This window comes from Staurois parvus, unplaced genomic scaffold (assembly GCF_062004578.1).
Source record: "Staurois parvus isolate SC_StPar_1 unplaced genomic scaffold, SC_StPar_1.0 ptg000056l, whole genome shotgun sequence".
NCBI classification, from domain to species: Eukaryota; Metazoa; Chordata; class Amphibia; order Anura; family Ranidae; genus Staurois; species Staurois parvus.
The window spans coordinates 9,062,670-9,206,848 of NW_028317852.1; positions in this window are offsets into that span (position 1 = coordinate 9,062,670).

The window sequence follows — 144,179 nt, forward strand, 5'->3', positions numbered from 1 at the left end:
CAATAGCAAAATTACGGCCGAACGGGATTTTCGTCAATCCAGGTGGGCGCCATACTGCAGCGAGATCTGTCACTGGCTGTGTCCATCAGATGACTGATCTGTCTACCACCATGTTGGTAGTACCATGTGACCGCTGTGACCAAACACAGCAGGTTACATGACAATTGTAAACAATGGATGGCTTCCTTTCATGCCATCCATTGTATACAATTGTGTTCCTAGATGTGATTGGTCACAGTGATCACTTGGTACAGACTGGGACAAACACAGTCCATCTGTGTCATGTCATTAGCTGTGGCCAATCACAGATAATCATAATAAAAAACACTGAATGAATCGATTTCATTCAGTTAAATGCTTGCCTATAGCAGTTAAATATACTGCTATAAGCAATCATAATATGTAAAAAAAAAAATACTGATCACTTCCCTAAAGTAGTACAATGTTACTATGGTGACATTATATCATTGTATTGCTCTGGTCACAGTGTTTTATAAAAAAAAAAAAGAAACAATGTAATTATATATTTTTTTTTTAATACTGTCACCAGCCAGTGTCCCTGATCACCTCCACACCAGTTATATGAAAATGCTGTACTGCATTGTTGGAAAAAAATGGTGAAAAAATTTTTTTTTCATTTGTTTTCTAAAACATTCTAAAACATTTTGACAAAAAAATACAACTTCAAAAAACTTGCCATCCCTCTTTTTAAATACTATGGTCTGTGGTGTAAAGATTGCAGGGGTAATTTGGAGGATATCTGTACTGTCCTGACATTTTTGGGCCTCAGGAAATGAGATAGGCCATCAGTACAGCAGGATTGATCGATTTTCAGACATATACCATAGTTTATTGACTTTAACTTTCCTGCAGACTAAATAATATACACTAATTTCGATTATTTTCACCAAAGAAACGTAACAGTATACTTTTTGCCAAAATTTATAAAGAACACAGTTTTATAATATAAACGAAGAAAAGCTCTAGTTGTGTGAATATAATGGAAAGAAAGCACAACCTGCACCTTCTCCCACTCTCTCCTCATCGCTACAATAACTTGAGTGCCCAGGGCAGCTGGCCCTCCTTCCCCTGTTTGTCACGGCCCCAGATGCAAAGCATTCTCTGATTAGACAAGGTGGAAATTGTGGCTTCAGTTCCCCTCATTCTTGTCCACTCAAAGAACACCTTGCAGTCATTAAGAAAAATGCAAGCCATTCTGTGAATGACACCTGTACTGAGCAAGAAATCCCTGTGCACGGGACCTGGAAGACAACGGTTATCACTGTAATAGCACTGACTACTACAGTAATTCACTGCTTCCACAGTGGTCCCACCTATATGGTATATGCACAATTGCATTGATCCAGCTTGGACCAGTGCAATAATATCTACACTATGTTATCAAAAGTATTGGGACACCCCTCCAAATCATTGGATTCAGGTGTTCCAATCACCTCCATGGCCACAGGTGTTTGAAATCAAGCACCTAGGCATGTAGACTGCTTCTACAAACATTTGTGAAAGAATGGGTCGATCTCAGGAGCTCAGTGAATTCGAGCGTGGTACCGTGATAGTTTACCACCTGTGTAATAAGTCCATCCGTGAAATTTTCTTGCTACTAAATATTCCACGGTCAACTGTTAGTGGAAGCAACTGGGAAGAACAACAATGACAGACCATGTAAAATGACAGAGTGGGGTCAGTGCATGCTGAAGTGCACAGTGCGCAGAAGTCACCAACTGTCTGTAGAGTCAATAGCTAAAGACCTCCAAACTTCATGTGGCCTTCAGCTTAGACATCAACAGTGCGAAGAGAGCCTCGTGGAATGGGTTTCCATGGCAGAACAGCTGAATCCAAGCCTTACATCACCAAGTGCTATGCAAAGTGTCAGATGCAGTGGTTTAAAGCACGCTGCCACTGGACTCTAAAGCAATGGAGACGTGTTATTTGGAGTTACCAATTACACTTTTCTGTCTGGCAATCTGATGGATGTGTCTGGGTTTGGTGGTTGCCAGGAGAATGGTACTTGCCTGACTACATTTTGCCAAGTGTAACGTTAGGTGGAGTGGGGATTATGGTGTGGGATTGTCCTTCAGGGGTTGGGCTTGGCCCCTTAATTCCAGTGAAGGGAACTCTTAAGGCATCAACATACCAAGACATTTTGGAAAATTTCATGCTCCCAACTTTGTGGGAACAGTTTGGGGATGGCCCCTTGCTGTTCCAACACACCAGTGCACACAGCAAGGTCCATGGAGACATGGATGAGTGAGTTTGGGGTAGAGGAAGTTAACTGGCCTGCACAGAGTCCTGACCTCAACCCCACCTTTGATGAATTAGAGAGGAGACTACAAACCAGGCCTTCTCTTCCGACATCATTGCATAACCTCATAAAAACGCTTCTGGAAGAATGGTCAAACATTCCCATAGACACACTCCTAAACCTTGTGGCCTTCCCAGAAGAGTTGAAGCTGTTATAGCTGCAAAGGGTGGGTCAACTCAATATTGAACACTACAGACAAAGACTAGGATACCATTAAAATTTGTAAAAAGGCAGGCGTCCCAATACTTTTGGAAATATAGTGTATATCTGGAGTTCAGCTTTAACATCAAAATAAAAATTATGTTCTATCAAAGATGAAAGCTAAACATGCAAAAGGGCAAGTTCACAGGCCTTGATCTAGCAATATTGTTTTGTATATTTTGTATTACAAGTTGCAATGAAGCATGACATACAAGACAATATTAGTTGCGCAAATGTGTAAAGCAATTTGTTATGTATAACAAACAACATCTAAATATATAGATTGTTCCCAAACATGTTGTTTAAACCAAAATGTGAAACAGCAATACAGGTGATAGTCTCACAACATTGCAAAGAAGTTTTCTAAGAGCATAATGTAGAACATAAACAACTCAAGTAGGCAGGTGGGGTTAGAAGGGATTGGACTTCCCTCGATAAAGAGAGCTACTCTACTAATAATTTTTAGTGGCCTATATAAGGCTGGTTTGGGATAATTGAGAAGGGGAAGGAGCAGATAGAAAGGCAATGGTGGAAGCATATGATAAAGGTGGTAAGAGGAAAGGAAGTGAGCAATTAAAACGGGGCGATAGCTCCCAGTGATGCCATAGTCTCCAACATTCCAGTCTGAAAGGGTTCTGTGTAAATCCATAGGATTATGGAATTGTAAAGGCTGACATATATTCAGAATAGAAACAGGCATTCTAGTAAAGCCTGTCAAAAAGTGGCATATGCATATACTCCTGCGCTGGACGATAGACTCCACAGAAGCTAGAACCACACATGGGATGCCTAGAAGATGCATGCCTTGCTGCCCTCAATGGACCAGGGGAATCCAAATGAACTTCAGAAATAGAGTGCCCTTCACCCTGTGGACTGCACACGCCGGCGTGCTTGTGTACTAATGTACTTGCCGATCATTAGTACACCATGGTTTTATGGGACTCTCTGTCCATATTATTTACCTTTTTATACAGCTATGGATGAATTGGGTGATTCCTGTCCTTGTGACATCGTTGTGTTTTATATGCAGTATGACACATATTAGACTTTCATTCATATTTACTATGTTTATTACATGTTTTTCACATGTGCATGTATTGTATTGTATCTTATTGATTATTTAACAATTACAGTAATGTGTACTATTGGGTCCTTTAGCTCCACCCTCCAGGGGTTTGTAATACCCTGCCCGTGGGTGGGGCTTTAATCATCCACTCCCAAGAGACCAGTACACTTAAGAGAGGACACAGGCATTGTAGTTATTGGCTCTGAGGAAGAGAAAACATGTCTGCCAGTTGGAGGTCTCAAATCCCATTACAGATATCACCTAGTGTGATTGGACCTTGCTGTACTTCATATGATGTGCCTTTGACATTTTATCCTTTGTGAGTATATTACCACTTTTTATACAATAAATGATTTTTTAAATGGTAATGCACTAGGCCTGTGCGCCCTCTGTTTGTTTCTTTGCATGGTTAGTCAAGCCACTTTCAATTAAATCCCTCCTGCTTGCCCCAAGCCATAGCAGTAAGGTCTTCCATCCATTTAATTTAGTTTATCTGTACAAACCATTGCAACATCCCGTGCCGATGCCACATAGTCAGAATGCAGGCTTTCGCAGTATTCACCAAGTTGCTTAGCGGATCTGGAGATCTGTACTGGGGGAAATGTGACAGATCGCCTGTCACCCGAATTGGGTGATTCCATCAGAGAACCTCTTTGTCGCCATTGGGACACAGGACCAATATATTTTAGCGGGCATTGCACCCAAGACTAGATGAGACTAGCTTAGATGCCAAACTGGAACTCTCTATTAAACAGAAAACACAGGTTTTTATACAATCCAGAAATAGGGACAGTGCCCCCACATGAACAGTAAAACAAATATTACACATTGAGATAAGCATCCCCCACTGATTAGGTAAGATCTTGATCACAACAGTACAACCAACAGCTAACAGTAATCTAAGTAACAGTAAGCTAAACAACAGGCAGGCACCTCGGCAATGCTTTGATTAATCAAGGAGCCCACCAAAGACAGCTCAGCAACAAACCCACCCCTGAATACACAAAGTCCATTACACATGCTGTCTTTCAAGTGTTTGCTTTCACTTGTATATTCTGTCCATCGTAAGAAAAAACTCATACAAGATTCCAACAATCTGAAAAGTGGAATTAGTTTATCTTCATAGATTTTTTGAGGGAGATTGTTGATACATATTTCTGTCCCAAACAGAGGATCTTCTCCAACCCAGTTGGCATAAGGGCCACCATATTTCCTCTGACCATTAACCTGTACAAGATTAATATTACATCTTTCCATCCATTCCAGAAGGGAAGATTTAGTGTCTTAATGCAGAGAATTAATTCAAGCTTCACTCTCAGTGTTCATCCCGTGGTTGTCCATCTTTAGAGAATGATCTGTCTCTCCATGGGCCAGAATAAGTGGGTAGAAGGCTATCCCCCAGTCCCCTCCAAAAGCCCCTGTCCCGGTTGGGTCTGTCACAGGAAGCTGTTCAGCTATGGAGGGAGAAGATCAGTATTGGGAGGAGCTCTACTAGCGTGTGGAGGCTAATTCGTACTGAGAAGGAAGGTACTGGGGGAGCTTTACTGGGGGGATCTGCACTGGGGGGAGAAATGTGGACTAAAGGAAGCTGTACTGATAGGGGATATCTGTACTGGTTGATGTTGTAGTGGTGGAGAGGAAGACATCTGTACTCAGGGGAGCTATAGTGGTGGGGAGGGGGATATGTACTGGAGGAGCTGTACTGGTGTGTGTGTGGGGGTGGGGGGGCTGAACTAGTGTGGGGTGATCTGTATTGTGGGGAACTGTATTGATAGGGGAGATCTGTAATGGGGGGAGCTGCACTGGTAGAGGGGAATCTGTATTGGGGGAGTTGTACTGTTAAGAGTGAGATCTGTATTGCAGGGATGTGTACTAATGGGCGAGAGATCTGTACTGGTAGAGGGAGATCTGTACTGGCAGAGATTTGGCTTGGGAAGCATGTGCTTTATGCATTCCTGCCCCTTGCGCTCTACACATTATACCTGTACACTCTTTACCCATCTTGCTTGTGGCACTGTAAGTTTTTGGGCACAAGGACTGTGCCATGTGTTACAATGTATACAGTGAATAGAACTAAGTTTTAAGCAACTAGCACTGTTATCACAATTTTGCCATAACCACAAATGGCCATTTTTTTTCCATCTAAGTGCCTAAGGCTGAATCGGCTGAAAAAAATTATCTATGGCTAGCTGCCTAAAATTTGTACATCTGTATAGAAAGTTTTCTAATCTAATCTAAACAATCCTGCCAGCCACTATGAAAGATTCTGACCAACTACATTTCCCTAATGTAGCCTAAGCAATATGCAAGTGTTAGTGAAGAAACAGCAGCTCATTGACTGAAATCCTTTCTCTGCTCTTTCCTCCAATCAGCAAGCACGGTGCAATGCATTTACCCTTATTGGCAATATGCAAGTGTTAGTGAAGAAACAGCAGCTCATTGACTGAAATCCTTTCTCTGCTCTTTCCTCCAATCAGCAAGCACGGTGCAATGCATTTACCCTTATTGGCAATATTGCCCTCCTCCCTTCCAGGGAATACAGGAGGTTAGTACACAGACAGGTTGAGGTACTTTTTCAAAAGCTGTTTAAGTATTTTGATAAATATGAAACTGGATTAAATTTGGGTATTTTATGACCAACTATAATAACACATTCAAATTACCAAGGTGACTAATCAGTGAGCTTAGCACTGTTCACGCAAAGTTCAGCAGACAGGCAGTGACAGTTATATAAATCTCTCTATGTCTCACTTTGGTCGCAGTTTGACGAGTTTTTGATAAATAGTCATGGATAGGCTAAATAAAATCAACATATGATAAGCAGTTTATGAATGTTTGACAACCCATATACATATACAGAATGATCAATGTTTTTGACGCATGTGAACATTAAAAAAAAAAGCTATGTTGGTGAGGCTTAAAAGTGATTTATATATGGCTAAACTATATAAGGATCTAAGGATCATACATTTTATCTTCCTTTTTCAGTATGTCCAAATATTTTCTTCACTTTTGCATCAATTGCTTGTCATATTTAGCATTTTAGGAACTCCTGGGATGTTGGAATCTGGTAACGGAAGTGTAGTGGATAAAGCAGAGAGGAAACCTTGGTACCAGAAATAGAAAGACAGCCCATGAACTTGTCTGGAATTCAGGGATCAGTAAAGGAAGGGACAGAGACTGGAGTGCAGGACCAGCATCAATGTTGCCAAACAGAGATACCTTGTATCATCAGAAGATGGCAGAAATCTTTTACCAAGGCACAAGTTCATGTAAAGTCAACAGAGCTTGTGATAGTGATGGATAATACAGTTTGACTACACCTATAAGATGCACCAGTTCTGATTGGGGACACAACCCTAAAAACCAATCTCTTGGCAAATTTTAAATGTATCCATCCCTCTATCTCAACCCATTCTCTATACTGGCAGATAGTAAAAAAAACAAAATGCAACCCCCCCCCCGAAAAAAAAACAGTTATACTCATCTAAGTATTTGGTCATGTGTCCCATGCTGGAGCCTCTTTTGGTAGTGTGGAAGTCTATCTGAACCAAACAATCCCTTTGCCATGCCACCATTGTCCCTTGCAGACATTTAGAGCGTCAGAGTACCTACCACTGGATAGCCAGTAGGAATTTTCCATGTCATCCAGGCAATAATGTGGGCACCCAAGGAAGGATCCTCTCACTATAATCCTATCACTACAATAAGAAAGAGAAAACTTAGGACCCAGATTGCCATGCAGCCACACATGTATGTATTTATTTTTTTGCTTTGTCTGCAGCAATTAGTTAAAGAGGAGTGGGTGCTATTGTTTGGGTGGTGGTGGTGGGGGTGTGTGGTGAAATTGGCTTGAGCAGATCTACAAAGAGCAGATAAAAAATGTATGGAGAGGGTGAATGCACCAGATATATTTAAACAGGTGCTTTGAACAGGGAGAAATACATACTGCCAAAATAATACAGAACATTTTCTCCAGTTTTATTTTCCTTATTTCCCACAAAAGATAGCAATTGCTTGTTTCAATATTTAGGTACACTACTGAAATTTCTCATACTTGTACTTTTCGATGCCACTAGACATCCTCAGTCTGATGACCAGCATCATTTAACCTACTTCTTCTGAGCTCAATTTTTCCAGGACCTGGACAGTGAAAGGAGAAGCAACACATGTATAAGCTCATATTTCTGTCACTCTCCATTCTCTTTTTAACAGTATGCTTCTTGTTAGCAAATTACCTGATTGGCTCTTTGTGCTGCTCCTTCCTCTCACACTTCAGCCCTGCTGCACGGCGATAGCAAAAATATGATACCATGCTTGGAAGTTACACAGCTTGCATTTAAAAGTACATTTAGCAATTATTACAGAGCAATAGGAATGGAGAGATGCGTGTGCCCAGTTTCAAATCGTTTATAGATATTTAAAAACACATAATGCGTTGCTCAGGAGGTGTGAGCACATGCAAACCTTTGCAAAATTTAAAAAGATATTTAGTTTGTATACTGTATATTAAAATGCATGTGCAGTACAACTCAGAATATTTGATTGGTTCACATCCCTGTAGTACCTCAGATGTTTTATATATATATATATATATATATATATATATATATATACAGTGGGGATCGAAAGTTTGGGCACCCCAGCTAAAAATTTGTATTAATGTGCATAAAGAAGCCAAGGAAAGATGGAAAAATCTCCAAAAGGCATCAAATTACAGATTAGACATTCTTATAATATGTCAACAAAAGTTAGATTTTATTTCCATCATTTACACTTTCAAAATAACAGAAAACAAAAAAATGGCGCCTGCAAAAGTTTGGGCACCCTGCAGAATTTATAGCATGCACTGCCCCCTTTGCCAAGCTGAGACCTGCCAGTGTCGTGGATTGTTCTCAATCATCGTCTGGGAAGACCAGGTGATGTCATTCTCAAAGGTTTTAAATGCCCAGACTCATCTGACCTTGCCCCAACAATCAGCACCATGGGTTCTTCTAAGCAGTTGTCTAGAAAACTGAAACTGAAAATAGTTGACGCTCACAAAGCTGGAGGAGGCTATAAGAAGATAACAAAGTGTTTTCAGATGTCAATATCCTCTGTTCGGAATGTAATTAAGAAATGGCAGTCATCAGGAACAGTGGAAGTTAAAGCAAGATCTGGAAGACCAAGAAAAATATCAGACAGAACAGCTCGCAGGATTGTGAGAAAAACAATTCAAAACCCATGTTTGACTGCACGATCCCTCCAGAAAGATCTGGCAGACACTGGAGTTGTGGTACACTATTCCACTATAAAGAGATACTTGTACAAATATGGTCTTCATGGAAGAGTCATCAGAAGAAAACCTCTTCTACGTCCTCACCACAAAAATCATCGTTTGAACTTTGCAAATGAACATATAGACAAGCCTGATGCATTTTGGAAACAAGTTCTGTGGACCGATGAGGTTAAAATTGAACTTTTTGGCCGGAATGAGCAAAGGTACGTTTGGAGAAGAAGGGGCACAGAATTTAATGAAAAGAACCTCTGTCCAACTGTTAAGCATGGGGTTGGATCAATCATGCTTTGGGGTTGTGTTGCAGCCAGTGGCACAGGGAACATCTCACGAGTAGAAGGAAAAATGGATTCCATAAAATTTCAGCAAATTTTGGATGGTAACTTGATGCCATCTGTGAAAAAGCTGAAGTTAAAGAGAGGATGGCTTCTACAAATGGATAATGATCCTAAACACACCTCGAAATCCATGGGGGATTACATCTAGAGGCGTAAACTGAAGGTTTTGCCATGGCCTTCACAATCTCCTGACCTCAACATAATTGAAAATCTATGGATAGACCTTAAAAGAGCAGTGCGTGACAGACAGCCCAGAAATCTCAAAGAACTGGAAGACTTTTGTAAGGAAGAATGGGCAAAGATACCTCAAACAAGAATTGAAAGACTCTTGGCTGGCTACAAAAAGCGTTTACAAGCTGTGATACTTGCCAAAGGGGGCAGTACAAGATATTAACTGTGCAGGGTGCCCAAACTTTTGCAGACGCCATTTTTTTGTTTTCTGTTATTTTGAAAGTGTAAATGATGGAAATAAAATCTAACTTTTGTTGACATATTATAAGAATGTCTAATCTGTAATTTGATGCCTTTTGGAGATTTTTCCATCTTTCCTTGGCTTCTTTATGCACATTAATACAAATTTTTAGCTGGGGTGCCCATCTTTTGATCCCCACTGTATATATATATATATATATATATATATGCCATTTGTATTTGAGCACAGTTATCTCCTTGTTTTTAATTCATAGTGCAGATCAGTGACCAGACCTGGGTCTATAGCTTTTCCCCAACTATGTTTGTTTCATATTCGCAGCACTTTATGTTCATTATAGTATTTTTTGAGCAAGAAAGTATTTGGTATTTTGCACAGCAGATTAATAAATGACCACATAGTGGTCACTTGGATGCAGCTGTCCATATTGACCATGTATTATATAAAATATATGGGAACCAAAAATCCCTGTTGTCATGCAAACGTTGCCTAGAAATATGTACAGGTGTATAGCAGTGTGCAGAGAGTTAATTCATACTCTTTAATGACTACAGATACTGTATGCATTAACTTGTGTCTTTTAAACAAAGCTCAGCTTTAACACATACGCTTGAATATAAATAGGTCAGTGTTGTTTCCATTTGCATTGTCTGCAGCAATTATAGAAGGAAGAAAGGGAAGAGGATAGGACACTAGCACTGAGACATTAGAGACTTCATCCATAGCAGCCCAGTAGTAGAGCAGGAACTGTACCAATACCATCGTGTAAACCAAATCATTTTTAACATATTAAAGAGAGCCCTTATGAGGTGGTTTGAAGCTGAAACGCAGGCATATTCAATGTTTAAAACTGGTAAGGTTCTGGGGACCAAAGTGGGGCTTTAACATTCTGCTTACTTGGGAAATTCCAATAAATTATGAAGAATTCTTGCAGCTCGTTGTGACCATATAGAAGTAGGGCACAGCTGAGTATTGTTTGTTTCAGGTGACATTTCTGAGGCTGGACAATTTACATAAAAGAGGGAAAACACAAGAAAACATGTTTTCTTATTTCCAAAATAAAACCTCTATAAAAAAAGTAAATGAACCATATGTAGACAAGCTATTAAAAGCCAAGCTTTGACCATCTATCTCTGCCTACTTAACCCATTCAATGGTTAGTGAGGCTAACAGCCACATAAGGATCAGCAGAAAGGCTTGAGAGGTAGAAGATGATGTAGAAAAGATTGAAAAAATGGTGAGATTTCAATATAGGTGACTATATTTATGGATCACATTACCATTCTTACATGCAGTTTTAACTTCATCATCTGCTCAGTGAATGGCCCAGGCTTTGGACAAGTTTACAAATTTTGCAGATACAGTATATGGCAGCGAAAAGCAGCCTATTTGTAGGTTATTTTATTACGCACAAAGTAATAACATTTCAAAGATCAAGTGCGCTGGTTTGTCTACTCACCAAGTATCTTGTTTAAGCTCAAACCTCAATTTGTTTTCCATTTTGTTTCCTTTGATGATGAAAAAAAGGAAAGACAGAGAACAGAGAAATCTTAAATGTCTACAAATAGCCTGTTGCCTGCCAAAACAATGTTGCCTCTGCAAGTATTTCCTTGAGGGCTTTGCAAGAGGCATCCTCGGGTTTGCTTTGTATTTTTGTGTTTTCTTCTTTTTCTCAAAAACGAAAATGGTAATTATGTATTGCAGACTTCTGGCAGAAGAACAACAGCTTTTAGTTACCAAAATCAGTGTGTTTGAAAAGTATCCAGTCTAAAAGGATTCCCTTTGACTTTTCATCTTACAAGGATACAGCTATAAATGAAAATGACAGGATTCAGGAATGAAGCTGGATTATTCACCATGATTCATTGGAGGTCAGAAGTCCAGATTAGCAAATACTACTGGAAATGCAATAAAAGCCACTTAACTAACCAATTGTTGTAGTACACTGCAGCGTATGAGAAAAGCTTAAAAGTGGTGCACATATGGGGTCTCAGTAAAAGAGCTAACAGTGGTGAAGGAAAAATGCCCTGGCATTGGTGTTAGGAAAAATGCCCCTGCATCAGTGGTGTCACTGGAACAAAAAAAATGCTCTTGCCTCGATGGGGAAAATGGAAGGAAATGGAATGGAAATGGAAGCTGTTTTTGTGGGAAGAAAAAAGGCTGCTGTGTTTGTGTCAGTGGGAGGAAAATATGCTACAACGTTGGTGCCAGTGGGAAGAAAAAAAGACTGCTGTGTGGTGTCAGTGACAGGAAAAAACCTGCTACATCCGTGTCAGTGGGAGGATTGCCTTGGCACCCACATAAGTGGTATGAAGAAATGGATAAGAGCAGTGTTAATTTTGGCATAAAATTTTGATGTAGTTTTAGTCATAGTCTCTTGACTAAAATGCCATTTTAGTTTTAGTCGCATTTTAACCATCTGCAATTGTTTTACTTTTAGTCGTATTTAGTTGACTAAAATGTTCTTCATGTTAGTCGACTAAAATCTCCAGTACATTTAAGCCGACTAAAACCATTTTAGTCGTCTAAAATCTAATGGGTTTAGGTAAATTGTAATGCATTATTCAAGCATTTCGCTAGAATTTTCAAACTCATTATATACTCCTGGAGTAAAGAAAAAAAACTAATTTCATGTTTTTATTTATGGTATTAAGGTTTGAACAAACTACACAAAAACAGATTCAGCCCTTATATAAAGTTTTTACGCTTTATAATTAAAACCAAGTTTCATTACAAGAATATTGCTTTTTTGACAGAAGTGTAATGTTAAAAGAAAAAAAAATGAACTCTTTGCGTGATGCCACCATGTACATTTACATGAATTACTCAAGATGGCAGACAACAGTGTTAGTGCGTGCATGGAACAGCTTTATGTTAATGAAGTTTCTTGTGAATGAAGGTGTAAAGCCCATGGATATCTACAGAGGACTTCAAGCACAGTATGCTGATGAGACTCTCAACAGAACAGTAGGACATTTGAATGGTGTAAATGTTGTAAAGATGGCCGTACGTTCGTCAGTGATGATCCAGGCTGTGGTGGTTTCCAGCCCACAGCAGCCATTCCTGTGAACATTCAATGCCTGGTCTTGGATAATGGACACATAACCTGTCGAGAAATTGCACAAGAGACTAATCTTTCTGTAGGAATGGTGAATACAATGATGACAAAGTAAAGCAGGCTGTTCTCAGATGATTCAGGCATACTGGCAAATCTTTCTATGCTGAAACTTTCCAGGCATTAGTTAAATGCTGGGATAAGTGTATAAATGTAGCAGGGGATTATTTAAAAAAATAAATGCAGTTTCTACTCCTTGAAATTTGCTATTTTATTATATAAACTCAAAATTCCCAGTTTGACTTGAACGGCCCTTGTACTAATGGCATTGTAAAATGCGCATTTTTCCTATGAATTTGATTGACAATTGGAACTGTTCTGTTGTTGAATTATTGAATCTTCCTATTGCAATAGGCACAATCCACAAGTACTGACTTCTTATGTTATAAATATAAATACCTGGAAAATAAAACACTTCTATTTGTTTTGAGTTATTTTAAGCACTTCAGCTCCTAAAGACTTACCCCCCTTCTTGACCAGGTCATTTTTTGCAATACTGCGCTGCGTTACTTTAACTGACAATTGTGCGGTCATGTAAAGCTGTACCAAAATTAAATTTATGTACCCAAATGAAATGAAAAGACAATTTTGAAAAGAAAAAAAAACTATATTTTCAATTTTCTACTATAAAATATATCCAATAAAAAAAAATTCAAAATCAAATGTCTTCATAAATTTAGGCCAAAATGTATTCTGATACATATTTTTGGTGAAAAAAATCCCAATAAGCATATATTGACTGGTTTGTGCAAAAGTTATAGTGTCTGCAAACTATGGGAAATTGAATTTTTTTTTTTTTTTATACTAGTAATGGTGGCGATCAGAGACTTATAGAAGGACTGCAATATTGTGATGGACATTTTTACACTAACTGACACTTTGTGGGAAGTGGTTGAAGAAAGGACTTTGTGCCCACATTACTCTTGCTCTATTCAACTGGCCTATAGAGAGGTCATCTGTGACACTGAATACCCTCTCTGCAAAGGCTTTAAAAGCTGGCATAGCCAACAGGTCTAGTGCAAAAGGTTTTAGCTGGTGATAAAAAGTGTCACTCTTTGACAGTCAAAAATCTCTTCCGGAGTCCTCAGTGATGGTGGTGGCAACTTGGTGCAAAAGTTCTTCCTTATATTTTCTGATCTGCTGCTGATAGCTGTTTGGGGAGATCCTCTGCCTGGGTCTTCTGCAGCATTTAGAAAGAAACCAAAAGGCTGCCTGCTTTGATGTGGATGGTGCTTCTTCCACTTCCTGTGATTTTTCAGTTTTCTCCTCTTCCACATCATCTTCAAACAATTCCTCATCTTGTGCGTGGTTCGGTGTGGATTGTTTCTGCTTCTGCTGTGGTTTGTTTAAATTCTGCCACCATATTACTCCAGTTGTCTGTTATCACTGTAAGGATCTTCCTCTTTGGTATGTCCCACTCTTGCAAGCATTTGTCCACAGATGATTTAATTGAATGTGCAGGTGGGCTACCTGTTCAAGGGCCAACAATATGTGTTTAGGTTTATTTTGTTCAACACAAAAGTAGCATACACTTATAGCAAGGAATGGAGCTGTGAGTCTTTTTTGTCCACAATTAAATGCAAATAGATACAGTACTCTCCAGGCAGCAGCCAGTCTCTTTTTGAATTATTGTTTTTCATCTCCATAATGTTTGACAATCAGATTGCTTATTTTAGTTTTCTTTGGAACAGTCAGTTTGCTATCTATTGTCTCTATCATGCTAACAAAATCTTTATCTTCAATCGTTCTGACTGGTGATCCCATGTATCCAATACATTTTGCTATGGCCTCCACCCTTGCCTGTTATTCTTGAGTCAATTTTTTATTTTGAAGCACTTAAAAGAGCAGTGCAAATAGCTTGCTGTGTTGCACTGGCTTCACTTGGCCCGTCATTGGATGCTTTCTGTATCTCTGGGGTTGAATAAGTGGAAGAAATCAAGTTATTCTGATTTTTCTTTCTCACCCATCCACACAGTCAGCTTCAAGTTTTCTCTCTATAATATACTACATGAATGCCCCTTCCCATGGCATTGACAGTGCCCCTCCCTGACCAAATCCTTCTATATATATTTTGGTGAGATACTTCCTTTATGAGAAAGTACATCTAAAGGGATGCATCATGCAGACCCTGCAATTTTCCTCATTATTTAGAGCCAGACAACCCTGCAGGTGCTGGTGCAGCAGCTGATAGATAATTATGAAATCACCATAAGATTCAGTGACTGCACAGCATGAACACAGACAAACAGCTATTACTTCAGAATAACAATATGAATGAAATCTGACTGCAACAAAGTTTGTTTAAAAAATCCCTGCAATGTACATAGATAAGACTTTTCTCAACAAAAGTGTAGTTAGGTATGTTTACCTTTAATTTCGGGATGACTCGTCCACAAATGATGGTTGTGATGCACAGTGCTCTGAACGGTGGTCTGAGGAGGCCTGAAATGGTGCACAGTGCTCTGGAATGGTGATCTAAGGAGGTGTGTAATGCTGCAGAGTGCTCTGGATGGTGGTCTGAGGAGGCCTGTAATGCTGCAGAGTGCTCTGGATGGTGGTCTGAGGATACCTGTAATGCACGCAATGCTCTGGATGGTGGTCTGAGGAGGCCTGTAATGCTGTGCAATGCTCTGGATGGTGGTCTGAGGAGGCCTGTAATGCTGCACAATGCTCTGGATGGTGGTCTGAGGACGCCTGTAATACTGCACAGTGCTCTGGGATGGTGGTCTGAGAGGTCTGTAATTTGGGCACCAATTCACAAAAAGAACATTGGGAAACTGGAGAAAGCACAGAGAAGGGCAACCAAACTGATAAGAGGCATGGAGGAGCTCAGCTATGAGGAAAGATTAGAGGAACTGAATTTATTCTCTCTTGAGAAGAGGAGATTAAGGGGGGATATGATCAACATGTACAAATACATCAGTGATTCATATAGTGAACTCGGTGTAGAGTTATTCATCCTGAGGTCATCACAGAGGACAAGGGGGCACTCTTTACATCTGGAGGAAAAGAAATGTAATCTCCAAACACGGAAAGGTTTCCTCACAGTAAGAGCTGTGAAAATGCGGAATAGACTCCCTCAAGAGTTGGTTCTGGCCTGCTCAGTAGATTGCTTTAAAAAAGGCCTGGATTCTTTCTTAGATACACAGAATATAACTGGATACTAACATTTATAGGTAAAGTTGATCTAGGGAATATCCAATTGCCTCTCGGGGGATCAGGAAGGATTTTTTTTCCCTGCAGGAGCAAATTGGATCATGTTTTGCTGGGGTTTTTTTTGCATTCCTCTGGATCAACTGTGGGTATAGGATTATAACTTTATTTTTTAATGGTTGAACTGGATGGACTTTTGTCTTTTTTCAGCCAGACTAACTATGTAACTATGTAATGCTGCACAATCCTCTGGATGGTGGTCTGAGGAGGCCTTTAATGCACAGTGCTCTGGATGGTGGTCTGTGAAGGCCTATAATGCTGCACAGTGGTCTGAGGAGGCCTGTAATGCAAAATAAAAGTGAGTGATTCAAAAATGATTACATCTAGGCATTTTAAATTTTCAAATCAGAAGTAAAAAAAAAAAAAAAAAAAAAAAAAATATATATACAGTCATGGCCGAAATTGTTGGCACCCTTGATATTTCTCCAGGAAATCATGTATTTCTCACGAAACGTATTGCATTAACACATGTTTTGCTATACACATGTTTATTCCCTTTGTGTGTATTGGGACAAAACAAAAAAAGGGAGGAAAGAAAGCAAATTCGACATAATGTCACACAAACCTCCAAAAATGGGCTGGACAAAAGTATTGGCACCCTTTCACAACTGCGGATAAATAAGAATGTTACAAGCATGTGATGCTCCTGTAAACTCACCTGGGGCAAGTAACAGGTGTGGGCAATATAGAAATCACACCTGAAAGCAGATAAAAAGGAGAGACGTTCACTTAACCTTTGCATTGTGTGTCTGTCTGTGCCACACTAAGCATGGACAACAGAAAGAGGAGACGAGAACTGTCTGAGGACCTGAGAACCAAAATTGTGGCAAAATATCAACAATCTCAAGGTTACAAGTCCATCTCCAGAGAACTAGATTTGCCTTTGTCCACAGTGCGCAACATTATCAAGAAGTTTGCAACCCATGGCACTGTAGCTAATCTCCCTGGTCGTGGACGGATGAGGAAAATTGATGAAAGATTGCAACGCAGAATAGTCCGGATGGTGGATAAGCAGCCCCAAACATGTTCCAAAGACATTCAAGCTGTCCTGCAGGCTCAGGGAGCATCAGTGTCAGCGCGAACTATCCGTCGACATTTAAATGAAATGAAACGCTATGGCAGGAGACCCAGGAGGACCCCACTGCTGACACAGAGACATAAAAAAGCAAGACTACAGTTTGCCAAAATGTACTTGAGTAAGCCAAAAGCCTTCTGGGAAAACGTCTTGTGGACAGATGAGACCAAGATAGAGCTTTTCGGTAAAGCACATCATTCTACTGTTTACCGAAAACGGAATGAGGCCTACAAAGAACAAAACACAGTACCTACGGTAAAATATGGTGGAGGTTCAATGATGTTTTGGGGTTGTTTTGCTGCCTCTGGCACTGGGTGCCTTGACTGTGTGCAAGGCATCATGAAATCTGAGGATTACCAAAGGATTTTGGGTCGCACTGTAGGGCCCAGTGTCAGAAAGCTGGGTTTGCGTCCAAGATCCTGGGTCTTCCAGCAGGACAATGACCCCAAACATACGTCAAAAAGCACTCAGAAATGGATGGCAAAGAAGCGCTGGAGAGTTCTGAAGTGGCCAGCAATGAGCCCAGATCTAAATCCCATTGAACACCTGTGGAGAGATCTTAAAATTGCTGTTGGGAAAAGGTGTCCTTCCAATAAGAGAGACCTGGAGCTGTTTGCAAAGGAAGAGTGGTCCAAAATTCCGGGTGAGAGGTGTCAGAAGCTTATTGATGGTTATAGGAAGCGACTGATTTCAGTTATGTTTTCCAAAGGGTGTGCAACCAAATATTAAGTTAAGGGTGCCAATACTTTTGTCCAGCCCATTTTTGGGGTTTTGTGTGACATTATGTCATATTTGCTTTTCTGCCTCTGTTTTATATTTGTTCCAATACATACAAAGGGAATAAACATGTGTATAGCAAAACATGTGTTAATGCAATACCTTTTTTGTGTGAAATACTTGATTTTCAGGAAAAATATCAAGGGTGCCAACAATTTCGGCCATGACTGTATATATATATATATATATATATATATATATATATATATACAGTATATATATAGCAACAGTTAATTATAGGTAAGACCATTATCAATGGCTACATAATGTTTTGAAGCACTGCGATGAGCAGGTAAGGAGGGCATCTAACTTATAATGTTCATTATAGATCCTAATCCAGCTCAATTTAAGGTAAAAAAAAAAAAAACTTGACAGAGCTAACTTTTTCCCTTGCCTTCCAAAGCTTACAAAAAGGATTTGCCTAGAGGTACACTTTAGGAAACGTGCCAATTAAACCTTCCATATTTTATTAAAATTTATCAGGACAGACATGGCAATGCCAGATTATTAAAGATAATTATTCAATAAGACCTCTTAGACAATAGACTATACATTTCTCCCAATTTCAGAATGCAAGGGTCTCAAATACCTGAGAAGGATGACACATGCTGGAAAATAATTGCACTTTACTTCTTTAAGAAATTAATATCACTTCTATACTACATATAGTAACACAATATTTATCATCCTGGCATGCTTACCATGTAGCCTACATTCTTTAGAAAATATGCCATCAAATTACTGTACCTCTACCCTTGCCTGCACAAGAGGTATGTTTTGGAGAAAAGCATCCTCCCCCATACTATGCTGTGCTCATCACTTATGGGAGAATTTCTATGGAATGATAACTAGATTTTTAAGTATTTCACAGCAAAGGTCATGCTTAACAAACAAAGAAATGCCTTTCTCCTTTAGATGGTCTTAAAACATATTGTTTTCCACTCAGAGTTATGTTCTTTATCATATTCTAATCGTACTGCTCTCTAAAGTAATTTTAGAAAGACACCTTTAAAAACAGCAGCAGATTTTTTCACTTGTGCAAAACCAAACATGCATGAAAAACTGACATTATTCTGTTTGAATTATTTTGTTGGTTTAGCAGAGTTTTAGATTTATTTAGATATGAGATATATGTATGATCAAGAGAAAATGTCCCCATGGCTGTTTGACTAAATGAATATCAGCCCATGAAGCGATAAAACAATTTACCAAAAGACCTTTAATATTTATTTTGATTAAAAGTGATATAATTTACTCTAATACTTCTATCTCATCACAAAGACAAAATTGGGGTTATTTACTAAACCTGGAGAGTGCAAAATCTGGTGCAGCTCAGCATAGAAACCAATCAGCTTCCAGGTTTTATTGTCAAAGCTTAACTGAACAAGCTGAAGTTAGACGCAGATTGGCTACCATGCACAGCTGCACCAGATTAGGAGTGCACCACTTTTAGAAAATTAGCCCCAATGTGCCCAAATACAGCAGTTTTTTTGGAATGTGCTAGGTGTTGACTACATTTCTTCCATATTTCCTCCTCTGTTTTGCCTGTTTGTTAAGTTTGGAGGACAACTAATGTTAAATATACTAAACTGTGTATCATGTCTTTACATAGTTATTTATTTGTTTTATTTGATTCTTCTCCAGGTTTACATACAGCTTCAGCTGTGCTGCAAAAGTGACAGAGACAAAGATTGTGTAATACCCTGCTACAAGTGTTGATGCAGGATGGGAAAATGAACACAAGATGAGTGTGTACTGCAGAACAATGGCAATCACACTCTGTACAGCGGTCCCATGGACTTTACTAGGGAGCAGTGTAATAAGGAACTACATTTCCAAGAAGAGATGGCGTGTGGGCGGAGGTGAATATATGTGAAAGCCTGGGAGACGAGACAAGTGAGAGGGGAGAGGTCTGGCGAGAGGAGTGTGCTGACTGTGAGAGGACCATACCAGGCCATGGAAGGAGAGAGTGAAGGTAGGCAAAGAGTGTAGCTGGCCAGCTAAGACCAGTCCTAGGTTGCTAATATGGTTCACATATATGTGTATACCAAACCTGCCAATAACCTCAGTACAGTATATATGTGCATATGTTAAAGCCAAAAGCAGAATCATTGCTGTAATTTATGTCTTTGATTGTTATATGACATTTCTATATTCATTGTGTTAGCAGAAGCAGAAAAGGAAAATATGCCTTTAAGAGTTAGTTAAAGATGAGCCAATCACAGACAGCCTCATACTGTACAGAGCCTTAACCAATCCCAGCCAGTTTCACATTTATGCCTGTGTAAAACTCTCTGCTAGGATTTTCTAGAGACACATGCTCACCAGACAGAAGAGGAAACAGACAGTTCCAATCAGAAAAGCTTTATGGAAGCAGAGCAGGCCAAATAGGTATTTAATGCACTTGTGTGTTCCTCTATTTTTGAACAGTGCAGGTAGATATGTGTCTAAAAATGTTTTATGTGTTTACTTTAGTTCCACCGAATTTACGAACTTATCGAATTTACGAACTTATCAAATTTACGAATTATACGAATCAAGTCACTGTAGAGTAATCTATCGAACGAATTTACCGAATCTAATGAATTTATCAAGCTATCGAATCAACCCAATGTAATACGAATTAAACCATTGTAATATTAAAGAAACAAGCCATTGTAAGCAGTGTTATATGAAGAAGATTGAAGTTATTAAAGAAGTTAACTAAAGTATTCGGTGTGCTCTTTAAACCTACTGCATCCATAGAGCGGCATTGGAGGAATTACAGAGTAAAGTCAGTCTAATCAAACAAAGAAACAGCAATTGCATAATTTTTCTAAAGCCACAGCGCACTAGGCACCAAAGGGTGCTGCGCCTGCCACAGTGGAACTATTACCCTCAGAGGTCAAGCAATAGCGCTCCTCAACTTGCACAGTAAAGAGTACACTAGAGAAACAGAGCGCCAGCATATACCGCCACGCGGAGACACCTCAGCGGAACAACAGTACAGGCCATAGCACGTGCGCATTAGTCAGACTGCAGACGACTCTTAAAGTGGTATAACGGCAAAGGCAAGACAGTCAGAGAAAGAGCGCCAAACCTCCTGCACCCCTAGAGAGAGAAAGAGATGCATGGGGGTGGGGCCAGAGTCCAGAGCTAGAGTGCCCGCACCGCTATCCATCAAGAGCCCACGTGTTGTATCCAGAGAGTTCACGCAGAGCATCGCAAAGTCACCGCAGAGCATCGCAAGTCACCGCAGAGCATCGCAAGTCACCGCAGAGCATCGCAAAGTCACCGCAGAGCATCGCAAAGTTACCGCAGAGCATCCCAAAGTCACCGCAGAGCATCGCAAGTCACCGCAGAGCATCGCAAAGTCACCGCAGAGCATCGCAAAGTCACCGCAGAGCATCGCAAGTCACCGCATCAAGAAAAGAAAAGTCTCCTTTAAGACTGACGTTTGTTTCTGCAACCTTCAGATCACAGTATCCTGCTTTTCAATTAAGGTCAGAGCTTTCCTTTATTACTCACTTATGCACAGAGGTTTCTGCAAGAGACATTTTTGTGCTCAAGAGAATGCAGACTTTTAATAAAAGAGAGACAGTTATAGTATATGACTCTGAAGTATTTAAAGTGAAAGTCATTTATTGCCTGCATTTTGGTGCTATTACATGTAAAGTGAAAGTCATTTATTCTTGCATTTGTTAGTATTGCATTTAAAGTGACAGGTCCTTATTTTTCATATTAATTGTTATAGCATTCAGAAATGGCTGAGCCTAGCATTGCCACCCCACTGTTAGCGGATGCAATGATAGATATGGTAGAAGATGAAGAGCAAGAGAACCTGTCTGAATCTGAAAGGTGCAATGTAACGGTAGTCTCGCCCCAAACAAATATAGCTGAAACAGGTGAACTAAGATGTTCATCACGGGACAGAAAACCGACCCAAAAGGTGCTAGAAAATTTGGAGCAAGAGGCAACACTGAGAGAAAAAAAGTTCGCCCGAATGTATGAGGTGGAAAGCATACATCAAAGACATTCGTAGAAAGCTAAAGCAAGAAAGCATAAAGGAGAATTTGAGTGAAATGATAGAGACAGTAGAAGATTCTGAGTCAGAGCTTATGACAGCATATGTCAACTTGCGGTCGTCCTTGACACCCTCCCAGGATATTGTAAGTAACATGGATACATGTACCGCAGTCACTAGGGATTTAGTGAAGCTTATGAGAGAACTATCATCTGCAGCAAATTATAATGAAGTCAAGGCACGAAAGAGAATGAATGAGCTCTTCATGAAAGACTATGCTAGGTCCTCCACTTGAGATTGTGGTTCCTCCAGGAGGAACCACAATCTCAAGTCTGACTTCCATCACTAGCAGAAGCGCCAGCCACATAACAGAGTTCTCAAGTACGTCAGCCAAATGAAAGGAATTAGCTGAACAACTCGCTGCCAAAAGAGCAGAAGTTGAGATGGAATCTGCCATTGAGGTTCAGCGCCAGGAAATGGAAGCTCAGCACCATAAAATGGAGGCCCAGCGCCATAAAATGGAAGCCGAAATGGAAGCTCAGCACCATAAAATGGAGGCTCAGCACCATAAAATGGAAGCCGAAATGAAAAGTCTGGAAAGGCAGAAGGAAGTTAAGATTATAGAAGCCAGACTCAGAGTGCACAAAGAGGATACGAATCAGGGTAGTCATAGATCCAAATCGGTGCTAAATGGAGAAGCTGACTCCTACGTTCTTCCTTACGCCCAGGAAAATGGAAGGAAATCTCCAGCATGTAGTAAAGAAATAAGTCATAGTCCTTCCATCCCTGCTCAGAGAGAAAAGAAGAGTGACTCGCCTGATTCAGAACAAAGTGGAAAAAGAGAACCAGATAATTCAACTCCCATATGTCATGGCAGTGGGCACGAGGATGTTACAACTGTTGACCCGACGAAACCTCAGAGAATATTTCTCACTAGACTTCCTGTTCCGGAACCTACTGTATTCTCCGGAGATGTACTGAAGTTTATAGAGTGGAAGGCAAGTTTTGAAATGATCATTGAACATCATTGCTCCCATCCAGTGGACAAGTTATTCTACCTCCAGCGGTATACTGGCGGAGAAGCAAAAAGGGTTCTTGAAGGCAACTTCTATATGAAAGATGAAGAAGCCTACAAGCAAGCTTGGGAAAAATTAAATGCAAGATATGGTCATCCCTTCTTAGTACAAAGAGCTTTCAGAGAGAAGTTGATAAACTGGCCTAAAATAGGTCCTAAAGAACACTTCAAGCTCCAAGAGTATGGCGACTTCCTGCAAGCATGTAGCAATGCTATCCCACATGTTCAAGGACTAGAAGTATTGAACGACTATCTAGAAAACCACAGGATGCTAGCCAAGCTACCAGAACAAGTGGCTTCTGGATGGAATCGCTATGTGACTGAACAGTTAGATAACGGCAAAAACTTCCCAAGTTTCAAAGAGTTCTCTGAATTTGTCAATAAGGAAGCACGAATAGCGTGTAATCCAGTAACAGCATCTTATGTCTTAAAACCCTTAGAAGAAAGGCCTACAAGAGAGATAAGACACTCAAGAGCAACTAGCTTTGCAACCAACACAGCTACTAAAGGTCCAGATGCCCATGAGAGCAAGTTCAACATCACTACTGGGATCAGTAAAGAGTCAGAACCGACAAGTCTTCAGACTACCTTCAAGTGTATGCTCTGTGAAGAGAATCACTCCATACATAAGTGCCAACGATTGAAGGAAAGGTCTCCAGACGAAAAGAAGAAGTTTGTGTTTGATAATCAGCTGTGTTTTGGATGTTTAAGAAAAGGCCATATTACTAAAGAATGCAAGAAAAGGGCCACTTGCAGCGTTTGTAAATGGAATGTAGAAAACGACAATTTTCGAATCAACCCAATGTAATACGAATTAAACCATTGTAATATTAAAGAAACAAGCCATTGTAAGCAGTGTTATATGAAGAAGATTGAAGTTATTAAAGAAGTTAACTAAAGTATTCGGTGTGCTCTTTAAACCTACTGCATCCATAGAGCGGCATTGGAGGAATTACAGAGTAAAGTCAGTCTAATCAAACAAAGAAACAGCAATTGCATAATTTTTCTAATGCCACAGCGCACTAGGCACCAAAGGGTGCTGCGCCTGCCACAAGGAGAGTCTGCTGATCGCTGACCTTTGCTGGCCGCATTATTGAGAAAGCTAATCTGCCTGCAGGTGACAGGACAGAAAGCTGCAGGTGGGGCAGGAGAGTGTGTGGGGACCTTATTGAATGAGAGAGAGAGAGAGAGAGAGAGAGACCTCAAGAGTTCACCAGATGTTCTACCATGGGTGAGAGAGTCCCAAGCATTACCAAAGGCAGGGAACACTGCAACTTTCTGAGATTTTGCTATTATCCTGCATACAGTCACAGGCATTCCACATAGTTATTAGAAGTTGTGACCTAGTTCCTTCAGCCGCTATCGTTTAAACATACTCAACACAGCCTTATCTTCAAAGCTGATAGAAGGGCAATCAGTCCACAGTCTGAACCACTGCTGCGTCACCACCATCATCAAGTCACTTTATTAAGGAGGCCTTTTCCTTAAGTGCCAATAGTCTTGTAGTCCAGAGAGGAGATGCCCTGTGCTAACAATCACTTTGCCAGCTTGACCACTGGTTGCTTTAACTTTAATAGTGACTAATGTTCCTTAGAGGACCATTATTCACACTTCCTCTAACTGTGCAATAACGGGGCCCCATCACACACGCAGAAGACTCTTCACTGCTTTTAAAGAACATTGGTTGTTTTGGGGTAAAGAACTTTTTCCTTATTTCAGGCTACCTCCTGGCCATCAGGTCCTGAGGACCCAAGGTGAGCTAGTCTACCTGTTCTTGTTGCTCACTGGGAACTGGAAAGCCACCTCAGGTTGAAGGTATTGGGTTAGTTTCTGCTAACAGGCCTGCTAACACTAACTGTGAACACTAACTCTGTGATTAGTGTTGTTTTCTTTCCTTGTTTAAAGTTGACACAAGTAGTAACTGACTCTGCACCTACCAACCCTGTTTATGTTGTGTAATCAAGCTACATTGAAGTTACCATAAACCTCTTCCCATGTTAGCCCCCATGTGTATAACCTTACATATATCAACATTAACCTCATTTGCCACATAGTTGCCCAATGAAACAGTGCATTAATGTCTGTTTGTAAGTTGGGAACATCCTGTAAAGATGTTATTGCACTGTATAGCTCGGTGTCATCTGCAAACACTGAAATGGTACTTTTATTTTTTTGTTTACAAATTTCATAAGTTTAAGCTCCTGTTCACGCCAATGCGATTTGTCACGCGATTTGACAGATCAAAATTGCATGACGATTCACACCCTATTTGTTTCTATGGAACTGTTCAAATCAGTGCAACTCTGACTTGCTTCGATTTTTAAAAAGGCTCCTGCACTATTTTTGGTGATTTCATGTGTGAATTACATTGACATCTGTGCAAGAAGTCGCACAGATGTCAGCAAACTGCACATGCAATCGCACAGAGCAGTGGCTTTGAAATCGTGCTACTTCAGCTGAACCAGGGTGTCACGGATCCCCCACACGCCACGCCCACAGCGACTAGCTGACCGAGGCGCGCACGTGCGGCCGTGACTTGGGGTAAGAGGGGATAAAGGGGACTAACACTTTGAATATATATAAAACTGTATATAAGATCAGCCGTGACACACTTTCACAGCCCGCACTACTTTTGCCCACCACCAGATGGAGACTCCACTCCAATCCAGCTGGTCGATCACACACTGGCAGATACAAATCTTACATACAATCTGGTGCACTTATTAGAGTTGAGGACCAACTTAGTAATTACACACCCTTCTAAGGTCCCTCCAGCTACCTACAGCTTGTACCCCAGTGTTAATCACCCTTCCACTGTCCACACCCCCCCCGCACCAGACACACCACAAAAGGTAGCCTGCCACCACCCAACAGTTTATCCACAGAACGGTCTGCTGGGACACCCCACACACACACAGATCTCTGTCTGGCCGATCTGTTCCCTTTTACAATCTGCACGCAATCTGCCTACACACAGTGCAATTGCATAGAAGTCAAACTGTCTACAGTTAATTAGTAAAGACTTTAGTTCCTTTTAAAATATAGGCACTGCATTTGCCTAACATCAGACCAATGATACTATGCCAGACATTAAAGGAGAAGTATAGCCAAAGCTCTTTTGGCTATACGTCTCATGGGGAAAAAGTCAGCCAAAAGTCGTCTGATGTCACAGAGCCAGTCCGGGCTCAGAAAACATCCTTACCATATGATCGGGATCCACCTGGACTGGCATCTGGCTCAGCCTCTTAGTGATCCGTTGAAAGCCTGAGCCAGTCACTCCCACCCGCTCAATAGCCCACAGTGAGCATTGGAGGGGCAGAGCAGAGAGCCGGTGACTGACAGAACACTGAGAATTGAGCAATCAGTGGTCTTGGATTGCTCAGTTCTCAGTCTTAAAGCGGGGGGGGGGACAGACAGATGCAGCATCGGAACCATGCTGCATCCACGTAGGTGAGTATAATTTTTTTCTTGTTAACTTATAATTTTTTAAATTGTCCCTACAAAAATTAGAAACCATGGTTTTGAATTCACAGAGATTAACTTTTTAAAAGTACGTGGGTATATGACATCTAGTCCAGGTGCTTTATTTACTTTTATTCTGTCTAAATATTTCTGAACCATATCAATTTGAGCCATAGTGGGGTTTTTCTTCTCTAGAACGCAGCCACCAAATTAGTAGAAAAGCCTGTCCCCTGCCAGCATGCTGCAGTGAAGGATCCTTGTGAGAAAACAATGGTTCAACATGCCTCCTGCAGAGTCAGAGCTAAAATGTTTTTTAAACAATGGTACACTGAAATAATGTTTGTGTTAAGTTAATCTCTGTTTCTTGCATCTATTGTATCTAAAAAAATATCGACCAGTAATATTTTTTGTAGGTGCGAACCTTCATAGCCATACCTACCATTCACTCTATTGGTAAGGTCTGAGGATCAGCCAAACAACTTTCAATATTAAAAGATTCATGATCTATACACTCTTATGAGACAATGTCAATCTACCTGAAGAACTTAAAGTCCAAGGCTTCCACAATTGGAATGCAGCTTGTATTTTAACATGTCTCAAATATATAAACAAGGACTGTATTCTTTCCAACAATCACAACCTATTTTCTCTTAACACAAAAAGAACGTTTATAAACACCTTCAACTTTGCCATGCTATGTGAGCTCAGTTGGGTCATACGGGTCAAACCATATCAAATACTCCTAACTACCCCTGTGTTTATTAAGCTGGTAAAAACAACTAGAACAAAAGTAATAATGGCCTACATTTATCCTCAACTTTTTTTTTAAGTTTCTGCTTAGGTTCCCGCTAAAGTGTAAATGGGCATGGGAATCTGGCCCAGGGACAATATAGAATATTATTCTGCAAGAACCATTAAGATATTCCCTCTCTGCCTGTCATAGTCAAACCCAGATACTCATTATGCACAGAACATACTGAACCTCTGATTTTCTCCACAAAATAGGCCTAAGAAAAGACCTCTACTACACTTACTTTGGAGATGTCCAAAACTGGTGTGTTACTGGTAGTGAATTACATCTACTCTGAATTCTGTTTTTGTTTCTACATTGACGTAGTCCGCATACATATATTTTGGGATTTTTTTGATTCCTCCCTACTCTATAGATGAGGATGAATGTCGCTCAAACCGATCCCCAGGAGTCAGAGAGAAACAGGATGTAGTGGGATGGCCAAAGCCGTCACTCTGGCCATGCCCTCTGATGTGTTTCGCTCCGCTCCGACCACAGGGAGCTTGGTCACAGAGGCTTGGTTAAAGAACATCCCAAGGCCTGTACCGTGGAAACAGGTGTATGTGCAGGTGATGTGGGGAAAAGATAATGAGGAGATAGTGAAGAAATTTTGAACAAGTATATGTTTGGCATAAGAAAAAATATGTATTTAATATAAAAAAGAAATGCTGTTCCCATCTTCCTTTCTCTGCCGGCGGGGTGATTTCTGTTTGCAGTCAGCCTCGAGTGGTGCCAGATGCCTACCTACGGTTTTCCCTACTCTATAGTCATTCATTCCTGGCCCTTTTCAAGAGTAGACTTCATAGTATGTAGAATGGTTTTACTTAAATGGGTATTTGATTAGGCTCCACATTTAGAAGCATGAATGCTAGTAATGGATAGAATTATTGCTTTTGAAAAATTACTTATCAGCCCACAATCTGAGTTCAACTCATAAACACTCACTATTATGGTCTCACTGGATAGTCAACCAGTCTTTCTTATAGCTATACTTGCCACCTTGGGCACAGAAGAATTTCTGGGGGAAAACACATATTGACAATGTCTTTGATCTGTGCATTAAGCTTTGTTTCCTCATCACGTGTCCCGCTGGGACCTCTGAGTTTTGATATTGTCTCTCCTATATAATCTTGTTTTTAGTGGGTATTGTCACGATCGCAAGATCGCTGCCACCAACATTCAACAATCCCACGATCGCGATGTCTAATATGTCACGATCGCGGCGTCAGACCCCAGACCTTCTCACCAAACTCGTGACCGAAGGACTAGCCAATCTAAAACCGCAATGTGACGTGCGTAACAATGCCACGCCCAGCTGCACCCTGCACAACGATTTTCCAGCTAACGGACCACAATCGATGTACCGGCAGCCCGGGCGATCGTTACTGGGTCGGGTTAATTATGCAACTAACCCTCCACACTGCCACCACCTGCTTTTTGTACAGAGAAAGAGGAAACTCGCGTTATCAGTTATAACACTATAATGATTGAAATAATCGTCTGTATAAAATGGTCCACAGGCCGGTTATACAGAGGTTTAAACAAACAGTAGCGTCTCTTTAGGAATTTGTGAGTTGCATAACAGAGCTATAGAAACAGTTCAAAGATTTATTACTAAAAGGTCAAACAGGAGCAATAAAAATATTTACAGAACAAAGATGTAACTAAGATAGATAGATATATATATATATATATATATATATATATATATATACAAGGAACCATAGCACAGCAAAGAGGTATAAGAGAGAGGTGAAAGGGTTAAAGTACTTGCCAAAGTCCTGGGGTAGCAGATCCAAGTTTCAGAGCAGAAGGGTACTTTGATCTCCCTATGTTTCAATGGAAAGATGGGAGAATGCTTCAACTCAACTCCTCTTAGGCCTGACAGCCTGTTTTAAAGTCCCCAGCATGGGGTGTTTCTGACGCTAAGGACCAATACCTCGCGTAGACCTGGAGGTCTGGGTGTCGACCTAAACTAGAGCCAAAAGCTTGTGTAGTTCATATTTGGGCTCATAACTTTTCCTATGCACAAGTGACATCCCACCAGCAGGTAGATTATTAAGCAGACAAGTTTGAGGATTGATTAGATATGAATTATGAAAGTGTAGGCTCAAAGGTTCATGAGATCTATTTTTCTGCTTTCCTGTGTATGCGAGACAAGTCGAGTGACCCATCAAACTGTTCGGCTCCTCCTAGCCAATCTGATGGTATGTCTGTTTTTTATGTCAGTCTCTCATATTCCAAGATATGAGACATAGGGGAAAAATGGATTTTGAGGAGTGTCACCTTCTGTCACCTAAGCTGAGCTAGGCTCATTAGGTCAGAATCTCTTTCAACTCCTGAGAGAGCTGGCCTTATCTCTTCCGAGGTGTGAAATGGCACAGGTTCTCCCAGTCAGCCAGGCACCTAGCTCAGAGATGCCTTGGCTTGCCAGTGACCCACAACCAGCACACACACACGCGCTGACCAAATGTCTCCTCTCAGAGAGGGGAGGGGGAGGGAAGAATAAGGGAGACATGGATACTCTTAACAAAATGGAGTCGGCGTCCTTCACTGTGTGTTGTGCACGTTTGCGACAGGTATTGCACACACTTGGAAGACATTATGATTGCTTGTAAACTATTTTACCTTTTCTCTTCTCATACCTAATCTAAATGTGTCTCTTTCTCATATTACTAAATGTGTGTATAAAATAAGTCAGGGAAATAACTCTATTTTCTTGCAGCAATAGTAAGGCTCTTTCTTTTAATTTGTTTGAATTGATTGTATTTCTTTGTCTAAAAATCTTTCTTGTGATGAACACAGTGCCCGACCGCTGCCCTTCACACCAACTCATGAAAATGCCACTCTCAGCTGTACCCTGCACAGAGATTTTCCAGCTTGCGAGACCACAATCTCAGTGCCGCAGCTTGAGAATGATTGTCACAGTTAAATAATTAACTCTTTAAGCTACCAACACCACCTTTTGACTGAGAAGGCGGAAACTCATAATTTTATCAATAACAGCTATTATTTTAGAATACACATCTGCAACACGCACTGTCACTACAGACAGGTATGTTCAGAGATTCAGGGAAGCCTTAGGGAAAGCTTTAACACTTTTCAAATTAGAGTTTAATAATAAAAAGGTCAAATTAGTGCAAAAAAAATATTTAAAGAAAAAAGGTGTTACAAAGAAAAACAGAAACCATAAAGCAACAGAGAATTAAAAGGAAGTTGAAAATGAAGAATACTTGCAAAGTCCATGGTTTTAGTAGAGTCAAATTGTCCAAGCAAAAACATTTCAGTGGCTCTCTCAAGTCTGGTTAGGTGTTCCTTGATTGATTTTAAAACAAGAGTTTTCAGAGGGTCCGGACACTTCCTTTTTCTGTCGTATCAAGGGGGTGTACAGAGAGCATCTGACCAATTACCCGGTTTAAGGGGTGGTGGCTGAGAGGTCACCACGTTTATGACTATTAGGCCCTCCCTTCCACACAGTTTTATACTAATATTAATATCTTCCAGGCTGTATTCTGGAAACTGGTAAATTATTATTCAGCATTGTATTTAGTGTCCAGGGATACCAGACACAGAGTATTTCGGATGGGTCTGTCACCCAGGAGGAAGGAGACTGCTTTCTCCCCTTTTGTATGTGCTAACTTAGTCATGTATGACCTTGATTTGTTAGGTATGATATTCCCCATTCAAATATATACTTAAAATTAATGTGGTCCTGTTGGGTTTTAAAAATTGTGTGTGGATTTTGTTAAGTTGTGAATTGGGGAGATTTCTCAAAAAGTCTCCCACGCCTGGCTGCTTTATGTGTAGACGTTTTATGGCATGCTACTTGTTCTTAGTGTTTTAATTGCCCAACACTTCATGTGTGACAGAACGGACAGATTTTGTCATTGTTTTATGACCGGTCAGAGGGAAGTTTTGATCTGTAGAGTGTTTTATGATCCATTGAAACAGATATCCTGCCAGGTCTCAGTTAGCTGTATACAGCTCTGAAAAAGGCCTGTGTGCAAGTATCTGCTGTCCCTAAGTTGAAATAACAGGCTCTTTTGAAGTGTGTTAAAAGTTAAACCTATGAATTCCCTATTTGCAGGAGGAGGGAGGGTGTAAGATCACTGGGATCATGAAAAACAAAATGGCTGAGACCTTAACAAGATGTCTGTTGCATACTCCACTAGTCTTCACCTGTTAAGAAGAAGGGAAAACCCAATCACCTAGCAGACTGCCCCTTCTGACTTCAGATCCGCCAAGCACGTAATCATGTCACTTCCTGTCCAACAAAAATAGCACCAGCACACGTAACAGTCCAAAGGTTGCTCAGCAACCCACTTCCTCGCTTGTCTTAATGGGGAAGATGGAAAATACACAGCCGTAGATCCCCCATGTGTAAAGGAGATGGACAGTACAATTACAGTACAGTTCGATACAGAAGAAACTGGTCAGCCCTGCTCATGGAGCTTGCAATCTAGACTCTATTTAACTATAATGTTTTTCTATCAGTTTTGTATGAGCTGCCCTGGGTTTTATACCACATTGATAAAGTGTTGTAAATGTTTTTTGTTTTTTTTTGTGTGTCTTCTATCAGAATTAGACGTATTTCTCTCTATTATTCCTCCAAAAAAGATACCTATAGTTCTTCTTCCAACTTATCCTTAAAGTTAGGCAAATTCAATGAGAGCTCATGAATAATCTTTTGACTGTGCAGGCCAGTCAAGTTCCTCCTCCCCAAACTCGTTCATCCATCTCTTTATGGAGTTTGTGCTTTGTTCACTACTGCAGTCATGTTGGAGCAGGAAGGGACCATCCCCAAACTTTTCCCACAAAGTTGGGAGCATGAAATTGTCCAAAATGTCTAGGTATGCTGATGCCTTAAGAATTTCCTTCACTGGAACTAAGGGGCTAAGCCCAACCCCTGAAAAACAACCCCACACCATAATTCCCCCTCCACCAAACTTTACACTTGGCACAATGCAGTCAGGCAAGTACCCTTCTCCTGGCAACCACCAAAACCAGACAGGTCCATCGTATTGCCAGACAGAGAAGTGTGCTTCGTCACTCCAGAGAACACATCTCCACTGCTCTAGAGTCCAGTGGCAGCGTGCTTTACTCCACTGCATCCGGCGCTTTGCATTGCACTTGGTGATGTAAGGCTTGGATGAAGCTGCTCAGCCATAGAAACCCATTCCATGAAGCTCTCTATGCACTGTTGTTGTGCTAATTTGAAGGCCACATGAAGTTTGGAGGTATTTAGCTATTGACTCTGCAGACAGTTGGCAACTTCTGCGCACTGTTGCTGTTGTTCCCAGTTGCTTCCACTTTGGTATAGTACCACTAACAGTTGACTGTGGAATATTTAGTAGCAAGGAAATTTCATGAATGGACTTATTGCACAGGTGGTACCATGCTCAAATTCACTGAGCTCCTGAGAGTGACCCATTCTTTCACAAATGTTTGTAGAAGCAGTCTGCATGCCTAGGTGCTTGATTTTATACACATGTGGCCACGGAGGTGACTAGACCATCTGAATCCAATGATTTGGAAGGGTGTCCCAATACTTTTCCCAATATAGTGTATTACTCCTTACTACCCTTAAGAATGGATCCAATTTAAAGATAATCAGAGATAGAGAACATTCCTACTCGGTGTTATTCGAGATTACAAACCTGATCTGACAGACAGCCATTCACCTCTACTATTGCTGTTGGTGTTGAGTAGATCACCACAATGCCATCTAATATTTTGCCTTTCTAGGAAATGTTATTTACACAATATTACATAGAGTGTTGCCATTGGTAAGCATTTATGGTTATAAAGGAAAAGAAAGGTTTTTCAAGATATTTGGTCTACCTGCCTGCATAAAAGCACTCTTAGGAAGCACAAACAGGGGTTTTGTTGCACACATTTGCAAATACATATGGAAGCCGCATCATACATACGGAAGTAGGCATCAAGGCTCCTCCATATACTGCTGTCTCAATGCTATATTTTTGAGAGTCTTCAAGTTGGAGCATATATAGCAGTGGATTAATTTAGGGCAGCTTTGCCTGGAGGGAGCCCACTCCTTAAAGACACAGAGATACACTGGATGCCCAGCAAGAGCACAGTGACAGCTGGAAGTATCCAATGTGTCTCCACATCAAATCAGCAAACAAGCTATATAAAAGGATGACAACCACCCCAATTTATGTCTAGCAACTGCAGTAAGATGCACATGAAAGGGTAACGCACATTACAAACAAACAAACAAACAAACACAAATTTCCCACCACACTTACCTGCTAGCCTGCAAACAAGTCAAATTAGGACTGCAGTATACAAAGGAGCCTTGACGTAGGCACTGCAGCTTCTACATATAATGTGTGCAGAAAAACCATCTGTTTTAGCATGAATTGTTAGACAGGGTCAATTTGGTTTGTTTTCAGGCTAGCTGGTAAGTGTGCTGCAAAATGTTTGTTTGTTTGTGATGAGCGCTGCCCTTCCATGTGCATCTTGCTGCAAAGGATAGTTATAAATTAGGATGGTTGCCACCTTTTTGTATTGCTTGCACATTCCTGCCCTCTTCAGTGTTCATCACTGCTAACCTCTTATAGCATATACCCACCACTGCTGCTGTCCTATAGTTCATACCAACTAACTTACATTTTTTTAGTATTAAGGCTACTTTTATACTGATCCTGGAAAAACACGCTTTTAACATTTTTTTTTTTTTTTACAGGACATGTGATTACACCACGGGTATGTTTTCAATGCATTTTTTATGCATCTTTTTTTTTGCTGCATATTCCATTTATTTCCGTGGGGAGGAAAATTTTTGGTGTGTTTTTACCACAGTAAACCTGCACCAGAAAGGCAGCAAGCAGGATTTTAAAAAATACACCTGACCCGCAGTGGATCAGTGTGAAGAATTCCATAGGAATAAATAGTCACACATGTTTCTTCTGCTTTTTTTAATGCAAAAGCAAAAGAAATACAGATCAGTGTGAAAGCAACGTAACTTAACTTAACCTGTTCCTGCCCAGCCAATAGCAAAATGACGATCTGGGTAGGCGTCATATGACGTCTTTCCCAGATCGCACCAGATCTGTGTACTGGCCCATTGTCAGTACCATGTGATCTGCTGTGACAAGTCACAGCAGGTCACATGACAATTGTAAACAATGGATGGCTTTCTTTCATGGCATCTATTGTATACAATTGTGTCACTAGCTGTGATTGGTCACAGTGATCACATGTACAGACTTGGCCAATCACAGCCCATCTGTGTCATGTGATTATCTGTGGCCAATCACAGCTAATCACAACAAAAAAACCTAAATGAATCGATGTAATTCAGTTAAATGCTTGCTTATAGCAAAGAAATTCTTTGCTATCATAATGTTAAAAAAAAGTAATGATCACTTCCCCAGAGTAGTAAAATGTTGCTATGGTAACAGTATACTACTCTGGTCACAGTGTTATGAAAAAAAAGTTGTAAACAGAAAAGAAAAAGAAAAGAAAAGAAAAAAGTAATACAAATTAAAAATGTTATTAATAAAAAATGTTTAAATATTCGTACAGTCACCAGTCAGTGTCTCTGATCACCACACCAGATATATGATAATGCTGTACTGCACTGGGGACATTATGTAAAAAAAAAATTGTGAAAAAAAAAGATTAATTTTCCAAAAAATTATGACAAAAACTTACAGCTTCAAAAAACTCGTCATGCCTCCTAAATACCTCAGACTGTCTACTTTGCAAAAATGTTTTTTTTGGGGGGATATCTGTACTGTTCTGACATTTTTGGGCTTTAAGAAATTAGATTGACCGTCAGTACTTCAGGATTGATCGATTTTCAGATATATACCATAGCTGTGGACTCTATAACTTTCCTACAGACTAAATAATAAATACTGCTTTGGGTTATTTTCACCAAATGTAGCAGAACAATTATTTATTTGCAAAATATTTTTTCAGTCTTTTTTCGTTAATTTAGTAAAAAATAAAAAACAGCGGTGATTAAATACCACTAAAAGAAAGCTCTATTTGTGTGAACAAAATGATAAAAACATGGTTTGAGTACAGCGTTGCATAACCGCGCAATTATCATTCAAAGTGTGACAGAGCTGAAAGCTGAAAATGGGCCTGGGCAGGAAGGGGGTAAAAATGTTGATATTGAAGTGGTTAATTACTGTATATCAGTATGATGTCAGCAGGTAATGTGATAGTGGAAAGCAGGCAGACTGCAGCTAACTGTCAGTTTATATAAAAAATAAAAGTTATCTATTTTTTAATGAAATGTTTAAGAAATGCTGCTAAAGGTTTTCTACATATAGTTAGAGTTTGCCTGGTTGTATTTCCCTGTTTATAACTTTTCACGCTTCAAATATTTTACCACCTTTGGCGGCTGAAGTTTTCCCATTTATTTTGTCACATTTTGATATTTGGATAGTCGTTTACCTTTTTTATACTCTCAGCAGTAGACTAAATTAAACTGAATCATATTAATCCTAAACTCAATCTTCTTAAACATTTTTTAGGTCATAAACCTGTCCGTTTGTTATAGCTGAAGATTATGGTGCCATCTTTTATGGTTAGTGCTGTAAGTTATTACACTCTATAGCACAGCAACACCTTCTTCCAAAAAACTTGTAGTTGGCTATCAAATGCGTGACTGAGCATTCTGCAAACCGCATGACACATATTAGTAATGTACAGTAAAGCAGCAAACCACAAATGATATTAAAAATCCCCTCCTGGTGTATCAGTATCACAGAAATAGTGAGACATGGTGTCCGCTGATCTCATTATTGAGCTCATACGGTACTGCAAATTGTAGTGGTCTATAATTTGTTGTGAGCTGCCCTAACCAGATCTCATTAGTGATTGTATGTCATTTTGAAACATCTGGAGTTTGGTTACCCGGTGCTGCTTGCCTAAGCAAAATACAGTAATGTACTTTCACATACTATATTAAAGAAAAAATAAAATAAAACAGACCAGATCTTACAGCCAACTCCTCGTGAAATACAAGACATTAGGTTTCTCCTACGCTTTGGTGGTATGTTAAGGAGAGACAATTACATGAGATTTGTATCCAAACATTAATAGGATATAATTAACGGATGAGAACACATTAAAACAAATGCACTTAGCATACATCACCATGGTTTTATGTAGTAGGATGAAAATACAACAGATGACTAGTGAGTGAGAACATAACATGAAATAAATAATTCACTCTATGAGCACTTAACTTCATTAAGTCTGTGCAGCTGTCTTCCCCTGGTTTGGAAATATGTCAGCAACAATCTTTATACAGAGAATGATGGCACTGATGTAGCGGAGAGGAGTTGTCATAGAATGCTGTAAACTCTGGCACAGAATACCAATGGCAGTTATATGAGCATAGAATAATGTCAGGATACAGTTTTATTTCATTACAATGTTCAGGTATATTTACTTCTTAAGGTGAAATTATGATGAAAACTCAAAAACAGTATATAACATATCAAAAGTCAATAAAAAAATGCACATAATTTTCATGAGAAATACTACCTAATATTAAGGAAAAAAAGACAGTATTTTAACTATATTTCCCCTTCCCTGTGTACTAAATGTATACATCAGATTGCAAGTGTGACTATTAAGCCTACTGTAAGTATGCAATGTTTAATATTAGTGGGAATTTTCCTACAGCACTAAAAATATATAATCTGTACAGTAAATGGGGTTTCTTTCTCTAAAGAATCTTCTTGCACTTTTAACAATACTTTTGAATTTTTATAGCTGTTTGAATTATAGAAATTGCATATGCTTGTGAAAACAACAAAACAATATAAGAAGGGTACCTAGAACAAATAACTTGTGGATTCATACCCTAATATTATTTATTGTAGATTAATATACTGTATATTTAAAGTAAACCTATTTAGGGCAAAGAAAAAGTTGTTTTAACATCTACAACACTATTATCTGATTTCTGTTCTACTGGGAGCCAAAGAAAATAACCAGAACTTTTAAGTAGAGAGGAGTATGTGGCAGTATTGGTCCAAACAGCACTCTCACATGGGAAGTTATTACTGTATATCTGTGTGAGCTCCAACAAACTGCAGCTTTGTGTGGTATGCTAGTGAAAGGAAAGCAATTGTAAACTGCTGGGGAAGTTTGCATTAAAGTGAACCTGTTGCTTTGCTCTGAAGTTATGATGAAATACACTTAATAAAGCATCATTGTTGTAGTTGCACCTGTTCAGTTTAAGTACCCATAATATGTCATTCCTCACATTGATCACATACCTGTTTATTTAGCAAGGCTACCAAGAAATCAATTTTTTGTTATCTCAAATAATTTAGTTGTTGTTAATTGGCTAAGTGAAATAAATGTAAGTTCAGTTTGGAAATAACAGGTTAAAACTACCAATTGTAGCGCTTACCCCCGAAGGAGCCACTGGATGCATCGGGTTCTTTGTTCTTGTGCCATGACTCTGAAAACAGCTTTGTCCCTCCTGACACACTTGGCTTCAAAGCCCATAAATGCACACATAAACATATCCTACACACAACTATGAAAAGGCACCAGGAAATGGACACCAAACTAGTTAACTGAAAGTAAAGTATGTAGCCAGAAATGAAGAGTGAAAAACTATGCAAGAATGAATCAGTCAGTAAAAAAGGCTTATGGTTCTAAACAGAGCAGCAGTTATTAACATTGGGTTATAGTAGCTCACAATTAACCATTATATCCCAAGAGTACATCAAGCAAAGAATCATATCAGCAATAAATGGTATCAAGAATGATAGAAGCAAGATACACTATATTGCCAAAAGTATTGGGATACCCCTCTAAATCAATGGATTCAGGTGTTGCAATCACCTCCATGACCATAGGTGTATAAAATTGAGCACCTAGGCATGAATACTACTTTTACAAACATTTGTGAAAGAATGGGTCGCTCCTCGGACAACTGTTAGTGGTATTATAACAAAGTGGAAGCAACTGGGAACAACAGCAACTCAGCCATGAAGTGGTAGGCCATGTAAAATGACAGAGCGGGGTCAGCACATGCTGAAGAGCACAGTGCTCAGGAGTCGACAACTGTCTGTAGAATCAATAGGTAAAGACCTCCAAACTTCATGTGGCCTTCCGATTAGCACAACAACGGTGCGTAGAGAGCTTCATAGAATGAGTTTCCATGGCCAATCAGCTGCATCCAAGCCTTACATCACCAAGTGCAATGCAAAGCGTTGGATGCAGTGGTGTAAAGCACACCGCCACTATACTCTAGTGCAGTGGAGATGTGTTCTCTGGAGTGACAAGTCAATTTAATGAACAAGTCTGGGTTTGGTGGTTGCCAGGAGAATAGTAGTTACCTGACTGCATTGTGCAAGTGTAAAGCTTGGTGGAGGGGGGGATTATGGTGTGGAGTTGTTTTTCAGGGGTTGGGCTTGGTTCCTTAGTTCCAGTGAAGGGAACTCTTCAGGCGTCAGCATACCAAAACATTTTGGACAATTTCATGCTTCCAACTTTGTGGGAACAGTTTGGGGATGGCCTCTTCCTGTTCCAGTATGACTGCGCACCAGTGAACAAAGCAAGTGTAAAGGAATTCCTATAAGGCAAATGGCACATAGAAATGAGCATGCTCTCATAATCGCTGATAGAAATGTGCATAAGCGCATCACTCATAGAAATAAGCATGCCCACATTCCTGCACACACTTGTGTGCACGCAGGCGGGAGAGTGTCTATGGTTTCTGGCACTAGATGAGCTATTTAAAGGAAGCTCCTGCTCACTATCGGTGCTGACTGGTCTTCTTCTGCCCTGATGTCCTGCCTGACTTCTCAAACCTGCAGCTCTACTGAAAGCTCTGCTATCAACACCTGCCAGCACTCCTAAACCTTGTGGACAGCCTTCCCAGAAGATTTGAAGCTGTTATAGCTACAAAGAGTGAGCTAACTCACTATTGAATCCTACGTACTTAGACTGATATGCCATTAAAGTTCATGTGCATGTAAAGGCAGCCGTCTCAATACTTTTGGCAATATAATGTAGTTTGCCTTCCTGGTAGCAATCAGTAAATGTCAAAGTACACTTTGTATGTAGCCTGCTGAGTATAAAAAAACCTGGTGGGCAATTACTGTGAAAGCTGTCAGTAGTTATTTGGCTTTTTGCTCTCAATCTTCTGTTGTCTATATGGAGGGACCTAGTCTTTATGGTGGTCCACTTTAAGGATTCTGCAAGCAGTGGTTTAGCATTCCTAAGTGAAAGTTCTCCCCAGTAGTGGGAAACCAACAAGCGACCCCTCAGCAGTCCTGTGGATTCGGCAGACTCCAGTCCAGATACTGCGCAACCAGGAGCTTCTCTGGCAGTGCCCTCATTGAGAGTCTTCTCTCTGTGATTCTGGCTCCTAACCATCTTAGTCTCAGTCTCCAGCCCAAGAATGATGCCCTTCTGCTGATTGCACACAACTAAGTGGGGATGTGTACAGCCCTGGTCCCCTTCTTCTCTAAAGGCCTGTCACTGACAGTGAAGACTATCTTGATTACACTCAATACATAATAGGGTTGATTCACTAAAGGAAAAAAGCTTATAAGGAAGCAGCCCTTTGCAAGGGAATTTCTCCCAGAGCCTACAGTATGAGGTAACGTTCTGCTGACTTCATCACCCAATCATGTGCAAGCATGTGCAAGCAAGCATGCAGTTTTTTTTTTATTTTCCTTGCACGTGATAGGGTATTCTTTGCAACGGGAAATTGCACCACATTTGTTATGCTCTGGAGAAAATGTCCTTGCACAATGTAACCTCCCTTGCAAAGTAAACAACATATACGTCTTAAGTAAATCGACCCCAGTGAGTTTTGAGAGTGATGTTGAGCTGGCACAGTTTGAGGCAGTGAACATGTATGTTAATGAAACTGCAGCCTAGCTTAGGAGCTTCAAGAAATGTAGAAATACAGAAGTGATTTATTAACAACCTGATGATGTATAAACAGGAGGTAAAAATAGCTGGACAACCACCCCCAGTCAGATGTAAATGGAGGGCTGTCATCATATCATTATACATTCAAACTCTAACTTGCTAGTAGCATTAAGGATATGTTAGCTTACGTGTTCTAGGAAGACTGCAAGGCTAATGTTATACACATTTTATAGAAAGAGGAATTTACACCTATTCATGAACAGTAAGGGCAACAATAAATATCCCTGGATGCAGAAAAATTACATTTACAGTAATTAAAAAAGTACATATTTACAGTATGACATTTTCTAACCCTGAAATCTAGCTCTGTTGATCTCTAAATTCTTTAAGACTGACTATGTAATCATGGCAGGCTCTTCTGACACCCTAGCATTTTTAATGTCTCCAATATAAGTGAATGTATATATAAATGACTTCCAACCTACAGGTTTGGATGTAGATAAGTTTCATAATCATATTACATTTTGGTAGGTTGTATTCTTTTAAGCACATAAAACAAAAGAAAAAGTGGCAGAGCGTAGCAGTTAGTAAAACAAAAGCACATTACTTCATTACAATAAGCACACTTACATCTAAAATGCACAGAATCCAGCCCAAAGCAGAGAATAGTTGGTACAGCAAATGTCAGAGATTCATGGGCCTTTAAATAGTAAAGCTGGACCCGGCACAATCAATGGAAACCTGATGCGTCTATGACATGCCTCCTGCAGCTCAGTCCGTGTGAGGGAGCAATGTCACAATTGTGGGCGCATGCTTCACTTTTCAGGGGCACCTTCCTTTTGCTAAGCAAACCCGCAATAAATGGAGAAGCCAGATATAAGTGTCAGAACAGGAAGACGGGAGGGGCAAGGGAGGCAATGCTTGGAACAGTGGCAGACTACAAGGGATTTATCTACTAAGGCTGGAGAGTGCAAAATTAGGCTCACTTCTGCATAGAAACCAATCAGTTTCCAGGTTTTATTGCCAAAGCTTAAGTGAACAAGCTGAGGTTAGAAGCTGATTGGTTTCTTTGCAGAAGTGAGACTGATTTTGCACTTTCTAGCTTTAGTAAATAAAGCCTTAGTGTCAGCAGGAAGAAAAACAAAGCAAGAAATAAAGGACTTACTTGGTGCAGCGCCTCCTGCTGACCGACCAAGATTCACTCCTCTCCGGAACAGCCTTTTACATCTGGCAACAGACGTACTATACCACTTTCCTATGAGCCTGTTTTTACTATCCAAGAGTTGTAAAGCTTACCTTCTTATTAAAATTTGTCACACAGTTTACACTTAGAGGCAGTGTTGTATTTAGGTTTTTCGCTGCCCTAGGAAACACAAAAATTGGCACGCCCTCCCCCCTTTCCCGCAGAAAGAGCCTAACATTGACCAAGAACACCCCTTCCTTCCACCCGAGCCTTCCACTACCACTGCCCCCCATACACCAGACACCATCCTCCATGACGAGAGAGAGAAAGACACTCACCTTCACAGCTCCGGACATCCCCAGGAACAAGAATCGGGCTGTGCATACACCGTCATGAAACCCACCGCATCTCTCAGAACCCACCAGGTCCCCATGCCGTGTGAATCCCTTCTTCCGTCCCTTCTTCTAAGGGGCAGTGCTGCCACCCCTGAAACATACTGCCCTAGGCAAATACCTTGTTTGCCTTGTGGTAAATACACCCCTGCTTAGAGGCTCTGTGTCCTTTATTTCTTCTAATGCAGAATTCACTCCATCGCAGCCTGCCCTTTAGTGCATACTGGATTGCCTCTGCACATATTGGAACTTATTCATTTATCAACATATACATGGACTGCTGAATCATGCGCCTGTAATTCTCTTTGTACAGAAAAACAAAGCAAACCCAGAATTAACATGCAACAAATGCAACCATGCTGGTTGATTAATAGCATTTGATGTCATTACTGATAAAATAATATAAACTATGTTGAATTAAAAGAAGATGCAGAGGTTGAAAATGCATTCAAATATGAACCTTGATGATAAATGAACTAATTACGTGGCTGAAAACAACTATGTATATACAGGGCATGGATTCAATTCTTCATAAGCCATAAGATCACAGAAAAATACAAAATACAAAGATATTGTTATTCTTTGCAAATAAATAATTAGAAGCAATATAATGACAAGTAATATATAAAAAATAATTAATTTGAATAATGAGATATAAAAAAATAAATTGATAAAAATGAAGAATTGGGTCAATGAAAATATAAAGTGTAAAAATCAATCTACGTATATACACAGGCATAACCCCCTCAGTTGCAACTAGACTCTGCTCTCCAGGCTGGATTCTGTGCATTGTAGATGTACTGTAAGTATGATTTATTGTAATAAAGTGTTTTGTGATTTTTGTTTAGTAACTCCTGCGCCATGCCATTGTGTTTCTTTTTCATGTGCTTGGAGTGGATCCTCCTCAGATCTAGATTTAAGGAGCTGCAGGATTAATCTTTATTTTCACCATACTTGCATTGGACTTGAAAGACTTTTGCCACTCCATATGTTGGGATCGCTTAGTATCTGAACTACATCTAGTATACATTGTTTGTGCTGATTTTATTTTTTAAAACCTATGTTTACTTACAATATATACAATATAAGCACAAGGATATTACTTACCTTCAGTGTAATGTGTCCCTCGTGCGCCTGTCTTCTAGTTCAGTAGTAATCTTCCTCCTCTGACGCTCCATCACCCTAATGCTGTAATCTTCTAGTGTCAACAGAGGAGCTGTCCCAGACTCTCTTCAAGAGTGCTCAACTAAGCCCACCCCTTCTGCCAGCTCCTCCATTCACAGAAGCTATTACTACAGCTTTGATAAATGAAATGTAATCTATGAACAGAGGGGGTGGACCTTTCAACCATCCACCTGTCCTCCATTCATAGTTCCTATTTCAGTCATAGATTCTGTAGTAATAGCTTCTATGCATGGAGGAGCTGAGCAGGAAAGGCAGGCATAGTCAAACACTCTTGATGAGAGCCTGTGACAGCTTCTCAGTTCTGTTAACCCCCGCCACTCCTGAAGATTACAACAGCAGGGATGGGGCATTGGAGGAGGAAGATTACTACTGAACTAAAAGAAAGAAGCGCCAGGGACACTTCACACTGAAGTTAAATAATCTCTCTTGGTCCCAAAGCCTGGAGGCCTTGTAAGGTTTTGGGTGAGGAAAAGTCTCCACATCTTACCTGGTAGCAAGGCCTTTTTTTTAGTCTCAGCTAACAACATACCTTTATATGATAGCTGACTGATGCTCAGGGCTCTCTCGCTCTATCTGCCATGGGAACCTGCCGTGGGTAACAGAATAATAAAAAGAAAAGTAACACATGCTACCTGTTTATGCTAGGGAACCATAATGGGGCACCCTGTTGGCAAGGAATTGACTTGAGTTTAGTTAGTGGTAGGCATGTGTGATTTGTTTTTTTACTATTCGAAATTTAGACAAAATTTTTGTTATTCTGAGATTTGGATGTATCTCAATCTCTGAATCACAATAATAACATATTTCAATGAATTTGAAATGTTATATTGAAAACAACAAATTAATTTTTATTCATTCGTTTCCTTCATTTGCGACTTCAGAGTGTTTTGTAAGTTCAATAATATTGTCACACTCTGTATTGCTATGATTGGCCAAAGTCAAGCAAAACATCAAATATGAAAACGAATATGATGAATCAAAATGATTTACTTAAGGAATGAATCTAAAACAAGACAAATTTTTTCATCGTGCACATTTCTAGTTAGTGGCTCAAACGAGCAGAAGCGTTGTTTGTTTTATGCTATGAACCTGTTGTACAAAGCCTTCCTGCATTGAAACTGTGTTTGCTGTTTCTCTAAATATGTGCAGGACTAACCTATTTGGCTTGTTCCTAGGTGTCCCAATCTGGTGCATGGTTTACCATAGCCAAAATCTATGGAGCTGCCACACTTACAGCTTGGTCTCAGATGCAGGCAGTGCTTTGAAGAGACAGACACCTAATGCTGAACAAAATAAAGGAGCTTGGGAAAAGATTATCTTGACAAATGCTAACAAGCAAGAGGTGAACCAGTTAATCGGCCAGCATACGCAACAACTAACTGTACCCCAACAGGTCTAGTTAGAGAGACAGAGGTGAATGAACCTGTCTATATAGCAGATACAGGCCCTGTTACAATTATATACTGCTCAAAAAAATTTAATTTTTAATCAGAGTATAGCATCAAGTCAATTAAACTCCTGAGATATTAATCTGGTCAGTTAAGTAGCAGTATTGATATCCAGCATGATATTTTTACAAATTGAGATCTGATGTGTTTTCAAAGTGTTCCTTTAATTTTTTTGAGCAGTGTAGATGGTGGCACAGGAGCTAACTTCTACACCTTGACAGCTGTTGCAGAGTGCTTAATGAAAATTGTCCCTGAAAGATGATGTTAAAGCTTATTGCGCCATCTTTAAGAGTGTGAAAAGCTACTCAAAGAGAAGTGGGCTTATGTGATAGCATCCTTAATAACTGGGAAGCCACAAAGGGCCTACTTTGACTTACAACCCTAGGATGCCAAGAGGTATCCTAAACACAAAGAAGAAATCCTAGCCAGGCTCGAGGTTACCATGCTCACCTGAGCACAGTGTGTGTTCACACGTAAAATGACGCTGGGAATCATGTGATGTCCCTGGTGTATGATTTGTTTTTCCTTACAAATAAGTTTTGCCTGTTAAAGTACAACAGCATATTAGGCATACAGAACCAAAAGGCGTGGATGAACTGGTGTCCCTTGTGGAGACACATACTGCTACGGTGGACTGTCTCTAGGAACTAAAGAGCAGATTGAGCAGCATTTTTTTCTATGACAATATTTAGCAGTTGATAAGTATTGTAAATCTTGCTAAATGAATGCACCCCAACCACAACCACAACCACATTTTCAAAGTGCACTGATATCCTTACCTACAATTGTAGTCTCTTTTGAGAGGGTTGCAATGGTTGGCCACTGCCAAAGTCTACCTGAGGGCACGTGTACATATTGAAAGTTTGACTATGCTACCCATAACCCAGAAGGAATCCTTCTCAGAAACAAGTCCTCTAAGGCAGATAGATGTTTTCAGCAATTAGCTTTATTAACACTTAACTTCCCTTGCAGGCTAAGTACAATTCACAAGAGAAGAAAAGTATGGTTGGTATTGGTTGCTATGGGCATGACCTGCTGCCTTTGTTCACCATTTTATCAAACTGCAAATTACTTTGTTTAGGGTAAATCCTATAGAGGTTGATTTACTAAAACAGGACTGTGCACAATTTGGTGCAGCTCTGCATAGAAATCAACCAGCTTCAAGTTTTATTGTTAAAGTTTAATTGCACAAGCTGAATTTAGAAGATGTTTGGCTACCATGCACAGCTGCATCAGGTTTTGCAGTCTCCAGTTTTAGTAAATCAATCCCATAGTCTTTTCAAACCTGAAGCTCATCTCTACTCATTATTAGTCTCTGCTCTCCATAGCCCTTTTTTATATGCACGCTGACATATGAACCTTCAAGAATGATTTTACAGTTCATATATTAAAGAACTAATTTCCTCCTTTTATTAGCTTCATGAAAAAAACAATATTTTTTACAGTCTGCTATAAAACATATCCAATAAAAAAAATTAAGAAATAAAATGTTTTCATACGTTTTGGCCAGAATCAATATTCTGCTTAATGTCTTTGATAAAAACAAATCCCTATAAGTGTAAATTGATTGGTTTGGGTGAAAGTTATTGCGCCTACAAACCATGGTATATATACTGGAATTTTTTTAATTTATTTTTTATACTACTAATGGAGGTTATCATCGACTTTAAATGGGACTGTGATAGTGTGGCAGGCAATCTGAGATTAACTGATGCTGGGGGGAACTGACTAACTGTCCCTGGTATCACCAGTGACATTATTACAGTGATCAATGACAATATTACACTGGCTGGGAAGAGGTTAACATCTAGGGCAATCAAGGGGTTAAATGTGTGCCTAACTATGTGTAATATGTGTAAATTGTGCTGATTTTACTAATAGATCTCAAGCATGAGAAACAGAGAGATCTATCTCTCTGTACAGAGCTCTGTGTTGATTGTCAACACAGAGTTCTGGGCTGTGATTGTTCACTATCGATCAGCAGGTCCTGGCCATGAATCATTGCTGACAGGCTCCTGCTGTGTACAAACACAGCGGGTGCCAGCCGGAGGGTGCACATTCACGCACCTACAACCTGGAAGTAGGCAGCAACATACAAGTATGTTGCTCTGCCTACAGTGGCCACCTGTCTGCAGTACATTGTTGACGGGCAATCAGGAAGTGGTTAAAGGAATTCCTAGCTTCAAACATAGTATATTAGAATCAATGTACCTATTTTTACCGTTACTAATGAACACCTTTATTTTTGCAGTGATGGGTGCCAGGTGTCTGCCTTTGGAATCTGCAATTTTAGAGCTTAAAGCATAGCTAAACCCAATAATTACAAATCAATAGTATTGCAGCTTACTGGATCTAAGATGTGGTAACTGCATTTGTTTAATTTTTTAATTCTTTTTTTCCTTTATTTTTACCTGGTAATCCTGCCAATAAAGTCCAGCTCTGAGCACAAAAAAAACCTTGTAGTGGGCCCCATTATGCTGCAAGAGTTAAATGCTTCTTCAATGGGTTGCAGAATAGGCTGTATTACTTACCTGACTCCCCACTCCAACAGACTCCAGCACTGTTCTCCAGTCTCTGAAGCTCTGGTCTGCTGGCAGAGCCTCGGCCTCATCACATATACATTGTACAGTGTAGGGCTATTAACCCTGTATTGTATATGGTGGAGGCAAGAGTATGGCAGTTTACAGAGAAGACTGCAGCAGCTTACAGAGGAGGCTGCAGCAGATCAGCCGTATGGGTCGAGGGGTCTGCTGGAGTGAGGGGAAGGTAAGCAGGGCTTAATACACTCAATTGGGTACTCGCTATTAGCTATCGCTAATGCCTACATTTACAGATGGAGCCACTGAAATCATTGTTTACTTGTAGAGTTGACCTTTTCTGTACATTCCTCTTCTTTTTTTCTCGCAGCTCATATTCAGCTGCTCTGTAACTTCTCCCAATGGATGTAGTAATTTCTAGTGGGTACTGTGGAGCCTGTACTGCACTCCACCAGCTCAGCTAGACATGTCACCTCACCCTCTCTGACATTTTGAGACTTCTCCCTACTGTAGCACTAACCCTATAGGAGCTGCTGGATTTATCTAGTTCATCTCAAAACAGTGCAAAGGCCACCATTCACACAGGCAACAGTTCATTCACTCTGGTGCCAGTAAACAGTCTAGGGGATAATTTTTAAGGTTTATTGTATGTAAAACTTACAACAGGAGAGGAGTTGGGGTGGTATCGGATACTCCTAAAATGTTGACTTGTAGCAGGAGGACACTGTTGACTAGGCTAGGCTTCTCTGAACAGTCTTTCTACAAATGGTAAAAGGAATAGCAAGAGCTGTCTGACAAAGAGCTCTTACTGCTGGCACTTATCCTTCAAAATAGCACACAATCGCATGGATCTTGAGCTCAAGTCTATTCTCACAATGTCTCTCCAGGACAGCTGAACTCCCCAGTTTCTTCCAGGACAACTGCTAAGTGCCTAGGTTATACCTGACACTCTTCAGTGAGGGAGGTTAACACTCACAATGTCACAGGACAGCTATACACTTTCCAGCTTCCACCCAGTTCTGTTAAGTGATTCCTCCAGACCAGATCCTTAGGTAAGACTGCTTATTTAGCTCCAAAGAAGATTAGGAATAGGAAACCCCAGCTGTGTCCCAGCTGGGACCTTGATGAACATCTGCAAATTCCAGCAAAAACTGCCCTGAGGTTGTGGAACTTCTCCAGAATCTTCTCTCCAGCCACCTACTAGGCACAGCTCCCCAGGGATTGGCTGAAGCACAGTGAATACTCAAGCTGTCCTCTATGTTATAAAGGCCTCCAGAAAGCAGGGGGGAGTAATCAAACCTGCAGCATGTTAAATCTAGAAGGAGGAGTCCAAAAGAGTTAAAGGTACCTACCATTGTAGCAATTTACCAAGGAGGGTGCTACATTAATTAAAGAAACCATCTCCTCAAATGTTCCTGATCTTCTTCATTCCTGAGACCTTTTACTCTCTTCTTCTCTTCCATGCCTTCTCAGGCTACCTAGGAAACCCTGTTTCATGATGTCAGTCCCTGTATGTGGGGCACTGATCACTAGGGAAGAGACTAAGCTCACAAACTTTCTCACTACTAGGACCTTCCATCACCCATGCCAAGTCACTCACCACTATCTGCTGGCTGGCTGCTTTAGCATCCAACATCACTCCAGTTACCCTTAGCCACAGCAATATAGCCTTTCCTCCTTTTACTGCAGGTTAGATCTTTGTAATGTTTCTTCACAAACTACTCTTCAACTCCATTCTAAGCCTTGTTCTTTGATACACCATGCATGCACCCCTTTTTAAGTAACTTCAATCCAGGCACCTTATTGAAACTCCAGAATGTTTACTTTTACAACTAGAAGTCAGTGTAAAGTCTCATACAGATTTCCTTCATACATGACTCTAGCTCATCCTAACTTCAAGCTGCCCTGGATCATACCTTATAAATAGTGCATAGTCTTTAAAATAAAGTCCATGAATTTGTCTTCAGTACCCCGATTGAGTACCCACCAAAGGGAAGCCCCAAGATTGAGAATAGAGTTACATATAGCAGCAGTCCTCCATACAACTTCCCACCGAGAACCCAGCTAGGTTGCTTCCACTTGTATTTATAGCGTGCCACAAGGTTGCAGAGCCATGAACACCTGGGGGCCAGCATAATAACTCCTGACTGCAGCCTGCAGCACAATACACCATTTACAAATAAAAGGCAGTACAAAAATGAAGTAGAATATGGTCAAGCAACTAACTAATGTAGACACCTGCTTACACGTCTTTTCTGCAACCCCCTCAATTTAATGAACATTTATTCCTTTCAGTGTGAAGTGGTCACCTGCAAAGATACATTTTTTGCTCTGCCTGGAGGTTTAACTCACTTCCTGTCCTAGGGTGACAACTGTACTGTGCAGTGGTGGCAACCACCCTAGGTCAGGGAACATGTTAGGACTACATAACACCTCCTTCTCTTCTCCAAAACAGGGGGAGGTAGTTTGTAGTCCACAGAGATAGCAGGTAACAATGCTAACACATAAGGCCCCTTTAACACGATGGTTCAGTTCTGTCATTTTTTTGAAGCATGAAAAAAGCATACAGGTGGTGCAAACACCTAGTGCATTATGCAAGGTTTATTAAAAATGAAAAAATGACAAAAACATACGTACAAACATAGCATGTATGTAAAGCTTTGTAAGACCATGGAGATGGCCATAACAATTGGCAGGGTGTCCGACTATCAGTGTGATCGGCTTTCTGATGCGATTTGGGGATGAGTCCCTTTCCTCAGAGCTTATGGCCAGCCTGAATGCAGGACATGCTTTAAATATCTATGGCCAATGCTGTTTGAGGCAATACTCTTCCCCTTGAGCTCACAAAGGGGGGTTATTAGAACCATAGATACCAGGAAGTTGCCAGATAAATGCCATATGAATGTCATATAGATCATACTGTGAACATCGTATAACAGATACCTGTGCAAAGTACAAACAACATAATAAAAATATTTTTAAAATATTTTAAAATTATTCAAGCGTAATAGTCATAGTAATGATAAGAAATGGTGAAAATGCTAAAACTGAGCAACGATGTCAAAATAACTAAAATGTTTCAAGACGGGAGGTATGAATGATGTGCAATCGTATTACAGTACCTCATGAGTGGATCAAGTCAGGGATATTCGTTTAGAAACAATTACCATATCCAATCTTGTGAAAAAAATGTGCTACTCTGAAGACATGGTATCGGTTACATTGCTCGATGTGAAGTGCTGTGAGATGAAAAATGGCTGCTGAAACACTCGCCAGCGTAGTTGTGCGCTCCAGGGCCAGGAGAGAGGGACTGGAAGTATGTCACATGTGTAGTAATATCCTAATGAAAATGGCCGTTGGAACGCACACCAACATGGCACTGTGTTTTACATGCTTGGTGGACTGAACCGGAAGTACGTCAGGATCGCTGCTGGGGCTCACCAGGTGCACCGCACACAACCAGAAGGAGGCCAGGAATGGATGGCTGCAGGATTGCATCTGGTGCAGATCCAGCACCTGAAAAAGTGATAATAATGGAAAGCACAAAAAGAAAAAGAAAAAGAAATGTGTGTGCACTATATGAGATTGCACTAAAAAAAGGGGGGGGGGGGAAGAATGAATGAATATTGCATATGATAACGCAATAAAAAATCACATTAAAAATACATGAATAAAAGCAAAAATTACATAAAGAAATGAGAGAAAAGGGATATAAAAATGGAATATATATATGTATATACTGTATGTGCAAAACATAAGATACACATATCTATGTGTCATTATAAAAATGATAATGCTAATGATAATAGTAATGATAATAGTCTCAATAACAGTGATAAAAACAATGGATGCAGTCTACCTATAAATGGAGAAAATATATATTAATGGATGGAGAAAATATAGTATTAATGAAACTAAACACATGACATAGCATCGGTCTTAACATATGCCTGCTGTGGCGTGATCTGTGAAATTGTCCACTAGTATGATTACTAAACCAGAGAATTTATATCCAACCCTCATTAAGTCCTCTGGGTGAAAACGTTTCCAGACGGTGAATCCAAAAAGTCTTTCCCTGACATAAACGACTAAATCATCTACCAGTGTCAATGTCCCTAGGGATGCTGTCTAGCCCAAAAACCCTGAGACCCTCTAAATTGTTGTCATGTTTTTCCTTAAAGTGATTGGGAATTGAATGTCCCTCATGGCCGTGCTTAATATTTCTTTTGTGTCCCCCAAACCTAATACGCAATGTGTGGATGGTACGACCCACATATAACAGGCCACAAGGGCAAATAAAACAATATATCACATACTGTGTACTGCAGTTAATAAATTGTTTGACTTTATATGAATTGCCATCATTTCCCATTATTTCTTTTTTCTTGTGCCACATATACTGGCAGCATCCACAGTTGCTGACACCACACGTAAAGCTGCCTTTTTTGGTCAAATAACGTACTCCAAGAGGAGCATCCAAAGAGGTCTGAACGTTTTTGACTCTATTAGTAGCTATAAAGCTTCTATACTGTAGTCTTTAGGTTTCCTAAAAATGATCTCCGGATTTTCGGAGATGACGTTATTCAGAAAGGGGTCTTCATGTAAAATGTCCCAATACTTTTTGAAGATGCTTTTAATGTGAAAGGCCTTGGGGTTGTATGGGGTGCAAAAGACAATCTGATTAGTCTGCTGTTCTTTCTCTGAGGAAACTTTATCAGTAACGTGCACTTGAATGTCAGAGGAGTACTGGGTTCTATATTTGGTGTATGCATGTTCAATGGTAGCTGAAGTACATCCTTTTTCTACTACTTTTTTCTTTTAAAGAAGACCTGATTGTACGGTCCATTTATCTCTGTGGACTGGCGGGTGTAAAAGAGACTTTACGCCCATTTACACTGTCCGTTTACACTCGCTTACCTCTAATTTGGTCTGGTCTGCTGAAAACAAATGGAAGAGTATCCGTCCTCTTATAGGCGGATTGGAGGTAGTCGGGTGTTATCGGACAGCCGGTCCATTTACACCCGACTGCCTATAGAGCAGAGCAGGCTTTGTCCGAGTCTGCTCTGCATAAACTGAGCGGGCATGGACCTGTCATCTGCCCATTCTGCTCTGCTCAGCAGGGGATCAGGGGACAGATTCCATGCTGAGCAAAATGGATCCACCCTGTGTCAAAGAGGCCTAACAGTCCAGAGATAGAGAGTAACAGAAGCTGTCAGCTCTCAAGATTTCTGGCTGAATGAACAATGATTTATTGTTTGCACTTGTAGAACAGATATGTTAAAATTCTTTCAATGTTATATTTACCAGACCAAAAGAGAACAAATAAGATGAACGTATTGTTGGAGTTTAGATTATTAATAATCTTCATTGAAGCTTAATGACTGACATATAAAGTTTGAATCCTTGCAATGTTTCCTAATATACCGTACTTGTATGCTGAACTACAATGTTCCATAAATAATTCACCCATAAGAATTCACTGTTGATTAGGAATTATACCCTTCGATACCTACAGTATAATCAATGTTTTTATGAAGGGCCCTTATAGACACAATGCCACAGGTAAGCAATAGGGTGATTGTGATATGAATCAATAAGCTAAATATCTAGTTTTGCCTAAAACTAAACATGTACAGTACATAGGTGGAATGCCTTAACATTATTTTTTACTGTGAAAATCTTAAAGGACTTTTTATTTTGTCTTTACCATATAAACGATATATTTTTTTATTTGCTCAACCCTATATAAAACTATTTTTATAAAGTGTTATATGCACAGGACACAATTTGCAGCTCATTTGTCAGTCTATAAGACGCATTCTGTTTATAGCAGTTCATCAGCAAGAAGGTTTTCTCTTTCGCTAACTGGGTTAAAAAGTGTTAATGATGTGTCAGCTTAAGCCAAAATGTCTCAAGAAAATTGATGTACAAAAGCCCAGGAAAGGAGTATTTACACCTGAAGAATAAAACAAACCTTCAAGACAAAACATTACAATGGAAAATTGTAACCTAAACAATATAGACTTATTTTAAATAAAACATCAGTCTTTTTACCTGGGTGAATTGATGTTGTTAGCATTTTTGTCTACACTGGTGGGCTGCAGGCATGAGTTTAAATACGCAGTGGCCATTGACCAGAGATCAGGGCTTTTCTCTGATCATTTGAAAACACTTATATGGAAAAGCTATCACAGTATAAATGTTTGCTATACCTTAAATATAAATTGCTTTAAAGTCAAGTCAAGTCAATAATGAACTGCACTGGAAGGTACAGTATCTAGGTGCAAAGTTTACACTGAAATATCTTTTGAAGTTTGGTGTACAGTTTGACAGAGGAGCATGGTTTGGTGTGCATTATTTATTTCTTATTATGCAGTTATTGTACCTTGGGGGATTGCCAGTTTGTATGTCGGAGACACACAGGCCCTGATTCACTACTGGGCGTGGGCGCATATTTATGGGCTTAAGCCCAATTTTCATGGGCGTCCGTCCATTTTTTACCCTGCAACCTAATTCACTATTGAGCAGAGCCCATAAGCAGACGCCCAATCTAATTCACAAAAAGACACACGCCCGAAATCAGACTCACAAAAGCAGACTTGCTAAGAAGCACGTCTAACACCATGAAAAATCACTGTAGAGACATGTTCACTTAGAAATTTGCTTTGCCAAATATCAGGACTTCACTTTAAACAATATCTGCTATTTCCAAAAAAATTAAGAATGTGTTAAAAATCGTTTTTTTCAAGGAAATCGACACAGTAAAAATCTAGATGCCCGTGCAGTGTCTTTGGCAGATAGAACTGAGCATGTGCAGAACACCTTTTAGTCCTCTGCCATGGGCGTTTGCTTTTTAGCCACTGACTAATAGTGAATCTGATTGTGGATTCCTCTGACAGCCGGCACTCGGTCGCGACTACTGTGTTTAATAAACAGCATTAAGCATATCTTCATGTAATCTAATTAGATTTCCTTCGTTTTAGTGATTATATTTTTGTTTCTTATCCTTTATAATTATTTCTGTTATGATTTTACTTATTTTGAAGGTCTAGATATTATTTTTTTTGAAAGCTGAATGTAAAAATAAAGGTCCGCAATAAAAAAAAAAAAAAAAAAACAGCGTGGGTCCCCCCTCTCATCCATACCAAGCCCTTCAGGTCTGGTATGGATATTAAGGGGGAACTCCATGCTGAAATTTAAAAAAAAAACCAGCGTGGGTCCCCCTCAATATCCATACCAGACCCTTATCCGAGCATGCAGCCCGGCAGGTCAGGAAAGGGGGGGGACGAGCGAGCACCCCCCCCCTCCTGAACCATACCAGGCCACATGCCCTCAACATGGGGGGGTGCTTTGGGGCAGGGGGGCTCCCCCCCCCCAAAGCACCTTGTCCCCATGTTGATGAGGACAAGGGCCTCTTCCCCACAACCCTGGCCGGTGGTTGTGGGGGTCTGCGGGCGGGGGGCTTATCAGAATCTGGAAGCCCCCTTTAACAAGGGGGCCCCCAGATCCCGGTCCCCCCCCCCTACGTGAATGATTCCGCGGTACACGGTCCGCAGACTCATTCACAAAAAAACTAAGTGTGGTGTAAAAAAAACACAGTACAGGGTCTTTGACAAGTCTTTTATTAAAACAATGTCCCCCGAAGTAGATCCAACGTCAATCGCGGCGGCGGCGACCCGAAAAAAGGAAAAAAAAAAAAAAGGTTCCGCTCCCGTCCAAGGCTTCCAGCCTAGTGAAGAAAAGCCTAGCTGACAGTTCTTATATAGGTATGGGCGGGGCCAGCCGGGGACATCATCCCAGTGACCCGCCCCATGTCACATGCTTGCTGTTCCCGGCTGGCCCCGCCCCATACCTATATAAGAACTGTCAGCTAGGCTTTTCTTCACTAGGCTGGAAGCCTCGGACGGGAGCGGAACCTTTTTTTTTTTTTCCTTTTTTCGGGTTGCCGCCGGCGCCGTGATTGACGTTGGATCTACTTCGGGGGACATTGTTTTAATAAAGGACTTGTCAAAGACCCTGTACTGTGTTTTTTTTACACCACACTTTTTTTTTTTGTGAAGGAGTCTGCGGGAGCATCTACCGCAGACTCCTTCACGTAGGGGGGGGGCTGGGATCTGGGGGCAGACCCCCACAACCACCGGCCAGGGTTGTGGGGAAGAGGCCCTTGTCCTCATCAACATGGGGACAAGGTGCTTTGGGGGGGGGGAGCCCCCCTGCCCCAAAGCACCCCCCCCATGTTGAGGGCATGTGGCCTGGTATGGTTCAGGAGGGGGGGGGGCGCTCGCTCGTCCCCCCCCCTTTCCTGACCTGCCGGGCTGCATGCTCGGATAAGGGTCTGGTATGGATATTGAGGGGGACCCACGCTGGTTTTTTTTTTAATTCCAGCGTGGAGTTCCCCCTTAATATCCATACCAGATCCGAAGGGCTTGGTACAGATGGGAGGGGGGACCCCACGCCAGTTATTTAAAAAACAGTTTCTAATTCCCCGCAATACTTTGACATTCAACTGTCAGTGGGGAACTCCGCCGACAGCTGAAACATGAGCGCTGCATTGGTTTTCACTACTAAAACGCCGCATGAGTTGATAACATAACTCATGCGGGATTTTAGAAGCGACAGCCATGTGTTAATGTTTCAGCTGTCAGCGGGGTTCCCCACTGACAGCTGAATGTAAAATAATTCCCTTTATAGCATAAATAATAATAAAAAACAGCGTGGGGTCTTCCCTCCCATCTGTACCAAGCCCTTCGGATCTGGTATGGATATTAAGGGGGAACTCCACGTCGAAAATTAAAAAAAAAACAGCGTGGGTCCCCCTCAATATCCATACCAGACCCTTATCCGAGCATGCAGCCCGGCAGGTCAGGGAAGGGGGGGGGGACGAGCGAGCACCCCCCCCCCTCCTGAACCATACCAGGCCACATGCCCTCAACATGGGGGGGTGCTTTGGGGCAGAGGGGCTCCCCCCCCCAAAGCACCTTGTCCCCATGTTGATGAGGACAAGGGCCTCTTCCCCACAACCCTGGCTGGTGGTTGTGGGGGTCTGCGGGCGGGGGGCTTATCAGAATCTGGAAGCCCCCTTTAACAAGGGGGCCCCCAGATCCCGGCCCCCCCCCTACGTGAAGGAGTCTGCGGTAGATGCTCCCGCAGACTCCTTCACAAAAAAAAAAAGTGTGGTGTAAAAAAAACACAGTACAGGGTCTTTGACAAGTCCTTTATTAAAACAATGTCCCCCGAAGTAGATCCAACGTCAATCGCGGCGCCGGCGGCGACCCGAAAAAAGGAAAAAAAAAAAAAAGGTTCCGCTCCCGTCCGAGGCTTCCAGCCTAGTGAAGAAAAGCCTAGCTGACAGTTCTTATATAGGTATGGGGCGGGGCCAGCCGGGAACAGCAAGCATGTGACATGGGGCGGGTCACTGGGATGATGTCCCCGGCTAGCCCCGCCCATACCTATATAAGAACTGTCAGCTAGGCTTTTCTTCACTAGGCTGGAAGCCTTGGACGGGAGCGGAACCTTTTTTTTTTTTTTCCTTTTTTCGGGTCGCCGCCGCCGCGATTGACGTTGGATCTACTTCGGGGGACATTGTTTTAATAAAGGACTTGTCAAAGACCCTGTACTGTGTTTTTTTTACACCACACTTAGTTTTTTTGTGAATGAGTCTGCGGACCGTGTACCGCGGAATCATTCACGTAGGGGGGGGGACCGGGATCTGGGGGCCCCCTTGTTAAAGGGGGCTTCCAGATTCTGATAAGCCCCCCGCCCGCAGACCCCCACAACCACCGGCCAGGGTTGTGGGGAAGAGGCCCTTGTCCTCATCAACATGGGGACAAGGTGCTTTGGGGGGGGGGAGCCCCCCTGCCCCAAAGCACCCCCCCCATGTTGAGGGCATGTGGCCTGGTATGGTTCAGGAGGGGGGGGGCGCTCGCTCGTCCCCCCCCTTTCCTGACCTGCCGGGCTGCATGCTCGGATAAGGGTCTGGTATGGATATTGAGGGGGACCCACGCTGGTTTTTTTTTTAATTCCAGCGTGGAGTTCCCCCTTAATATCCATACCAGATCCGAAGGGCTTGGTACAGATGGGAGGGGGGACCCCACGCTTTTTTTTTTATTATTTATGCAATAAAGGGAATTATTTTACATTCAGCTGTCAGTGGGGAACCCCGCTGACAGATGAAACATTAACTCATGGCTGTCGCTCCTACAATCCCGCATGAGTTATGTTATCAACTCATGCAGCATTTTAGTAATGAAAACCAATGCAGCGCTCATGTTTCAGCTGTCAGCGGATTTCCCCACTGACAGTTGAATGTCAAAGTATTGCAGTGATTTATAAACAGTTCTTTAAATAACTGGCGTGGGGTCCCCCCTCCCATCCATACTAAGCCCTTCGGGTCTCGTATGGATGTTAAGGGGTAACTCCACGCTGAAATTAAATAAAAAACAGCATGGGGTACCCCCCTAAATCCATAACACATACTTATCCGAGCATGCAGCCCGGCAGGTCAGGAAAGGGGGGGACGACGACAAGCGAGTGCCTCCCCCCCTCCTGAACCATACCAGGCCACATGCCCATACCAAATTATTCAAACATTTGTAAACAGACCAATTAACTGAAATGGTTTGACATTTGTACCCCAAATATGACGTTCCCTGAGGCGTTGGTAAACCGAGGTACGCCTGTATTAGTATTGCAATCCTTTGTATTGGGATACATAGAACCAACATACATCTGAATTGGCAACATAGCACAACATTTGTGTCACATTGGAGATATCTGGCTAGTTATACTGACCATGCCCAGGGACCTAAGATTGATTCACAGCACAGAAATACAGGCTGGGTTAGCAATGTAGCTCCGTGGATTAGTGGTTAGCACTACTGCCTCATAACTCTAGGGTTGTCGGTTTGAATCCCAACCCCGGCGAGGTAGTAGCATGATCTCCGTGTGTGGCTGTCTTCACATACATATTCTGGCAACATCTTTGCTTTCTGTCTAAATGATCCCTAAAATGTGAATTAGAATGAGGCCTTGTCTGTTGAAACACCTTCAAAGCTGCACCTTATGTGAATGTCATACAATGGGATAAGATAAGGGCCTGAATCACTAATAGATTTGATAATGATGGTTTACACTCCACCCACTTTTGTGAAGGATTTGGCAAGCAAAGAGCTGACAGAGAGAGAGAAGAGTGAGACGAAGAAGAGTGAGCGAGAGATACATATGAAGAGTGATAAAGAGAGACATTCAGAAGAGTGAGCGAGAGAGAAGAGCGAGCCAGTGAGACAAAGAAGAGTGAGCAAGAGATACATACTGAAGAGTGATAAAGAGAGACATTCAGAAGAGTGATAAAGAGAGAGAAAAGACTTGGTTGGTGAATCCACACATCAAACTTGTCACAAATCCTGGCGTGCATTTTTCCCCCAAATGCATAGCAGACCCTTATCCCAGCAGGCAGGTACCGCACGCCTTCAAAGATTTATTTCCTTTGTTGATTTTCCTGCTTCGCTCACACTATATGCAATTGAAAATTACTCTTTAAGTTGCCAATTTTAATGTGTTTTCTAGAGAATTACTAACTAGTTGTGTTTTCAATTGTGTGTAGCATTGCGATTTCTATTTGAGTCTAGATGTTAAATTGCTAATAAATGGCCACAATTCTCAAATACCTTTGAACTCTCGCTGCAACAAATGGTGTATGTTAATACACTCACATTCATTATATCCAATATCAGGTACGATGTCAATGCACAAATCGCACCTGAAAATGCACACCCTGGATGTGACTTGTCATGTAATTGGCATGGCCAGCAGCTTGCTCTTTGCATGGCAAATTGCACCCAATGTTACTGGGGGCCAACACCACTGTCACATCTAATCCGATGCGGCAATTGTCCAACTTACAGTGAAGTTGCACGAGTTCACAATCCAATTGGATGTGAACAGAGCCTACAGTGGCCAATAGGATGCGACTTGGTCTACGATTTGCAAGTCGCCTGTCATGCCAATTGCATGGCAATCGCAAACAATGTTACTGGGGGCTACCCGGTCACATTAAAGCAGATTTCTAAGTGGTGTTATTGACACCACAGTCACATCATGTGACTTGCATAGAAGTTGCATGATTTCAAAGTCAGGGTACATGGTGATTTCAAGTGCAATTTGCAAGACATTCGACATCGATCTCTCAGCAAATTGCATGAAAAGTAGTGTATTCATTACTCTATTATTACTTGCGGCTCCTACCAAGTTTGAACCACAACAATATGAACGCTCCAATAGCGTGCTCATTGAGTGGGACTTGGCATGTGATTTGCACAACATGCAAGCTGTAAATCGTCTGCAAAGTCGCACCCTATTGTCTGCTATTAGAGTGACCACATTGGTGCATTTCAAACACTGATTTCTATAGTAGTACATGTACTACTTTAGTGGCAATTTGCATAGAGATCTGTGTCAGATGTCTTGAAAATTGCATTGAAATGGTCAACTTTACTGTAAGTTGCATGATTTGTAAATCAGCTTTGCCCAGAGTGTAATGTTTGGTGATGTTTGATTTCTGGAGTGTTTTACCAATTGATGGGAAATTCACCATACTAGTCAAATCGATTTGTCATTTTCAGTATTGCATACAAGATGTGGTCATGTGACTGTCTTAACTCATGCGAGAATCTGGAATTGTGACCATAGTAGCAATAAAGGTTCCAATTGGGGTTCCCTTTCACATCCCTGCTCAATGTTCTGTTGTATGCTGCACACGTACATTTCACTGTATATATCTTTCTGATTTGTGGGGCCTGTATACCAAGGGTTAATGCAGGTAGGAAGCGGATTCATCAGGTGAAAACACTTTCACTGACCAAACTAAGGTCAGTGGTGGGTGTGGCTTCATTGGGTATGGGGCCTTGTTTGGCGCTCCAAATACAACCTAGCTTATATAAAGATGTGCAGTAGTGAGTGATTTGGCCTGTTACTAGGCCGGGTGGTTTGTGACTAAGTCCTTGCTTGTAGTGGTTTGGGGGAGGAAGAGATTTTGTGCTGAATTGCCCCAGACACCACTCAGGCTGTGTTTGAAAGTGGGCTGGAAATGTTTGCATATTTTTGGCCTTGTAAAGTGTGTTTGTGTGTTATTGCACAATGATTGTGTTTTTTCTCTTTGCATTGAAAGCCTCACACATGTCAATCGTTTTGTTTAAAATCTGCTCTTGTTTTAATTTTGCTTGCTTATTTAGACTCAAATGCATTTTTCTTACAAACCTGCTGACAAATGTATGTGTAGGGGATTTGTAGAGGTGGGAGGGGATTTGTAGAGGTGGGAGGGGTTTTTCACATATGTCTTGTTTTCTTTATATTTTGATGTGTAGACTTTTTTTGTGAATGGATCTTTATACTAAATGATTGTGTAAGTAAACCTTATGTGCACGAAAATGTTACTTGATTCATCTTCCCCTTTGTTTCCTGCTATAACCTGAGCACACACAGTTCATTAGAAGTATCTTTAGATTGTAAGCTCTTATGAGCAGGAGTGTTTTATTTTTGCCACATCAATCCTATTTTTGTGACTCACCAAGATATTGACTGTACCTACTTGTTCCTGCTGACCAAATAAATGAAGATATATTTGATCAATAAATGTTTCACCGATGTTTTTGTGTTTATTTTATGTTCAATATATGAACAACCTTAATAGTTACTTTGTATACTTATATAATCTGCTCAAATGTAGCTTGTAAGAGCGTGAATATGCAAGTGGGTGCAAACTGGCTTTTTCAAAACCAAACAAAAAAATAAAAAACCTGCTTGCACCACAATATTATGTACTAATGAATATGTCACATTCACTGTGCAGCCAGCTCCAGGTTTTCTACAATTTGATTTACAGTAATAAAATAGTCCCCACTGTATGTTGATTTTTGGCCTTTGGCAACAAAGATATATTATCCAAGGTTTAAAAAGAAAAAAAATCACTAAAACACACATTCGCGAAAGCTATCATAGCCGTGCATAGAAATGAGCGATCGTGCATAGATATGCGCGATCGTGCACAAATAAACGCCAAACAGGTGTCCCCCATGGCGCACGAGCAGCTATCCTCCTGGAAGTCCGTCATCTGGTGCGCACGCACCCGGAAGTGGTTGTGGGGAGTGTAAGTGGATGACAAGTGGTTGGAGGTTTTGTGTTGGTTGAAAATTTTGATAACTTTATTGGCATTTGGACATGGCGAGAGCACAGTTCTCAACTGAGGAGATGATCCTTATATGTAAAGTAACTGTGGCCATTGCAAATATGTTTAGAACATGTGAGGGACAAGTAATTATAATTTTGTGGGTGGGGCCTAGCAGAATCTCACTTGGTGCACATGCTACTTATCTGTACATTAGCTCCTGGGTATTGATGGGTCAATTATATTAACCACTTGCCTACTGGGTACTCCTACCCCCTTCCTGTCCTGGCCAATTTTCATCTTTCTGCACTGTTACCCTTTGAATGACAATTGTGCGGTCATGCCACATTGTACCCATCTTAAATTTGTATCAGTTTTTTCAGACAAATAGAGCTTTCTTTGGGTGGTATTGACTTGCTGCTGTGAGTTTTACTTTTTGCTCGATAAACCACAAAATAGCTCATAATGAATAAAAGTCTGTTTATATTATAACATTTGGTAAACTGGTAATTTAGCAACACTGATGTGCGTTGATGAGGCGGCACTGCTGGCCACAGGTGGGCGGAACTGTTGGGTGGCACTGGTGGGCACTGATCATCGGGGCCGACCCCTGCTTTGATAACTGCTGGTTCTCGGCAGTACTTTCCACACATTCTGACAGCGTGATGAAAGTGCAGCCAAGACCCGGCAAATGCATTTCCCGGTGATCAGCGTGTCATTGGACATGGCTGATCACATGGTAAAATGCAGCTGTGATTGGTCTTTACCACATCACGTGATCAGCTGTGTCCTTAGGACACAGCAATCACGGAGAGCGCGTTCTGCCAGGATGTCATATGACACCCTCCCAGAGCTGCCTGGATGCAGTGTAGCGTTATTCGGCTATCTGCGGTCGCCAAATAGGTAACCAGCTAGGCCTTCATGGCTAATCTTTGAATATCTGGACATGTATACTGCGTATAATGCATTACATTCTACAATGTGTTGGTGTACATGGTATTACAGTGTGCAATGCGTTGCTGGATTCTGCATGACAGTGGACAGCGTATCACAGTGTGCAATGCGTAGCTCCAGCCTGCATGACAGTGTACAGTGCATTACAGTCTACAATGTGTGGGTGTACACGGTATCACAGTGTGCAATGCGTAGCTCCAGCCTGCATGACAGTGTACAGTGCATTACAGTCTACAATGTGTGGGTGTACACGGTATCACAGTGTGCAATGCGTTGCTCCATCCTGCATGACAGTGTACAGTGCATTACAGTCTACAATGTGTGGGTGTACACGGTATCACAGTGTGCAATGCGTTGCTCCATCCTGCATGACAGTGTACAGTGCATTACAGTCTACAATGTGTGGGTGTACACGGTATCACAGTGTGCAATGCGTAGCTCCAGCCTGCATGACAGTGTACAGTGCATTACAGTCTACAATGTGTGGGTGTACACGGTATCACAGTGTGCAATGCGTTGCTCCATCCTGCATGACAGAGTACAGTGCATTACAGTCTACAATGTGTGGGTGTACACGGTATTACTTTGTACAGAGTATTACAGTGTGCAATGCGTTGTACACTGCAGTGTGCACTAAAGCATTTTACACTCATGCACTGTACACACTAACGCATTTGACATTTCTAGTGTGCAATGCCTTGGACAGTACAATGCATTTGCAGTATTGGTGTATGTTTATTAAGCACAGATAATTCATCTGATTTTAGTTATCAAGGAGAAGTCTTCTCTGTCCCCCTGTTTATGAGGTGGAGGACAATTGTTTTCCGAAGAGGAGAGGAGACATTTTTTCAAGGAGATCTGTATAGATTTCCAGAGATATGTGTAGATGGTTGAGGGGCTGCATGTGATCTCCGGAGATAATTGTGATTAACGATCACCTGAGTTAAACCAGTGAATGAAAAGTGTAAAAAAACATGGATTGAAAATAATCTGCACTGACCACTGTGCTTTGTCAAGCCACATATTGGCACATTCTGGTGTCACACAGATGCGATGTGAAATTTGCAGTGTTTTCTGTGCAAGCGCTGCACCGCATCACAACCGCAACCCCTTCATGCCACCTGCTGCGGCTTTCTAGGTGAAGTTACCAACACACCAATATTGGTACACAAAGCGTATTGCGATTTGCCAAATTGGATGGCATGCCTATTCACACCCATGTGCATACCCTGAAAAAGGGTCCTGCACATTTTTGGCCCGGATGCGGTGCAATTTGAGGTGTGCAAAATGTTTGTCTCTAATTGCAACGCACACAAATTGCATGTGATTTGCCCAGGAGTGCGGTGTTAGACCACAATGCATGTATGTGAAGCCAGAATAAAAGGATGTGGATTTTGTCTATTTTTACTTGCGCATGTTAACATTATGTAAGTGCATTTTTCTTCTGTTTAACATGCTATAGAAATGCAACATGCATTTGGATGGAGTGTTTTTGTATGTGCATTTTGGAAGTATTCTAAACACACATTGACCCTAGGGCCACACCATATCTTATGCAGGCCATAGATGGGTCGAAAATCGGCCGATTTTTCGGCCGAAAATAAAATCGGCCGATTTTCGGATCGTTAGTGGGCTATTTGTTCGGCCGTTTTTCGGTATTTTGGCAGATTTTTTTTTTCGGTAAAGTTGGAAAAAAACGGCCGAATTTGCCGATCGGCCGATTTTCGCGGCAATGATGGGCAAATCGGCCGATTTTTTTACTGATAAAAAATCTGCACATGAGCAGTGACCTGCAAGAGGAAGACAAAAAGAAGAAAAAGAAGAAGAGGATGATGATGATGAAGATGATGAAGAAGAGGATGATGATGAAGAAGAAGAAGAAGATGATGAAGAGGAAGAAGAGGATGATGATGAAGAAGAAGAGGAAGAAGAAGAGGAAGAAGAAGGATGAAAAATGAGAGGAATTCCAGTATGGCAAAAAGTGTCCCTGCAGAGAGCTCCGCTATTTCTTTGACAGTTCCTTGACATTTACAGCGGTTGCAACATTGTATCTATTTGTTTCCGAATAAAAACATCTGTATCCGAAATGGATACAAATACATTGTTGCAACCGCTATAAATGTCAAAGAACTGTCAAAGAAATAGCGGAGCTCTCTGCAGGGACACTTTTTGCCGGCTGTAGACGGGATGAAAATCGGCCGATTTTTTTTTTACCATTGCTGGTAACGTCGGCCGCTTTTTTTCCCCGTCTATGGCCTGCATAAGCATTAGTGTGCCTGGGGGAGGGGGGGACCTTTGGCCTTTCCAAACACAGTAGATGCTCCAAGAATGTTTCCTTAAACTCTTGAAATGGTTAAAAAGGAAAGACACTCTAGATAGCCTGCACTGAGAATTGACTGTCATGATGACGTGTCAATGATTATTTGCTCTCATTTTTCAGGAGTGGTACTGCTTGCGGTTGAAGCTGGTAGAAATCCACCTTCACGTCCTCCACTCACCTTCACTTGTGGCCAGTGGATATTTTGTGGCCGCAGGCAAGAACTGGCATCGAGGACCTGCATAATGACCCTGGCATGCCAGAGGTGGTTTGGAAGCAGCACAGCAATTTGACCATCCCTTTCCTCTATGTTGGTTTTAGGGTGCAGAATTGCTTCTCGTTCGTGAACGGACTGTCGCCGGATATCAGAGTCCCCATATTTTCAAGATATGTTTTAGCCATGTTGGCTTATTTTTATGTTATTTTCCAAGTGTGTCGCACCTAACCGCACAGTAGTGTGGTGCCATGCGTATTTGTGGCTGTGAATGGGGCTGTTTTTAATAGACGTGTGTAGGTGCAACAACGTTTTCATCATGGTACCTGCGCACATCTACATAGGGCATTGCATTTCTTTGCTGTGCTGGAAAATGTGTGTTCTTGCATGCGTTTCTGCACCACCAATGGTGTGAACAAGTCCTAAGGGCTGGTTCACACTATAGAAACAGTCTAGATGTGTTCCTGATGGGTTTTTTTCATGCCCTTTTGGCATGCATGTTTAGTGTGTTCCAGTACATTTTGGATGCGTTTTGGACATGTTTACATTGCATTTTTGTATCCCTTCCACTTATTTTTTTCTATTTTCTTTGTATTCAATGTAGTTAGGGACATGTGCGTTTTAGTACATTCAAGGACGTTTCAATGTGTTCCAGTACAGTTCTGTGCAGAAACAATGCAGCGCTGATGTGAACTATGACATTGACAACCATATAACCTTCTTTCTGTGCGTTTGTGATGCTGAAAAAGCAACTGAAACACATGTAGTGTGAACTGGCCCTAAAGGTTATTAGAGGTCAGGGAACAGGACTGACCAGGAATTGTGAATTCAATCAGACTAGTGGTGAGATACAATCAGCAATTGTATAATAATGTGAGATCTGAACTGTAGCTGATAGAAAATGAGACACATTCACTTGATCAGTAAATAGATAGTTAAAGAGTGGGGCGGTGATCCATAGATTTGCATATGGGACAGGTGATGATGGGGTGGGGGAGGGGGTCAAGTTGTATAAGGAGAAAGATTTAAAAGAGAAAAAAGTTGCAATGAAATATACACGGCATGAAACTTGCACATGACCTAATTGGCAGAAGAACAGTACGCAAGTAACATTCATCCACTTTCTAGTCACTAGGCAAAATCATAATTGATTGATCAATATTCCTGCCACAACCCAGAAAATTGATCTCCATTTTTTTGGGATGTTGCCAAGACTGGGATTAGAACCCATGACCCAAGTGCTGTAAGTTCTGAGCTCTAACCACTAAACCACTGTGGGAAACACAGTTTGAGCTATAATGTAGAATAGTTACATTGTTTAAAAATGATAAAGCGAGCGCTGGTCAAATGATATAGACTAGTAAAATGGTATTACACAAGATAAATATAACCACGAACAGTAGTGCATGAACTCGTGAAAGGTCATCCACCCCTGTGACAGTGTACTACACTATTGAGCACCTTTCTGGCTCCTGTGGCTGAGCTAATTCCTCCCCAGGACGATTTGGGCACCCACCCTGATGGATGGATGGATGGAGCTGGATGACTAACCCATAGCTGCCAGCATACCGCTGCACCCCCAGATGTGCGATGTGTATAACCCATGCACATTAATACTTTTTTTCTGGTGAGTGTAGACCAGTCCCAAGGGTGGTTTACCTTTCACGAGTTCATGCACTACTGTCCGTCACGGAGAGACCACACGTGCCATTCATAGGCACTCTCTGAGTTGGTACTCTCACACGAAGGACATTCCATTATTCAGGAATGATTCTATGAACTTATTTTAGCACGATTTACCAGTTTACATCATTATTGCAATTCTTTGCACTTTTTGGTTTTTACATGCGTTCATTATTGATCACATGCATTTATAGCGCTGCACTTGTCTTTAACATAGAATAGTTATGTGATTAAAGAGAATGAAGATATATAACTATATTGGGAAATTAGAAGTATATAAATTATTTGAGATATAAGTGTGAAAAATTTGAAAATAAAATGTATGACATTCATTAGTAAATGCAATACTTTCCTGATCATTTTGGAGAAACAGCCAAAAAAAAATAGCAAAAGAGAATTTTCAGAATGTAATAGTACAGCTGTATTAGAATTTTCTATCAGAAAGACGCCAATGTTAATAAAGCCCGCGCTTGTGCGCCATCTAGCGAATATATCCGGTATTGCACCTAAAAATGTGCCAGACAGGATACCTCATTCACTAATGGCAAAGTAGTCAGTAGACGCTCGTTAATGAGCTTGCTAGACGCTGGTCAGACCACTGATTGATTGACCGGAGTCTGCCTGAATGGTCAGTCTCTGCTATTACACTCACATCTTAGTGAATCAGGGCCACAGTGTCAGAGGAGTAATTTGCTTGCTCAATTTTCCATTATATTGAAAGGAGCACACATGTAATAGGAATAGAGAACAAAGTGACCGAGAGATGAGTTTGTTATTCTGCTGCTTCCTCATTCACTGTCTAGTTTATGGATATGCATGGGGAGAAGACACAAAAGTGTTCCTAACCTCTATAGATGAAATTATCAGATAAAAAATCCCAGGACTGCATGGATAGAAATCCTTTGGCAGGTAAAACTGTTCCCTCTATTTGGATTTCTCTATGCCTATATACAATATACATTATTGACGTGTGCCCGGCTCGCTCCCTCCCCCCTCGCAGTTGTCACGTGTGCCTGGCGCTTCCTCCCCCCTCGCTGCACACAGCCTTGAATCAGGCTGTGCAGGATGAGGGGAGGGGACCACTGTGACCCCCCTCGCAAGGAGACCCCGGCGGGGGGGGCGCTGGGAGGTCTCTGTGCGACCCGGTGGGAGCAGTGTGGGCGCAGGGCTTCCCGCGCTCTGCGTCCACCAGTGACAAAGGCCGCGGTCACGAGAGCGCGGCCCGAGTCAGGGGGGTGTGCCTCGTTGCCCCAGCAACGCGGCGCTGGGCCGGCCGTTGCTGGGGCAACCCGGAAGTGTCCCGCACATCTTTAAAAAGGCTGGCGTGGGACCAGGCCGGTCTCTTTCTTCCTGTGCCGCTGCTGGAGCCACAAGCTGCTGGGAGGTCCGGGTGAGAGGACCGGGCCTCCGCAGCCATCTCCGCTGAGCACTCTGCAAGACCCCAAAGGTCAGGACTATTACCAGCTGCCACTATGCAATACCCCAGGGTTGGGAGTACCCGCTGTCCCCCCGCTAAATACCCCAGGGTGGGGGTATCCGCAGCCATCCCCGCTGAGCACCCTGCAAGACCCCAAAGGTCAGGACTATTACCCGCTGCCACTCTGCAGTACCACAGGGTTGGGAGTACCCACTGTCCCCCTTGCTAAATACCCCAGGATGGGGGTATCTGCTGCCATCCCCCTAATACTCTGGGGCCCGGAGTACCCCCCCATGCTGTGTGCTGGAACTGCTTTGCTGGGGGCCCCACGATACCCTGCCTAATACTCTGGGGCCCATATTACCCGCTGTGCTGCATGCTAAACTGTTTTGCTGTGGGCCCCATGATACCCTACCTAATATTCTGGGGCCCGGGTTATCCGCTCTGTTGTGTGCTGAGGAGGTTCCCCCCCCCCTTTCTTTGTGTTCCTGTCGCTGCTGTGAGCTAGGACCTACCTGCCGGAGCCGTGACTGTCCGCAGGCCACTTACCTCCCTAGAAACTGCCTGCTTCTGAACATCCGCAAGTCGCCTACCTCCCTGGAAGCTGCCTGCTGCTGAGCGTCTGCAAGTCGCCTACCCTCTTCCCCCGGGAAGCCGCCTGCTGCCGAGCATCTGCAAGACGCCTATCGTGAGTGTCCCTAGAAACCATGAACTGTCCCTAGTGTGCGCACAGACCACCCTTGTCATGAACTGTTCCAAGTGTGCGCACAGACCACCCTTGTCATGAACTGTCCCTAGTGTATGCACAGACCACCCTTGTCATGAACTGTCCCCATTATGCACACAGACTACCCTTGCCATGAACTGTCCCAATTGTGCGCACAGACCACCCTTGTCATGAACTGTCCCTATTGTGCACACAGACCGCCCTTGTCCTGAACTGCCCCTATTGTGCTCTCAGACCACCCTTGTCATGAGCTGCCCCTATTGCGTGCTCAGACTACCCTTGTTTGAACCGCCCCATGGCATGCCCGGAGTATAGCTACCTGGACTGCCCCACTGAGTGCTTAAACCATCGCTACCCGTTGAGTCTCCGTGAGCCTGTTATCCCTAGAAAGCTGTGTGGGAGCTGTGCTGAGACCAGACTCCACAGCCAAGGTCCCGTTGAGTCCCCGTGAGCCTGGTGTTGTCCCTATTAAGCTGTGTGGGAGTTGTGCCGAGGCCAGACTCCACAGCCAAAGTCCCTTGAGTCCCCGTGAGCCTGATGTTGTCCCTAGTATGCTGTGTAGGAGCTGTGTTGAGACCAGACTCCACAGCCAAGGTCACGTTGAGTCCCTGAGTCCCAGTGAGCCTGATGTTGTCCCTAGTAAGCTGTGTGGGAGCTGTGTTGAGGCCAGACTCCACAGCCAAGGTCCCGCTGAGTCCCTGTGAGCCTCATGTTGTCCCAAATAAGCTGTGTGGGAGCTGTGTTGAGACCAGACTCCACAGCCAGGGTCCAGCTGAGTCCCTGTGAGCCTGATGTTGTCCCTAGAAAGCTGTGTAGGAGCTGTGCTGAGGCCAGGCCCCACAGCCAGAGTCCTGTTGATTTCCCATGAGTCCGATGTCCCTAGAAAGCTGGGTGGGAGCTGTGCTGAGGTCAGCCCCCCTAGTCAAGGTTCTGCTGAGTCCCGGTGAGCCTGTTGTCCCTGGAAAGCTGTGTGGGAGCTGTGCTGAGGCCATGCCCTACAGCCAGAGTCCCGTTGAGTTCCCGTGAAGCTGCTGTTGTCCCTAGAAAGCTGTGTGGGGGTTGTGCTGAGGCCAGACCCCATAGCTAAGGTCCCGTTGAATCCCCTTAAACCCTCTTACCGTTAGTGTCCCTACAAACCGCATGTTGCGGAGTACCAAGAGCTGCCCTGATTGAGTGCCTTCCATAGTTCAATAAAGCTTTGTGTGTTTACAATCTTCTTTGTGTGTTCTGTCCTACCTACGCTTCAGTCACAATGAGTATAGTTAGAGATTGTTACCACTATTGGTATCAAAGTTGGGGGCAGGTTTCGTTTTCCTCGGTTTCCTCTGACGCTTCGGTAAGGGATGGGGGTTGGGGAGTGACATAGGAATGGTATATGTGTTGAGTATGAGTGGATTGAGTGGTGTAGATCTGTTGGGGGGTACAGTGGACACCTTACTAAATGGACGGCATTGCATGAGTGGCATCGGTGGACCATGGGGAAGTGGATAGACTTGACGCGTTTTTTTCAAACAAAGGATTCTATGGGAACTAAAATCATCTAGGTCTCTCCTAAATTTGCCTATTTTGTTCCTAAGGATGTCATCTTCCATTTTTTTGGTACGTTTTTAAGGGTGTGAAGCCATGTAATCGGTAAATGTGAAATGGAATGGATAATTTTGTTGATGTTTACATTGATCCTCTCTTTAATAGCTAAGAGTTTCCTATCTCTTTGCTTTTTAATGACCTGCATCCACTTCTCAGTGCAAAAAGTGGATATATAGGAGCATTCTTTTGAAAGATCAAGGTCCAAAAAGGAACACTGTTTAAGTACTCTGAGACCCCATGAGGTGGGCCTTTGAGCCATTCAACATTTTCTAGCAGAGGATCCCCTCATGAATCCAAGACACGGCACAGTTCATTCTGGAGGCCACCCATTTCTGCCTACAACACAATTACTTCGAATTCGAAGGAGAGTTCTTCCTACAGAGGAATAGCACAGCTATGGGAGCAAACTTTGCCCCTAGTAATGCCAACCTAACCATGGGTTTCTGGGAATACCAACATATAACCCATAACAATCCTTTTGCCTCCCATATCGTATTCTATGAAAGATACATAGATGATATAGTGATCATATGGTATGGCTCCCCCCAGACTGTCAACTCCTTCACACAATACTGCAATCAGAATCACCTTGGACTATCTTTCACCTATGTAGTAGATACCCACACCCTTGCCTTCCTTGATCTACACCTTTGTCACGACAATGATAACATTTTCTCAAAAAACTATGTCAAACGCACTGCCGGGAACTCATTTATTGACTTTCAGAGCTGTCATCACCCCCCGTGGGTGAAAAATATCCCAAAAAGTCTATTTTGGCGGTTAAGAAACAACTGCACCAGAGAGGCAGACTACATCAGCCAAAGTGACATCTTAGCTAAAAAAATTCTTAGAAAAGGGATATCCTGCCCCTCTTATACGTGACTCTTTTCAACGTTATTTATAGAAATCAGCTCGTAAGCCTAACCTATCCACCCCAGACGTCCATGTACAACCCATACGCTTTACTACACAATTCCATGCTCAATACAAGATAATGGAGAACATTCTACATAGACACTGGTCCATATTGCTACAGGATCCCTTCCTACACACATCCATCACTGATTGTCCCTGTCACGATCCGCCTGGCGGCGTCTCTATCGGTCCACAGCATGGATTTCCTCAGGGCGCGGAGTCTAAGTCCCAATCTGCTTATTCACCAGGGACCCTGATGGTGGGGATGGACTTGGAGCAGACTGAGACCAGGTCGCGAACCCTGAGTACGTCCGACAATGGTAGAGAGCACCGTTAGAGGAGTGCGGGGTAAGGAGTCTGCTGTGAAGAGGCCGGCAGACCTGGTAACCAGGGACGATCCCTGCAGGATGGATGGATGGATCGTCTGGGTGGCTGGAAGCGTAGTCAGGCGGGCCACGTCAGCAACGTGCAGGCAGCGAGGTACCGGAGGAGAAGGCAGAGAATGGTCGAGGTCACAAGCCAGGTTCAGTAATTAGCGGACAGCGCGGTACAAGGGGTCAGGCAGAAGGATGGTCAGGCAAGCCAAGGGTTAAGCAGGATACAATCAGCAGGGTCAGGTATAAAGCAGAGGTCGGCAACGGAGTAACACAGGATCAGGTATCAGGAACAGAGCACAAAAGACCAAACGGCAATTTCACATACCTCTATTCCCATTTAAATAGCCCGCCCTGCGCTGTCATTGGTGCCAGGCGCGTGTGCACGATCGCGAGTGCGCATGCGCGACCATCGTGTTCGCCCGGGTCCCGCTGCCCGCTGATTAGAACGCATCGGTGTCCTGCGCATGCGCCGCCCAGCGTATCGCGGCAGGGACATCGATCCCTGACAGTCCCAAAGACTCATACAGGAAGGTGAGAAACATTAAAAGTAAAATAGCTACCAGTAAAATTAAACGCATTTCCAATCCCAAACCACGCACTACATTGATCCCGTTGGTCGGGATGTACTAATGTAAAAACGGCATTGTGCCTTACATGCTCCTTCATTCAACATGGTCAGAAAACATTCACCATCAAAGGAAAAACCTACCCCATAAAAGAATTTTACAACTGTTCCACCGAATATGTAATTTACTGTTTAACATGCCCCTGTGGGTTATTTTACGTAGGGAGGACCATCAGAATGCTACGTAAACGCTTTGGCGAGCACAGATGCCTCATTGAAGCAGGTTCTGATAAGCACAGTGTCCCTAGACACTATACAGAACATCATGACAAATCCACCAGGGGGGTATTCATGTGGGTCCTGGAACACATTCCCCCATTACCCTCAATGGCAAAGCGTTTTAAGCGCCTCTGCCAACGCGAAACATACTGGATCTACACCTAGCCCCAGGAGGGCTTAGTGAGCAGATTGAGATACATATTATATTATAATCATCTGTCCATTCCTCCGATAATATCCTAATGTCTATCCTAGCAACGCATCTTCCATACATAGATGTGCATATACTGACATGACTTTTCTTTCCCCTCCCCCTCTCTTTTCAGTGCCCCGCATTCATTATCCTTTTTTGTTATTGACACTACCGTATATGCAATTTTACATTTATTACCATTTTATTATCGATGCTAATAAAAGTACATGTATACCGTTATGCACATATATATCCTTCATAATTTTCTGTTTTATGGCTCAGTGCTCTCCTTTTATATCATTATATCTTTTATATATATTTTTTATAGCTTTGTGCTTTGAGATCATGTTCCACATTGATATGCGTTTTTTCCATGTTAGTGTTTCTTTAAATCTCCACTGAACTTTGTTGTTCCACACCTGGCAGTTGTGACGGATGCGGGATCGCTGCCACCAATATGCGACGATCCCACGATCGCTGTCACCAATATCTGACGACTGTGGTGTCAGACCCCAGCCCTTCTCACCAAACTCGTGACCGAAGGACTAGTCAATCTAAAACCGTGCTGTCACGTGCGTAACAATGTCACACCCAGCTGCACCCAGCTAATTGGACCACAATCAATGTACCGGCAGTCTGAATGCGCTTGTTACTGTGTCAGGTTAATTATGCAATTAACCCTTCACACTGCCACCACCTCCTTTTTTATACAGACAAAGAGGAAACTCGGCAATATCAGCTATAACACTATAATGATTGAGGTAATCGTCTGTATAACACGGTCACCTCAGGCCGGTTATACAGAGGGTTAAAACAAACACAGTAGCATCTCTTTTAGAGGCAGGAATTCATAAATTGCAATTAAGAGCTATAGAAACAGTTCAACACTTTCAGAAGGAAAGATTTAATACTAAAAGGTCAAACGGGTGCAATAAAAATATTTACAGAAAAAGATGTAACTAAGATATATATAGAAATATACAGAGACCAACAGCACAGCAAAGAGATATCAGAGAGAGGTAAAAGGGTTAAGGTACTTGCCAAAGTCCTGGGTTATCAGATCCAAGTTTCAGAGCAAAAGGGCACGGGTCTCCCGAGGTGGTACTGATGTTAAAATGGGAGACGTCTTCAACTTTTTTCTCTTAGGCCTGACAGCCCCATTTGTAGTTCCCCAGCAGGGGGTGTCTCTGAAGTCAAGGACCAATACCCCGTTTAGGGTGTGGAGGTCTGGGCGTAGCCCTAAACTAGAACCAAAATCTTGTGTAGTTCTTATTTTGGCTCATAACTTTTCCTATGCACAAGTGACACTCCACCCGCGGGTAGATTATGATGCAGACACGTCTGAGGATTGATTAGATATGAATTATGAAATTATACACTGAATGGTTCCCGAGATCTACTTTTCTGCTTTCCTATGTATTTGAGACAAGGAGAGTGACCCATCAAATAGTTTGTCTCCTCTTAGCCAATCTGACGATATGTCTGGTTTTTATGTAAGTCTCTCATATTCCAAGATATGAGACATAGGGGAAAAATGGATTTTGAAAAGTGTTTATCTGATTCGTGCTTCGTTGGCATGCCTTGAACTCCTGGGAAAGCTTGCCTTATCTTATACGAGGTATTATATGGTACACCTCGCCCAGACAGCCAGGCACCTAGCTCAAAAATGTTTTATAGCTCTGGGGTTCCCTGCTGTGCCCTAGCCTGCCTGTGACCCTTCCAACACACATATGTCCCTGTGCATTAACCAAGAGGAAAGGGGGAAAAATGAGGGACAACATGGAGATTCTTAACAAAATGGAGGACTGCGTCAGTCTCTGGGTATACGCTTGTGACAGCAGTGTCCTCTATTTAAGCAGCTACTCCCCTAAGGTCCATCAGGCCAATAGAAGGAGCTAGAGGCTCCGAGCGCATAGCCTGACTTTCCCACATCTGTGCTCTTCCTTCCCACTGACCCTCTTCCTGTGATGTCACATCCTGCCGGAGTGTTCCATGCTGGTTACTAGGCTCCTTCCTGCACAAACCCCACTGGATCGGCTCTACAACGCCACGATTCTGAAGGATTTACCATCTCCATCAGGCCAGCTGCTATTGCACCAACCACCAGTGGCGCCTGTAGGACGTTATGAGGAACGGTCATCTCTCATATACACAGATGAGCTTGTATTATTACTTCCTTTGTGAGTGTTTTTAATCCTTTGCTATTAAATACAGTGTTATTACTACACTCTACTGTTCCTGCATACAGAGCTGGCTTGCTCCGAGGATGGCTTCCGTCTTTTTGTGCTACAAAGATTCCAGGCAAAATTGCCTAAGAGACTCTTATAAGGACTTATTGTACACCAATGCATTTACATACCCTGTTTTAAGTACGTGTATGCCAATATTGCCATTATCATCTTTTACTTCTTACTTTATAAATGTTATAATTTTTATCCTTTTCTCCCTTACACTACTTTACTACTGTGGGCCAGAGTTACTCGTTTTTTAATTATGTAGAATGTGTAATCATATTTGAAAAGACTGACTTTGGTGTAACATCAAACCGTAATGCAGTTAACTCTCAACTCAGCACATTTCCCGAAAACTGGTTCACTTCCTATAAATCAGGGATGTCCAAACTTTTTTCAAAGAGGGCCAGATTTGTTGAAGTAAACATGCTTGAGGGACGACCATTTTGCAGCAAAAAAAAAAATGAATGGAAAAAGGAGCGACTGATACTGGTCGTGACATATTTGAAATCTGTACTTGTTTCTCCTCCTAAAAAAAAAAGCAAAATTACTCTCACTGATTTCGTTCAATGCTTGAGAAGAGAGCACACCTTTGCCTTTCATCGGCCTCACACATGTTCAAAAACACGTCGCATTGCATGCTGGACATCCCTATGTCATCATGGTGATGTCGATGTTGCGCTCCAGGGTGGACTCCGGATGCCATCTTTGGATCTCACACATGCTCCCTGTGAACATCCCGAGTCTCCTCCAGTGCTTACTAAGGCGTATAGATCGAGGATACCGCCATGTCCTTCGCTTTCACCACACATGCCTAAGCCTGTCATTTTCTTTCATCATGTGTTTCTCATTATGTTCCTCAATAAGTGTACCACATATTGCACTTAGAGGCATTTTTCTCCTTTTTAGATATTGCCAAATTACCTGTGGGGCTGTATTAAACTGGAACTGGCCCGTGTGCCGGACTTTGGACATGCCTGCTATAAATAAAGGTAAATATAAATGAGGTATAGTCTAGATATAGTACAAATAAAACATTGGTATAACTTACATGACTTTCCTACAAAAAAAAAAAACTATTAAAGTCTACCATCTTGGAGGCAATTAAATTATATGTCAAGAAAATAATTAAGAGTAAACAGAAGAGAAACAACATGGTTTATGGTTTCCTACAGAGGTAAAGATAGTAAATAGAAAAAAAAGGAAAAAAGATCAGCATATGGGAGGTACAAGGAAACAGAAGAAGTAGCTGTAAAACAAAGGCCAGACATTCTATAAATTCTGCTAAAGCACAGAAAGAGAAGGAAATGGCTAAAGTTGTTACAAAGGAGACAACCCTTTTTAGGTGTCAGTGACAGGAATTGGTAACAAAACATGAGCTGAGGAAAACCTCAATATAACAAATCATTTAAACAATAAACAATTACTTCTCAGGATGAAATGACACTAACAAAAACGGTTGGAGGAACATATTGGTTCTAACAGTGAAAGTTCCTTTAAAGGTTTTCCAGAGGCAGGGGTAGCACATCAACTGGTTCACTTAAAGCTTAACCACTTCAACTCCGGACACTTTCACCCCCTTCCTGTCCAGGCCAATTTTCAGCTTTCAGCGCTATCACACTTTGAATGACAATTGCGTGGTTATGCAACACTGTACCCATATGAATTTGTTAGAATTTTTTTTGAGACAGATAAAACTTTATTTTGGTGGTATTTATTCACCACTGGGATTTTTATTTTATTTGCTCTATAAATGAAAATGTCCAAAAATTTTGAAAAAAAGTGGTTTTCTTATAAACTTTTGCAAATAAATAATCTTTCTTGGCCAAAATGTATTCAGCTATCTTTTTAGTAAAAACAATAACCCAAATTAGTTTATAACCAAAAATTATATTTTTTAAAAACTTTTTTTACATTTTTATTTTATTTTTTATATTATTATTCATGTTTTTTTTTTGTTTTTTTTTTAACATTCTGTCACCCTAGCAGTGCAGTGTCACCATAGTAACACTGTAATACTTGTGGGGGGTGATGAAGATTTTTTTTTTTTACACTGATTGCTTTTACACTTATAAAGGCTGTAAAATCAATAATTTCTCCTGCTCTCTGGCTGCATTCTTGCAGCCATTAAGAAATACTGTGAGAGCTGTGATTGGTCACAGCTTGTCATATGGTACAAGGCTGTTGTGAATAAATGTTGTGATTTCTGTGATCATTCACAGATTTCACACATAGTAAGCAATGATGACAGAAGTGACATCTTGCTTACTACTATTCATGTGATCACTGATTGACCAATCAGTGATCACATGATCAGGACCTCACACAGAGGTCCCATACAGCAGGCGGTGTTCCGCTGTGTCTGGAGGACACAGCAGGCACTGGATCGCAGGGCTGCACGCTCCCAGGGAGCGCGCGCAGGCTGAAAATGCGGGTGCCGTTTATGAACAGCAACCCGCTCCTGCATTGCTCCCGTCCAGCCGTTTATATACATGGGCCGGAAAGGAAGTGGTTAAAGAGTACTTTTGTTGAGAAAAAAATATTCCTTTCTGAGTGCTCTGTGTACATTGCAAGGATTTTAAGAAACATTGTTGCAGATTCCTACCGTTTGTTGTTCTGAAGAAATTGCTGTTTGTCTGTGTCCATGTGCGGAGTAAATCTGTAAAGGAGTGGTTTCATATTTACCAATCAACTGCTGCCTTCAGGGCTCTAATGAGGAAGGCTGCAGGGTCTGCATCCCTTTAGACATGATTTCCCTTTTTCCCTGACATTTTTGTTGCAGGGGATGCTCAAAATCTGATTTGTATCTTTAGCGCAGACCTCTGGAGAAATCAGTAAGTCAATCTCACAAGCAAGAAATGACTTTGCTGGGGGCGTTTGGTGCACCACCTGAGCACAGAACACCTCCAGGTAGCCATTATGCATTGCATTTTACAGAAAATTAACAGTGTTGCAGCTTGAAAAAGAGAGGTCATTGTTAATAACATTCAATTAAAATATAACTTGTGTCTCAGTGGTATATGCTTATTAGTTTTTTTATTTGCAATTTTTTTCCCACAAGTGGAGTTATCTTTTATTAAAGCAACGGGTCTTGATGGAATGTAGAATTCCCAGAGAATGCAGCGAGGAAACTATCTGCAGGGAATTTGGATGCTGTCTTTGCTTGTACAAGTTTCTCCTGGATACTAAAGTTTACTTCCACATTCCAAAGACGTGCTGGCAGGTTAATTGGCCTTATAGTGTGTGTGTGTGTAGTATGTAAAGGGATTTGTAAATTGGCGACACTTTATAAGTACTGTACCTGTAATAAAAAATTTATATACTTTGAGGTATAGTTGTTGGACAATTGATCTTTTTAACCAATCTCTTCTAAGAAGATCCCCATTACTGGCAGACAGTTGTACCTAATCACAAAAAGGCTAGTAATGAAGAAGCTGGCAACTATAGGCCAGTGAGTTTAACATCTATAGTAATGCAATTAATGAGCTCCAGTCTCCGGTGAAAAAAACTGTAGCTGCTGACTTTTAAAAAACAGCCACTCACCTGTCCCTCAATCCAGCAGTGTGCTCACCACCCATCCTCTGTCCCCGGAGCCAGCATCTTATGTGTGAACACCCAGCTGTGACAGCTTGCAGCTTCACAGCCAGGTGCGCACTGTGTATGTGTGAGCAGCACTGCACATTATGAATGGTCCCACAGTTTTCTGGGACCTGTCACGTGTCCCAGCAGACTGCGAGGGGAGGAGAACTTCAGCTTCCGATCACCTAGGTGGGTACCTGTAAAAATGGGGTACAGGCTACCCAACCCCCCTCCCCAAAGGTGCCATCCTTAACAGGGAGTGAGGGACAAGCCAATAAAGTGGAACTTCTCCTTTTGGGTAGAGTTCTGCTTTAATTACTAGTAAAAAGAAAGATCAGTGATCATTTAAAAACACAATTGCTGGACCCAAGGAAGCATGGCTTTACTGAGGGCAGATCATGTCAGACTAAATCACAAATGTTTTAGCCCAGCGTAGCTATATCTTGAATGCAGCAAAACATTTGATACAGTTCCACATAATGTTCTAATAAATATGTTGCACAAGCTAGGCCTTACATCTTGGGTGTTATAGTGGATACACAGTCAATAGTGGTGTGCCACAAGACTTTGTACTAAGTCCTGTTCTATCTAACCTGTTCATAACTGAGTTAACTGAAGGTGTGGGGTAAGGTATGTCTTCGCTCATGACACAAAGGTATGCAATAGGGTAGATATTACTGGAGCTCTTTGTAACACGTAACATGATTTGACATTGCTGGAAGTTTGGTCAAAGCAATGGAAACTATAGTTCAGCATTAGAGATGAGCGAATTTCTCAAAAATTCGATTCGGCTGATTCGGCGAATTCCAGTGTGAAATTCGATTCGATGCGAATTTCTTCGCTACGAAGATGACTTATAAAAAGGGTTTCTAGGCTTCAGAGAGCCTTTAAATTAGTGCAGAACACTGTACCTTTAATTTAAATGCCCTTGGAGATGAGGAAAGAGAAGGAGAAGGAGAAGGAGAAGGATGAGAAGAAGGAGAAGGATGAGAAGAAGGAGAAGGAGAAGGATGAGAAGAAGGAGAAGGATGAGAAGAAGGAGAAGGAGAAGGATGAGAAGAAGGAGAAGGAGAAGGAGAAGAAGGATGAGAAGAAGGAGAATGAGAAGAAGGAGAAGGATGAGAAGAAAGAGAAGGATGAGAAGGAGAAGGATGAGAAGAAGGAGAAGGAGAAGGATGAGAAGAAGGAGAAGGAGAAGGATGAGAAGAAGGAGAAGGATGAGAAGAAGGATGAGAAGAAGGAGAAGGATGAGAAGAAGGAGAAGGATGAGAAGAAGGATGAGAAGAAGGATGAGAAGAAGGAGAAGGATGAGAAGAAGGAGAAGGATGAGAAGGAGAAGGATGAGAAGAAGGAGAAGGATGAGAAGAAGGAGAAGGAGACGGATGAGAAGGAGAAGGAGAAGGATGAGAAGAAGGAGAAGGATGAGAAGAAGGATGAGAAGAAGGAGAAGGATGAGAAGAAGGAGAAGGATGAGAAGAAGGAGAAGGATGAGAAGAAGGAGAAGGATGAGAAGAAGGATGAGAAGAAGGAGAAGGATGAGAAGGAGAAGGATGAGAAGACGGAGAAGGAGAAGGAGAAGCAGAAGGAGAAGGATGAGAAGAAGGAAAAGGAGAAGGATGAGAAGATGGAGAAGGAGAAGGATGAGAAGATGGAGAAGGAGAAGGATGAGAAGAAGGAGAAGGAGAAGGATGAGAAGAAGGAGAAGGATGAGAAGAAGGATGAGAAGAAGGAGAAGGAGAAGGATGAGAAGAAGGAGAAGGAGAAGGATGAGAAGAAGGAGAAGGAGAAGGATGAGGAGAAGGAGAAGGATGAGAAGAAGGAGAAGGATGAGAAGAAGGAGAAGGAGAAGGATGAGAAGAAGGAGAAGGAGAAGGATGAGGAGAAGGAGAAGGATGAGAAGAAGGAGAAGGATGAGAAGAAGGAGAAGGAGAAGGATGAGAAGAAGGAGAAGGATGAGAAGAAGGAGAAGGAGAAGGATGAGAAGATGGAGAAGGAGAAGGATGAGAAGAAGGAGAAGGAGAAGGATGAGAAGAAGGAGAAGGAGAAGGATGAGAAGAAGGAGAAGGATGAGGAGAAGGATGAGAAGAAGGAGAAGGATGAGAAGAAGGAGAAGGATGAGAAGAAGGAGAAGGAGAAGGATGAGAAGAAGGAGAAGGATGAGAAGAAGGAGAAGGATGAGGAGAAGGATGAGAAGAAGGAGAAGGATGAGAAGGAGAAGGATGAGAAGACGGAGAAGGAGAAGGAGAAGCAGAAGGAGAAGGATGAGAAGAAGGAAAAGGAGAAGGATGAGAAGATGGAGAAGGAGAAGGATGAGAAGATGGAGAAGGAGAAGGATGAGAAGAAGGAGAAGGAGAAGGATGAGAAGAAGGAGAAGGATGAGAAGAAGGATGAGAAGAAGGAGAAGGAGAAGGATGAGAAGAAGGAGAAGGAGAAGGATGAGAAGAAGGAGAAGGAGAAGGATGAGGAGAAGGAGAAGGATGAGAAGAAGGAGAAGAATGAGAAGAAAGAGAAGGAGAAGGATGAGAAGAAGGAGAAGGAGAAGGATGAGGAGAAGGAGAAGGATGAGAAGAAGGAGAAGGATGAGAAGAAGGAGAAGGAGAAGGATGAGAAGAAGGAGAAGGATGAGAAGAAGGAGAAGGAGAAGGATGAGAAGATGGAGAAGGAGAAGGATGAGAAGAAGGAGAAGGAGAAGGATGAGAAGAAGGAGAAGGAGAAGGATGAGAAGAAGGAGAAGGATGAGGAGAAGGATGAGAAGAAGGAGAAGGATGAGAAGAAGGAGAAGGATGAGAAGAAGGAGAAGGATGAGAAGAAGGAGAAGGAGAAGGATGAGAAGAAGGAGAAGGATGAGAAGAAGGAGAAGGATGAGAAGAAGGAGAAGGAGAAGGAGAAGCAGAAGGAGAAGGATGAGAAGAAGGAAAAGGAGAAGGATGAGAAGATGGAGAAGGAGAAGGATGAGAAGAAGGAGAAGGAGAAGGATGAGAAGAAGGAGAAGGATGAGAAGATGGAGAAGGAGAAGGATGAGAAGAAGGAGAAGGAGAAGGATGAGAAGAAGGAGAAGGAGAAGGATGAGAAGAAGGAGAAGGAGAAGGATGAGAAGAAGGAGAAGGAGAAGGATGAGAAGAAGGAGAAGGAGAAGGATGAGAAGAAGGAGAAGGATGAGAAGAAGGAGAAGGAGAAGGATGAGAAGAAGGAGAAGGAGAAGGATGAGAAGAAGGAGAAGGATGAGAAGAAGAAGGATGAGAAGAAGGATGAGAAGAAGGATGAGAAGAAGGATGAGAAGAAGGAGAAGGATGAGAAGAAGGACAGTTCTGTGACAGTTTCTGTCTATTTCTGAGAGTTCTGGGACATTCACTCCATACAGCTGTTTCAACCGCTGTATGGAGGGAATGTCATGGAACTGTCAGAAATAGACTATTAATTACAGTTCTGGGACTGTCCTTCCATACAGCGGTTGAAACATTGTATGTATTTGTTTCCATAAATGGATCCATTTATGGAAACAAATACATACAATGTTTCAACCGCTGTATGGAAGGACAGTCCCAGAACTGTCATTAATAGTCTATTTCTGACAGTTCTATGACATTCCCTCCATACAGCGGTTGAAACAGCTGTATGGAGTGAATGTCCCAGAACTGTCAGAAATAGACTATTTATGACAGTTCTGGGACTGTCCTTCCATACAGCGGTTGAAACATTGTATCTATTTTTTTCCATAAATGACATTCTGCAAATACACTTAGAGGAGCGCTGCAGATACACTTTTTGCCGGCTTGGAATTAATCTTATTTTCATCCTACTTCTTCTTCTTCATCCTCATCCTCATAAGAAGAAAAAGAAGAAGTAGGATGAAAATAAGAATAATTCCAAGCCGGCAAAAAGTGTATCTGCAGCGCTCCTCTAAGTGTATCTGCAGAATGTCATTTATGGAAAAAAATAGATACAATGTTTCAACCGCTGTATGGAGTGAATGTCCCAGAACTGTCATAAATAGTCTATTTCTGACAGTTCTGGGACATTCACTCCATACAACTGTTTCAACCGCTGTATGGAGGGAATGTCATAGAACTGTCAGAAATAGACTATTAATGACAGTTCTGGGACTGTCCTTCCATACAGCGGTTGAAACATTGTATCTATTTGTTTCCATAAATGGATCCATTTATGGAAACAAATAGATACAATGTTTCAACCGCTGTATGGAAGGACAGTCCCAGAACTGTCATTAATAGTCTATTTCTGACAGTTCTATGACATTCCCTCCATACAGCGGTTGAAACAGCTGTATGGAGTGAATGTCCCAGAACTGTCAGAAATAGACTATTTATGACAGTTCTGGGACATTCCCTCCATACAGCGGTTTCCGGCAAAAAGTGTATGTGCAGAGTTCCTCTATTCTGCAGATACACTTAGAGGAGCTCTGCAGATACACTTAGAGGAGCTCTGCACATACACTTTTTGCCGGCTTGGAATTATTCTTATTTTCATCCTACTTCTTCTTCTTCTTCTTCTTCTTCTTCATCCTCATCCTCATCCTCTTCTTCTTCTTCTGAGGATGAGGATGAGGATGAAGAAGAAGAAGAAGAAGAAGAAGTAGGATGAAAATAAGATTAATTCCAAGCCGGCAAAAAGTGTATGTGCAGAGCTCCTCTAAGTGTATCTGCAGAGCTCCTCTAAGTGTATCTGCAGAATAGAGGAACTCTGCACATACACTTTTTGCCGGCTTGCAATTATTCTTATTTTCATCCTACTTCTTCTTCTTCTTCTTCTTCTTCTTCTTCTTCTTCATCCTCTTCTTCTTCTTCTGAGGATGAGGATAAAGAAGAAGAAGAAGAAGTAGGATGAAAATAAGATTAATTCCAAACAGGCAAAAAGTGTATGTGCAGAGCTTCTCTAAGTGTATCTGCAGAATAGAGGAACTCTGCACATACACTTTTTGCCGGCTTGGAATTATTCTTATTTTCATCCTACTGCTTCTTCTTCTTCTTCATCCTCATCCTCATCCTCAGAAGAAGAGGATGAGGATGAGGATGAAGAAGAAGAAGAAGAAGAAGAAGAAGAAGAAGTAGGATGAAAAGAAGAATAATTCCAAGCCGGCAAAAAGTGTATGTGCAGAGTTCCTCTATTTCTGACAGTTCTCTCACAGCTTCTTCACATGTACAGCGGTTGAAACATCTGTATCCTAAATGGAAACTAATAGATACAAATTGTATCTATTAGTTTCTATTTAGGATACAGATGTTTCAACCGCTGTACATGTGAAGAAGCTGTGAGAGAACTGTCAGAAATAGAGGAACTCTGCACATACACTTTTTGCCGGCTTGGAATTATTCTTCTTTTCATCCTACCTCTTCTTCTTCTTCATCCTCATCCTCTTCTTCTGAGGATGAAGATGAAGAAGAAGAAGAAGTAGGATGAAAAGAAGAATAATTCCAAGCCGGCAAAAAGTGTATGTGCAGAGTTCCTCTATTTCTGACAGTTCTCTCACAGCTTCTTCACATGAACAGTGGTTGAAACATCTGTATCCTAAATGTAAACTAATAGATACAATGTTTCAACCGCTAAACATGTGTTCCTTCTGTCAGAGAACTGTCAGAAATAGCGGAGCTCACTGCAGGGACACTTTTGCCGGCTGATCGGGAAATGTTTGATTCGCGCACCCGAAGTAGGCAAAATTTCGGTTTCGCCACGAATCGAATATTTCCTGAAATTCGACTCGAATTCCGGTTCGCCTGGTTCGATTCGCTCATCTCTATTCAGCATATCTAAATGCAAAATAATGCACCTAGGGAAAAGGAATCCTCAGATAAAAAACAATACTGGAGGCACAGTACTGGCAAGAACTACAGAAGAAAATGATCTGGGGGTGTTTTCTTCAGATTAGTGCACACATAGTAAACAGTGTGGCTGTCAAGTATGGCTGGAATTTTGTCCTCTCTATCTGCATGATTGGAGAGGGGGCAAACTCTAAAACGGCAGAGACACAGAGTCTAATAAGCCATATGGTATTCGCTAGTGCACTCTGCAAGGGGTAATTGGCTTTGCGGGATGGCACCCAGGTTAAGACCCTCAGACACGGCACAGAAAGTACTAAGGTCACTAGAGGCACAGGGAATGCTGAAGGCACAGAGGTCACAAGAGCACAGTTGAGAGTCTCTGGGAGCCCTAAGGTGCTGGATTCACAAGATGGCAGAAATGGGAATATCTGGGAGTACAAAAATTGCTCAGGCGTGGATGTGAGACTGAGCACGGCTTAAATGAAGAACTGGATTACCAGGCCGGGAGGGCACTGGCTGTGTAGCTGATTATAAAAACATGTGAGAGGCCACAACACCCATAGCTTTCAGATTTCTCCAGCACCCAGATACAAACAGACCACCAGTCTGTGGGTCTACAAGTAACAGAACAGCTACAGGTAACAGCTCAGATTTGCTAATCTGTCATGATAAGTGACAGAACAGCTCTGCAGATGAACTGAAACAGAGATCTTCCAGATAGGAAAGCAAGTAGAACTCTGGGATGCATCACTAGATAGATCACTAGTCCCTGCTGAACTCCGTGAAACTTCTTCAATTTATGGCTAACTTTAGGTAGGCCTTATTTAGAATAGCATGTCTAGACCTCACTTACAAAATTATATAGATAAGATAGAATTAGTCCAGGGATGGGTAACAAAATGGTTAAATGTCTGAGAGATAAAATATATCAGGAGAGACTGGAGGAACTCGTTTTATATTGTGTTGAAATCTTTAAATACATTAAAGGCCCCATGTACACGGGACACTTCTGAACAATGGAAACTGACTGCTGGAAAATGTAGATTAAAAAACGTCTGTTTAGCAGTGTTTGCATAGCGTTTATGCACGATTATGAGTGTTTGCATTTAGAAGCTTTTTTTAAGATAACCTCAGGAGACCTTCCAAAATGCCCAGAAAGCACTGAAAAACAGTAAAAAACTATTTCAGACATTTTGAGAGAAATAGAGAAAGTAAAAGCAGAAAGAGCAGTATTAGTTGATATTAGTTTTCTGGTGTTTGGATGTGTTCTGTGCAGAAATTATTGCAGTAGTGTCTAACATATTTTTTTTCATGCAAAACCTCAAAGTATGGTGTGCCAGGTCCATTTGAGTACTGGGAAAAAACTTTGCATGCATTTTTCATGATGAAAAAAGGCTCTGGACAGCATCTGGAAATGGAAGAGTTAAAAAACATTTTCAAACGCAAAGGCCTATAAATGCATTTAGCCGCATTTACACACGTTTACAAGCATTTTGCATTTGAAACGCTGATAAAATCTACTGCTGAACGCAAGTTATCTAAGTTAAAATAAACTATTGTAAACTCAATTGCCTGTAAACGACTGTAAGCTAAGGTGTGTACATGGACACAGGAAAACATTAGGGTGAGTTCAGGGGCTGCTGGAAAAAAAGCTGAACAGCTCCTAAACGTGAGTTTTTCAGCTGCAGTGTACATGAGCCCTAATTATATAAATAAAGTTGAAGAATGCAGTATTTGCAGCACAAAGCTAGAATCAAGAACGTGGGGAGATGACTTAAACTATCAACAGGAAAGTTTTAAACTAACCTTAAGTCCTCATGCACATTAGACGCTTTTACAGCTGCTGTTTTTGGCTTTTGGCGTTCTTTTCTACAGCCAGTAAACTCCCCTGCATTTTCTCCTATGTGTCTATGCACACATAGGCTTTAAACAGCGTTTTTTTGGCAGGTGTTTTTGGGCTGATAAAAAACTCCAGAACAAGTGGGTTTTTGGACGTTTTTTAGCTGTAAAAACACTGTAACGCTGGTAAATGTGGAAAAACACAGTAAAACGCTGCAAACAGCGTTTTGGGGCTTTTTTTGAGCAAAAATGTTATTTGTTTATTTGGGTAAAAAGCGCTAACAACTGCAAATGTAGAAAAACGCGGCTACACGCAGCTAAACACTAATGCAAAAACGCTAAACATAGCTGTAGAATTCACATTTTTAACGCAAATTTACACAGCTAACACTACCAGCACTATTAAAACACCCAGTGTACAAGGAACTCTTCGTTCTGCACTCCTGTGACCCTTTTTCAGCTGACAGCGGACTGAAGTCCACTGTCGGCTGACATCACTCAGGCGGCCCAGGCTGGGGAAAGAACCTAAAAGTCTGCAGCGGCACCTGGCTCAGACTTTCATCGAAGCACTGAGAGCCTGAGCCAGCCACTCCCTCCCCCTTTATAGCCCAGCACTCCAGTGAGTTTTGGGGGGGCTGAGCAGACAGCGGCCGGTGACTGACAGTCCTGCTCTCTGCTCAGAGTAGAGAGGAGAACTCAATCAGTGGTCATGTGATCGCTGAGTTCTATCCCATAGAGCCGGCGAGGAACATCGATGCTGCATCCACCTTGGTAAGTATAAATAGGGGGAAAAAAAGCCCTACTTCTCTTTTAATGTATCCTGTTATAACCATACTGACAAGATTCCAGGTGGAGCAAAACATATAAATGCAACGCAGTGCTGGATTAGGCCTCTAGGTAGTCGAGACCTTGGAGCCCCTCTTGCAAGTTTCTGGAGGTTTATTGTGTATGAGCTCTACTGGGATAACATTGACCATAACTACTGTACATTTGATGTACATAGCTTGCACCAGTTTTTTTTTTTTTTACAAACTGACAGCTGAAACAAAATGAGCTTTTAAGTTGTAATGTGAACCTGATGTCTATGTATTAAATCCAAAAAGTGCCACACCTTATACAAAAAAATATCATAACTTGTACAAAGACAAATATAAAATTATAATATTAAATTGTAAGTGCCCAGTCAAGTGTCAGTCCTGTATGTGCACCATCTACACTGCATCAAAATCACTTTCCTCGATAAATTGTTGTTGTCGAGCAAGTTCTTCACCGTCCAAGGAATCACAAGTTGATGTGGTAGCTATCCAGTCATATGACAACTTGTCTCCACAATACCATGAGTTCCGGGATGTCTGTGATAAGAAAAATGCTGATCAATAACCTCTTCATCGCCCATAGGATTGTCCCATTGAGCTTCTCCCAGGGGCAGAAATACCTTTTGCCAGCCTTTTCAATCTGTCGGAACCTGAATTAAAGGTGCTCAGGGAGTGGCTCGATGAGAATTTAGAGAAGGGCTTTATTAGACATTCAGCATCTCCCTCAGGAACAACACTGTTCTTCATTGAAAAGAAAGACTCCACCTTGTGTCCATGCATTGACTACAGAGACATGAAAAAAATCACTATTAAAAACCACTATCCACTCCTCTTGATCTCTGAATTGTTGGAAAGACTTTGTTCTGCCAAGGTTTTTACAAAACTTGACTTACGAGGGGCATATAACCTTGTCAGCATTCGTCAAGGAGACAAATGGAAAGCTGCCTTTAGAACCAGGTATGGGCATTTTGAGTCCTTTGTTATGCCGTTTGGACTTTGCAACGCCGCTGCAACTTTTCAGCACTTCATCAACAATGTTTTTCATGATCTGCTAGACCAATTTGTGATTGCTTATCTGGATGATATTCTCATCTTTTCCGATAATCTGGAGGAGCACCGCAAGCATGTTTGTACCGTCTTTGAAAGATTAAAGAAGAATAGTCTTTACATTAAATTGGAGAAATGAGAGTTTCAACAAACCCAGATCCAATTCTTAGACTATATTATTTCTGCAGAAGTCAGAAGGAGTGAGCATGGATCCTGAGAAGATCAAAGCAGTGGTAGATTGGCCAACCCCTGGAAATGTTAAGGAAATTCAACGTTTCGTAGGGTTTGTCAACTTCTACAGAAAATTCATAAGAAACTTCTCTAAAGTGATAGCTCCAATTACATAGCTGACAAAGAAAGGGGTACCCTTCGTGTGGACCCCTGAGTCACAGGCTGCTTTTGGAAAGATTAAAACTCTTTTCACTTCTGCACCAATTTTGGTACATCCCGATGCTGAACTACCTTTTATAGTTGAAGTGGATGCTTCTGACTCTGCCATGGGAGCTATCCTGTCTCAGCGAAGTGATGAAAAAATGCAGCTTCATCCTTGTTCTTACTTCTCTCATTTGATATCTTCAGCCAAAAAGAATTATGACAATGGGAATAAAGAGTTACTGGCAATTAAGGAAACCTTTTCTGAATGGAGGCATCTGCTGGAAGGGGCTAATCATCCTGTAACTGTTGTCGCTGATCATAAAAATCTGGAATTCATTCGACAAGAGATTGTCTTCTAGACAAGCATGTTGGTCTTTATTCTTTTCCAGATTCAATCTTATTATCTTGTAGCGACCTGGATCGAGGAATGGTAAGGCCGATGCTTTATCAAGGATGTTGTCTGAGCCTCTGCAGGAAGGCGACTCTGAATGTTCAATCCTAACTCAAAAGAACTTCCTAGGGGCCACAAGTACCAAGACATTCTTGAGTCTTCTCAAAGAGGGGTATGAGAATGACCCACTTCTCATTCATCCTCCTAAGGACATTAACCTTGAATACAAGAACGGCTTTTGGACTCAAGCACATCGTCTCTATGTACCTAAATCATGACTCTAAACTTGTGGGACATTTTGAAATTTCTAAGACAGAAGAACTTTTGTCACGTTCTTTCTGGTGGCCTGGTTATAAGAAAGATGTCAAATGCTATGTGGCCTCCTGTATGATGTGCGCACGCCATAAGACACCCCAAGCTTCTCCTTTGGGGTTGCTTCAGCAACGTCCTGTTCCATCAAGAATTTGGGGGTCAATTTCTATGGACTTTGTGGTCAATTTACCTCCCTCAACCATTATCTTGGTAGTCATCGACCATCTTACTAAGATGGCTCATTTTATACCGGTTAAGGAGGTACCTTCTGCTGAACAAACTGCAGAGTTAATGGTTCAAGATATTTTTAAACTACATGGAATTCCTGATGATGTGGTATCTGACAGAGGAGTACAGTTTACTTCAAAACTTTGGAAAAGCTTTTGTTCAGCTTTAGGTGCAACAATTAACCTGTTCTCTGCTTTTCATCCTCAGTCTAATGGTCAGACTGAGAGGATCAATCAAACTTTACAGCAGTACCTTTGGTGTTTTGGCAGCTATCTTCAGGATGACTGGGTGGACTATCTTCCTACGGCAGTTTACTTATAACACTTCTAAACATAGTTTCACCTCCCAAAGCCCTTTTTTTCTCAATACGGGGTATCATCCAATTTGTATTCCTGATCTCCCTATCGCAACTCAAATTCCTGCTGTTGCCAACAGATTAACTTCATTGCAGGAGATTCAGGCGAAGGAAGTTGATTGAGACTTTGGGGGAGGCTCAGGAATGTTATAAAAAGGCTGCCGACAGACATCACAGATCACTTCCTACCTTTCATGTGGGCGACAAGGTTTGGCTATCAACCAAAAATCTGAAGGTTTATGTTCCATCTGCAAAGTTGGACCAAAACTTTGTGGGACCTTTTCCAGATTTCTGCTCAGATAAACCCAGTCACCTATTGCTTAAAACGTCCTGACAGTATGAAGATTCACTATTTCTTGAAAATCCTTTCTTCCACCTCCTCCACCTGTTGAGGTGCAGGGTGAAGAAGAATATGTAGAGGAGAAAATTTTTGACTCTTGACTAGGATGTTTAGAAATAAATTGCAATATATCATGTTCAATGGGAAGGATATGGGCAAGAGGAGAATGCTTGGGAGCCTGAGGAAAATGTTCATGCTCCTAGATTAAAAAAAGAATTCCACCAGAGGCATCCCCACAAGCCTGGTCCTAAGACATCCAGGGGATGTCCTGTGAGGAGGGGAGTACTGTCAGAGCCTGGGTCCAAACCTGGGCCTTCTGGGGTGAGTGGCAATGTTTCTTCTTGCTGAGCCACCTGGAATGCTTGATAGATCCCTTGACAATTATTTGAATGATCCTTCCTTGACCTTGTTTGTCTTGAACCTTGAACGCCTTGCTCCTCTCATGAACTTCCTGATATAACCATGTCTCTTCCTGTTTGCCAGATTATTGTGCTCCCCAGCCAGTATCTTGCTCTTTGCCTTCTCTGCTGTCATCCATATTTGCTACCACTCGTTATTGACCTTGGCTTGTTCTTGACTACGCTTCTGCCTGATCCTAACCTGCGACTGCTCATTGCCGACCTTCGCTTGTTTACTGACCAGGCTTCCGTTTGATCCTCACCTGCTGTATATGATACTGGAGCTCCGCTTGCTTACCTCCTGGTGGGGTGATCCTGAGGAAAGCTACCTGGTGCTAACATGCAGCAAAATCCATCTCCACCATCATGAGCTCTGGTATACACTGGTCAGTACTTAGACTCTGCAACTCAGGTGAGCCCACTCCTCCACCATGGTGACCTGCCTGTGTACCTGTCCTGTTGGTTTCGGTGTGAGCCTTTCCACTGCTATAGCAACTGGTCTTCGAGCCTAACCCCTGATCGTGACAATTTCTGTGACACTGATGGCCTTTTACACTGGCTGGTTATAGAGGAAAGGATGCAGAGGTAATAAGCTAAGTTCCAGTTAGGAATTTAATCAAACAGAGATAAACTTAACAATAGTTGATGTTTGTCTATCTGGCTATTGCTAGCAGAGCCCCCCAACTAAATGAATTTTAGATTCAACATGAATTGTCAAATTCAGTGTGTGTATGGCCAGCTTAAATGATGTCAAAATCTCTCTAATGAAGCCTAAGGAAGCACTGACAACTCAACAGGTTTAATCCTTCTTCACTTTATCCAAAACAAAAAAAAGCTCTGGCTGGACTAAGGCTGGCCATACATGGATTGGGTTTTTTTGACTGCTCAAAAAAAACTAAATTCAATTTCCCAATCACACAAGCAAGGTGGATGAAGGAATACTCCCTGGTGTGTTATTGTATTCTGATAGTGGGGACTCCTCTACCATCAAAATACACTGATCAGTAACACAATGCTGATTGAAGGAAAATTTTACAGCAAGTTGGTTTGACAGGCGTTGAGCATTAGATCAGTTTCTCTGGTATGGGAATGCCATAAATGGATCAAAATTTGGCCAGTCTCTGCTTTACCAGCCAAACTTCAATCTATCTATAGCCAGCTTTACACTTTAAGGGCCCAGGCACACTGTGAATGAAAAATGCTGCTTATACAGGTTTTTGCATTATTCTGTTAAACCTGTAGAAGCAGCTCTATGTTAACCTTTGTGTCCATGCACATTAGGGAGTTTACAAGCATATTTTCAGAGGAACATTTAGAGGCAGAAAAAAAACCCCTATGTTTTGAGAGGAGATTTCAGGCGAAAAAAACTCTTAATGCACTTGAGTGCACATAAAAACATATAAATGCGCATAAACATGAGGTTTTTATTGTTTTCAAGTGTACATTGAACAAGCAGAGGGGAATGTTTAGAAAAAAAAAATGCTTATAAAAGCAAATGTTCATAAACTCACAAACTCTTGTGCAATACGGGCTACTATGAGCATTTTCTATGCCACTTATTTCTACCAGAGGTTCTAGAAATTTGTTTCCCCTAGTGTGCCTGGACTCTTATGCTTATAACTGTAGACACTTGCACCTAGATAGTGGTAATAGAAGTGAAATAAATAAAGGAAAGTCACTTACTTATTCCATTAGGTTATCCAAAATGACAAACAACAATCAAGTCATATATAATCAACTTAAAAAGTCCAATAATGTGCAATTTCCTCACACCATGCTGTGATATAAAGATGTAATAAGCGCCACGGTGGTGAAACATACATTGAAGCGCAAGGACTGCTACTTTTGATACCTACAGGTCCTGTATGACATCACGTCCAGCCTAGGAGATTGGGGCTTGGAAAGCACGCCGGCCAACGGGGGCGGTAAGGTGAGGCAGTTTACATACAGGCTGTATACACTGATGCCAGCATTATAGGCACTGTAACATGTGAGTGTTATTCCTATATTTTTTTTATCTAATTCGTTCATTATCAATAAATACTACACTAAGATGCTTTTAAATGGATATCTCCTACTTTATCATTGAGTATGTCTGAGTGAGCCAACTTAATGAAGGAGGATCTGAGGATCATCTTAAAGAGAAAAAATCCTTTGGAGACGTGGCATTGTTTGACCTACCTGTAAAAAGGGGTCACAATCCTCCGGTGAGTGTGCATTCTTTCTACTAGCACAAGTGTTGAAGAAGCTGACAGTTTGTTTTGATATCAAGTACTCACCTAAGGATCCTTATATCACAGTGTGGTGTGAGGGAATTGCACATTATTTGACTTTTTAAGTTGATTATATACCATGCTGCGGAGGAGGAGGCATGCATTGGAGGAGGAGGCATGCTGAGGAGGCATGTTGCAAGTCATAGGAGGCAGCCACATTGCCAAGCAGGGAGAGAGGACCACGGACCAGTGCAGAGGGAGACCGAGGTGGAGAACACTGACAGCTGGAGAGGGAGGAGCAGTTAGAGACTGGTGAGAATGGGCACAGAAGTTGGGACTTACAAGAGGGTGCAGGAGCAGTTACAGGGTGAGAGCAGTGACAGAACAGGAGCAGTGACAGAGTGGGAGCAGTGACAGAGGAGTGGCTGGAGTGACAGGGCAGCAGCTGAACAGCAGGAGGGTGTGGGAGCAATGACAGTAGTTGACAGGGGGCAAGGGACACACTGACAGAGGAGTTGCAGGCACGCTGTGAGTAAGGTTGTAGGATACAGTCAGAGGACTGATTGCAGAGGATTGATGAATACTGAAGCAAGACACTGAGTAGTGTGGAGCACTGTGGGTATTATTGGAGCACTATAAGTAACTTGGAGTATTGGGAGTAACTGGGAATAACTTGGAGTATTGGGAGTAACTTGGAGTACTGGCAGTAACTTGGTGTATTTAGAGTAACTGGGAGTAACTTGGTGTAGTGGAATAACTGGGAGTAACTTGGAGTATTGGGAGTAACTAGAGAACTGGAAGTAACTGTGAGTAACTTGGAGTGCTGGGAGTAACTGTGATGTAACTTGGAGTATTGGGAGTATCTTTGCTTATCTTAAAGTATTGGGAGTAACGTGGAGTAACTGGGAGTATTGGGAGTAACTGGGAGTATTGGGAGTAACTTGGTGGAGTGGGAATAACTGTGAGTAATTAGGATTACTGGGAGTAACTGGGGAAACTGGAGTACTGGGAGTAACTCTGAGTAACTAGGAATACTGGGGGTAACTGTGATGTAATTTGGGGTATTTGGAGTATCTGTAATTAAATTAAATCTCTATAGCATGAGTGAGCACATTTAAAAAAAACCTCAACTCCTTATTTATTTTCATGAACATCCCCATTAGGAAGTAGGTCAAATGTCCAATAAGATTGGTGATGCAACCCAGTGCACAACTTGCTCCAAGTATGTGTTCATTGAAGAGCCGTTCGAGGGTGAATACTGCTGTGCAAGATGAGAGCTTGTTATTTCTCTGGAAGCCCAGATTTCAGGTTCCTGGAGAACTAGGCTGACTTTTCAGTTGGTTACCGACTCTATAGTAGGGATGGACTGCACCTTAATGGGGAGGGTGCAGATCTGTTGGGGGAGAGGATGGCCAAAGAGCTGGAGGGCCTTTTAAACTAGGTCACTGGGAGGAAAGATAAGAGGAAACTATACCCATCAGCAAGTGAAGGTCAGAGGGTGCTATAACCATAATACCTAAACCCAGGATGGCAAAACATAATCACAGCCACAGAAAAACTAAGCAGGAAATAATATGTGCTGGTACAAATTTAAGAGGAATGTACACAAATGCCAGGAGCCTAGCTAACAAAATGGAGGAACTGGAGCTGATGATACATGAAGAGGATTTTGACTTTGTGGGAAAATCAGAAACTTTGTTTTGACAGCTCACGAGATTGGTCCACATCTATCCAGGGGTATTCCTTGTATCAGAGGGACAGGAAGGGTAGAAGAGGAGGAGGGGTTTGCCTGTAAATAAAAAATGATTTGCTAGTTACTGTGAGGGATGAAATTGCAAATGGGGCATGGAGTGAGCTTGAATCCCTGTGGGTGGAACTCCAAAGTGAAAAGACATGTGGGAAAATAATAGTGGGGATATGCTACAGGCTCAATAACCTGAAGGATGAGGAGGAGTTGGGTCTCCTATCACAGTTAAAAATGGCAACAAGGCAGAGCAATAACATCATAACTTCAACTATCCAGATATTGACTGGGCAGAAGGAACAGGTCACTCATTGAAGGCTTATCATTTCTTAATTGTCTTACAGGACAACTTCATTAGCCAATTGGTGGGTTCCCCAACTATAAAGAATGCATTACTGGACCTATTAATTACAAATAACACAGATCTAGTCACAGATATGGAAATACGGGCCATCCTGGGAACCAGAAATCACAGGATAATTACATTCAGCACAAATCATATGATAAGGTAGCACAAGGGTAGTAAAAGAACACTAAACTTCAAAAGAGCCAACTTTTCTATGCTGAATACTACTAGATATTAAATGAGACCAAATCCTTAAAACATTGAACACTGAGTAAAAATAGGAAAACTTTAGAACTATATTAAATAAAGGTATTATCCACTTTATTTCAATGGGCAATAAATATAAAAGAGTAAAGGTTAAATCTGGGTGGCTAAACTTTAACATAAAAGGACATATCAAAGAGAAAAGAATGGCCTTCAAGAAATATAAGGCTGAGGGGTGCATTCCAACACTACAAGAAATGCATGAAAAAGTGTAAGGCTCCATGCACCCTGGACTTAAAAAAAATGCCAATTCCCTTGACATTTTTGTACACAGTTTAGCAGTGTTCAGCATTATTTTTCTGCCAGAAAGCTCCAATCAAAAACACAAACCAGAAGGGTTTTTTTCCTATCTGTAAACGTTGAGCTTAAAATATGCTTCTAATCATCCTAATGTCAATGGGCACGTGGGATAACTCTATACCAGGATAACACAAAACTCCTGCAGAAGCAGCAATTTTTAAGCCAGTGTGCATGGAGCTTAAGAATGCAATCAGGGCAGCTAAAATAGACTATCAGAGACACATAGCAGAGGAGAATAAAAAAAAAAATCCCCCCTAATTTTCTAACTATATAAATAGTAAAAAAGTGAGGTCAGAATATATTGGCCCCAGAAAGGATGATGAAGAGATGTTGGTTACAAATGACAAGGAGAAGGCAACTGTACTAAATGCATTCTTCTTCTCAGTTTTTACAAAAGAAAAGTAGGGATATAGTAACCAAGACGGTATCATTAGTAACACATCACAGAATGTACCCTTGTGGCTAACAGAAGACAGTGTCCAAAAAAGACTAGAGAACACAAGTAAAGGCAGAATGGCTTACACCTGAGAGTCCTCAAAGAACTCTGTCAGGTTATTGCCAGACCGTTATACTTAATTGTAGTGGACATCATACTGACAGGAATGGTACCAGTTGATTGGCAAAGAGCCAACGTGGTACCAATATTCAAAAAAGGGCAGAGACATATACCTGGGAACTACAGACCAGTCAGCCCAACATCAATAGTATGTAAACTACTTGAGGGGATAATAAGGGACTACATACAAGAATCTGCTGAAGAAAACAGTGTAATTCGTAGTAATCAGCATGGATTTATGAACCAGTGTTCTTGCCAAACTAAACTGCTAAAATTCTACAAGGAAGTGAGCTGCCATCAAGATTATGGAAGGGTGGTTAATTCTGATTTTGCAAAAGTTTTCGATACAGTTCCACATAAATGCTTCATTTACAAACAGAGATCTATAGACATGGAAGACAGGGTTTGTCCATGGATAGAAAACTGGTTACAAGGGCCCATCCAACAGGTGGTGATAAATAGCTCAGGGTTGAGAACCTCTGGGGGAATTCAGGATGGAAAAAGATCTGGGGTCCTAGTAGATGACACGCTCAGCAATGGTATGTAATGCCAAGGTGCAGCAAGCAAAGTTAGAAAATATTAGCGTGCATTAAAAAGGGAATTAACTCAAGAGATAAAACTATAATCCTGCCAATTTAGAAAAATCTGGTTCGGCCACATCTGGAATATGCCTTCCAGTTCTGGCCACCAGTCCTCAGGAGGGAGATGTGGGAACTGGAGAGAGTCCAGAGAAGGGCAACAAAGTTAATAAGGGGACTGGAGGACCTCAGTTACGAGGAACAACTACAAACATTTAACTTTTTCTCCCTGGATAAGAGATGCTGGAGGGGGCTATGATAGTGGTACACAAATATCTTAATGGTGATTCTAGCATAAGGAATAAACTATCCAGTCTTAGGGAGAGTAAGAAGACGTGCAGCCACTCAATGAAACTGGAGGAGAAGCGGATTAACCTTAAACTGCGTAGGGGTTTTTTCACTGTCAGAGCAGAAAGGATGTGGAACTCCCTTCCATAACTGGTGGTGTCAGCTGGAAGCATTGATAGTTTTAAAAAAAACTCTTGGGTGGGTATCTTGATGAACACAGTATACAGGTGTATGGGAAATGTTTTTGACATGAACACACACACACACTAACAGGTTGAACTGGAAGGACTGGTGCCTTTAGTAACCTTACAAATTATGTAGCTATGGAACTACAATGGAATAAGAAAGCGCCTTACCTCTGTATTTGCACTTAGAGGGGCAGCTGCATATTTAATATTAATACATTTTTACATATGTCAAATCAATTTTTATAGTTTTCACATTATGGTGAATAGGGAGGCGCCACTATATTGGTTGTACTTTTGCATAGATAATGGTAATGACATTGCCCCCTGTACATTAAATGGAATACAGCTGAGTAATTTGGAGCTGGAGAAGGACTTAGCAATACTGGGTAAAAATTAAAATAGAAGTAACAGCACTTTATACCAAACAGCAACTGGAAAACAAAACAGATTTAAGATGCATGACAAAGAATGTAAAAGCATGTGGTGGAAGAACATTATTGCAAGTATGTGACTAATTTATAAAGCCTCATCTTGAATAGTAAGTAGTTTTGTGCACCGGACTGTCAGAAAAACAACAAGGGATTGGGAGATTAGGGATGGGGTTTTGGTTTGTCACTACCATGGCTCACTATGAATCCCTGGGATTCGTGAAGATTGTGGATCACAAACTTTTGATTGAAAACTCAACATGTTCACTTGTAAAAATAGGGAAAACCTTCAAGGCAGTACATAGCCTTTGGCCGGGTCAACTCAACTGGCCAAGTCACAAAAGCCAAAAATTTGAAGGAATGGATAACCCAGTCCCCATTCTATAAAAACATGGACTTACAGCAGTCATAATGTCAGTGTGTATTGGAACAATTACGGTGAGCTGAAAGTTCTTTGTAGGCAGAAATGCTGTTATTTTTTTTATTATTATTATTATATTAATCTTGATATTGCTCCTCATGGCAGTGCCTGGCTTCTCATGTCTTTTGTTTGGCAATAGCTTGCTTATAAATTGGCAGAATTAACCAAATTTGCCATCTACAGACTTGCAGTTCACCACAAAGTTCATGAATTTTAAGCTCCAAGGAGCAGAGCCCTCCTAACCCTCTTGTATTGAACTGTATTGTTGCTGTATTGTCTCCCTTTCTATTGTATAGCGCTGAGCAAACTGTTGGCGCTGTATAAATCCTGTATTATATTAATAATAAAAATAATAATAATGAATTCCTAGTAAGATTTGAAAAACTTTTTAGTAACCAAAATAAAGCAGATTTTTTTCATCCCAAGAGATTATTAACTGCCTCCTGCCCGCCATATAGTACAATGACGGACGCAAGGCGGTTCTCTCATTCTGGGAGGACGTCATATGACGTCCTCCTATTCTAACCGCGCATGCACGGCTCCGGGAGCACGCAGCGTGGCGAATGGCGGTGCGCTGTGTCCCTCGGACACAGCGGAGCACTGATCAATGGAAAGAGGCAAAGATGTCAGCTCGGTCATGTGATCAGCTGTGTCCAATCACAGCTGATCACATGTAAACAGGGAAATGCCGGTTAATCTGCATTTCTCTCCTCACGAGCTGTCACACTGACAGCTCGAGAGGAGAGGAGAGCCGGTAATCGGCATCCCTCAGAGGGGACATGTACACTGATCATCAGGGCACTAATGATCAGTGTTCCCTGATGATCTGTGTAGCCCCAGCAGTGCCATCTGTCAGTGTCCATCAGTGCCAGCTCTCAGTGCTCATCCATGCCACCTGCCAGTGCCCATCAGTGCCACATTTCAGTGCCTACCAGTGCACATCAATGCCACATATCAGTGCCCATCTGAGCTGCCTTTCAGTGCCGCCTATCAGTGCCAGTCAGTGCCGCCTATCAGTGTGCATCAGTGCCGCCTAACAGTGCCAGCTAACAGTGCCAGTCAGTGCTGCCTATCAGTGCCAGTCAGTGCCGCCTATCAGTGCCAACTGTCAGTGCCATATATGAGTGCTGCCTTTCAGTGCCCATCAGTGATGCCTGTCAATGCCCATCAGTGCCACCTACCAGTGCCTCCTCATCAGTGCCCATCAGTACCACCTATCAGTGTCCATCAGTGCAGCCTATCAGTGCCCATCACTACAGCCTCATTAGCGCATATCAGTGAAGGAGAAAAATCACTTATTTACAACATTTTTTAACAAAAACTAAGAAACTTTTTTTTTCAACATTTTCAGTAGTTTTTGGTTTGTTTAAGAAAAAATAAAAAACCCAGAGGTGATTAAATACCACCAAAATAAAGCTCTGTCACAAAAAAATGATAAAAATTTCATATGAGTATGGTGTTGCATGACCGCCCAATTGTCATTCAAAGTGTGACAGCGCTGAAAGCTGAAAATTGCCCTGGGCAGGAAGGGGGTATAAGTGCCCTGTAGGCTAGTGGTTAAATGCTTACTCTAGATTTGCTATTACTTGAAATAGTTTGTTTGGGCCAGGCTAACCTAACCAAACTCTTTCCTTTACTACTACATGTGGCTGCTGTCAGTGCTGTCTAAACCGGGTGTAGCATCATCTACATACAGAATACAGCCCTATGTTCCAACAACAATATGAGGACTTTCCATCCCATTCTCAGAACAAAACTGAGTTGGGCTGAATGCTGATCGGCCATGATCCAGTTTTGCATACTAGAAGGTGTCGTTCCAGCCAGCTAAATTTGTGATTATTGTTTTTCATCTATACTAATCTGAGGTATCTACACCAACATTATGGTTTTTTATTATCTATACAACTAATAACAGTATTTTAGCCAAGGCACACTAAATTCTGGGTATAACTGTCACGTAATTAGTCCCCTAGTACCTAGAACCTAGAAATACCTAGTACCTAGAAATGGCATGTTAGGTATATCTGCAGTCATATCTTGTTACTTTGTATCTGCAATATTTCATTTATCTGCAGATCAAAGGGATGAACTACAATCTGCATGTGATGTCAGATAAAGCATCCTGAAATGTTTTTTAAATATAATTTGTTCCTATTTAACCCCTATTACTGCTTACTGATACTGATTACTTTACTTTACTCTAATCAGCTTTAGTCAATTCCTTCTTCATTTAACTATGATTTTCCTGCTGATTTCTCTTTTTGCAACCATACATATTCAACGTTTTACTTTGGTTTTGGTTTTTTAACTCATGTTTTATTGTTGCCACAAAATTAAAAGAAATTGAAGGAAAAATATTTTATTTCAGTGGTAAATAATGTTGTAATACTTTGTACCAGAATCTCAATGTTAATATGGTTTTAATGGAACAAGTTATAGAATAAAATTTGTACTTTTCATCTACAGTAACACTATTTTTTAACTAGCAAAATAGAAAAAATGCATGTTTTTAGTTTTCTTATTTTTTATTTTTGGATTGCATAAAAAATGTTATCCAAAACTATGACAAAGTTATTCAATTAATAGACCCATAGTAGACATTTCACAATGACTATGGTCCATACGGATGTACAGGTTTGAGAGTTGAAGTAGTTAAAACCTCATATGAATTATAACATAATAGTGACTTATAAACAGGATTATGTGTTCAATCTATGTTGCTGTTTTAAGTAAAACACTGTTTTTATTGCGTGTCTTACAAAAGACAAACTGAGCAAGTGATATACTTCTGTAACTTGAAGCTGCTCTCATTACCTTGATGTTTAATTTAAATTTTATTTTTAATATTTTTGATGGCTTGGAAAATTTGTAGCCAAAAATGTCCTGTGATGACAATGCATCTTTTGACTCCTTATATGGCTGCTGAAGGAAGCTCACCTACATCAATTCTCACTGGTGAGGCCTCATCAAACTCAACTGTCATAGAAATGCTTAGACTTCAACTCTACATTTTACAGGATAAAGCTCAAACTAAAATCCTTCTACATCACATGTTCTTCCTTAGTAGGTGCATAAACATCAAACTTGATCCTCTCTTGGCACTCGGCCATGGTTACATGTGAATGGAAAGGGAGAGAATGTAATTGATCATTGCTTGTTTTGTTAATGGGTGAGATATGGTTATTTTTAACTGTCTGGTTCTGTACGTCAGGAGCCTGAAATTAGTACCAAATTCCACAATCTAAGCCTCTCCAGCACATTCCTAAAGCAAAAAAGTGTATGGTAAGTTGACACATGAGGAATATCTCCAAAAATTTGAATTTAATTGCTAAGTCTGAGATTTTCAGTACTTAACTCTCTTAAAATTGGTGAGTGGTATATCAAATTTTTTCTACTTTTGTATTATTTAAGTGTTCCTTAATTTTGTTTAACTGACAGATTATTAGTTTGATACTACTGATTGACAGTCAACTTTGTTTAGTATAGGTACTCATACGGAACCCTTTAGATATTGCTGAATAATAAATTAGATATTTTGGTAAAAGGGTAAAAATCAAGAACAAATATTTGTATTTTGATGCAAAACAGCATGCTTGCACTATGAAACACTCTATTATCAGATTTGACCCAGTTTCCTGGGGTCAGAATAAGGAGTACATTTATTACATAGGTATTATTAATGTTTAAGCTTCAAATTAACCACTTGTCTACTGGGCACTTTTACACCCTTCCTGCCCGGGCCAATTTTCAGCTTTCAGCGCTGTAGCATGGTTATGCAACATTGTACCCATATGAAATTTATTATCATTTTTTCACACAAATAGAGATTTCTTTTAGTGCTACTTAATCACCACTGGGTTTTTTTTTTTTTTGCACTATAAATGAAAAAAGATCAAAAATTTGGAAAAAAAATTTGTTTTTCTAGGTTTCTTTTGTGTCATTTTGAAAATAAATAATCTTTCTACCCAAATTTAGGCCAAAATGTATTCTGCTACATGTCTTTGACGAAAATACCCCAAATCAGTGTTTATTATGTAGTTGGTAGGAAATTTATAGTCTACAAACTATGGTAAATAGCTAAAAATTGATAAATCCTGCTGTACTGATGGTCAATCTCATTTCTTGAGGCCCAAAAATGCCAGGACAGTACAAATACTCCTCAAATTACCACTTTTCAGAAGTAGACAGTATAAGGTATTTAGTAAGAGGCATAGCAAGTTTTTTGAAGTTGTCTTTTTTTTGTTATAATTTTGTGGAAAGTGAAGAAATTTAAAATAAAATTCTTTTTTTTTTTCTTTTTACATACTGTCACCAATGCAGTACAGTATCATCATATAACTGGTGCGACGATGATCAGGGACATTGACTGGCAAAAGTATGCAAAAAAAATGTTTTAAATGTTTTTAATTTTTTAAAAATGTTTTAATTACCTTATTTACCTCACTCCTGTTACCATAGCAATATTGTACTACTCTGAGCAAGTGAGCAAGTGATTTTTTTCTTTTTTTTACACATTTATGATTGCTTATACCAACGAATTTCACTGGTATAAGCAAGAATTTTTACTGAATGAAACTGATTCTTTCAGTAGTTTTTGTTGTGATCAGCTGTGATTGGCTATAGCTGATCACATGTTACAAAGGGGCTGTAATTGGCCCAGTCTTTACATGGGATCACTGTGACCAATCACAGCTAGTGGTACAGTTGCAAGCAATGAATGGCTTGAATGGAAGCCATTCATTGTTTACAACTGTCATGTGATCTGCTGTGATTAGCCACAGTGATCACTTTGCACTAGCAAGAGGCCAGTGCAGTGATGTGTCATCGGCCGTGTCCGATAGACACTTCCGGTGACAGATCGCACTGAAGCTCTGCCTGTAGGCTGCGCACAAAGTGCGATCCTGTGAGGACATAATATGCCATCCTCCCAGGATAATAGGGTCTCCTCTCGGCCATCATATTATATTAGGCCGGGCATGAATGAGTTAAGATAAACCACAAGAGAAAGACGCCTTCTATACCATGCTGAAAAAGACCTATAAATTTACAAGGCACAATTGTAATGTAGTAGGGGATATGTCCAAGGTTCAGACTGGAAGACAAGGTGTACTTGAGCCAGAAAATTTTTATTTATTCACCACTGGGATTTTTATTTTTTTTAAAAGTCCAACAATTTTGAAAAAGTGTTTTTCTTATAACATGTTTCAAATAATCTTTCTTCATAAATCTTGGCCAAAATGTATTCAATTATCTTTTTAGTAAAAAAAAATAACCCAAATTAGTTTATAACCAAACATTATAATTTTTCTAAAAATATTTTTACAGTCTAAGTTTATTTTTTTATATTATTATTTATGGTTTTTTTTAACATACTGTCACCCTAGCAGTACAGTGTCACCATAGTGACTCTGTACTACTTGTGGGGGGTGATGAAGATTTTTTTTTACACTGATTGCTTTTACACCCATAAAGGCTGTAAAAGCAATAATTTCTCCTATCTGGCTGCATTTTTGCAGCCATTGAGAAATACTTTGAGAGCGGTGATTGGTCACAGCTTGTCACATGGTACAAGGCTGCTGTGAATAGCCTTGTACCATGTGACCTCTGTGATCATTCACAGATTTCACACGTAGTAAGCAATGATGTCAGAAGTGACATCATGCTTACTACTCTTCATGTGATCACTGATTGGCCAATCGGTGATCACATAATTGGTACCTCACACAGAGGTCCCGTACAACGATCGGTGTTCCGCTGTGTCCAGAGGACACAGTGGGCACCGGATCGCGGTGCAGCATGCTCCCAGGGAGCGCGCACAAGCAGGGAGCGAGGAGGACATTTATAAACGGCCACCCGCCCCTGCACTCTCCAGTTTTAATAAACCAACTTCAAACAGTCTATTTGCCTAGTAAACCAACCCCATTGACTTACCCAGAGAACAGTGACTGGATGAATAAGGATGTATGCAAGAAAAGAACCAGGAGATGTTAAATATCATTTAGAGGAATAGCCTTGCAAGACAATGCCTTATTCATGTCCCTTTACAAACATTATGTGTGACAACACTTTCAATATACAGTTAAGTAGTAAGTATCAGTGCACAGAAAATATGTTGTGTAATTGCAAAGGGTGCAGAGGATATATATGTTCTATATAGAGCATTTAGTAGAAAGGTGTTCAGCATTAATCAACCCATCTCTTGAGAGCTCAGGGTGTCATGGCTTTGCCCACTGCCTTGGAAAATGCTGCAGAGAACAGTAACATTTCATTAGGATGAACCCACTACTGGAGGAAGAAAAAGGTGAAGAGGACCTTTGACAACTCCAAGCATTACCAGACTGAACCGAAGACTTGGAAAGAAATATGATCTATCAGATTCAGAAGATTTTATAAAGGAATAAATGTATTAACAACTCACAATATAAATTGACTTGCATGAAATTAAATTGTAGAACCTGGAATATGGAGTTATCTCATTTGCCTTTGAGGTCAGAATGATTTTTTTTCCTATTAGAGCAAATTGGATAATTCCTTAATGTGAAGGGTTTTTGCCTTCTTCTAGAACATCTACAGGTTAAGGATTTTGAGGACGTAATGTTTTTTTTAGTTATTGAACTCAATGGCCACTTGTCTTATTTCAACATGACAGATTATCTAATTCTCATGAAACTGCAGCTGGATCCATTAAAGAGGGATGTGGGTGTAACCCCCATCTGGTGATTAGAAGCACCTTTAAACTAACCAAAATGGGTTAAAAATAACTGTCATAGCACCTCATTCCATCTCTAGATGTCAGATGCAGGAATCCATAATTATATACACAGTCTATGTAGCTATAACCCAGAATAATATTCTTTGTTTACTTGCAAGGACACAATTGATTTACTAAAGGCAAGTAGACTGTTCACTTTGTTAGGAAAGTTGCACTTTGCAAAGGAATTTAGTGAATGTGGTAAAATTTAATTTTGCAAGGACTACCAGATAAAATGCAAGGGTAAAAAGGATTTTCCTTTTCACATGATTGGATGACGAGTAGAGCTTCATCTCATTCACTAAGCTCTGGAGAAAATGTCCATGCAGAGCAAAACTTCCCTTGCAAAGTGACCAGCCTATTTGCCTTAATAAATCAACCCCTATACCCCCTGATGACCCTTCTACTTATCAATCTTGTGCTGCGTGGTCTCATTAGATCTAACAAGAGTCTAGGTCAGGGCTCTAAAAACATTTGGGGCACTCCAATAGCCTAAGAAATGTGGGTGTGGCTAAATGGCTGTGGTTTAGAGGAGTGTCACCTCCAGTCTGTGGTTTCTCCTCTCCTAGATATTGCACTGCACTTATTCCTTTAGTGTTCTACATTGTCAGGCATTCTGAATGGTTTGTTCCACAATCAAAGAATGTGACTGTGCAGCACTTATTCCAGCACCAGAGAAATGTGTACTCTTTCAAAAGGTTTTTCGATAAACCACAGCAGCTCTCTTTTGAGGGCACCCTGGAGTGCCCTGCCAGCCAAATTTCCTTTGGTGCTTGGACACATCTGTGTTTATAAAAAGGTAAATTCAATAAATTATTCTTGATACATTTAAATGGAAATCATCCTGTGTCTGTGTCATATGTAAATCTTGGTTTAAAAGTTGCTTTCCTACAGTAAAATTTTGTTTAGAATTGCACCCAAAGCCTAATACAATGGTTTGCAACAGCAGAATAAACTTTCCTGGCAACCACTGTAACTGTAAACCTTCATGGTAACCACTGTGCATAGTGAAAACAAAAGTAAATGTGATATGATTGTTAGTTCTTTTCTCATATGTGTTAAACTCTTACCATTGTACTTAAGCATTTATAATGCAAGCACAACTGCCCTCAACAACCCAAAATAATAGTGAACAACATTATAAGACACCTGTTATTAGAATTTGGTTCCATCAAGGTAAGTGTTTATTTTACTGAAAATGTAATAATAACATAGATAAATACATTTAAATGATAGTAGTTAGCAGCCCCATTTCTTTCAATGGAGCTGCCTCTCACAGCTAATTGCAGGACCTCCACTGGGACCCTCACATATGATTGCAGTGCGGGTACATTTGCAAATGTAAATGCCCCCATAAAGCATTTTCATAATCTTTACAACTGTTTATCAATCTATCTATCTATCTATCTATCTATCTATCTCTAACAATTCAATAACTTAATTGTGTAATATCACTGTGAATAATTGGTGATATAGGTCTAGATCAGTAGTCTCCAACCTGTGGCACATGGGTTGAATGTGGCCCCTTGTTTGCCTTTATCTAGCCCTTGGGGCATTGTTCCACCCACTGCTACGAGGCAATATTCCTTCCACTGACACCAACGGAGAGGCGCCATATCTCCCACTTTCACCAACAACGGGGCATTATTGCATCCACTGACACAAACAAAGGGGCATAATTCATCCCACTAATATAAATGATTGGGCTCTTTTCTTCCCATTAAAACTAATGATGGGGTACTATTTGTCAGGAAAGGGCTCACCTGCTCTATGGGCTGCAGTACCGGGACCTACCAGCAGGTGCCTTTCAGCAGCCAGGATCTCACCTCCTGCAATCAAGCCATCACCTGAGGCTGATTGCAGGAGGTGTATTTAAACAGTAACCAGGCCTGTAATCAGTGCCTTGGTGTTTGTTCCCATGAGCCTGTGTTATCCTGTTTCCATGAACCTGTTACCTGTTTCCTACTCCTGTGATCTACCTGCTTGACTCTGACAACAATTGAACTCTGCCTGCACCGACCCAGCTCTCCCTTTGACTATCCGCTTGCCTACTCCTCTGTACCTGATCCACCTGATTGATCCTGACACGGCCAGCCTGAGTATTCTACCTCTCCTGTGTATGACCCCGGCTATCCCTGACTACACTTGTATTTCTGTACATATATATATATATATATATATATATATATATTGGGTGAAGGTTTTGGTTAATTGGTTTTTGTTTGCACAGTGTATTTTGTATATTGGTGTATCTCACAATAAATTATATTATCTACATCACTGCTGAAGCCTGATATTCCCTGTGTCAGTCCATACATCTCTGGTCATATCCGGATCACTGACACTATTCCTCTCACTAATACCAATGAAGGTGCACTATTCCTCCTCTTACTGACTGCAGGCACTATGAGCTCCTCCAACAAACCACCAAGACTGAGATATTGTCCAGTCTAACGCTGGGGCATTTTCTACTCCCACTGGCCACAATATGGCTCCTTTTATGCAGTTTGGAGATTCCTAGTCTAGATGAAGCTTAAATGGTTATAGACTATAAATGTGTGAATATGGAACCAGCTGTGCCCTTGGATCCCCACAGATCCAGCCATTTAGTATTTTTCTACCACTCATTTATAGTGCTAGCAGACCTGCCCTCAACAGCCCAAAAGAATAGTGATAGCAATTGTTGCCAGATACCTGTTATAATTAGCATTTGATTACACCAAGTTAATGGTTTTTTACTAAAATATGTGATTACAACATAGATAAATACATGGAAATAATGAATAGTTGGAAGAAAGTTGAATTTATAATTAAGGAAATCTAGCCCTACATTTGTTTTTCATTTAATGATTGCATGAATGTGGTATAGATATGAAAAAGGAAATGTACAATTTTGCAAAATTTGCAGTATTACTGTTGTCAAAGCACATTACTATGTGAAATGCATCTTTTCACTGTATTTTACCCATAAAGGCTTTTCCTGATCTAGGAAACCTATCTATCTATTTACAGTTGCATCTCAATAAATTAGAATATCATCAAAAAGTTAATTTATTTCAGTAATTCAATTCAAAAAGTGAAACTCATATATATATAATTCATTACACACTGCGTGACAAATGTCAAGAATGTATTTCTTTTAATTTTGATGATTATGGCATACAGCTAGTGAAAACCTCAAATTCAGTATCTCAGAAAATAAAAATATTACATAAGACCAATTTTTAAAAAAAGGATTTTCAATACAAAAATGTTGGCTTACTGAAAAGTATGTCCATGTACAGTATAGTATGCACTCAATACTTGGTCAGGGCTCCTTTTGTATGAATTAATGTATCAATGCGGCTTGGCATTGGAGGCGATCAGCCTGTGGCACTGTTGAGGTGTTATTGCAGCTCAGGTTGCTTTGATAGTGGCCTTCAGCTTATCTGCTTTGTTGGGTCTGGTTTCTGTCATATTCCTCTTGACAATACCCCACAGATTCTCTATAGGGTTTAGGTCAGGTGAGTTTGCTGGCCAATCAATCTCAGTGATACCATGATCATTTAACCAGGTATTTGTACTTTTGGCAGTGTGGGCAGGTGCCAATTCCTGCTGGAAAATGAAATCAGCATATCCATAAAGCTGGTCAGCAGAGAGAAGCATGAAGTGCTCTAGAAATTCCTGGTAGATGGCTGAGGTGACTTTGGACTTGATAAAACACAAGTGGACCAACACCAGCAGATGACATTGCTCCCCAAATGATCACTAACTGTGGAAACTTCACAATGGACCTCATGCAACTTGGATTCTGTGCCTCCCCACTCTTGGATTATACTTTCATCTGAAAAAAAGACTTTGGACCACTGAGCAACAGTCCAGTCCTTTTTTTCCTTAGCCCAGGTAAGACACTTCTAACGTTTTCTCTGGTTCAGAAGTGGCTTGACACAAGTAATGTGACAGTTGTAGCCCATGTCCATGATACATCTGTGTGTGGTGGCTCTTGAAGCACTAATACCAGCCATAATCCACTCCTTGTGAATCTCCCCCAAATTCGTGAATGGCCTTTGCTTCACAATCCTCTTAAGGCAGCAGTTATCCCTGTTGCTTGTGCAGATTTTTTACCACAATTTTGCCTTCCACTCAACTTTCCATTAATATGCTTGGATACAGCACTCTGTGAACAGTCAGCTTCTTTAGCAATTACCTTTTGTGGGTTACCCTCCTTGTGGAGGGTGTCAATGACTGTCTTCTGGACAACTGTCAAGTCAGCAGTCTTTTCCATGATTGTGTAACCTACTGAACCAAACTGAGAGACCATTTAAAGGCTCAGGAAACCTTTACAGGTGTTTTGAGTTAATTAGCTGATTAGAGTGTGACACCCTGACTCTACAATATTGAACTTTTTCACAATATTCAAATTTTCTGAGATACTGAGTTTTGGGTTTTCACTAGTTGTAAGCGATAATCATTAAAATTAAAAGAAAGAAATGCTTAAGATATATCACTGTGTCTAATGAATCTATATAATATATGAGTTTCACTTTTTGAATTGAATTACTGAAATAAATTAACTTTTTGATGATATTCTAATTTATTGAGATGCACCTGTATCTATCTATCTATCTATCTATCTACTTGGGGATGATAATCCTAACAATTCAATAACTTTGTGGTGTAATATTTTTACTGCAATTTATCTGTGATATACAGTAAGTTTGAGTGAATCTTAAATGGCTATGGACTGTAACTTTGTAAATATGGGGGCCATTTGTGATCTTGGATCCCTACGCATGTGGCCATTCTCTATTATCCACATCTGGCTGCTCTCTATTATCCTATGTCTCACACAAATAGACAAAGGGAAAGAGTTTTTTTATATTTTTTTCTGCTTAAAATCTTTAAAGGGAAAATTTAAGGACTCTTTTACCCTCATGTTGTCTATATTTTGTTCAAGAAATTTCACCTTTTCGGGTGATAAAATATAATATTGTGTGTGTTTTGAACAAGTAAATCATGTTGATATTGAACATTCAGTTTTTCGATGTACACAGTTGCTACAATATTGTTTGGATTTATTACTAGCAGAGACCTTGGATGATGTCCCTGAGAGATTAGAGAGGGCAATGTGTAATGGTTTAAATAAACAAAGCAGTCTTCCTGCAAGTCTTGTTTGTTGTCTTTATTGTTCTCCTTTAAACTGTTTTGTTTTCTGGTTAAGTTGAGCGCAAATCTTTAACAGTTTCTTTCAACATAAACAGTTGGTGTTTGGCAGTCTATCAGGAGTTGTCAGTTCACTCCACACACAGATACACACATGACTCTTTTAGAACAAATACACAACTGCCTTTTCAGCGTAATCTTTTTTTTCTTTTTTTGTTATATTTTGCTTTCTTTTCTTTTTTTTATACAAGGTACTTTAAAAAATGTATAGACTAGTATTTGATACCTTACACTGACAATGTTATCTTTAAATTTCTATATACATGTCAGTATAAATGTTAAAACAAAAATGAAATAGCTAAATAAGAAAAACAATCATAGCTTTGATCTCATTCACTTTGAACACATTCAATTTTTTGAATGTTATGCAACCAGAACAATGTGTTTCCTTGTACCAATTATACTGTCACTTTCAAATATTTTATAATTCTTGGCTGATTTGCCATCCATAGAAAACCTGTTTCTAGTAATTTCTTTACTAATTTCTCTTTAATTATTCTTCATTAGCTCGCTTTTTGAATTAAAATGTTATTGTGCATTGTGGTCAGTGAATAACATAGTTCCACTCTCAGTCAAACATGTTCAAGGGTCTTGGGTGGACTAGCGCATCTTTAAAAGTTAGATCGCTCTAGTTGCAATACTGCAGCCGCTCTCTGTGGTTAAAAGGGTTTAGGCTGCATATTGGAACACACATGCAGTACATTTTATCACTAATAGTTCTATTTACAATGCCTCAGCCAAGTATCCATCAAGAACCTTAAAGTACTGAAGACTGCTGCAAGTCCTAATACTGATCTGCAGAAAAAAAATAAGTGGGCCTCCAAACGAGGCTTATGATTAAAGAACACCTGTCAAGAAAATATTTGTGTGTTTCCATTTTGGACTGCCCCCGGAAACTGCCAATTACCATGCTCTGGTACTAACCTTCTACATCACTAATCCTGGGCAAGCATGCAGGAGCTTACTTGTTCCAAGTCAACAACTCATAAAGTGATTGATCAGTATGATAGCTAGTTATTAGCATTACAAGAACTTATTTGCATTGGCATTACAGCCCTTGTATGTTTGTTATGACAAGTTTTCTTTAATGTAACTGTGTACACTGTAAAAAAAAAACCTCCATCACTGCTATGTATACCTTGTATAAATAAAGTAAATTATATTTTGTCCCTTTTTACAAATGCATTCAATAAAATCCTTTAAAATTTTAAATTTAGCATAGGATCAGCAAAAATGTTATTAATTAAAAAAGGATGTTAATAGAATTCTACAATCTTTTGGTTAAAAAAGCAGGAGGAAGTGTGTAAAGCGCTATACATCCCAGTTAAACTGTATGGGCAGCACAGTGGCTAAATGGTTAGCACTTCCACCTGGCAGTACTAGGGTCGTTGGTTCGAATCCCAACCACGGCACCACCTGCCTGGAGTTTGCATGTTCCCCCTTTGCCTGTGTGGGTTTCCTCCAGGTACTCCAGTTTCCTGCCACACTCCAAAGACATGCTGGTAGGTGAATTGGTTGCTGTCTAAATTGGCTTTAATATGTGAATGTAAGTTAGGGACCTTAGATTGTACACCCCTTGAGGGTTAGGGACTGATGTGAATGTACAATATATATGTAAAGCACTGTGTAAACTGACAGCGCTATATAAGTACCTGAAATAAATAAATGCCAGCAAATGTTTGGGGTATTCATGTTGCTGAAGTGATATTAACGTATTAAAAGACACATACTTTTGGAGTGTCTTAATATTAACCATAGGATTGTGATAGACTTTAGAAAAAGTAAATTGACTCACAAGCTCCTGGTGTGAAAAGGTTTGAATAAAAGTGTGTGATATCCTATATTAACAGGTTTATTCAAAAACTAGTAAAATGTATCTACCATTTTACCAGTAGAAAAGGAGAAAAAAAAAAGTATCTCTCCTATTTATATAAATGAACCCCATTATTAGGGGTGAAGACAGTCATAGTAACATTGTGCAAGGTTCAGTAATGCATAACAGTGGTGAAAATGCAGTTTACTGAGTTCAAATTAGTTAAGAGAATAATCTGGTCATTCAGAAAGATTAGAGAAGAGGCAACAGGAGGGTATGGATCTGAATGAGAATAACACTTCTATGCACTTTAATTGCCCCTGCTTAGGAAAAAAAATTTAAAATATCAGCATAGCAGCATATTATGTTCTGTAGTTCCAGTAACTTGTAAAAAAATAACACAATTCTGCACGGGTTGTCAATCTTTAGTGTTTGAAGACTGGACTCAAGTAATAAACATTATTAGTGCGGTCCTGCAGTTGCATGAGAAGCTTCTTACAAATTCCATATAACTCATTAACCTCACAGCCATTCATTTGTTTTGTTCCCAGAGAAATAAACTGTATACAATTGGATTAAAACATTGGTGTTTTGGCAGCGGATAGCAGTATTAGAATTAGATTTATTGGCTGAACAGCAGGAAAAACACAGATTTTCACATTTCCATGCAGAGCTGTGTTTATTCTCTTGGGCTAAATGTACAATAAGGGAAATCACTTCCTGCACATTCTCTAGTATTTTCTACAATCACGAAACCAGCCAGGAGATAGCTTTTAGGGTCATATGTCATAACGTGTGTGACTTTTTTTTAAGGGACACAGTCTGTAAGAGGCACACACATTGGCAGCATAATACATCATTCTGCTGAAAATGTCGAATGGTTACATGGATGCCAAAAGTAAATGGCTTAGCCCACCCAGTCTGACTGTGGTTCTAAGCTGCTATAAGCCCCAGACCCCATTTGATCCCAGGATTATTTCCCTATATTTAGAACAGCCTTTTGTACAGCCTAATTCCAACATATTTGCAAAGTCTATTACAATATCATAAGGATCACGATGATGCTTTTTCATCCGACAATATCTTATAAAGGAATAGCTTGGCAATTAGGTTCAACTACGGCAGATGCCCCAGTGGATTCTGAGGCAAGTCTATGGCGAAGAAAAAACAAATATTGTAATACTGCCATTGGTAATGTATAAGCAGATAAATCCATCTGTGATGTGAATTTCTCTGTCAGGAGAAACGTAAGGAAAAAGATGTATACTTACATGATACATTAGGATCAATGGTGAAAGTTTATCATAATATAACCAAAATAAAGCACTACATTTTTTTATACATTTTGAATACACTAGATTTAATTTTGAGCAATCTTCAACATATTTTCAGGATACTTTTCTTGATGATGTATTAATAAATAAAATTAATAAAAAGGTAAATTGTATGATTCTTTTATTTGAAACCTATGTGCTTCTTTTTTTTTGGCAAAAATACTCCATTCTGGGTTCAAATTAATATAGGAATACATAGATTTCATCTGTGATAAATTTACATTGGTGCACAGAGGCAAGACTAAATAAACCTTGGTATTCATTGGTAAAACTGAATTTACATTGGTGTTCAGTGGAAAGACTATGGTGTCTGTTTATGACACAGAGAATAGCTGCGATTCAACAGATCTCAGCTATTCTCTGGTCATTCACAGTTTATGACACTCAGGAGATCATGGCAGCCCTTCTCTGGAGATCTGTGTTCTCCCTCCAGATTCTCCAGCCCAGAGCTGGAGAATCAGAGGGACCGAAAACTAAGCAGAGATAATTTACCTCTGCTTAGTAAACTGATCTTTTACTGTAATCTGGCAAGATTATAGTAAAATGAGCCGTTTTTCAGAGTTTGTAGACCGTTCTCCAGCGTTTGTAGACCGTTCTCCCTTCTTTCGGAGAACTGCTTCATAAACTGCATTCACAGAAGAACTGTGTTCTCCGAGAATGCCGGAGAACTGAGCAGCGATCTATTACTGCTGGTTCATAAACGGACACCTAAATGAGCATTGGTGCTTGGTAGCAAAACTCACTTAGCATTGGTACTCACTGGTAAAACGTAGGTGTCCGTTTATGAACCAGCAGTAATAGATCACTGCTCAGTTCTCCGACATTCTCAGAGAACACAGTTCTCCTGTGAATGCCGTTTATGAAACATATGTAGATCAGTTCTCCAAACGAAGGGAGAACGGTCTACAAACGCTGGAAAATGGCTGATTTTACTATAATCTCACGAGATTACAGTAAAAGATCAGTTTACAAAGCAGAGGTAAATTATCTCTGCTTAGTTTGCGGTCCCTCCGATTCTCCAGCTTTGGGCTGGAGAATCTGAAGGGAGAACACAGATCTCCAGTGAAGGGCTGAACATGTTCTCCTGAGTGTCATAAACTGCGAATGACCAGAGAATAGCTGCGATCCTCTGAATCGCAGCTATTCTCTGTGTCATAAAAGGACACCTAAATCTGCATTGGTGCTCAGTGGCAAGACTAAATGAACAATGGTGCTCAGTGGCAAGACTAAATTAACATTGGTGCTCAGTGGCAAGACTAACCTAGCACTGGTACTCACGGGTGAAACAAAATTGCATTGGTGCTTAGTGGCAAGACTAAATGAACATTGGTTTTCAGAGGCAAGATTAACTTAGCATTGGTACTAATTGGTAAAACTAAATTGCATTGGTGCTTAGTAGCAAGACTAAATTGTCATTGGTACTCACTGGAAACTGGCAAGACCATATTTGCATTGGTTTTCAGTAGCAACAATAAATTACCAGACTAAATTTGCTTGTTCGAAAAAGACTACATTTGCATTGATAAAATATTTTTAAAAACTGCTCAAGGTGGCTCTCAGCTCTCAAGCCATCCACTACAGCCATATATTGTTCCAGTTCTTGTCAGCAAATAAATATCAGGAATATGAAGAATTCACTGCGAGTTGAAATGCAGAAAACTTTTTCCCTATGCTAGATATATACTGATAGAAATTCAGCCAGTCCAGTAGGGACTGGCTGAATTTTAATCAGTGTGTGATCTTCCCTGGTCAACAGAAGTCGATTTTTGTTTGAGCCACTGTAGTCGATTAGCTGCAGCTACTTATCAATGTATTCTGACAGTGTGTGTGTGTGTGTGTGTGTGTGTGTGTGTTTGTGGTATTCTTCATACACCTCATTTGTGCGGATGCAGTAATCTGCTATAGTGATGATCTGAACACCACCCCGTTCAGTTCGCAGCCGAATATTCGATCCTAACGAATGTTCGACCACAAACTTTGAATAGAGGGGACAATTCACTAAGCTGGGTCTTACCGCATCTGAGGATGCAGCAAGATACCGCACAGCTACTAAACATATTCTTTATTGTTTCAGCTGTCAGTGAGATTCCCCGCTGACAGCTGAATGTAAAAAGAATTGCCGACATTGCCCAGCAATGAAAAAAAAACATGTGGGTCCCCCCCCATCCATATCAAACCCTTTGGGTCTGGTATGGATTTTAAGGGGAACCCCCATGCCAAAATTTAAAACAAATTGTGTGGGGGTCCCCCCAAAATCCATACGAGACCCTTATTCGAGCATGCATGCTGCGCCTGCAGATGGTTCCAGGCGCCATTTTCTTAGAGCCAAACAAGTGAAGGCCAGAAGTCAATTACAGAGGGAGAACAGAAACTTATTGCATAACGTTATTGCATTAACCTGAACTTTATATGTGGCTCTGTTGTATAACGTACCACTGTTAGTGCACTGTTATTTCTATGAGTTTCACATGAATCCCAAATATCATGGTTGCATAAATATTAAATATTGGAACCATATATGATGTATTACATGATAAATATGCTAATTATGTGATACAAAATCGAAATTACCAGCCTTGTAATAGAATGAAACAAAGGCATATCTAAAGGGTAAATGTAAAAAACGGATATAAAGTAAAATTAATAAAAATATCATAATAAAAAATTCATTAATAAGGTATATTAATAAAAATTAATAAAAATAGGCTGCTCAGTGTTTGAGATGCAAGCGTGAATGAGCCTATCGGATAACATAATTGAATAACTGATTTGCAATAAAAACCATACGGTCAACATACACCGGAACAAACTAGACCGGGATAGAATGACCCTAAATAGGTTGTGACATAAATGTACCTAAAGAATATCCACTATATGTAATCTATAATATAAGGCCGTACAAAATGTGAACCATTTGATCTCTGAAAATGCATGACATTGAAACATAATGGCATAAAAACAGGGAGAACTGTACAAAGAACTAGAATTTAGATACACAGTGGTGGGCAAGAGAATAATACAATGTAGAATCAACTGTTATCTATGAAGCAGTTGATGTCTACTTCGATGTTCAGGCCGTCTATGGACAAGTTTAATTTATAAAATGTAATAGGATACAGCTTTTACATGTTTACATGGGGCTTTCAGAGTCCAATAAGCCCACAGACCCCCACAGTCACCTGGTCAAGGGGAGCGTGTAAGAGGAAACATGGTCAGAGTCCAGAACTCCCCAACCTCAACCTTTCCCCGCTTACAGAATTCAGGAGTTCTTCAGATTGACATTTCTCCAGCTTCCTAGGTGAAGGTCCAAACCTCATAAATACCCGAGGAAGAGTCAGCATGAGCCAAATCATTGCCTCCATGATCCACTGATCACAGTTGCAATGCTTTGCAGGCTCAAATGCAAAAATAAAAATCTGTCTTAGTGGCACCTGACCTGACTCCTCTCATTTCTTCACAGTTCCACCAAGACAGAACTCTGTTGAAAAATAAAAACAAAGTTGTGGCTGGAGTTTAATTTTAATTTACCTGTTCAAGTATTGTTCAGTCCAATGTATCTTCCATGCTTTAACAAATGCACTCATCAAAAGATTTTGCTCGGTAAATGCAGTGGTCACATTAATTTTGCACAGTAAGAATAGGTTAAATCAAGGGAAATTACATCATTTCAAGGGGCATACATAAATCAGTTTAGTGTTATCAAAATATTTACATACGCATATCCAACCCTGTCTGTTTTCAAGTTCAGTTAAATTTGTCTCTACATTTTCTGTAGTGTTTTGTGAATTATTCAGTCTTATTTTGCAAAAGTGGAAAATGTACCAATAAAAGCCCATATAAGGGTGAATTGATAAGCTCAGTTACTGTCATGTACCTCTTGTGTGAAATTTGATGGCCTGTTTTCCTGTATAAATTTGCTGGAATCTGAAGACGTCTGTGTAAATCTGACAAGCATAGGCATAGCATCAGGGGATACAATTGTGACCCCGCTCATGCTCCAGGGGGGCCCGTGCTGCCTCCCTGTCACTATGATGGGCAAAGCGGAATCCAGAGCAAGGCGGAAGCTCTGAGCTCTGAGCTTTTGGCTCTAGTTTCAAGTCCTGAGCCAGAGAGTAGCAGAGGAAGGACGGGGTGAGGCCAGCCCTGATGGATGGGAAAGTGTCAGTGCTGACAACCAGGCAGGGATGGACACCGAGCTGTCCCCAGGCTGGGAGTGGGAGGAGGAGGAGAGCACCATCCAGTAGCTAGTACTGCTGTCATTGGGGAGGTAAAAGGATACCGGTCAGATCCATGCAGTGAACAAACACACACCACCCCACCCCTCCCCACAACTCCTGCTGACACTCACAATTCTCACAAAATCTTGTAACACCTTCTGTGGGGCCCTTGAGGGACTGCAAGCTCCAGAGGCTGCAGATTTTACTGTGACAGTTTGAGCAGGATGAGCAGAGGGGGAGCTGGATGGGGAATCTGTTATTTTCAGCATGGGAGGGTGATAATGTGACTTTACCAGGATGGTGTGGAGGGGATCAGTAATTCCCTAGGGGGGGCCTGTGTCATTACTAGGAGGAGGGCACCTGAAGGTGGGGTCATCTGTCATTACCTGGTGGGGAAGGGAGTCATCTGTAATTACCTGGTGGGCGAAGGGGTATCTGTCATTACCTGGTTGGGGGAGAGTCTTCTGTCATTACCTGGTGGGGGAAAGCATCATCTGTCATTACCTGGTGGGGGGTTATCTGTCATTACCTGGTGGGGGGAGGGGTCATCTGTCATTACCTGGTGGGGAGACATTGTGTCATTACCAGGAGGGGGGAGTCAGCTGTCTTTACAGAAGGAGGGGGTCATCTATGATTAGCTGAAGTAGGGGGCTCTTGAAGGAGGGGTCATCTATCAATACCAAGCAGGAGGGCATGTGTCATTACCAGGAAGGGGGCTGCTACTTTTCCTTAACCACATCCTTACCATGCTATAGCCAAATGATGGCTACAGTGTGGTTGTCCAGTTCTGGGAGGGCATCATATGAAGTCTTTCAGGAATGTGCCCTCCTCCATACCCCCACCGGCATGCACTCAGCGATCTTCATTATCGCTGTGTCCATAGGACACAGCTAATTACATGATAGGGTAAAAGGCCAGTCACAGCACCCTTTTACCACATGATCAGCTGTGTCCAATGACCCAGCAGATCACTGAATAAATACAGTTGCTGGTTATCGGCAGCACTTTCCTCACACTGTCACAGTGTAAGGAAAGTATGTCACAGAGCAGAGCAGCACTGATCATCAGGGCTCTGATGATCAGTGCCACCTAAGTGCCCATCATTTCTGCATATCAGTGGCTCCTCATCAATTCCCACCAGTGCCGCCTCATCAGTGCCCATCAGTGCAGCCTATCAGTGCCCATCAGTGCTGCCTACCCATTCCACCTCATCAGTGCTGCCTATCAGTGCCCATCAGTGCTGCCTATCAGTGCAGCCTCATCAACACACATCAGTGAAGGAGGAAAATTACCTGTTTGCAAAATTTTGTAATAAAAAGAAATAAAAACCTTTTTTTTTTTGCTCTTTTTTGTTTATAGTGCAAAAAAACCAAACACCCAGTGGTGATTAAATCCCACCAAAAGAAATCTCTATTTGTGTGAAAAAAAATTATAAAAATTTCATATGGGTACAATGTTGCATGACCACGCAATTGTCATTCAAAGCGTGACAGCGCTGAAAGCTGAAAATTGGCCTGGGGAGGAAGGGGGTAAAAGTACCCAGTAGGCAAGCAGTTAAAGAGGAGTGGAACGCTGCAGGTGCTGAAAACCTGCCCTTTATTTATTCATTGCTATGTGGACCAACGTATAGAGTTAGGACCACAGTATACAGAGGAGCTTTGGTGAGGCACTGTTGCTTTCCCATATATTTAAAAATGTGTGCAACTAAACCCATGAACTGTTAAACAGGACTAATTTGTTTTTTGTGTTTTTTTTTTTTTTTTTGCAGGCTAGCTGGTAAGAGTGCTGGAAATTTTTCTGTTGTTTGTGAAATGCAAAGCCCTTCCATGTGTACCTTACTGTAAATGCTAGTTATAGATTGGGGTGGTGGCAGCTTATCTGCACAGATTGTCGGCTGAATTTGGCATAGTGACACATTGGATTTGTTTTGGATATTTTTTCAGGCCAACTGGTAAGTGTGCTGGGAAATTTTCTGTTGTTTGTGATTATAAACCTTCCTAACCGCACCTTGTGTTTTTCACAAGCATGAGAAATGCAATGATCATGTAGCTTCATGGTGTCATTTGTTGCCCTGTATGCCCAGCGTAAATCTTCACAGTTTTTTTAAATCAATTTTGTTTGTGTAGAAACATGTTGCATGGTACAGCACAAGTTGATTCATGACCAAAGAAACTACATATCCCATAACCCGTGGGTCTCTCAGTCTTGTGCTCTAGTGCAGCCTTTTTCAACTAGGGTGCCCAAGCATCCTGGGGTGCCTTCAGGTATCTTCAGGGGTGCCTTGGTAAACTGCCTACAAATTGCCCAAAAACTGTATACAAGCCAGCTAGTGGATAAAGCCTGCCTTTAGTTACACAAAGCCTCAGGTTTTCATTGTGCACCATTACAACTTTCTAGCTGCCGACAACGACATAAAAAACCAATGATGTCATCAGTTGATAAGAAGGTCATCTGGCCCCTGCAAGGCAGCCTTGCTTTCCCCATCCCCGTCCCTCTCCGTCAGCACTGGGGTAACATTAGCTGAGTGAGACATTTTGTAGTGGGTGCCCCAAGATTGTGCAGAATGTTAAAGGGTGCCTCAAGATTGTACAGAATTTTAAAGGGTGCCTCAAGATTTCAGAATTTTAAAGGGTGCCAGACATGGCATTTGTAATGTGACACAGAGTAGATGACAATGCATGTTCTATAACCTTGAACAGGTAGATTTGCTGTTCCTTTGGGTGATTAGGAACAGCCAGCTGCAGTAAACCACAGACATGGGTGAATTGATCAGCCGTGCAAATCCAAACTTTAGTCAAACATGTGAGCCCTCATTACAAGGTAAGGCAAACAAACCACATACGGAATATAACTACACTAATACCTAGTTAAAACATTTGAAAGTATAAAATACCTTTATTTTGGCAAGTTTTATAACTCATGCTTACACATAAGCAATTATTCAGAAATGTATCTTTTTATACTGCCTTATTGTTTGGATAATATTAAAAAGGAACCTCTTTTGGAAGATTTTAGGGATAAAAATCCATAAATCCTCAATATCCCTGTTTAAATAGACTCAGAAAATCACCATATGAATGAAAAATAGTATACTCCTTCCAAAATATAGTATTCTGACTCCAGGTCTAAAAGGTTAAACTAAAAATAAGAATAAATATAAAGGGTTCAGATTTTGCCGATGGTAAATAACTTAAACCAACCACATTACAAACCTGAATTACATATTATATGAATATTAAATCGTATAATTATAAGTACACATAGAGGCTGTTTTTTACTCCATACACACATTCATTGTACAAAATGCAAAAGGGATGACACATTTATAAAGACCATGGTATCTCCTAAAATCTCCACTATAAAGATTCCCCATGTTACCTTTGTTTCTCCTTAAATAGCAGTATTCAATACAGGACTAAATCATTTACCCACAACTGGGAGGGGAGGGGGGCATGTTCTACAGGCACCATAGTGAGAGGGGTACTGCTGCAACCTCCACTGCCTGACATGTCAGTTCCCAGCCATTTGACAGGTTCCTGATCTCTCTGCTCCCTCTGCACTGACTTACGTTCCCTTCCCTACCACTAACAGTTCCAGCTAAACTACTCATTTCTCTGAAATCAAGTACTGCATCACTATTTTCCAGCTCTCCTCCCCACCATCAACTCCAATCCTGACACACACAGGGCTTTTTTCAGCCAGAATGTTCTACCACATCCAGTACTAACCCTGTGTTTTTCACTTGCTACTGTCCCCGTTAAACACAGAACCCCAGCTTCTGTATTTAAAAGTGACAGCGCAGCTCTCTGGGCTCTGGCGGCTTCAATGAACCTTCACTGGATGCAGCTGGTGTAGTGTAAGGGGGGTGCCTATAACATTGCTAGCACCTGCAGCATCTCCCCCCTGCTTGCTGCCGCCTGTCACCCAAGAGTAACAGAGCCAGAGCAGCTTTCCCTAGGCTCCTCCTCAGCTCTGTTGTGTCTCATGACAGGAGTGGCGGTGTACAGAGTGCAGAGGACAGGAGTGGCGGTGTACAGAGTGCAGAGGACAGGAGTGGTGGTGTACAGAGTGCAGAGGACAGGAGTGGCAGTGTACAGAGTGCAGAGGACAGGAGTGGCGGTGTACAGAGTGCAGAGGACAGGAGTGGCGGTGTACAGAGTGCAGAGGACAGGAGTGGTGGTGTACAGAGTGCAGAGGACAGGAGTGGCAGTGTACAGAGTGCAGAGGACAGGAGTGGCGGTGTACAGAGTACAGAGGACAGGAGTGGCGGAGTACAGAGTGCAGAGGTCAAGAATGGCGGTGTACTTATTTATTTTATAGTGAATAGCCAGTTGTGTGTCTTTTTGTATTTTCTGTAACTCTTTTTACTTTGTACATATTTTATGCACTGCCCACTTTCCGGATATTAAATCATAAAATTAATAAGTGACTTCTGGGTATTTAAGCTCGGGCTCATATCTCGGGAGAGATTGTATTGTATTGCAGTGTCTATATATGCTCGGTCTAAGTTCATTGCCAATCTGCATGCAATTGCACTGCGTGTTGGCAGATTGCATGCTGATTGTAAAGTAACAGATCTGCCGGACGGAGATCTGTGTGTGTGTGGTTGCCCAGCAGACCAGTCTGCGGACAAACTGTTGGGTGGTGGCAAGCTACCGTTTGTTGTGTGTCTGGTGTGGGGGTGTGTGGACAGTGGAAGAGTGATTAACACTGGGGTTCTAGCTTGTAGGATAGCTGGAGGAATCCTAGAAGGGTGTGCCAATTGCCAACCCATAGAGTGCACCAGATTCTATATATAAGATTTGTATCTGCCTGTGTGTGGCCACAGCCAGCTGGATTGGAGTGGAGTCTCCCTCTAGTGGTGGCTAAAGGCAGTGCGGGCTGTGAAAGTGTATCACGGCCAGTCTTATATGCTCAAAGTAAGTCCCCCTCATTCCTTCTTTAACCCAAGTCACGGCACAGACTTGCACAGCTCGGTTAGCTAGTCACCGTGGGTGTGTGCGTGCGGGTTTGGATCCGTGACACCTCCTGTGTAACTCTAAACTGGTAACCTGTAAAGGCTTTTAAAGTGTGCCTATGGAGATTTTTAAGTACCATAGTTTGGCGCTGTTCTACATGCGTATGCAATATTAAAATGTGACATGTTAGGTATCTATTTTACTCGACGTGACATCATCTTTTACACTTTACCAAACAATTTGGTATTATATTGTGTACACTAAAATGTATTGAATTGTATTTTTTCCCAAAAAATAGTATTTGAAAAACTGCTGTGCAAACACCGCATGACATAAAAATGTCAAAACTCACCATTTTATTCTCTAGGGCATCTGCTAAAACAAATATAATGTTTTTGAGTTCTAAGTAATTTTCTAGCAAAAAAATACGATTTTCAAATGTAGGGGAGAAATGTCACAATGGACCCGGTTGGAAAGTAGTTAAAGAGGATTACTGCTTTACAACATTGTATCTATAGAGTCAGCAATTTGTGTCAGTTTATTTTATTTTGCTAGCATAAGCAAATGTAGCCAGAATATATCCAAACTGTAAGAAAGCCATTCCCCTAGATATTGTTCCCGCTGCCCATTTCATTCCCTTCCAAGGCTATGTGCACTCATGACCTCAAAAGTACATATAAGGAGGAATTCCTAAAGAATATTGTAGACACTCTTTAGAATTCCATTGTACCCATGCACCAAAATTGTGGGTATTTGAGACAGATTTATGTGCTTCTGTAGACAAATCCATCAAACATCAGGCCCTTAGGCTACATTTACATGTGCAATAGGGTGCAGATAGTTTACTGCTTTCAGAGATGGCTAAACTAGTTTCCCATCAGGTACTCCTCCCATGTGACTGCCATATTTGGGCAATGGCATCACCAGTATCCCCAATGCAATTTGTTTACATTCAGCTTTCAGCCAGGGAATCTCCTGTCTGACAGATAAATGGGGCTAAGGACAGAGCCTTGTTTGGGAAGCTGTCACAATCATGACAGTTTCCCTAGCACAGATATGCTCAGCTCAGAGTTAGTATTAACCATGCAACAAATTCAAGTAGATCTTATTCATATGGGTGCAACAGATTCAAAAAGAATTACCACAAGTTCACAGATTAGCAAACTGGTGGTAATTCATTTTGAATCTTGCAACCATATGAATAACAGCAACATGAATTTGTTGCATATGTCATTATTGTTACTTTTTTAGATTTTTTGTTTTGGTAATGAGTAACAAGGGGTACATAAACATAAACAGTGTCTGCCAATGTAGATCTTTTCATCTGCTGCAAAGTGAAACCTGACAACATCCTGGGTGATGTCATTGACCAAATACCACTAGTGCAATAGCAGAGCAGGGGTAGAATCACTGCTGCTAAATGACAAATTACCTGCTGGTTTGTTTACAGTCAGCTGGGATCTGTAATTTTGCTGTGATAGTGCTACCGCTGCTGTGTGACAGATCCCTGGCCAGCTGCTTTTTATAAACAAACTATTTAGAGAACATGGGTGACATCATCATTAGCCAAATATGTGCCACCTCTATTGTTTACATGTAGCTGTCAGATGGGAATCCTCAGACGACAGCGGAATGGGCTGCGCAAGGATGTCATGGTCAACTACCCAACAACCAGCCTGAGCAAGAAACTGTCACACTTAGCAGCTGTGGTAATACCACTGCCAAATGTTTTACTTACTTCTGCTGCCATTTAGTATGGCCATTTAGTTTGGTCATTTGCCAAACTCACAAACAAGCAAAATTCTGTTTGACCATCATCAGCTCATCCCTGGTAGTGAATATATTAAATGGTGTATCTTTGTTACTACTACTTTTAAAAAACGTGCCACACCAGATCACATGGCACTCCAGTCCCATAAGATCTGGTGCCCACAAATGCAATGCATTTGTGATCTGCATTTGGGATGCTGTTAACAATGTATTGGCACCCTCAGCAGATCACAAACTCAGTGCGTTTTTAAGGCAGTGCACGGAAATGTGCACAGAATGTGCCTTTCCTGCACTGTGTCCTGTTGTGAAATCAGTCCTAATGACATTCTCTAATCTTCTTTGGGAGAGTAGAGCATAATTGGCACGGGTGGGCTTAGTACCACTCTTTCAAATACAAAATATTGGATTTCAGCTCTTGGAGCTTGGCACTGGTCATTTTCAGCGCAGAGCTCCCAGTGAAGAGAGCTAAGCCCTTATTCTAAGATTCCTCTTATACTGTGTCCCTAATCCTAATGCTAACCCTTACCATGACCATCCTTTTAACCCCAACTCGAGGATAATCCTCCATAATATAAAAACTTACCTCTTATTTTAGATATAGCTCCCACCTCCAAAAAAACACACGGGGATCTTCTGTATTGGTGGCAAAGTACTAGCACTATTTTATCCAAATTACAATAAAAAAAGCAATTACCTTACTTACACTTTGTACACTATGTTGTAATCTCTAACATTAAATGTACACATGATCTGTCAATTATTATGAACATTCTAAATATGCGCAGTGATGGACAAAATGGTACATAAGTACATCCAAGAGTGATTACAAACTTCGGAGAAGCCAGGGGAGAGGCGCAATAATTACTGATTGCAGTCATAAATTGGCTTTCATCCTGCATTAGATAAGTTTTAGTTATTGGATTGTTATAAAGCATTTGCTTTATGGGTTAGCCAAGTGAAGAGCATTACATCTGTATGTATCCATTCATACAGTTATTTGCTGTAACACCCCAAGACCAGTTGTTCATGATGATACAGTACAGTTCAGTATTCATTAAATAGCCATTACACTACAATGAGCGTAATTGTTGTTTGATGAATTCTGTAGGCTAAGTTTAAAAATGGGTTAAAAACAGTCCTTTATATAAATATTAGGATTCTGGGGTCTGAAAAGAGCTAAATGAACATGCAGCTTAAAGTACAGGTTGTAAGAAAATAAACTACATGTGATTTATAGAACAGGCCATATGGGAACTGTATCATACAAGTAAAGAGAAGGTGGGGGATTAGTTTAATAAATGTCAAGATTGTTTCGGTTCCTGCAGCAAATTATAAATCAGCTTCAGATAAGATCTAGGACTTATGATACACTTGTGAAACAATTGTTTCTTAGTAACTATAAAATTTTAATAAAAATAATAATTTTAGATACGAGTTATAATTTAGCACTAAAAAGTCCACAGAGATATGAAATATATAAATATGTATAAAACAGGAGCATACAAATAAAATTAGAACTGTGTCCATTAGGAAAATAGTTGATGATATATAAACATGTATGTACAGTTGCAAGAAAAAGTATGTGAACCCCTTGGGATTACGTGGAGTTTTGCATGAATTGGGCATAAAATGTGCTCTGAACATCATCTAAGTCACAACAATAGAAGAACACAGTCTGCTGAACATAATACTACACAAACATTAGATGTTGCCATGGTTTAATTGCACATAACATGTAAACATTCACAGTGCAGGGAGGAAAAAGTATGTGAGGCCCTAGCTTAATGACTTCTCCCAGAGCTAATTGGAGCCAGGAGTGAGCCAACCTTGACTCCAATCAGTGTGATGATATTGGATGTGTTGCTGACAGCTGTCCTGCCCTTAAAAAACACACACCTGTTTTGGGTTTACTGATTTCAAGAAGCACTGTCTGATGTGAACCATGCCTTGCAGAAAAGAGCTCTCAGAAGACCTACGATCAAGAATTGTTGACTTGCATGAAGCTGGAAAGGGTTACAAAAGTATCTCCAAAAGCCTTGATGTTCATGTATCCACGGTAAGACAGACTGTCTACAAATGGAGAAAGTTTAGCACTGTTGCTACTCTCCCCAGGCGTGGTCGTCCTGTAAAAATGACTACAAGAGCACAGTGCAGAATGCTGCATGAGGTAAAGAAGAATCCCACAGTGTCAGCTAAAGACCTACAGAAATCTCTGGCACATTCTAACATTTTTGTTGACACATCTACAATAAGGAAAACATTAAACAAGAATGGAGTACATGAGATGACACCACGGAGGAAGCCATTGCTGTCCAAAAAGAATATTGCAGCACGTTTGAAGTTTGCAAAAGAGCACCTGGATGTTCCACAGCACTATTGGCAAAATATACTGTTATACAGATGAAACCAAGATTGAGTTGTTTGGGAAGAACACACAACACTATGTGTGGAGAAAAAAAGGCACAGCACACCAACATCAAAACCTCATCCCCACTGTAAAACATGGCGGAGGGAGCATCATGGTTTGGGACTGCTTTGCTGCCTCAGGGCCTGGACGGATTGTTATCATTGATGGGAAAATGAATTCCAGAGTTTATCAAGACATTTTGCAGGAAAACGTACGACCATCTGTCCGCCAACTGAAGCTCCGCAGAGGATGGGTGATGCAACAGGACAATGACCCAAAGCATACAAGTAATTCAACAAAACAATGGCTGCAACAGCACAGAATACGCCTTCTGGAGTGGCCCAGTCAGAGTCCTGACCTCAACCCAATTGAAATGCTGTGGCATGACCTTAAGAGAGCGATTCACACCAGACATCCCAAGAATATTGCTACACTGAGACAGTTTTGTGAAGAGGAGTGGTCCAAAATTACTCCAGATGGTTGTGCAGGTCTGATCTGCAACTACAGGAAACGTTTGGTTGAGGTTATTGCTGCCAAAGGAGGGTCAACCAGTTATTAAGTCCAAAGGTTCACATACTTTTTCCTCCCTGCACTGTGAATGTTTACATGTTATGTGCAATTAAACCATGGCAACATCTAATGTTTGTGTAGTATTATGTTCAGCAGACTGTGTTCTTCTATTGTTGTGACTTAGATGACGTTCAGAGCACATTTTATGCCCAATTCATGCAAAACTCCACGTAATCCCAAGGGGTTCACATACTTTTTCTTGCAACTGTATATATATATATGTGTGTATATATATATATATATATATATCACTACCCCCTTAGGAGTGGCTGAAGATTTGGATCCCCCTATAGTTCTGTTCAGCCAGGCAACAAGCATTTTCTCACAGACTTGCATTCCAGAGGAAGTGAACAGTCCTTGAGGTTTGTTTTTTTATTATTTTATTGAGGAGTTATAAACTTGAATGGGGTGAGGGGTGTATGAAATGCCCAATGGAACTGCAAACTGAGGACAACTTCCTGGCAACTATATTCAAGTCTTTATACAGCAAAACTCTCCTTGGAGAGCTCTCCAGCCACTCCCGGTGTGCCACCCCAGACCCCAGATAAATCATCTTCTTTACCCAGCTGTCTGGAGGAATCCCTGGGCAAGGGGATCCAGTACCTGCCACTTTAAGATTAACAGTTGTGGGTAGATCAGGTTTCCGTACTCTTTACCACTTAGCTGACCCAGGGGGTGTAGGGTTACTCAGTCTCTTTCCTGTGAGCTGGTTTAGGTAGGTGGCTGCCTTCAGGCCTTCTGCTGGGCTAGATCCTTTCTTGGCTCCACAGGTAGTCCTCTCCTCAGAAACTGGTGTGGCTGAGGGATCCTCTTGTCCAAGACCCAGCCTGTAGGTAAGCCTATTCCCACTGGGTCCCCACCCATGCTCCTGCATCTATTCCTCTCTCACATCTTCCACCCTGCTGAACAGGCGAACATGCTCAGTCATACTTAAGGGTGGTCCTGACCCCATGCAAAGCCTCCTGCCTGGAGATTGGTCAGGATTCCCTAAGAAGTATGCAGATCAGCCCCTCCTCACCCCCACCCACTGATTCTAGAATCTTCTCCAAAATTCTAGAGCAGGGGGAGGTATCAAGGAACTGATCTGCAGTGCCACTCGGCCCTGACCCAAATTTGACCCTGCTTATTCCCAGCCTGCTGCTCAGCCTTTCTAGGAAAAAATTAGCCACTAGCTCCCCTTGGCTACCTAGAGGGGCATTATATATAAATATATATATATATATATATATATATATATATATATATATACATATACAGTATATCATATTTTTTAATAATAATTTGAAGGATCAATAGGTCATACAACTATAAAAAAGTGGGTTTCTCAGAAAAACAAAGAGGCTGTTTTAAATTTTTAACGCTATCAACAGAGGCATATACCATGTCATTTTTATTTTGCCCATTTTTACACTTTACCGACACAGATTATTTGCATTGATGTTTCTTAAATATAAGTGACGTTTCAGTTTTGAAAAATTTCTAGATGCATACATGAATGGAAAGGATCCAAATATTAATCCTTTCATCTAAATGTCTAAAAGTAAGTACACTTCTTAGATATTTTTCTTTCTCTTTGATTCTAAACGAGCATTTTTCATATAGGCATAAACCCACACTGTGTCTGATGAGCACTCTCAATCTTGTTACGTGAATTAGTGTTGTAAGTCTCAAATAATACTCAAAAAGCAATTTCATCAGACTACTGTTATTGTAAGCCTCTGGAAGCCCCTTACATTAAACCAAATGTAATTAGCACTTATGAATTGTGTATCACTGAGGGAGCACAAGATCATTTATCATCATCCAAACAATGCGTATTTCTGTCAAAAACAATGATAAAACAATGTATTATAATCAATGCCTCTGAATACCAAGTGTAATGACTTCTCTTCTTGCATGCACTGAGATAATATAAAGTGGCATATCACTTTTATTACAAAGAAAAACAAATACATAAAAGTGCTTATGGGTGCACATTACAGAGAACAGAAAACATAAAAACCTGGCCATTTATAAAGGATGTTTTGTGTATTTTTTTTATAAAGAAGGTTAGACTAACTTCTGAGCACTGTAGCACCTTATACCAAGTTTCATGTACCTCTCATTACAAATAGAAATAGGTAAATCTTAATTTATTAATAAAAATCCCTTTTATTAGTTGAGGGGCAGGGCACAAACATGGCAGGTGCTAGGAGCTCCTGACACCCGCCGTACAATGCCTGTAAGCTAGGTACTTATCCACTCACCCTGCAAACGTCCGAGGGGAGTCCTGACTGGAGAGGCTTGGTACGCCTAGCCTGGAGCATCCCTGGGAGCCAAGGCCCTGGAGCAAAGGGAGACTGGTGAGCCACTGTGCAGCTAAGGGGGAGGAAAGGTCAGGCGGAGGAGCATGAGATGCCAGGAGTGACCACGTGACTGGTTAGGTGTTGGAGGAGGGGAGTCCTGGTACTCAGAGTGACCAGAGGACAGTGTTTGGTCCTGTGGAGCGGTGGCCTATGTGGAGGGTGACCCCCAACACCAGAGGAACCTCTGGAGATCCTGGAAGATCAAAACCCAGTACCCCAGTGAAGTGAAGTTGAAGGAAGCAGCTTGAAGGCGGAGAGGGTGAGTTGCCGTGGGAGGCGGTAAATCCCCTGTGTTATTACAATTATGTCTAACCTTACTGGAAGATAAGAGGAAAACAATAGAAGTAAGCAAAGGGTCTCAGATTTTGTGGGATGGTAAAAAGTATTTAATGGTTAGGAGGGCACCTATGAAGTGGCAGATGGACTTTAACTCCCAGAAAATAAACTAAAAGGGGCTCAGGAAAAGCTGGATTAATTTCTCTGATAACATCATTCCGCCTGAAGATACAGAATATCATTGAAAAGATGAAGAATAGATCAACTAAAGGAGGAGGTACAAAAACTCCCCAATCAAGCCTAAATACAAGCACAATAAAGAGGTACATGCCTTTACAGGAGAAAAGCCCAGAGGACTTAGTCCCTGAGGGACAAGGAGAAGTAAGCGGCATTGGAGATCCAACGAGATTATCTTTCAGAGCAATGGATAAGAACCAGTCTAAAGAAATTACAGATGTGGAAACTGAAATAGGAAGAAGATTGGGAGAGCAGCAAATGCCCAAAAAATTAGAAATTGCAGAGATGTTTGCAAAATTGGAAAGTTCCATAAAGAACGATATGGCGGTATTACATAAGGATATAGGACACATTCTATCAAGAGTAGAAGAAACAGAAAGAAATTTGGAGAAACAAGATCTGATAATTAATAAATTAGAAGGGCAAATGGAAAAAATGAGAAAAGAACAGAGAGCGCTCTCATATAAATTAGAGGATCAGGAAAATCGAAATAGAAGAAACAATCTGAGGCTTCGGGGTTTACCAGACGTTTTTCAAGGAGAAGATCTACCAGAAAAGATGAAGAAATTATTTAATCCAATAATATGAAGAGCAGAGACTGAACAGCTAAAAGCAGACAGAGTGCATAGGATAAGGAGGTCCCGAAGAGTAACATCAAATATCCCAAGAGACGTGATAGTGCGTTTCCATCATTATGAATAGAGATGAGCGAATCGAAGTAGGCGAAGTGGAATTCGTTTCGAATATTAGGAAAATTTCGATTCGCGTCGAATCCGAAAATAAGCAGACTTCGGATGCGCGAATCGAAATTTTTCCTAAAATGGCGGCGACATGTGCGGCGACGGAGCGGGGATGTCTGGGAAGGCGCGCAGACAAGGCGCGCTGACCCATAATGCATTCATTCATGACATGTGATCGCATTAGCCAATCAGCAGCCAGCCAGCCAGCACAGTGTAATGGTCGAGCTATAAATGGCGGCCATTTTAGAATTCTCCATTTGCCTCCAGTCATTCAACAGAGGCAGACCTGGCTGTATGCAGGGAGAGAGTTAGGGACAGAGAAACGTTACTTAGGGACACAGAAACGTTAGTTAGGGCCACAGAATTGTTACTTAGGGCCATAGAAACGTTACATAGGGCCAGAGAAACGTTACTTAGGGCCACAGAATCGTTAGTTAGGGCCACAGAAACGTCACTTAGGGACACAGAATTGTTACTCAGGGACAGACAGAATTGTTACTGAGGGATACAGAATTGTTACTGAGGGCCACAGAATCGTTACTTAGGGCCACAGAAACGTTACTTAGGGCCACAGAATTGTTACTTAGGGACAGACACAGAATTGTTACTGAGGGACACAGATTTGTTACTGAGGGCCACAGAATCGTTACTTAGGGCCACAGAATTGTTACTTAGGGACAGACACAGAATTGTTACTGAGGGACACAGATTTGTTACTGAGGGCCACAGAATCGTTACTTAGGGCCACAGAATTGTTACTTAGGGACAGACACAGAATTGTTATTGAGGGACACAGAATTGTTACTGAGGGCCACAGAACCGTTACTTAGGGCCACAGAAACGTTACTTAGGGCCACAGAATTGTTACTTAGGGACAGACACAGAATTGTTACTGAGGGACACAGATTTGTTACTGAGGGCCACAGAAACGTTACTCAGGGCCACAGAAACGTTACTTAGGGCCACAGAATCGTTAGTTAGGGCCACAGAAACGTTACTTAGGGACACAGAATTGTTACTCAGGGACAGACACAGAATTGTTACTGAGGGATACAGAATTGTTACTGAGGGCCACAGAATCGTTACTTAGGGCCACAGAAACGTTACTTAGGGCCACAGAAACGTTACTTAGGGCCACAGAATTGTTACTTAGGGACAGACACAGAATTGTTATTGAGGGACACAGAATTGTTACTGAGGGCCACAGAACCGTTACTTAGGGCCACAGAAACGTTACTTAGGGCCACAGAATTGTTACTTAGGGACAGACACAGAATTGTTACTGAGGGACACAGATTTGTTACTGAGGGCCACAGAAACGTTACTTAGGGCCACAGAAACGTTACTTAGGGCCACAGAATCGTTACTTAGGGCTACAAAAACGTTACTTAGGGCCACAGAAACGTTACTTAGGGCCACAGAATTGTTACTTAGGGACAGACACAGAATTGTTACTGAGGGACACAGATTTGTTACTGAGGGCCACAGAAACGTTACTTAGGGCCACAGAATCGTTACTTAGGGCCACAGAAACGTTACTTAGGGCCACAGAAATGTTACTTAGGGCCACAGAATTGTTACTCAGGGACAGACACAGAATTGTTACTGAGGGATACAGAATTGTTACTGAGGGACACAGAACCGTTACTTAGGGCCACAGAAACGTTACTTAGGGCCACAGAATTGTTACTTAGGGACAGACACAGAATTGTTACTGAGGGACACAGATTTGTTACTGAGGGCCACAGAAACGTTACTTAGGGCCACAGAAACGTTACTTAGGGCCACAGAATCGTTACTTAGGGCCACAGAAACGTTACTTAGGGCCACAGAAACTTTACTTAGGGCCACAGAATTGTTACTTAGGGACACAGAATTGTTACTCAGGGAAAGACACAGAATTGTAACTGAGGGATACAGAATTGTTACTGAGGGCCACATAAACGTTACTTAGGGCCACAGAAACATTACTTAGAGCCACAGAAACGTTACTTAGGGCCACAGAATTGTTACTTAGGGACAGACACAGAATTGTTACTGAGGGACACAGAATTGTTACTGAGGGCCACAGAACCGTTACTTAGGGCCACAGAAACGTTACTTAGGGACACAGAATTGTTACTCAGGGACAGACACAGAATTGTTACTGAGGGACACAGAATTGTTACTGAGGGCCACAGAACTGTTACTGAGGGCCACAGAACTGTTACTTAGGGCCACAGAAACGTTACTTAGGGCCACAGAAACGTTACTTAGGGCTACAGAAACGTTACTTAGGGCCACAGAATCGTTACTTAGGGCCACAGAATCGTTACTTAGGGCCACAGAAACGTTACTTAGGGACACAGAAACGTTACTTAGGGACACAGAATTGTTACTCAGGGACAGACACAGAATTGTTACTGAGGGACACAGATTTGTTACTGAGGGCCACAGAACCGTTACTTAGGGCCACAGAAATGTTACTTAGGGACACAGAATTGTTACTCAGGGAAAGACACAGAATTGTTACTCAGGGACACAGAATTGTTACTGAGGGACACAGATTTGTTACTGAGGGACACAGAACCGTTACTTAGGGCCACAGAAACGTTACTTAGGGACACAGAATTGTTACTCAGGGACAGACACAGAATTGTTACTCAGGGACACAGAATTGTTACTGAGGGACACAGAATTGTTACTGAGGGACACAGAATTGTTACTCAGGGACACAGAATTGTTACTGAGGGACACAGAATTGTTACTCAGGGACACAGAATTGTTACTCAGGGACGCAGAATTGTTACTCAGGGACAGACACAGAATTGTTACTGAGGGACACAGAATTGTTACTGGGGGACACAGAATTATTACTGAGGGCCACAGAACTGTTACTTAGGGCCACAGAAACGTTACTCAGGGACACAGAATTTTTACTCAGGGACAGACACAGAATTGTTACTCAGGGACACAGAATCGTTTAATTAAAGAGTATGTCAGACAACATGCAGAGGAGTGGCAGAGGAGGTAATGTTTTAGGAGCGAGCAGATGTGGCAGCAGAGGAAGGGGTCGAGGCAGCACTATTCGCAGCCAGAGGCCAGTGCTCCCGGTGTCATCCAGCGGTCGTGTCTCCACCGACAACCCTGCCGTCATCGATTGGTTGGCTCGGTCGTCTTCCTCTTCCCAGGTCACCTCTGACACCTACAGCCAATGGTCGGTGGGTACGTCAGACACAACCGTTAGTTGGCATGGCCCGGGAGCAAGCCCACTGAAATCACGTGTCCTCTACCTGCCCCTGTCCTTTGGTGTTCCCTCACCAAGCGAAGTATCGCATGCTGTGGGCTCAGCCCCACTGTACAGTGAGGAAGAGCAAACAGAGGGCGGTCAGGAACGGGGGGAGACATCCGCCTCTTCAGCAGCCAGGCGAAGAAGTAGTGGCGAGGAGAGTGGCTCGGTAGCCGGTCTAGAGACAGGTCTGTCTCCTGACCCACACGCAGCCGAGGGGGCTAGTAGTGAGGCGGAGAACCTAATTGATGATGATGAGGCTGATCGCACTTGGCAGCCTCGTCGTCATCAGGCTATTGCTTCCGCATCATCAGGAGAAGAGGGTGGCAGCTTGGCAGCGAGCAAAACAGTCGGTGGGTTGCCCAGGAGGCAGCAGGGTCGCAGCAGTGTCAGTGGAGGCAAACGGCCACGGAGTAGAGCACCAGCTCCACTGCAGCCTACCACCACGGCCAGTAGTGGTGCCGGTGTGCACGGAGGAAGCAGCAGTCAGCCAGTGAGGAGTATCGGGGGCAAAGTTTCCTACTTGGCGGTGTGGCAATTTTTTGTCAAGCCGCCCGAGGAAGTAAACGTAGCCGTATGTCAACTATGTGGCCAGAAAGTCAAGCGTGGCCAGGGGGCCCATGTTGGGACTACAGCGTTGCGGCAGCATATGCAGCGTCGCCATTTGGTGGCCTGGGAAAACCGTGATAAAGATACGGCGGTTCTGCCCGCCCCAGCCCCCGCTCCGTTACTTGCTCCGTCACCCGACGTCAGTCGCCCTCTATCAGCCAGTCAAGGCTCCAACACCTCTGCTGAGGGGAGTTGTCGCTCGTTGGCATCTTCCGCTCGTTCAGATGCTCCTTCTCCTGCTACTCCTCTTCACGGATTCCGTCAGCAGTCTTTCTTGGAATCCGTTTCCAAGAGACAACAGTTTGCGAGCACGCACCCGACGGTGCAAAAGCTGAACGTCCTCCTGTCCAAGTTGCTGGTGCTGCAGTCCCTTCCTTTCCAAGTGGTGGACTCAGCACCTTTCCGAGAAATGATGGCTTGTGCCGCGCCGCGGTGGAGAGTGCCAAGCCGTCATTTCTTCGCCAAAAAGGCAGTGCCAGCCCTGCATTCACATGTAGAAGAGATGGTGGGCCAGTCTTTGAGCATGTCGGTCTCTGCCAAAGTGCACGGCAGCGCCGACGTGTGGAGCTGTAACTACGGTCAGGGACAGTACTTGTCATTTACGGCCCACTGGGTGAACGTGGTGCCGTCACAGCCGCACCAGCAACTTGGACAGGTCACGCCGCTTTTGCCTCCACGTTTGCACATCCTTGGTCCACAAAAGATGTCCGCCTCTACCACCTCTTCTTCCTTCGTGTCCTCAGCCGCCACCCCCGTGCCAAGTCCCATTACCCGACCGGCATATCACATGTGCAGGGCACAACGGTGTCACGCTGTGCTGCACCTGGTATGCCTTGGCGAACGTAGTCACACAGGGGAGGAACTTCTCAGTGTAATGAACAGAGAAATCGACAGATGGCTGTCTCCGCGCAAACTCAAAATCGGAACCATGTTGACCGACAACGGAAAGAACATGGTGTCTGCTCTGCGTCAAGGAAGGTTGTGCCATGCGCCATGCATGGCTCACGTGTTCAATCTGGTTGTCAAGCGGTTCCTAAAATCCACCATCCCACAGCAAGACATCCTTAAAATGTCACGTAAACTTTGCATGCATTTCAGCCATTCCTACACCGCAAAGCACACCCTCCTTGAGCTGCAGCGGCAGAACGGAATTCCACAGCATCGCCTGATCTGCGACGTTGCAACAAGGTGGAATTCAACCCTACACATGTTAGACCGCCTTTACGAACAGCGAAAGGCCATCACCGATTTCCTGATGTTACAAGCGGATAAAGGTACTCCCCTGTGTAACTTCGATGTCAGCCATTGGCAGCTCATGCGTGACACCTGCCGCTTGCTCAGGCCCTTTGAGGAGGCCACGCTATTCGTGAGTCGCCAGGACTATGGGATGAACGACGTCATTCCTCTGTTGCACGTCCTGGAACAAATGCTGTTAACAATGGCTGGTCAGGGTGCGGTAGACGTGGCGCACAGATCTCAACGCCACATGACCCCTGTGGGGGCAGGACAGGAAGAAGAGGAGGAGGTAGAGGAGGACATTTGTGCTCAGGAATTATTGAGTGAAATGGGTGGTTTTTCCACTCAGCGGACAGGAGTGGAGGAGCAGGAGCATGTGGTAGAGGAGGAGGAGGAGGAGACAGATGACCCAGACGCACCGTGGCAGTATGCTGTGGAGATGGAGGCAGGGAGTCCCTCGCATTCCTTGGCACAAATGGCCCATAGCATGCTCGGTTGCTTGCGTAGCGACAGCCGAATAATAACCATCAGACAGAGGGATGACTTTTGGCTGTCCACCTTGTTGGACCCTCGCTACCGTTCAAAAATGGTGGCCTTTTTCACACCTGCTGAGAGGGAGGCCAAAATAACGTACTATAAAAAACACCTATGTAGTCAGTTGGTCTCTGCCTTTGTGCGCCAACGTCCATCCTCAGACACTGTGGGCCCTGTGCGCTCGCGTTCCGCTGCCATGGCAGCAGGGGAGGGGTGGGGTGGTAGGAGCAGTGGTAGCTCCACCAGCAGCGGCTGCCTCAGTCTGCAGTCGATGATGAGTAGCTTTCTTCACCAGCGCAGTGAGGAAACTACTAACCAGCCGCAGCAGCAGCAGCATCAGGTGGACCTGGAGCAGGACCTCAAACAACAGGCTTGGGCCTACTTGGACAGCACCCTGCCAACCGAGGTAGACAATCCCCTTGACTACTGGGCAACGAAACTTGACCTTTGGCCCCAACTAGCTGAATTTGCCCTTGAAAGGCTGTCATGCCCGGCCAGTAGCGTGGCATCGGAGCGCGTGTTTAGTGCGGCAGGAGGTATTGTAACTCCGCGGAGGACACGACTGTCCACCCAAAGTGTGGAGAGACTCACGTTTGTGAAAATGAATCAGGCGTGGATTAGTCTGGATTTCAAACCACCAGTTCCTGACACAACTGACTAAATCCGCGATGAATCATGCCCCTGCCATGTGCCACTTTCAGGTCTACTCACACTGCTGGTGTGTTCCATTTTTTGTCATAGGGGGCTGGCAGATTACGGGCCTCCCATAGCTGCTGCCAGGCCCCTAATCTGCCATGGGCCCCTGTACCGCCTCCTCATGCTGCTGCCAGGTCCACAGTGTCTCATGCCATGTGCCACTTTCAGGTCTCCTCACACTGCTGGTGTGTTCAATTTTTTGACATAGGGTGCTGGCAGATTACGGGCCTCCCATAGCTGCTGCCAGGCCCCTAATCTGCCATGGGCCCCTATACCGCCTCCTCATGCTGCTGCCAGGTCCAGAGTCTCTCATGGGTCCCTGTACGGCCTCCCATTGCTGCTGTCTCCATCGCCACACTCTGCCATGTGCCACTTTCAGGTCTCCTCACACACTGCTGGTGTGTTGAATTTTTTGACATAGGGTGCTGGCAGATTACAGGCCTCCCATAGCTTCTGCCAGGCCCCTAATCTGCCATGGGCCCCTATACCGCCTCCTCATGCTGCTGCCAGGTCCAGAGTCTCTCATGGGTCCCTGTATGGCCTCCCATTGCTGCTGTCTCCATCGCCACACTCTGCCATGTGCCACTTTCAGGTCTCCTCACACTGCTGGTGTGTTCCATTTTTTGTCATAGGGTGCTGCCAGATTACGGGCCTCCTATAGCTGCTGCCAGGCCCCTAATCTGCCATGGGCCCCTATACCACCTCCTCATGCTGCTGCCAGGTCCAGAGTCTCTCATGGGTCCCTGTACGGCCTCCCATTGCTGCTGTCTCCATCGCCACACTCTGCCATGTGCCACTTTCAGGTCTCCTCACACACTGCTGGTGTGTTCAATTTTTTGACATAGGGTGCTGGCAGATTACGGGCCTCCCATAGCTGCTGCCAGGCCCCTAATCTGCCATGGGCCCCTGTACCGCCTCCTCATGCTGCTGCCAGGTCCACAGTGTCTCATGCCATGTGCCACTTTCAGGTCTCCTCACACTGCTGGTGTGTTCAATTTTTTGACATAGGGTGCTGGCAGATTACGGGCCTCCCATAGCTGCTGCCAGGCCCCTAATCTGCCATGGGCCCCTATACCGCCTCCTCATGCTGCTGCCAAGTCCAGAGTCTGTCATGGGTCCCTGTACGGCCTCCCATTGCTGCTGTCTCCATCGCCACACTCTGCCATGTGCCACTTTCAGGTCTCCTCACACTGCTGGTGTGTTCCATTTCTGGTCATAGGGTGCTGGCAGATTACGGGCCTCCTATAGCTGCTGCCAGGCCCCTAATCTGCCATGGGCCCCTATACCGCCTCCTCATGCTGCTGCCAGGTCCAGAGTCTCTCATGGGTCCCTGTACGGCCTCCCATTGCTGCTGTCTCCATCGCCACACTCTGCCATGTGCCACTTTCAGGTCTCCTCACACTGCTGGTGTGTTCCATTTTTTGTCATAGGGTGCTGGCAGATTACGGGCCTCCTATAGCTGCTGCCAGGCCCCTAATCTGCCATGGGCCCCTGTACCGCCTCCTCATGCTGCTGCCAGGTCCACAGTGTCTCATGCCATGTGCCACTTTCAGGTCTCCTCACACTGCTGGTGTGTTCAATTTTTTGACATAGGGTGCTGGCAGATTACGGGCCTCCCATAGCTGCTGCCAGGCCCCTAATCTGCCATGGGCCCCTATACCGCCTCCTCATGCTGCTGCCAAGTCCAGTGTCTGTCATGGGTCCCTGTACGGCCTCCCATTGCTGCTGTCTCCATCGCCACACTCTGCCATGTGCCACTTTCAGGTCTCCTCACACTGCTGGTGTGTTCCATTTTTTGTCATAGGGTGCTGGCAGATTACGGGCCTCCTATAGCTGCTGCCAGGCCCCTAATCTGCCATGGGCCCCTATACCGCCTCCTCATGCTGCTGCCAAGTCCAGAGTCTGTCATGGGTCCCTGTACGGCCTCCCATTGCTGCTGTCTCCATCGCCACACTCTGCCATGTGCCACTTTCAGGTCTCCTCAAACTGCTGGTGTGTTCCATTTTTTGTCATAGGGTGCTGGCAGATTACGGGCCTCCTATAGCTGCTGCCAGGCCCCTAATCTGCCATGGGCCCCTGTACCGCCTTCTCATGCTGCTGCCAGGTCCACAGTGTCTCATGCCATGTGCCACTTTCAGGTCTCCTCACACTGCTGGTGTGTTCAATTTTTTGACATAGGGTGCTGGCAGATTACGGGCCTCCCATAGCTGCTGCCAGGCCCCTAATCTGCCATGGGCCCCTATACCGCCTCCTCATGCTGCTGCCAAGTCCAGAGTCTGTCATGGGTCCCTGTATGGCCTCCCATTGCTGCTGTCTCCATCGCCACACTCTGCCATGTGCCACTTTCAGGTCTCCTCACACTGCTGGTGTGTTCCATTTTTTGTCATAGGGTGCTGGCAGATTACGGGCCTCCTATAGCTGCTGCCAGGCCCCTAATCTGCCATGGGCCCCTATACCGCCTCCTCATGCTGCTGCCAGGTCCAGAGTCTCTCATGGGTCCCTGTACGGCCTCCCATTGCTGCTGTCTCCATCGCCACACTCTGCCATGTGCCACTTTCAGGTCTCCTCACACTGCTGGTGTGTTCAATTTTTTGTCATAGGGTGCTGGCAGATTACGGGCCTCCTATAGCTGCTGCCAGGCCCCTAATCTGCCATGGGCCCCTATACCGCCTCCTCATGCTGCTGCCAAGTCCAGAGTCTCTCATGGGTCCCTGTACGGCCTCCCATTGCTGCTGTCTACATCGCCACACTCTGCCATGTGCCACTTTCAGGTCTCCTCACACACTGCTGGTGTGTTGAATTTTTTGACATAGGGTGCTGGCAGATTACGGGCCTCCTATAGCTGCTGCCAGGCCCCTAATCTGCCATGGGCCCCTATACCACCTCCTCATGCTGCTACCAGGTCCAGAGTCTCTCATGGGTCCCTGTACGGCCTCCCATTGCTGCTGTCTCCATCGCCACACTCTGCCATGTGCCACTTTCAGGTCTCCTCACACTGCTGGTGTGTTCCATTTTTTGTCATAGGGTGCTGGCAGATTACGGGCCTCCTATAGCTGCTGCCAGGCCCCTAATCTGCCATGGGCCCCTATACCGCCTCCTCATGCTGCTGCCAAGTCCAGAGTCTGTCATGAGTCCCTGTACGGCCTCCCATTGCTGCTGTCTCCATCGCCACACTCTGCCATGTGCCACTTTCAGGTCTCCTCACACACTGCTGGTGTGTTCAATTTTTTGACATAGGGTGCTGGCAGATTACGGGCCTCCCACAGCTGCTGCCAGGCCCCTAATCTGCCATGGGCCCCTATACCGCCTCCTCATGCTGCTGCCAAGTCCAGGTCCACAGTATCTCATGCCATGTGCCACTTTCAGGTCTCCTCACACTGCTGGTGTGTTCAATTTTTTGACATAGGGTGCTGGCAGATTACGGGCCTCCTATAGCTTCTGCCAGGCCCCTAATCTGCCATGGGCCCCTATACCGCCTCCTCATGCTGCTGCCAGGTCCAGAGTCTCTCATGGGTCCCTGTACGGCCTCCCATTGCTGCTGTCTCCATCGCCACACTCTGCCATGTGCCACTTTCAGGTCTCCTCACACACTGCTGGTGTGTTGAATTTTTTGACATAGGGTGCTGGCAGATTACGGGCCTCCCATAGCTGCTGCCAGGCCCCTAATCTGCCATGGGCCCCTATACCGCCTCCTCATGCTGCTGCCAGGTCCACAGTGTCTCATGCCATGTGCCACTTTCAGGTCTCCTCACACTGCTGGTGTGTTCCATTTTTTGTCATAGGGTGCTGGCAGATTATGGGCCTCCTATAGCTGCTGCCAGGCCCCTAATCTGCCATGGGCCCCTATACCGCCTCCTCATGCTGCTGCCAGGTCCAGAGTCTCTCATGGGTCCCTGTACGGCCTCCCATTGCTGCTGTCTCCATCGCCACACTCTGCCATGTGCCACTTTCAGGTCTCCTCACACACTGCTGGTGTGTTCAATTTTTTGACATAGGGTGCTGGCAGATTACGGGCCTCCCATTGCTGCTGCCAGGCCCGTAATCTGCCATGGGCCCCCGTACCGACTCCTCATGCTGTGACGTTGCAACAAGGTGGAATTCAACCCTACATATGTTAGACCGCCTTTACGAACAGCAAAAGGCCATCACAGATTTCCTGATGTTAAAAGCGGATAAAGGTACTCCCTGTGTAACTTAGATGTCAGCCATTGGCAGCTCATGCGTGACATCTGCGCTTGCTCAGGCCCTTTGAGGAGGCCACGCTATTCGTGAGTCGGCAGGACTATGGGATGAACGACGTCATTCCTCTGTTGCACGTCCTGGAACAAATGCTGTTAACAATGGCTGGTCAGGGTGCGGTAGACGTGGCGCACAGATCTCAACGCCACATGACCCCTGTGGGGGCAGGACAGGAAGAAGAGGAGGAGGTAGAGGAGGACATTGGTGCTCAGGAATTATTGAGTGAAATGGGTGGTTTTTCCACTCAGCGGACAGGAGTGGAGGAGCAGGAGCATCTGGTAGAGGAGGAGGAAGAGGAGACAGAGGACCCAGACGCACCGTGGCAGTATGCTGTGGAGATGGAGGCAGGGAGTCCCTCGCATTCCTTGGCACAAATGGCCCATAGCATGCTCGCTTGCTTGCGTAGCGACAGCCGAATAATAACCATCAGACAGAGGGATGACTTTTGGCTGTCCACCTTGTTGGACCCTCGCTACCGTTCAAAAATGGTGGCCTTTTTCACACCTGCTGAGAGGGAGGCCAAAATAACGTACTATAAAAACCACCTATGTAGTCAGTTGGTCTCTGCCTTTGTGCGCCAACGTCCATCCTCAGACACTGTGGGCCCTGTGCGCTCACGTTCCGCTGCCATGGCAGCAGGGGAGGGGTGGGGTGGTAGGAGCAGTGGTAGCTCCACCAGCAGCGGCTGCCTCAGTCTTCAGTCGATGATGAGTAGCTTTCTTCACCAGCGCAGTGAGGAAACTACTAACCAGCCGCAGCAGCAGCAGCATCAGGTGGACCTGGAGCAGGACCTCAAACAACAGGCTTGGGCCTACTTGGACAGCACCCTGCCAACCGAGGTAGACAATCCCCTTGACTACTGGGCAACGAAACTTGACCTTTGGCCCCAACTAGCTGAATTTGCCCTTGAAAGGCTGTCATGCCCGGCCAGTAGCGTGGCATCGGAGCGCGTGTTTAGTGCGGCAGGAGGTATTGCAACTCCGCGGAGGACACGACTGTCCACCCAAAGTGTGGAGAGACTCACGTTTGTGAAAATGAATCAGGCGTGGATTAGTCTGGATTTCAAACCACCAGTTCCTCACACAACTGACTAAATCCGCCATGAATCATGCCCCAAACATGTGCCACTTTCAGGTCTCCTCACACTGCTGGTGTGTTCCATTTTTTGTCATAGGGTGCTGGCAGATTACGGGCCTCCTATAGCTGCTGCCAGGCCCCTAATCTGCCATGGGCCCCTGTACCGCCTTCTCATGCTGCTGCCAGGTCCACAGTGTCTCATGCCATGTGCCACTTTCAGGTCTCCTCACACTGCTGGTGTGTTCAATTTTTTGACATAGGGTGCTGGCAGATTACGGGCCTCCCATAGCTGCTGCCAGGCCCCTAATCTGCCATGGGCCCCTATACCGCCTCCTCATGCTGCTGCCAAGTCCAGAGTCTGTCATGGGTCCCTGTATGGCCTCCCATTGCTGCTGTCTCCATCGCCACACTCTGCCATGTGCCACTTTCAGGTCTCCTCACACTGCTGGTGTGTTCCATTTTTTGTCATAGGGTGCTGGCAGATTACGGGCCTCCTATAGCTGCTGCCAGGCCCCTAATCTGCCATGGGCCCCTATACCGCCTCCTCATGCTGCTGCCAGGTCCAGAGTCTCTCATGGGTCCCTGTACGGCCTCCCATTGCTGCTGTCTCCATCGCCACACTCTGCCATGTGCCACTTTCAGGTCTCCTCACACTGCTGGTGTGTTCAATTTTTTGTCATAGGGTGCTGGCAGATTACGGGCCTCCTATAGCTGCTGCCAGGCCCCTAATCTGCCATGGGCCCCTATACCGCCTCCTCATGCTGCTGCCAAGTCCAGAGTCTCTCATGGGTCCCTGTACGGCCTCCCATTGCTGCTGTCTACATCGCCACACTCTGCCATGTGCCACTTTCAGGTCTCCTCACACACTGCTGGTGTGTTGAATTTTTTGACATAGGGTGCTGGCAGATTACGGGCCTCCTATAGCTGCTGCCAGGCCCCTAATCTGCCATGGGCCCCTATACCACCTCCTCATGCTGCTACCAGGTCCAGAGTCTCTCATGGGTCCCTGTACGGCCTCCCATTGCTGCTGTCTCCATCGCCACACTCTGCCATGTGCCACTTTCAGGTCTCCTCACACTGCTGGTGTGTTCCATTTTTTGTCATAGGGTGCTGGCAGATTACGGGCCTCCTATAGCTGCTGCCAGGCCCCTAATCTGCCATGGGCCCCTATACCGCCTCCTCATGCTGCTGCCAAGTCCAGAGTCTGTCATGAGTCCCTGTACGGCCTCCCATTGCTGCTGTCTCCATCGCCACACTCTGCCATGTGCCACTTTCAGGTCTCCTCACACACTGCTGGTGTGTTCAATTTTTTGACATAGGGTGCTGGCAGATTACGGGCCTCCCATAGCTGCTGCCAGGCCCCTAATCTGCCATGGGCCCCTATACCGCCTCCTCATGCTGCTGCCAAGTCCAGGTCCACAGTATCTCATGCCATGTGCCACTTTCAGGTCTCCTCACACTGCTGGTGTGTTCAATTTTTTGACATAGGGTGCTGGCAGATTACGGGCCTCCTATAGCTTCTGCCAGGCCCCTAATCTGCCATGGGCCCCTATACCGCCTCCTCATGCTGCTGCCAGGTCCAGAGTCTCTCATGGGTCCCTGTACGGCCTCCCATTGCTGCTGTCTCCATCGCCACACTCTGCCATGTGCCACTTTCAGGTCTCCTCACACACTGCTGGTGTGTTGAATTTTTTGACATAGGGTGCTGGCAGATTACGGGCCTCCCATAGCTGCTGCCAGGCCCCTAATCTGCCATGGGCCCCTATACCGCCTCCTCATGCTGCTGCCAGGTCCACAGTGTCTCATGCCATGTGCCACTTTCAGGTCTCCTCACACTGCTGGTGTGTTCCATTTTTTGTCATAGGGTGCTGGCAGATTACGGGCCTCCTATAGCTGCTGCCAGGCCCCTAATCTGCCATGGGCCCCTATACCGCCTCCTCATGCTGCTGCCAGGTCCAGAGTCTCTCATGGGTCCCTGTACGGCCTCCCATTGCTGCTGTCTCCATCGCCACACTCTGCCATGTGCCACTTTCAGGTCTCCTCACACACTGCTGGTGTGTTCAATTTTTTGACATAGGGTGCTGGCAGATTACGGGCCTCCCATTGCTGCTGCCAGGCCCGTAATCTGCCATGGGCCCCCGTACCGACTCCTCATGCTGTGACGTTGCAACAAGGTGGAATTCAACCCTACATATGTTAGACCGCCTTTACGAACAGCAAAAGGCCATCACAGATTTCCTGATGTTAAAAGCGGATAAAGGTACTCCCTGTGTAACTTAGATGTCAGCCATTGGCAGCTCATGCGTGACATCTGCGCTTGCTCAGGCCCTTTGAGGAGGCCACGCTATTCGTGAGTCGGCAGGACTATGGGATGAACGACGTCATTCCTCTGTTGCACGTCCTGGAACAAATGCTGTTAACAATGGCTGGTCAGGGTGCGGTAGACGTGGCGCACAGATCTCAACGCCACATGACCCCTGTGGGGGCAGGACAGGAAGAAGAGGAGGAGGTAGAGGAGGACATTGGTGCTCAGGAATTATTGAGTGAAATGGGTGGTTTTTCCACTCAGCGGACAGGAGTGGAGGAGCAGGAGCATCTGGTAGAGGAGGAGGAAGAGGAGACAGAGGACCCAGACGCACCGTGGCAGTATGCTGTGGAGATGGAGGCAGGGAGTCCCTCGCATTCCTTGGCACAAATGGCCCATAGCATGCTCGCTTGCTTG